The sequence below is a fragment of the Mercenaria mercenaria genome, chromosome 5 (genome assembly GCF_021730395.1).
Source record: "Mercenaria mercenaria strain notata chromosome 5, MADL_Memer_1, whole genome shotgun sequence".
Lineage (NCBI taxonomy): Eukaryota > Metazoa > Mollusca > Bivalvia > Venerida > Veneridae > Mercenaria > Mercenaria mercenaria.
The window spans coordinates 22039555-22154064 of NC_069365.1; the positions used below are offsets into that span (position 1 = coordinate 22039555).

Below are 114510 nucleotides of genomic sequence, written 5' to 3' on the forward strand. Positions count from 1 at the left end.
ATATATCTAAGCTAGTGTCTAAATGCCCCTTTGTTTCATATGACATATATTATCAAGAATGAATAAAGTAAAACAAATACATCGTGTAATTATCTAGATCAACCCTTGAGATTCAGACTATAATAACAAAATGCAATATTTATCGGATGGAAATGTTTAATGCATTTAACTCAGTTACGAACACCCTGTTAATAAAGAACGTGATGATATGGAAGTATTTTTTTTTTAAATTATTTAAATTGTAACAGTAAATATGGCGACAAATCACAAGAAGCATGTGTGTTTTATAAACAGCCCCTGTTATACTAAATTCAACACAAATGCGATTTCTACGGAAAACAAATAACTAAAAAATAATTAACTTTAAAAAGAAAGCAAGACCTATAAATGTCTGGACAGCGGCGTTGGGATAATATAGAAATATATATTTTCATACATTGTTTTAATTCTCAAGAAAATGTGTCTTTATGTATACATATGCAAAATACAAATCTTTGTCAGAGTGCACCGACAATATACGTATTGTTTACCATCAATTATGAATTTTTGTTGTCTTACTTTGAATCGTTATAATGTATACATATTCAAACGATGTTGGTGCGCATTAGCCTGGGAATCCAGTCTGACATGTTAACATAAAAAAAATCGATAACAGCGCAAATTTAGTGGGTTCTTTACTGAATAGATATTAGGTATGATTTCTTCTGACAAAGCACGGATATTATCAACGGTACTAGTACTTTACGGGACATCTAATCTTAGGTAACAAATGATATCGTTATCATCGATAACGTTCATACAAAATCATTGTCTTCAAATCCTTAAATATCTCAAAAGTTTTTTTATATATATAAGGTTTGGTACAGCTGTCTTCTTTATATTTAGTATAAGCTTTAGATTTCATTCTAGTAGAGTAAGTAAGAACACTCTTGTATTCATGCCATTATTACACCAAAGTCCGTATACTTCTGAATTTTAACGTTTAGTCTTAACGATCCTCGAAAGTGTCAACTCGTCTTCTGGTTTTGTCATTTACCACCTCACCTTGATAAGCCATGTTAATCAAGCGCTCTGACATAACTTTAAGTGAGGGATCTTGTGCCTGGGCTTGGTAATCGGGATCTTCGTCTGCCGTGTCATATTGCATGTTTGCTAATAAATCCTGTTCAGGTGTATCATCTGGCACACAATGTAGGTAGCCGAAAGCAGCACTCCCTATCTCAGCGTATGAATGGCTACAGCTGTAATACAAAACATTATAAAACATCAGCTAGAGAAGTAGGTTATCTATTTCTTTGTTATAACTGAGAAGAGAAACTTTAAGAGACAAGTAATATGATTTTTTTACATAAAATATTTATTTATTTCTACATCATTATTGAAGTTTTATCACTTTTTCACTCCATTAGATGTATGCAACAGAGATGAGATCAGGCACGGCAAAAGGGAAATTTAAGGTGCTGCTTAAAATATAATAGTGTGACAGAACTGTGCCGTAAATGTGACTGAGCTTAATACTTTAGGTAAAAGCCACCGTAATATATGTTAAAATTGTTAACAAAAAAAAAAGATAACCCCCCCCCCCCAAAAAAAAAAAAACGCTAAATCTAAACACAAATACACGCTTTGCGTTTTTGTTACATATCTAATTGATGTTCGTGACAATTGTGATAAGTATATATCGGTATTCCTCATTTTGTTAACGACTTTGGCATGAGCTATATCTGATGCATGGATTATTATGATAATAACCTTCCGATGCTGTTATTATTGAAAGTGGTATCAAGGTTTCTTGTGTCAACAGCAGCAACGTCTGTGTTTGTTCTGCCTGGTCCGGCACCTGAAATTAGTCTTGATAAGAATTACCAGCGTATATGTGAACTACCCAGGTAAATACATATGAACTGTGCTAATTGAATGATTGCGGCATTTTTCTTTAAAGTACTGAGTTTACTAAATTCTGGTGCTCTAAATTCCGTTGTCCACATGTATCGCCAACAGTTTTAAATGCGCAGGCAACCTTACTAAACATTATTATTAAAGAACTCCTAATACATATACCAAAAATTAAAATAGATATATCTAAGTATAGCCCATTAAATAAATAAGTATTAATTAAAGAGCATTTATTCATATTTTAAAAGAAAAAGAAAATACATCATAAGCTCATTATTACAAATAAACCAACAGTCACAAATCTTCCACTACAAAAATCAGCTGCACTATCTACAATCACCCGCACGGGCAGATTAATGGATTTGTACCGGAGGCGGAGGTTGGTTGTGCCCCCTCGAAAAAAGTGCCAAGTATACCTCAAGTGGTGCAATCTGACGTGTATATATATAATTATAGCACTGATATTTTAGACAATGTCATCTTTTAAATTTGAAAATTAAAAAATGCAATTTGACAAAGCTATTGATCTAATTATTGTAAGATCTGCCGAGCTCCCGTGTAAAAATGGGCGCGCAGTTTTATACAAGATTTTTTAAAATTTTCTAATATATACATAAATGGAAAGATGACCAATCCCTCCGACGGCCATGTTATTTGACGAATCAAAATAGTTTGAAATCTTGGTAGAAGGTCACACAAAACTATTTTATACGCCCGAAGGGACGGACGGTCGCCGGACTGTGAGCGATCACAAAAGCTAACCCCGAGCACTGTGTGCTCAGGTGAGCTAAAAACTCGGGACAAAACTATGTTTGCATTAGTCAGTCGGTACCACCCTGTAAACAATATTCAATGAAGTCAAGGAAATATAGAAAATCATTCCGCAGAAATTGGCATACCGATACGCTGATTTCTTCTTCCTACATGGTGATGATGTATTACAAATATGCAAAGTCCAATTCCAAGAAGACATATAATTGACACAGACGGTATAACTGCATACAGTGTAATGGAGGTTGTAGATGTAGTAGTTTTCATGGACCGTTGTGTTGTCTGGAAACCATCATGGATATGGATCTCAGCTGGAAAGAATGTTAAAAGAATGGGTTTAAAGACAGTGCCTATGACGCTATCTGAAAGAAAATGTGTCGAAATCTAGTACAACATGACATCGATTTCTACTGTTGTTAATAAGAAACAAAATTCTGGGCAGATTTAAACAATACTAAAGTTGTGATGATACATGTATATGCATAATATTATAAACATTGTTCGATACAATAGTTAATTTACCTGCCATGTAAATAAATTTCACAGGTACTTATCATTATATATCGTATGCCCTTCCGGCTTCCCACACACTGTCAAAAATTGGCTGGTAAACATACTTAAACCTGATCCCTATCAGTTATATGCGACCAATACCAAACCGGATATATCCCATTATAGAACGATAAAGGCGGTTGTGATTATATAGATATATGTTTTTTTGGTTAGATTTAACGTTGCACCGACACATGATAAGTCATATGGCAACTTTCCAGTTTTAATGGTTGAGGAAGACCCCAGGTGCCCCTCCGTGCATTATTTCATCAGGAGCGGGCACCTGGATAGAACCAACGACATTCCGTAAGCCAGCTGGATGGCTTCCTCACATGAAGAATTAAATGCCCGAATGAGGCCTGAACCCATATCGATGAGGGGCAAGTAATTTTAAATCTGCGACCTTTACCACTCGGCTACGGAGGCCCCTGTAATTATATAGTGAAATATACTAAACAGCTTACACTAAATTTGTGACATTCAACCATTTTCTAGTACAAAATAAACTTGTACACTTTTAGACATTTAATGTGTAATTTTATTACTTTTCAAAACTGGAATGCTGTAGTAAAATAAATAAAATGTTATTATGTTATAATATTTAGATTCAGAAAATTTAACCCTTTGCCTATAAATATGTATCAATGCAACATTTTATTTAAAATTCCATTAAGTAACTTTGCGTAGCTCATGTTCTGAGAAATGACATTAAAAATAGTTTGCACTGTCTTTCATGGTTGACTGACTTGCCTGTTCCGTAACAAAGATATTTTGATTTCCTTCAACTTAACTGTGCAAGGACTGACAATATCTAGGATGGACACGCCGGGCTCGACGTTTCGACAGACGATTTACTTGAAAAATTGGTAGTAACATTGTTACTGACATTGGGACTAATTTCCTCATTTAGCATCTTATCTTACCGATAGGTCCAAAACATTGCAGTGTTAGAGAGCTTTCTGCATCGTTTGCTGAAATTACAGAAAGTGCATATACAAGCAGTTTCCATCTGACGTTTAAAATTGAAAGACTGAGTTTTAATAAAAAGATATATCTCGTCTACTATATTACAACGCTTTGAGTGTTAAAACAAGTCAACCTGCTTCTATCGCCTAATGGAAGAACACCCGCTGTGAATGCGTAATGTCGTGGGTTCGATTCCAGGCCGCGTCATACAAAAGACATAAAAAGTAGTACTAGTAGCTAAAAGGATACTGCTGGGACTGGTCAGCCCGGTATAAGTGTAATGTGACGGAGTGGGGTATCATGTCACGTGTCTACGGCGTGATATTCTAGTGAGGCAGCACTATAAAGATGGGCATTCTGTTCACTGCTACAAGTAGACACCGTCGTATATGACTGAAAGCTCATTGAAAAAGAGGGTAAACCCGAACGAACACACACACACACAGACACACAAACAGACAGACACACACATATTTATTCAAAACTAGGTTTAACTTCAATAAACAACATAGCAAAAAGAGTAACACAAATTTTATCATTTTAATTCGCACATTGTTGGACATCCAATAAAATATTTACCTGCTAGTTGTACCAGAATAAGCGCTTTTTCATCTTTATTCTTTGTTTTGCTGTTTTCAACAATAAATGTTTCCTTCTCCGGATTATCAGAAATTGTCATGTTCCTATACACTCTATCTTTGAAATGTTTTGATTTTGTTCCTATTGTCCTCGATTTAACCTTTAGATATTCCCTAAGAAAAATCATAAAGGTAGTAATGGTTCATGATATTAAAATTTCTATGTATTTAATAAAATTTTTAGTACTACTTAAAATTAATTACCATATAACGTAAAATCATTCATTGCTTTTTTATTTTTTCTTTCAAATCATTCACTGTTTGTATCCGTGTATCATTGAATGTCCCACGTGTACTGCCGTATGAACACATCTGCGGGGGTGACTATAAATTATATTCCAGTACTTAAAACATGTGTAAATATTTAGTTCTGCTCAAACTAGGGCTAGTTGCGTGGATGGCGACTTGCATTTCCACTACCGTCCATGAACAGGATCACAGCAAGTGAAAACGAAAAACAAAAACTACCTTTCAGTGGGGAAAAGCGTTAATGTAACACGAAACTTTCCTCTGTACTTTACATCACAGCTACAGGTATCGTGGATAGTGTTTTCCAGTCCATGGTGAATGAGAAACAAAGGGAAGGTGAAATAACGTGTGGTAGACATCTCTTCGCAGAAAGGTATAAATGCTACAGCTGAAAGACTTGCAACGATATTAATGATGGCAATCTGTTATTCTAAATCTATAGTGAGGTTATATATCATTCGAAGTCGTTGTCGAGTTTATCAGACAGTGGCTTAAGTTATTTTGCTATACATTGCTATAAGTTTACGAATGACAAAATAGAAGGAAATGTAGTATTTATTTATCTATTCTCCAAAGAATGCGAAGAATTACAGTTGTTGAAGCTGCCAGCATGTATATAACATTAAATAGACCGATATGTATTTGTTTTAATGGTTTTATTATCACAGAATTCTAATAGCAGATTTACCTGGAACACACGTGTACTTTAAAGCAATACTGATGGTTTCTCTCTGAGATCTGTCATAGCCAGTGTATATAGGTACTCTGCAAGATCTTTGACCAGAACATTTAGTAAGAAGTCTATGCACCATTTGATTTCTTACCCCGTATTTTTGGCCTACTGTATATCTCTTTGGCATGTCACCACAATAAGTAGATATGTTTGTCAATTTCATTTTAAAGATATCGACAATATGTATTTTATTACTCTCATCACAATCTATTGTAATGTTTATGCGATATTTATCCAACGTACACACCAGCAGACTGCCGAACACGCTGCCAGTTATTGCAATGCCTAGAATAGTACACATAGAAATATATCAGTAAAACACATTTCTACGATCGTATCAGTGACATTTGGACATACAAAATTATAATTTTAGAATTTGAAATGATGCTACGATGGATTCAAATCTTAATATTTAATTCCTTTATTAAAACCATAATTTGAAGGAAATGTTTATCAGCTAAATTTTATTGCGCAGTTTTTATCTTTCTGTATCCAATAACATATCGGTAACATTAAAATTTTGTCTAGTACGCAAACGCTTTTATTCTGACAAGAACAAGAAATAAAACACAAGTAACAAGGAAAAAGGTTGATGTTGAGATAAAATAAAAAAGTAATTAACTTACATATAAGTGCTGCATTGAAGCTCCTCATTTCGAATATCGAACGGGAGTGGAATTTCTATATCCAGCAAATAGTCAAAGTAACCTTGCTTTGACAGACACAAAAATCATTCATACACAACTAAATAACAGTCAAACAGTTTTTGTCATTACCTTTCACTTATCAATAACTATTTGTTAATAACTGGAGATAATTAATACGGCCGTGTAAATATGCAAAGGAGCAAGATGATTAATACTACATAATTATGTCCAACTGTTTATTTCCGTGTCTCATTGAAGTATCTGTCTACGATGTTACACTGGAGTGTGTCATTACTTATCTTATAATTTCGATCATGAACAAAGTCTATTTTTCTTTAATTTTCCACGGTAAAAGTTAGCATAGCCATCTGAGTCAAACATTAAAATTGAAAATGTGGTATGAGACGTTTTTAATAAAAACAAATATGCATTTAATTACAGTTACATGTTAATAGGTTAACAAAACTGATCCGTACATAAAATCAAAATAAAATCAAAACTGTCGTGTCGAAATTTTAAGTATATTTAAAATTATATGACATTAATCTGTCTACAAAATATTTGCCTAAAATGCGTAGTCATATGTCCGCTTTGCTCTTTGAAACAGCTCATTTCAGCTCTGCATTGCATTTTTATTTTCCTACTGTCCCGGAGTGACCGTGTTACATATACACGAATTTATTTTTCACTTATGCAGATTAGATAGATAGATTAGCTCTCGCTTGCTCGGATAAAGTTTAACTTCTGCAACGTCCATAAAGACATGAATAACCATTGCGGATACATCATAATTTGATTGACTTTTTTCCGGAAGTTTTTCTTGATTTCGCATCAAGTATAACACAATACACAATACAAGTCATATTATACATCATTTTTATGAACTCCAGAGGTTGAAATAGGAACTTAGTAAAGTTAATATTTATTGTCAATAAACAATAATACAAACATTTAAACATTTAAGGAATAATAAAACTTTTTCTCAAATTTATCAGTTGATAAAATATGGGCAGAAATTTGAATGTGTAAGAATTAAGTCACCGGTGTGTAGCACGAGTGATTTAATTATTCGCATCCGAATGATTGCTCATATTTCATTAACTGATAAAATTGTTGAAACATATTTATTTCGATTCTAACAATGCAAATAATTCGCATTTTACAGTATAACATTTTTAGCGTAATACGTATTTGGGTCATATGATGTTACAGTTTACCAACCATGATTTAGAGACTTACCCTTAGACCTCTTTACGCAAATAAAACAATGTGTTTATAGAGTGAAACTGTTGAGTGAACGCCGTTTGTCGATCATAATTTTGTCCATGTTATACCAGTGCAACAAACAAAAGGTTTTCAATTGTTACATGCTATATATGATAACACAGTCATGCATTTAACAGTTCTGAAATTGATTTCTTTGATTGTCTCATATTTCTAGATATTTTCCCCATACTTTCACACATATATACTGACGAGATAAAGAAACGCCTCATTGAAATTTGGCGTTATTTGTTTCCTAACGCTTTTAATTGTTGTGAAATGTAGTAAATCTACATGTACTCTGACCGACAAACACAGTGAACAAAAACTCGCGCGATTTCATTCAGCCATTTGTTCACTTCATGTACCTGGTCATGATTTCCTCGTGCAGTCCGTGCATGTAAACCATGTGGTTTGATTGAACGATTTTTGCACATGTACATGTGTAGTGCGACACACAACCATATTTTCAGCTATTCTCTGAAAAAAACATTAGTTTTCGTAATGCCGAGGCTGAATTCTGAAGAGAGGGCTCAGGTTTTGGCTATGCTTGAATGTGGGCGAACGCAGGAACAAGTTGCTAGACGTTTTAACGTCTCTCGTTCGACAATTGTGCATCTAATTCGACGTGTTAGAGACACGGGAACGATTATCGATAGACCACGTTCAGGTAGACCGCGTGTAACGTCAATACGACAGGATAATTATATACGTCAACGTCATTTACGTGACAGATTTGTGACGGCGCAATCTACGTCACGTATAGTTGTAGGTAACCGTGGACGTCCAATTAGTCGACATACGTGAGAAATCGACTCAGAGAACGCGGAATTACCTGTCGTAGGCCCTACCGCGGTCTAATTCTAACGTTACGCCACCGTCAACAACGTCTTATTTGGGCCCGCAACCATCGCGGCCAACGTTGACAGAACGTAGTGTTCAGTGACGAGTCGCGTTTCAACTTGTGGAACGCCGACGGACGTATCCGTGTCTATAGACGACGCTATGAACGCTACGCAAACAATTGCGTTTTGGAGCACAATCGTTACGGTGGAGGTGGAGTAATGGTGTGGGCAGCAATCAACCATAGGTTTAAGTCCCAACTCGTCGTTTGCCAAGGTAATCTCACAGCCAGGCGTTACATCGACCAGATATTACGTCATGTAGTTGTCCCTTTATTCCGTCAACGTCAAGGATTAGTCTATCAGCACGACAACGCACGACCTCACGTTGCACGCGTCACCAGGGACTTTCTACAGGCTAGAAACATTAATGTTTTACCTTGGCCGGCGTGTTCACCGGACTGCAATCCGATTGAACACGCATGGGATTATCTCGGACGGCGGTTACGCCAACGTCAACCCCAGCCAGAAAACGTCCGGGAACTGGTAGCAGCGCTGCTCCAGGAGTGGGCCAGAATCCCACGGTATCTGTTACGCAACTGGTGCGGCTCTATGAGGTGTCGCCTTGCTGCTGTGGTTGCTAGCAGAGGTGGCCACACGCGCTACTGATTTTTCTAATGCAATTTCTCCGACCGGGCTATTAAAATTCAAGATTTAAGCATAATGCGACAATGAAATGATTTCTTATTGACCATAAATTCTTGTAAAGCATCTAATTTGCGAATGAAATTGTTCTTTTCTAATTTTGAATCACGGTTAACGAAGAATTGTATACCGAGTTTGAATGAGGCGTTTCTTTATCTCGTCAGTGTATATGGATAGCAAAAATATTCTCAATCTCATCATGATCTAAAAGTTCTCTAAGTTCATCCACGTAACATCGTTAAGTAATTCATTTTCTCCATGTATACATACTACCATCGTATATATTTTGTTTATGCCGTACATGACTAGATACTATACAGTTTATACACAGTATATTCTAATCAATGTGAATAACTGTTATCCTTTTCAAGTGAATCCCTAACATGCGTTGAAAATAGGATTTCACTAGAAATAAACATATAAATTTTATATTTATAGCAAAAATAAAAATATGAACACCACATTATAAACATAGGCAATATATGAGCCTATAAATATCTCATTTAAAATATATCATTAAACCGATTTATAAGATTTGAAGGCAGCATGAGACGTACATTCTACACAATTATGTACCTAACGTTTATATATATTATTAAAGCTTACCATATCAGGGACTCGCTGCAATAATCGCACGAAGTTAGTAAATAACATCTCCCAGCCTTAGGAATTCTATGAAAATGATTTATTATGATAGCATTTGAATTACTGATTAAAGTAAAGTAGAAAATCATTTTCAAGAGAACAGTAGTTTAAGTTTTTAATTCTATGGCCTATGGCCAAGACAGAGTACTGTCATTTAAAATAATATTTTCGTTTGTCAATTATATAAACATGGCAGCATTGTCATTCTGATCTTAATTTTGTTTTGCTGTGACTCTTAAAGTCCCATAAAGCTTTCAATGTTTTTATTAAAGTGTATCAAGCAGCTGTCTATTCAGATATTTTGTATTATTACATGAATGGAAAAGCACGACTTTCAATGTACGTGCCGGAAGTACACACTTTTAATTCTATAGTATTATGTCTCATTAGGTATATCGCATGTTATCGTTGAAGGATCGATCCCGATTTTCTATTCATATAGTATTGATACTTGGAATATATACTTACACCTTGTAAATTTCTTGTGTATACATATTAATTTACATTTTCATATATAGTCAAGGATATGAGTGGTCAACTGCGTCAGCAGATAAATTCTAAAGACATTTTATATATTACATTTGTAAAATGTATACATGTGTACACTCTTACTAATGAAGAAATAATATAGTAGCTGTCTTTTAGGAAACTGGGAATATATTACTGTGACATATTAATGTGACATTTCATGGAATACAGTGTTTTTTTTTGTAAAATGTTAAAGCATATAATGACTAGTTAGTGTAAACATACAATGTATAGTAGCGGGCTTATTCATTTTTTAGCTTACTGAGTAGTTCATCATTTTATCTGCTTTGAATGATGGTTTAGAAAAAAAGTCTATATAAGTTGTTTTTTTCTATTTAGTAAATACTAATGTGAAAGCACACAGCGAAATATTACATCATTTTGATTCCTACTTCGATCACCATTTTCGCTGTCATTCTGGGTGCCATTTTTGCAGCCAATTCGGATCATATTTTGGTTAATATATTGAAGTTGTGACTTAGCATGAAGTTAAATAATTTGTTTCTGTATACTGAGTAAATGTATCAATCAGATATTATTGCTTTTTCATTTATAGATATAACGTAATAACTGTAGAATCTAACTCTATACAATAGAGAAAAGTGAAAACTTCACAGGTCGCTCAACACGACAAAAAGAAAATGTTGCAGGCTCGATTTGATTGAGCCTGTTCATGGACGGTAGTGGAAATGCATGCTACCGTCCACGCCCCCTAGCCCCGGGTTGAGCAGAACTCAACATTTACACATGCTGAAAGTACAAAAAGCAATTTAGAGGCATCCGCAGATGTATTCAAACGGCGGTGAACATGGAACTTTCAATGATACACGTGTTGAGGCGTGTAATTCCATGAAGAGCGGCGTTAGGTCCCCAGATAAAATAATGGGTTTGCCCGAAACGAGAAAACAATGGGCAAAAATAAACAAACTGGAATTAAGGAAGGGGATCTGAGGTTATGGAGCCTGCGTATCACAGGAACTGTCAAAAGACAAAATTAAAAAGCAGACACCATGTCCAAGGGGTTATTATACAATATCCAAGACTATGAAAGCGGGAGTATTGGAACCACCCAGGCCGAAATGGTAATGTTGAGAAACTAAACAGTACCAATAACACGACATAATAGTCGTGCTAAACAATCTGAGAAGATCGAAATATAAGGTGCATCTGAAATGCACTAGAATTACCCCACCCACTCTTGAAACCATACAGCTTAATTATAACACACTGGTTGTTTTTTTATTTGATAAAAGATCTAAATATTAAATGTTCGTGCTTTGGAAGCCATCTTGGATTTCTTTGACTTTGCATCCAGATGGAACCAAATGAACAGCTGTCCTATAAAGTAAAGACCCTTACGAACATTTTGATATATAAATGTTATTGTTGCAACACATAGACCAGTTACCCCTCGAAATATGCAAGTAATTTCAGCTGATTTGCAGTACTATATTTCGAACACAATACAAGATTTCTATATGATATCAATAAAATTTACATTTACATTTATATCCAGACTATAAGTCAAATGGTATTTCACACTTTTTATAGCATGCAAATTACAATTTATGCATGCTATTACACGTAAATAATATTTATACTGATACATATCCACTCAAAAAAAAATTCTAGCCATCATGTTGTCCACATATAAAATAAACGATCATTAATGTTTAAAATTAAACACAAATGCAGACAGGTAAACGAAAGGCGAAATCAAGTGATTATAAGCCCTAAACTGTATGTCTTATTGCAATGGAATACATGTTAATATAGAAACCAGGGGGGTGTTTATCTATTGTATGTTTATTGTACACTGTTTTATGTATATATCATATTTGTTTGCGTTTACAATACAGCTGGTATTGTCTGTTATCCTTCTTCGGTTTTCTGGACTACAAATATACACAACATTAAAATAAGCTGGCCACCTTATACCCTCGGATAAACGAAGTGTCAATTTTGAAAGATTTTACCTTTATGATATATTCGGAGCCTTTATATTAATAAATCCATGCCGATTTTAATTGAAAATTTCAAAATAAAAGATAATTTGTGAACACATGTATTATATTCTGAATGAGTGCAGTCACTAATCATATGTCACATAAATGCTTACGAGATTGAATTCCATCGGTTGCTCAAAGATCGATAAGCTGATACCACGAGTTACTTTGTCGTTTCTAGAACGGCTCTAAAGGTTTCTTGTGCGTGGCTTGCGGATGACTTTATCCATCTATTTACCAACTTCGTTAAATTCGTTAATAATTTGACAATCCGCTCTTTATAATACTACAGTGCAACCCAACCAGCTGTTATAACTGAAAAATGTCATACATGAAGAGATAAAATACAGACATGCCCTTCCAGACATCATTTCAGGCATTGGCCGCAGCCTTGGTTGAATCATTGACCTTCCGGGCTACCTTAAATGAGATAATTCTACACACAAAACAAGGTTGTAAATGTAAGTGATTTGAAGTCAGCGATCTTCACAACTTGGACACTGTCTTCTGAAATGAACATTCCTATGTTACTTTTTACATTTGCATTTTCAGCTTTCCGACACGATATCATGTAGCAGTATATGTATCAATAACAACCCCTTTATATATCAATAGCATTTCAATTGATTTCGCTTTCAGTTAGCTCACACCGGTCTGTTTATTATGGTAATGTTCAACATAGCTGAGACTTAAAGATAAATGAAGTACAGATTCTAATATGCCATCAACAATCTATGGGAAAGGAAACCACTTTTGGGTTTTGTATTTCAATGGCTATTTGAAAGACCATTTCAAATTCTGTCTATGCCAAGTAAAGTGTTGTAAGGGAAAACGTTGGCTCAAACCGTTTCATAAACCTCCAATTCATGACGTTTTCCCTGATAAGTGGGGATTAAATTTAGAACAAGAACAAAATAGTTAATGAATCAGGAACACGCACGCAGAAGTACTATTAAAATGGGATCAACTGGGAAACACAGAACACAGTCTAAAATCTGGAAAGTAGATTTGCAGTACATTAATCAAACGGAAATTAGATCCAAAACGAGCCTGATTATAAACCACAATGAAAGTTGAACAGTATACACAAATGCATACCAACCTAAAAAAACAAAAACAGAAAAAACTCACCTCGGCAAGATTTGGTTTCAAAACTTCTTTAACAATTTTTTTTAAATTTTTTGCTATTCATGATGCGATTTAACGAACTATGTGGAATAATGAACAAATACAATGAATTTCATGAATATTTCGAAACTGATTAACTCTCGTTGTCTAATTTCACATTGATGAGCATAGAACATGAATATAGTATAAACAGAATATCAAGTGTATTACTATAATATATATTATAGTACTTTCTACTTCCACTTTCGATTTGCTACAAATCACATACATTTAGCAATCCATTAGTATTTTAGTTACTGTTTCTTTTTTTTACTAATAACCATTTGTGTTAATGTGACGTTAAACTTAAAACCCATGAATTAACAAATATTGGCTATTAATAGCGGCCAATAAGAATTGACGTACAGAACATAATCGTTTCAGAATCGTTTAAGCTTTTGATTAAAACACATCTACAAAATTGCAATATCAATTTATTGGAAAGATTTTTAATTCTCCTGTACGTTTATTCTCTGTGGTATTCTTATATATCGTGTTTACCCGCAAAAGAACATTAAAATGGCAAATCGCACCGACACAGAGCCCTATTTAGCTGCTAAAGTATTGAAACTGTGTACAATCTGGAAACTTTGCATGATATGTCAAACATCTGGGGATAAATAGTGTGAAAATCATAGCGCTTATGAAAATGTTATTGCTGCGATTCAGCAGTGTGCTAAGTATGCAGATGGCGATTTCCACGAAATAGAAAGTCGTTTGACCGGGTATAGTATAGAATACTTGGCTTCCAATAGCGCATCTTGGCATAGAGAATGTTACAGAGACACGACAACTAAAGACAAACTAAGCCGTGTTAAAAAGATACGAAAAAATATTTTTACTCAAATAGTCTGAAAAGAAAAAACAAACAGCCTTTTTTACCAGAAGTTCTGTTGACCTTTTAAGAGACGAAGATTGCTTTTTCTGCCAGGAGAGTATATACAGGAGAAAGGCACTCGTAAGTATCCGTTGTTCAAAGTGGCAACTGACTCCGCGGGTGAGAATTTGCAACAATCAGTCCAAATGTTTGACAACGCAATATTTCAAATACGTCTTAATTTCGCTGTAGATACCAAAGACGCCCATCCAAATGATATCGATATCACAAAACTGTTGGGTAAAACATTGACAAACGTTCTTTTAGAGAAAAGTTGCTAAACAAATGCTCAACAATCAGTGGTATGTGCGTACTCTTCAGAAGTAGAATTTTGTCATATGTCAAAACGACCTTAACCAAAATAAAGTATTGAATATGGATGATCTTGCAGCCATGTACAAACATGTACGTCAGACAAACCCTGACATATTGAAAATGTTACGGAGTTGCTCAGCGCCAATATCTTTGGGTTGTTGTATAGCAATCCCTTAATTGCGTGCAAATAAATCTGAACGTGTTCTATTGACAAAACGAAAGATGTAGCAATTCATTTGTTGGAAGAAAAGCAGGGTAAAACAAACGTCCAAGAGCTTTTCTTAGCAGCTTAATTTCTAAGAAAACAAATTTTTGATGCTGAGCCTTGGTCTTTCACAGGATCTTGTGGGAAAGTCCATACCTAACTCATTGTAGATCTTTCTACGTTGGTTGTTTTTGGGTCCTTCTGCAAAAAGCGTGAATTATGATTTGAACACTGTCCTGGACAATCACATTCTAAATTCGTCCCAACATCTTATGCACTCGACCCTTACACGGAAGCAAACATCTACGAGTAAATCTACTGCACGTGTTCGTCATAACATTGACTGGCCTTTGCAAGCTGCAGTAGGTGTAACTGCACATCCAACGTTTAGAAGTAAAGAACTCATTGACTTTTTACACGGGTTATGAATTTCAGTAGATTGCTCTAGGGTTTTAGCCATTGAAGCTGAGCTTGCTAATGATACTATTAAACAAATGTTTTCAAATCAGGGCATCTATATTCCCAGAAATTTTGTACAAAGTCGTCATACATCTTTTGCCATTGACAATTGTGACTTCAAGGAAGACACATGTGATGGCAAGAATACGATATTTTGAACGTTTATCAAAAATTCAATGCAAGCACGAAAGACGAACTATCACTTTTTTGCTGCCCAAATAATTATAAAGGCAAAGACTAATGACTTGTCATACATCGTTGCGTATAGAAACAAAATAATGTCTTCCAAGATTAAGGTAGCTTACTTGGAAAGTTCTCACTATTACTTCATGCTGTTGACGCAACAAAGCGAGGTGCAAATTCATAACATATATTTCCGTGCGATACAGACGTGTGTATTTTATCCTCGAGACGATACGAATACTTGCCAAAAAGCTTTATTACGGGCGTTGGGGATAAAAAGCGAAAATTAAAACTTAGTGCTATAAATGAAGCAGTTGGTCTTGAAATTATTCAGGCTCTCCCAGCTTTCCATGCCTTTTCTTGGGCAGATAATACAGGTTCTTTATCGGGAAAGCTTTCGAAACGGCATCTAAATACGTTCAAACCGCTTTTGTAAAGCTTTCAAAGAATGACACAATTGACAACAAAGTGTCAGAATGTCTAGAAGAATTTGTGTGTACTTTGTACCAGCCAGGTACCAATATCAAAGAGCTCGGTGCTTTACGTTGGTGGATGTTTCGAAGAAAAGAGGTTGAATCTGACAAGCTTCCGCCAACTAAGGCTTCCTTTTTACAGGCAGTTCTTCGGATACAATATCAATGTATCGTTTGGAACAATGATAGCACTAATCTCCCAGACTTGCCCGACCCAGAACAGTTTGACTGAAAGAAAAGCGACGGTATTTATGTTCCTATAATGACATAAAATTCTCCAGCTAATGACACATTATTGCAGTTAAACAAATGCAGCTGCTCAAAATCACTATGCGGTACTACGCGTTGCAAATGCAAAGCAAACAAACTGGTTTGTACCGAATTATGTTCATGTGCAGCAGAGGAATATCTTTGTTCAAATACAAATAGCATAGATATAGATATCGACATGTACATATTACTTTATTGAATTGTTAATAACAAATAAAAAGCTACGAAAGTCTTCGAATATCAAGATTTCGGTATATTAAAAGTAGTTAATGTTAAAAAAGCGGGTGGGGTAATCTTTATTTCGAGTATTTCGCTGCATTTTATTATCATTTTACTTCTGTATCTTGTTCGGTATTGTAATTACATGGTATACCAATATTCCAGAATAAGAAACAATGATATTGTTTCTTAATTTTGCTATATATCCAACATTAATGTCGAGATACACAAAATTTCATTAACACAATTGGCCGCCATTTTGATTACGTCATGAATCGGTCCAGTCTCGGAACTCGAACTGGCGACATGTCTTCTTGTGATCTTTAGGTATTACTGAACAAGTTGGTATATGTCGCCATTAATCTTTGTTCCGATCGCACGGGATTTCCGTTTTGAATACACTAATATGAAAAAAAGTCAAGTAAGCAAGAAGAAATTCGCCAAAACTACAACAATACAGGAACCCTGAAACCATAGGACTAGTCTGTATGTAAGGATGCGAAAAAAATAAAGCATCTCACCGAAAACTGATGATGATAACGAAATAAGTGAATAAATTGTATATTTTAGCACTTATTTCGCCGACCCGCTCAAATGATATCTTCTCAGTGATTGCTAAAATATAGCTGGAAATTGTTTCGGTAATAGTTTATGTTTTTAAAAGATGGATTACATATAAATATTTATATTGATTTTCAGTTGTAGCGGATTTTTTTTTTATTTTCGTGAAATAAGTACCACCAGTACAAATTAAATAAGGGAATTGTGCAAACTTATATATTTGATTTCACCCTAGTAGCGAATATGTTATAGGGAAAATATACTTCCTTTTGTAATGAAAGCACGATACATTGTTTATTACTATTTTGAAGTATGATGAATCTATTAAAAGTAGGAGACACGTGGTTCACTAACTTCAGCTAAAAACCACACCTCTCCCTCCGTAAACAGAAAATGACCTATGTTGTTGTTCTTTTTTTGTTTCATTTTATCCATATGTTATTGAAAGCAATTTCCAAAAGGCTAATTAATGACCTCAATAAGCATTTAATCTTGACACAATATTTTTTCAGTTACATGTTATACACATTTGATATATGAGACACAGGCAAATGAGGGTATTTTATAAAACAATTTTCACACGTACGTACAAACTGTTATACATATAATGCATTCCTGTTCCGCACAATTTTAATTCTCATAACGCTTTGACAGTAACAATACTGTACATGATGCATGAATAGTTAAGTTTCCCTTTCAATATAATAATCAGGAAAATATATTTACATTCAAAGAAGGAGCTAAATAAAGCATTATTTTGTGTTTTCTTGTATTGCAACATGTAATTTAATCCCTGTAAAACGTACTACATAAAATATAACTTTATTTGTTCTTTTTAAAGTAGAAAGGTGACTTCAAGCTTAAGCGTACGATGATCATAATGCTTTCTTTATAATAAAAGAAAATAAAATGTGTACTAAATGGTATTTATTATTGCTTAGTTTATACCATATTTAATAATACTAATTTATTGAAGTTTGATTCAGAATTTAAATTTTAGAATTAGTCTAAATTCTGCGTTCTTGAAAACAACACTTAGTCTAGCATCGTATGATAGGTTTACCTTTGTACGGATTGTTAAAACGAATTTCGTATTGATCTGGCAACACTTTTACAACTAGACTGCCTCTCCCATTTAACCCTACCACAGATCCCTCGGTTTACGATTATAATTTTTCAGGTTTCTAAGTGCAGAGATTTACTGCAGACATCTCACGAACAAACATAGTTACATATAAAAATTTGCTACAGATGAATATATAATACAGACAGAAAAATCATGCTAAATAGATTAAGATGTGAATTGTGAAAGTAAATATTAATCGATTAGTTTACAAACAATGTATCCTTAAAATAATTGAGCAACAGGTATCCTACACAAGCCGTTTGGACCAGTAACAGAGTATACTAGTATCATGTCTCTAAGAAATGCAGAGCACTGTACGTGTTCATCGGTGTTGATTATAATAATCTGCATCTCTGTGTAGCCGTTGGATCTCATTCAACACGGGTAAAGCCGTCCTGGATATAATTATAGCTGATATGTGCTCTTTGTCCAATATAGTGTGAGGAATAACACTCAGTAGCGCAATTGTAAGGCTTAGGATAATTGCCTGTTTAGGTAACGCCCAAAGAATTAGATGAAATGAAAGTAAGCCTCCTATTTTGTTTTATAGATCATCAGAAAAAAACATATGTTTCAATTATCCATTTGCTTTTATTCCTCTTAAGTCACCCATTTTGAAAACAAAAGACGAAAGGAAATCTTAGATAGCTTGTTTTGATAGTAAGGATAAGATACCCTTAACAAACATCATTTAATTCCCGTATAATACTTGACAAAAACTGTAATATGTTTGCCAGTATTCTAGCGCAAGGTTTTCACAATGTTATGTCTGAGAACACACCAGATTTGCTTGATATGTTTATATTTTGTCTGTATATATATTCTTGTAGTTACATTGATGAGTTTCTTCAAACTTATATCAGCTTAATGAAGTGTTTAACACAACTGAATGCAAGTGCCATTTTTCAGTTGACAGGATTAACAATGTCAATGTTTGTTATATATGTCTGTCTACAAAAACAGCCTGATTGATACAGACTGAGTGATCTGTGCTAAATAAGTGAAACTATCTTAAAGGATTGCTTACAATATGTTACATTGCTTAAGAAAATATATTCTCTGGTTTCATTGCGATAGTTCTTTGCATGATAAAACAATCAATCCTTCCAGCTGTCATATACATGGTCCATTCTTTCCATATGTTCCGGAAAAACAAGTGACATTAGTGCCTTATAAAGTGACTGCGAAAACAAAACCTGGTTTGTATGCTGCTGATAGGAAGATAACATGAAAACAGATATGAGTTAAGGAACCAACTACAACATAAACGTGCATGTGTACATTGTCTAGTCTTTCATTCTATTACACACAGTCATACTGAAAAAAAAATGTTACGGAGTTCTAAAACAGACATATGGTGGAGAATGTTCTATGGTATACAGGATATTCTCGACCGGATCAAGGAACAATATTACATTTCTGATATTACTAATTGGGTCTCGGGCCATGTGCATTCTTGCCATGTCTGTCAGTCTCGGAGGGTCACCGACTACAACAGAAGAATGCCATTGTAGCTTACCCTACACACAGTGCCCAATTTTCTGTTTGGCCAACATTTAGGTATTGATAGCAGCGTGTATGCTTTCTAAGTACAAATATTTGTAGTGCCACTTTGCGTCAAAGATGCTACCAACGTTGAAGAAACTATTTTCAATCTGTACTACTTATTATGTTTGCGATTGTCTTTTATCTCCAAGGCTCAGAGTTTACAGTTTTTGGTTACTTGGGAGTTAGGCAAAATCTTAAAAGTTCCGCAACAGCTTTCCCCAAGCTTTGTTCACTATGGACGCTGTTGAGCGTAGTCACGGTACACTAACTGCAAGACTAACTCCTACATAAGCGAGGAAACGTACCAACTGGAATTTGCATGTTGATAGTGTTGTCTTGGCTTCGAATAACTAACGCTGTTAATGCTGGTTCAGGCTGCTCACCTGATGAGATTTCTCAAAGGCCCAATTTTTCAATGGTTTTCCAATGGTTTTGTCACCTCAACGCACATTTCAGATCATGCCCATACATGTACAGAAATATCTCAGCTCAAAGATGGACCTACTTGCACAAAAAGGGAGCCTGTTCATGAAAGCCTTGTTCAGTACCATGCCAAACTTACGACTCGTAAAATTTCCCAATTATGTCGCTGGGGACAATGTGTGTGTTACTGATGAACCAGGTGGTATAACCAAAAAGCTCAGAAATCATTTCACAGTACATGAAGTTACCAGTCCACACATTGTTACACTTTGGGATGTGTCCGATAATAGATTATAGACATTTATGCAATGATAACTTCATTTCGTACTTAATTGCCATAAAATGTGTACGTCATTATGATACATATTAGACATTTTGTGATTTTAGAAATTTAGCAAGGGAAGAATTAGTACCGATAAATAATACACGTTAAGGTGTTAAGTCAGTTATTTCTGTAGGTTCATAGATATTCACCATTACCTAACAAGTAAATGTTACCTTAACCTATATTTATTTACCTCGTACTGCAGTTTGCTTCGGGATGTTCGATTTATTGTTAAGACACCAAATTTCGTTAAGTAGAAGGTGATTATCGCACTTACTAGTATAATTATACATATGTCCACACTGCTTTGGCGCCTAGTCCTTTCGCTTTCACTTATTAGACTGTCCATGTTACAGTGTATTCTTACTTCTAGTCTTTACAACACTAAACCAATTCACCCGGTCTTACTTTCGCTTTCGACTTAAGATTGTCGGTAAATGAGTGAGCTGTAGCGATAATTGCCTTTCTTTATTTAAGGTGTCGCTATCAACATGTTTGATTAAACAAGAGTATAATATAAAATGAATAAATTCTATCTATTTGTTAGTTTAAAATACCTGAATGATGCAGTAAGCAAGAAACTGATGGATACCATGCTTGAAATCATAAAAACAAACTCCTGATTATTCACTAATTAATAGTCCAACACTAGAACAATAGAAAGTACCATCTGCATTCCTACAACATATTTAAAGGTCAAATTTTCATTATTCCTGGTATAAATAAACTCCAAATAGCAATGAACATTTTCTAATAGCCATTTTACAAAATATATCTTAGTAATCGAGATATTGGTTAAAATTAAATGCGTTTCTATTAGTTCTTTTTTACACGAATATGTTCATTCATAAAAAAGTGTAAACAAACAATTCAACAGGCTATAAATTCCAATCGAAACAACGAAACAACCACAAACTAACCAAGGACAAGGACCAACGTTATTGCTACTGTGTGGCATATTGCTGCTTTTTATCTCTATATATAATTGAAATAATCGATGCAATATACTTATAACTTTATCAATGAACTTTCATTTTCATGCCTCTCGTGGAACTTGTGGGCCTAATAACCATAAATTAATACGCGACCATTCGGGTTTCTCGACAACTATCGTTAATATGACGTCATATCCTAATCGTAGAGTTTATAAAAAGTACTTTTTTTTAAATATATGTTCACAGATGATTGATTTATGAAAAAAGACATAACACTGATTGTTTTATAATCAATATCTTTCATAAATTGAAAAAAAATACCGAAATTAAGGACTACCTTGTCGGCGTCAGTTTGTCGGTGTAACTGTTTCAGGGTGTTAACAGGCTGTGAGTGGAAAAAGTACGGGAAAGTTGTTTGGCAGTTTTCTACATTTCTTAAGTAAAGGTAAATATAAATCAGGTAATTCTTACGTTTTTCATGTGCATAGCTATGTTATGCTTCAATTACAACTGTTTATTTTCATCGATCGCATGTTGAAAGTTAAGTATTACCCTTCCCACCCCTGTTCGAAATGTAAACAAACATGTGTAAAATAATACACACATTTCGTGCAAGGATGGACTTGTTTATATTTGTGAAAAAGTATGGTGGCAGCATAGAAACACAAGAACTTTGAGAAGTGAAATATTCATTTGAACCACCTTCTGCTTTGATATTGAGTATTTAATAGTGTGACCTATTGTGTTATGAACATTTATCTATTGTATATGACTGTTTGAAAACTTAAAATGGCAATACATCGCAAAGAAAAAGCAAAAATAGCCAGGGGTGAATTTGGGCAGCCTGCTGGCATACGCTCCAGGTCATATAAAAGAAATAAGAAAACTGAATATATAAAGAAAGAAGAAAAAAGCAAATTCTATTGTAATGACAAGAGAACTTTTCGACCCTATCAGTTAATTCGCAAACAAGTGTCAAAAAATGGCAAGTACTTCACCAACATTACAGTCCGTAGAATTCCTGTACAAAACCTGAAGAACACCAAGCTCTGTCGTTTAGGTTCTACCTGTCTGAAATTTCTTTTAAAGACGGAACCATTGACCGGAAATAGGATTGTTAACCTTGACATTTTGAAAGAACATGTTGTTGACATTTCAACACATGTGTGCTTATATCATAAAGCTCAGCAACTTGCCATCGAAGGTAAATCTCCTGTTGTTTTGAAGTCTGAAATGAAGCAAAGTGGGCTCTTCAGTGTCATTTTATGTCAATGTCTTGGCTGCCGGAAAGAATTTACTCTGGAAACAAGTAAAAAACAGGTAAATGGCTTGTATGACATTACCGTTCGTGCAGTGTGGGGAACTGTAAGTGCGGGAGGAGGGGCCTGCTCAATTGAATGAAATTTTAATCGTATGGATATACCCCCGATGTCAGGTAGAATGTATAATGACATAGAAAGTAAAATAGGTGAATGGTGGCATGACATTTTACAAGAAGAACTAGTCAAGGCAGGAGCAGAAGAAAAACGATTGGCTATTGAAAGAAATGACTTTCACCAGGGATTGCCTTTCATAACGGTAATTTGTGATGGTGGTTGGTCGAAACGGACTCATAAACATTCATATAATGCGTTAGGAGGTGTTGGTGTGATTATTGGGGCAGAAACCAAAAAAAAAAAATATATATTAGAGTCAGAAATAAACAATGTGTCATTTGTGAATCTGCGGAAAGTAAAATGATAGGACAAAAACAACATAACTGTTTTCGTAACTGGTCACAAAGTTCACAGTCCATGGAGTCAGATATAATTTTAAATGGCTTTTTGGAAGCAGAGTCAATGCATGGACGGCGTTATTTAAAAGTAATAGCTGATGGTGACAGCTCAGTATATTCAAAGTGTGTTGAAAATGTACCTGTGTGGGGAGGATATATAAAAAAAAACTAGAATGTGCGAACCACACCTGTAAATGCTTGCGTTCAAATCTAGAAAAACTTGTGCAAGAAAATAGACATTTCAAAGGTAAAGGAAAACTGACACCCAAAACAATTGTAAAAAAACAAGGAAGAATATCCAACAGGGAAAGCCACGCTCAAAACACGCAGCCTCCCCAAAGACACACACGAACAACCCTCGCACACAACACAGAAAATGAAACACCAAAGGACAAAACAAACAAATATAGGAACACAGTGGGGCACCGCCTTGGAACGGTCAGTGGCAAAACCACCACTGGGGAGTCCAAACAGGTTCATGGTGCACCTTACCTCACTCTTACCCTCACCATGTTCCAAAGTTACAAGACAGTGTAAATAAAAATAATCCCCGCCTGGTGAAATCCTAACATACGTAAAGGCAACAGAAGGTATGTTATGTAAAACACAAAGTTGCCCTTGTAAATATAATATAAAAATGCAGTCCTTAAGAACCTAATACGTATGTACTCAATGCCTTTGCAGAAGACAGAGCAACAAGGAAAACACCCTTAAGGGCCCGACGAAACAGGCCAGAAGACAAATATCAAAATAGCTCAGTCCTGGTGGGATTTAAGAACTACTAATCATAGAGTCCTCCACCTGATCCGTCAGACACAATCAAAGAGGAAAGCGTAGCGTCCAACTGTAAAAGGGTTGAACACCAAACATGCGGTGTGTCTCAAAAAAGTTGGGTCTTAACCTCTTTTCATAAAACGTTTAATTACTTTACTAAATACAAATGGAAAATTGCCATGACCCAAAATCTTACGAAGTTTGTAAACCACATCCCCATAAAAAGCGGGTTTTGATATACCTTCCCGCAGAAGTGATTTTAAATTGCTATTGTATTTTAAAACCAAATCTGAATTACGATAAATTTAGAAAAGTATTTACGTAATTTGTAATAACGGAAGCCCTGTTGAAGAAGCTTATTTGTAATAAATAAGTTACGTTCATTGAAATCTTCAACATGACTACACGCTCTTGCAAATCGAATTAACTGTATGAAATTTTCGTAAATAGAGAGATGTAATTCAAGAAATGAAGTAGTATTATCTGAGTTGTTAGTGTTATTTAACTGCAGCTCTCTGGGATATATATTTTCCACTAACTGATCAAAAAACGGATTATCCATATTAAGTATATCATCCAGATAGCGTGATGTATTATTAAATGCAGTAATAATGTCTGCCTGTGTATCTTGAGAAAGGCTCAACATAAAATCTCTTTCATAACAATATAAAAACAGATCTGCAACAAGGGGTGCACAATTTGTTCCCATGGCAATACCAATTACTTGTCTGAAAATTGCATTCCCAAACCGGACGTAAATATTGTTCAATAAAAAAGAAAGAGCTTTACAAACTTCGTCACAGGTCCACATAGTAAAATTCTTTACAATGCAACTAGTAAAAAATGCTTTATCGAAATTGCAAGCGAGGAAAGTAGCATTTTCCCTGGCAAAAGTTTTTTGAAGAAGGGCAGTAAGTTTTTCCTTAATTAAGTTATGAGGTAAAGTCGTATAAAGAGTGGAAAAATCGTAAGTACTGACTGAAGACACCCTGTAATTTTTATTTCTAAATTTATCCAGGATTTCGCCAGAATATTTTACCGGCCAAAATAAGTTTTTACCAGTGTTTTCGTATACTTTGTCACAATATCTTTTCACATGGGCTTTAACAGCAGTAAGGCATGATGTTAATAACTTGGAAATATTTGTGGTGGTACAGGAGCTTGAATTAGCGATAAATCGAGCTTTATATGGTTTTTATGTAATTTTGGAATCCAGTACATAGTAGGAAGGTTAATTTGCTGGTCATCTATACGAACCTTTAAATTAGAAACTTCAGTGATGTGAACATTTATAAATCGTTGTTCATCAGAATTACTCGATGCGTAAGTTTTAGTGCTGTTAAGTTCGTTTCGTAAAACATTTATATAATGTAAGCGTCAAATGATGATAATATTGTTAGCCGCCTTGTCTGCTGGAACTAAAACATATTTAGAATGAAATTCTTGGATTTCTTTTTTCAGATGTCTTAAAGTGAACTTGGGCTTAGGTGGAAGTAGGTGCTCATTTGTTTTTATAAAATTTAATACGGGAATCGACAATTTAAAAGATATTACGTTTCCAAGACGATAATGCATTTGGATCAGCATTTTCTCGTCGGCACCATTTTACACAAAAAGTTTTGATGGATTCTGTAATCTGACCACGACATGCATCAAAGCTGATATTTGAAGGAATTCTGTATTTAGGCCCTTTAAAAAATAAATTACGAATACGTTTGTCTTTGATAATATCAAAATTACCAGTGATGACATGGCCTGCATCTGAGTAGCAAGAGTTTGAGTGTTTACAATCACAAGAAGTTGGAGTATTAGTATATACATCTAGGTCTGATACGATTTATTGTAATTAAAAATAATATTTCTCACAGGTGTTTTATATTTATAACAGATTATCGGAACTTCAGAGTTTCTGAAATATTTAGGCACAGAATCGGTGACACGTTTATCCCGAAATATACTAGGTACATCGATGAAGTCAATACCTTTATTTATAAAGCATATCTTAAGGAAATGTCTGTCATGGTCAGATTGAGTGTCGACATGTGGCCGGAGAATGTGTTGCGTATAACTTTGAATAAGATATGATACAGTGTAAAAAGGATAACGTACTGGTCCGCTTCTTCGTCGAGTTTTTTAAGGGACTGAACAGATAAAGATGTGAGACGAGAAAGCATCGAGTGTCTACCAGAGTTAGAAAGAATTAAATCGAGGTCGGCAACAGACATATTGACTTTGTTTTTACGCTTAACATTACCATTGCGTCTTATTCCATGAGATCTAGATTTACGTTTTCTAATGTTCAGAATCGAAAAGATGTCAATATCAGGGTTTTTAGAGATATTGCCTTCTTGATAAATATTATCATTTAATCCCAACGGAAACGGTGACTGTAAATTTTTTATCCATTTGAATTCTGCTAAATGTCTAGCTTTGATCTTAAAACTAAAGGTGGCATTTGAATCATATACGAGTTTTTCTACTGGCTGAATTGTAACCTGATTAAATGTATGGCCAGATTTACGAAAGTGTTGGTATAAAAAGGTAGTAAACTTTTTCCGACTACGTATTTTGTATCAATGTTCGCGGAAACGAATTTTCAAAGATCGCCCAGTTTGGCCAACATACTGAATACCACAATTCGGTGCGTTTCCTGTCAGTACATAAATCATGTGGGAAGTATTTCAATCAATGTCAGAAGTCAGTTTTACATTAAAAGTTCTTCCATTAACATTTGAAGTGATAGCAGACCTGTGCGATAAATGATTGCAACAATTGCACTTGTTAATAGAACGGTAACCTCTACATCTCTGTGGAAAATTTGTATGTTTTATTTGATATTTGTTTAATACAGTAGAATTTAAAGGTGAGAGGCAAATACGAAGATTATTACGAAAGATAGCTGTCGAATTTAAATTAGTACGAGGAATATAAAATGACTTAGCAGAATGAAGCTTTAATGGAGAAAGGCTGATAGAAGGTGTATGTCTTAAAAAAGTGCTATAGTCATTAGGCAGATGTACAGAAGATGCAGAGTGCAACCGAAGAGGTGAAAGAATTAATTTCGGAATTCTATTGTATGTACTTATGTCATAATATAATGTAATACCATTCTGTGAAAAGTGGCGTTCGGGTAGAAAACAGTCATCAAGTTCAAATAAGTGAAATTATTAAGCAGCAATCGAAAGCGCTACTGGTCCCTACGTGTACCGTGGGACGGGATAATTAAATGGACCCGAATGTCAGTTAACACAGAACCTTTGAAAAAAGTGTGAAATGTAAGACTTACAACTGCAGTGCGTTGTGCCATCAGAATGAGAAGTAAGGAAAAAGATGTAAAGAAATTGAAACACGATATTAAGAATTCCATTTTTCATGTTTTAGGCTTTCATTCCAGTTGTACTGATTTTTGCAAAGAAAACAAAATGAAACAATCAGAAAGTGAAGATAATGACACTGATTGTCATACCTCAGAGTCGGAGACAGTCAATTCGTTTGATGAAATTTTTTCAGACCGAACAGATTACTGGAACTTACCATCAGAGTTACAGATGCAAGAATCAAGAGAAGCACTAAAGAGTAACATTCCATTTAGTGATATAAAAGAAATTATAACAGATGTTTCTGTACTACTGAACCGTGTGGCAGAAAAAAAGTGAACGACTTATTGGCAATTTTACCTCAAACTTAGCTGAAAGTTGGATGTCAATACGATGCAAATATGATGGGGGAAATTTGTTAATAGGTGCAGTCGTGACTCATGGAATACTAGATGCTATGGTGGAGCTTTAAGAAAGAACTTGGGTCCAGCCTGGTCTCCAATAGCATTTCAAAAAGTGACCGACACACAACCTGGTGCAAATTTTTTGAAATCAGCAAGAACAAAATGCCTAAAAATTAAAGCATGTGAAAAATACAGACGTACAGAAAAGTCAAAGAATGTACGTCGCAAAAGAAAGTTACAGTCTCTCAAAGAAAGTACAAGTAAAAAGGCAAAACATGATTATGGTAGCCCCCTTAATGACACTGAAGATGTATCTGCAGATAAACTGAAACAAATATGCGATTGTTATTTTGAAAAATAATTGAAAGTAAATGAAGATGAAATACTTACTATTGAAAAAAAAATCCAGACAACAAAGTCAGTCATAAACATGGAAAATAGAAAGGCGTAAAAGACTCACAAGTTCTAACTTTGGTAAAATAGTTTCTCGTAGCCCATCAAATGAGTCAAATTGTATCGTTAAAAACATGTTGTATTCAAATTTTTAAGGAAACATCAACACAGTAAGGAATAGCTCAGGAAGAAAACACAATTTTAGAGTACAAAAATCAAATGTTGAAGTTGGAAAAGTTGGACTTGTTATTTGTAAATCACATCCATACTTGGCAGCATCACCTGATGGTATTGTAAAAACAGAAAATTCTGAAGGATTGATTGAAATAAAGAACTTTTTACAGAACAATAAATACTCTATCAGAGAAGCAATAACAAAAGTTCCAAACGTTTGTTTAAAAATTTCTAAAGATTCAGTTAAAACGAAAGCACGAAATTTACATTCAGATACAAGGACAGTTAAATATAACAGAAAGGAACTGGTGTGATTTTGTTCTCCGCCGTACAAATCCTTACGACATCTACATTGAAAGAATCTATAGAGGTAAAAAGCTGCGGGCTGATATTATGCCAAAGCTTACTGCATTTTATCACAAATTCCTCTTACCAGAATTAGCTTGCCCCAGGCATGGAACATACTCAGGGATAAAGAAACCAGAGTCACCATGGGTCAGTACATATACATTGTATACTAGTGGTTAGGAATTGTCTATATACAAACTTCCTTCTATATTTTTCTTAGATTTCATTTGCATATTTTGTAACTTACCAGTAATAAAGTTTGTTTGAATCAGTTTAATAGACTGTCATTGAGCATATTAAAAATACTTTTAATCTGCTAGTTGACATTCTGTTGAATGACAACGCCTCAAATCATATTGGATTATAATTTGCTGTATAAAATTACTTTTAACCCTTAACATGCTGGACATGATTGATTATGCCTTTACGACCAGTGTAGATCATGATCAGTCTGCACATTCATGCAGCCTGATCATGATCCGCACTTTTCACTATTCAGTCAGTATCTTTATGGTAAGCACCGCTAAGTGTAACAGTCAGTGGTACTGTCCAATTTGAAAGTTGAAAATTCATTACAGGATTTTACCAGGGTAAGGATTAATGAGATCAGCTTTTTAATTTGTAATAATTATCAACTGTAACTTTTTTAATATTAAATATCAATGATGAAAATAAGCTGGAACTGATAGTTAGCACCATCATATGATGAAGATAGCAGTAAGCGGGGATTTTCACAAATAAACAGTACCTGTTATATATGAAATTGAGAAGTGTACATTGTACTACTAAGACATATATATGAAAATATTTCAATTTCAGTATGTAGCACCCTTGGCTAGTTCTGTGAGTAGCAAGGCATCACGATCTCATCCAACAGTTAGCACACGTGGAAAGAAAGCTTCTTGTTCTTCAGCCATAAGTTCCATGCAGGTAAATTTTATAAATAAAGGTCATAGCCTGTTTGTTGTTTTAATAGATTATTGGCCACTTTTATACAAAATTGTACTATCTGAAATGAAAGTTGCTTACAAAATTATTAGCACTTTGAATAATAGTAATTACGCCGAGTTCTTTCTGCACTTGTTTTCATCCAGCAAAAATGCTAATGTTGGATAAGATAATACTCATTTTGAAATAAATCCTGGAAAACGTACAGTCATTTTTTCAACATCATCACTACCAATTATACATTTTAGTCACACCTTTGTAACGTGGACATTATAAAAATATTATCTTTTTGTGGCCCCTATGAGTGGTGGGGGCATATAGATTTGCTCTTGTCCGTCCTTCCGTCTGTCCACCCTTCTGAGAATGTTGTGTTGCGCCTAGCTCCAAAAGTATTTGATGTAGAGTCACAAAATTTTACATTAATGTTGGTCAGCATGTCCTGTTGTGCACCTAGGGTTTCGCGTCCGCATTCATTCAGTTGTGTATGAGATAGGCCCCTGACATTTCTTGTTTTAATATTTTTCATTACACAAGACCAGACTTCTTGTGCAGACTTACTAAAAAAAAAGTTTGTGAAACATGTATGTTAAAATATACTTGACCAAGAATCATAAAACATTAGAGGATTGTTTTATAGCCTGTGAAATATTCTCTTTAAGATTTCAGCTAGGCCAGAGTTACGGCTGACTTAGTGAAAAAGGCACATAAGGTTCTTAAAAGTTTGTGTTGCAAACATCTTAAAATTTATTAACCTGAGTCGTAAAACCATGTTAAAGTGGCAGACAGGGGGGGGGGGGGGCGCACCTGTGTCCTATGGACACACATGTAGAATGTTAACGGATTAATACTATAGTCACTTACTTTGATTATATCTTTACCCTTATATAATAAAACTTTAATGTTTAATACCATCATTTTTTTATTTCAGACTGTACCACCTTTGGCTAGTGCTGCAGTTGCCCATTCATCAGGAAACGTGGACAAAGATATTACTATATTCAGTTCACCAGAATCAAATCACCTCCAAGTAAGCTATGTAGTGTTTATACTTAAGAACTAATGTAGAGCTTCGAGTGGTTTTTCGTCTGATGTACCACGGATCAGGGTTCAGATGGCATGCGTAAGCATTAGACTATGAACGATGAACCATTGTAAATTAGAAATAAATGACAAGAAGGCCTTAATTGTTTTCATTCTGATTTCATTTACCAGAAGAGTAATTTATCGGACGTCATGTGTCAATTTGACACCATGATTGACATCATAATGCACTCTTACCGGTGCGTCAACTGTTGTTTATCACAGAATATAGACCTTCATTTCCTTATTTGTTTAAATGGACATCAAACCAGTCATGTTAGAATGTACATTATAAGGTAACTATCTAGTTCTTCATTTGTGAATTTAATTGGCAATTTCTCTATAGAAAATTACCAGTTTTACTAATAAATTGTAAATTGCAGTAAAAGCTTGTAGCAGTAGCATAAACATGATGTTCCATAGTATATTTTAGTATTTTGTTCTGCTTCAAATTTATATCTTAACATAACCTTCTTGCATACAGTAAATACATTAAGCATTATGTGCCTGAAAATGAAAATGATAAAGATACATTCATGTTATGTGTTTTAATTTGGATTAAAGTACTACATGACAGTGATGATGACTTAGATATTAATATTTAAATATTTTTGAAAAACTGTGCCTACTATTTTTGGTATGAAATATGGAGTATTTTTGTGCTCTTTATAATGGTATGATTTTTTATTTAATTTTCACATGTTTTGTTTACTATTGTTGATATAGTCACACAAAGAAGAACATGGAATTCGTCGGTCTGAGCGATAATGTTTTTTCCCTTTGATTTCAATGTGCCCTTCATGTGTTGTATTTAGTGTGCTGTAATTAGTGTATTGTTCATGCATGTTTGATTTTCTTGTAAATTGTATGTATATATGTTATGCTCTTCATAATTGGAGGAATAAAAGTTATTTATTATTTATACATTTTCATTGGTATGCTTTGTTGCTATTTTACCGATATATTCCTTTTTTCTACTAAGGGAGGTAACTCTCTCTTCTCATAAATTCAAGATGGCAGTAAGCTCTCAGAAGTTGTTTCCCTTCTTTTTAAGAAAATGTTTCTCGAAATTGTACATTGATGGACTGAACATAGAATCTTGATGTCATTGCTAATGAAGTAAATATACATTTTTTCTTAAACTTGCTATTTATCATATATTTTTCTCCATCAATTTTGTAAAAGCAAAACGTTTACAAATTTGTCTTTGTCAGTTAGGTTTTCATGTTCAAATCCTGTTGAAGTTAGGTCCATGTTGGAATCCATGTGTGTGTTTGTAACTGCAATTTTAGCAAATGCTTTGCAACATATTCAGTAATTTAATTGATGGACTGATTAGTTCATTATGCTTTATATATTTATTCAGGTATTTATAAGTGTCCAAACTTTCAACAAATTGTCATACATTCTTACTGTTTCGTTCTGTTATGAGTGAAGAAAGGAGTTGAGATGTTGAGATGTTTCCCAGTATGTCCGTGTGTCCTTAGTTTGGCGCCAGCCACGGACGCCTATGTGCATGCTCCCTTGGCCAAAATGTTGATAGGCATTTTTTTCTCATTTCAATTAACTTGGTAACTTTACGTTTTCAATGTACTTAAATTGTATTGACAAAATTTACCCTCTGACTGGAAAACTGAAACTTCAATTTTGTTTGTCGCCGGAGGTGGGGGGGGGGGGGGAGGTGTATATCTGGGTAGAGATTGAATCGATTCTGTTGAATGTCTCAATCGTTAGTATTGTTTCGATTAGATGTAGAACTGTACTGTCAAATTTTGTTTGTGTAAATTTTTGCCATTCGAACGTGTCAGTCATGCGTACAAAATGTATGTTTCCGGTTTTTCGACCTATCCTACATTTTTTGACCGACACTAAAGGTTTTATGGCTTTGGAGATTGTTTTTCAGCTTTGCAAAACTGTCTTTCTATGCTTGAAACATGTCCAGTAATGTTAGAAATCAACTTATTAAAAATTCCCTTATTTGTATTCGTTTTTGACCTAAATATAATTTCCGAAAAGTCTCAGTAATAAACAAAATCCATCATCCACCTCTCCTTCCCCCCCCCCCCCCCCTTAAAAAAAATCTGACCTACCTACCCTATATTTACATTTGTAGCTTGTTACCGGGATCAAAGATTTTTAGGCCTAATTAAAAACAGTTAAATGTTTCCTGTATTTCTCCTCTCAATCCCAAACAACAGACAGAAGTACATCAGCAGAACATAATTATGTTTGATTAAAATAATCTTAATATTGTTGTAATTAAAAGCGGTCTGCAGTAATAATGCCCTACTTTCGGTTTCAAAAAAGACATTTGAAATTCGTAAAATGTAAATGTAGTCAAACGGTGTCTTACTTTATATCAGTTACATTCTACAAGTGAAATTTTACCATCATTGTCACCCTTTTATTAAAAACTAAAATAACTGAATAAGACTACATATACATGTATTTCACTTAACAGGAAGTAAATCTTTGACCGAATAGCTTATATCTCCCCTAACAACTTGCGGTCGAGTGAATATATAATCAATATAAGCTTTTGTGTGCGTGTGATATTTACCTGTAAACTTAACCTCTTAACGCAAACTTTAAATCTAGTTTGGAACAATGTGATATATTTACCATGGTTAAAAACAAAGATAGTTATAAATAGTAAGGACACCATTCATCATGGTAAGTAATTTGATGATTTTATTTATTGTTGTATTTGGACTTTCTGCTTATTACATTGTTTAAAGGCTACAGTTCATGGTTGCGTTGATTGAAAAATATGAACTACTATAAACTAGCTCAGTTATATATATTATTTAGAGCAGCAAGTCAAAATTTTCAGAAATTGTTATCAATTATATGTAGTTGCAAAAACCATCGAAACGAACAAAAAACAAATTATCACTATTTGGACGTATACATCTAGTGCATACGCACATACAATCGTGTTTTATCAGAAGAAGGAGCTAAATGGTCGTAAATTAAATATCAATAACGTTCCGGTGTACTTTCTTATAACACTATTTGAGCATGTAAATTTTAACACTTTTGATGTGCTAAAATAGCAGCATTGTAGACAATAATTACACATTTACAATAATTAAAAATAAAATGCATTGGTTGTTTGTATAATATCTTCCTAACTAATTAATGTAATATCGCCTTAACAAAATCTTTAATCAATACATTATTAACATTATATTACTGCATCGGTTGATAATAATACGTTAAATGTTAAACAGGTAGTATTTACGGTCAGTATGGAAACTTCTGGTTTGGGAAGTAAACTTTATAGTTTCCCTTTTTCTATCTCGATTTATTCAATAGGCGCATTGCATAAGAATATGATCGGTACCTTTAAATAATACAAATTGTTGTAAAACCTGACCTGAAACCCTTATCTAATTCTACCGTATAATGCTTTTAAAATGTCCTTATAACAACGTTTTCTTCTAATAGTTTGCAGGGCTTACTCAAGCATTATTGAAAATGCATTTACAATGAAATTACTATTGGAAAATTAACTTCTCATTTTTGGGATTTGTTTTTAATTTAATAGATTTCATACAAGGTACTTATGAATTGAATAGATTTCATACAAAGTACTAAAGTAACAATAAATAAATAAACAACACTGTTAAGATTGTCCTACTATGTGATTACATGTACAAAAAAAGCATTTCTAAATACTTCAAGAGGTATTTCTTACTACAATGTAGTTCCAGTGAACTCTCTATTATATTTGTACACAAACGCATGCAGGTATTGTTTTCGGACTATTATACATGTGATGTGTTATTGATATAAAGTTAGTTTTTTTACCAAAATACATCCGAATACGCGTTAAATTAAGAGAATCATGTGACCTTATGGAGTTTTATTGCAACAATTATATGCCATTTTTGTGGATTTTTTTTTACAAAAATTTGAACTTTAACATTGAATATCAAAGTTTGCCTTTCATTCCTATTTTATGAGTTTCTTATTGTTGTCATTGTTTGACATATATAGTATTATATTACATTTACTGACAATCAGATAGTTCCTGTAATGAAGGTATTAGATCACTAATAGCGAACCTCTTTTTCGAAGAGTATTCAATTCCTACCATAAACCTACTTTTATTGCAATTCTTAGGGGGGTGGGGGGGGGCGGGGGGAGGGGAGGCGTAGGTTCAAGCCCTACTGGGACCTACTTTCTCCCTATTTTCCTTTTTCTAGTAAGCGTTTACTTCTTTAAAGACTTATTATTTATTTCTTGTACAAAAATGGAAAAGATATTAGCAATTTCTTGGTGTTCAAAGTGAATTAGTACTTACACAGAAAGGGTAGAGTTACACATCTGTAAAAATATGGAGTTACATGAGGTGAAAGTTTTCTATTTTGCGTTCACTCTTACATTATATATTGTGGAAGAAAATTAGGTAGGTTTTACGTCTGCCCTAAGGTTATTTTTAAATGAAGTAAGCAACATTCAAAACAGAAACACAGCATTCGACCTTATTTTTTCAATGTTGGGGTATGAATTCTGTCTCATTAAATCCATTTACTTGAGGCACCATAGAAAAACTGATACCGACATATTTATTTTGTGTTTTATAATTGTTTACCAATAGTGTGATGTTTCTTTTATTAAAATTAATGGTAAAATGAGTTCCCTGCAAACGTTGTGGATAGTGGCCATCACTTTGAAATTTGTCTCTACTTGAGCTTGAGGAGATACCATAAGTTAAACAAAGTTTATAAAAAACGGTACGGTAAAAGGTGTTTGAAAATTGCAAAACAGTGCAAAACGCGATTACCTTTCAGAATATACTAAGCAAAGGCCATTTTGTAAACATTACAATTAGTGATCTAATACCTTAAAGAGTAGAAAAAAACTGGTAGACGTAAATTTTACCCTACCCCCCTAATATTTTCACAAGTGAGTTTTAAATCACCTATCATCAACATAAGTGAATACAATGTAGATGGGTACGGCTTTGACACTAAAGAAATAGGTTATCATAGAGGATACGAAATATTGTTTCCAAAAAAGGATAAAATCAATTCTTTTGGCCTCGATTGTTGCAATAAAAGGCAGTGAGCCTTCGGACTATTATACATGTGATGTGTTATTGTTATAAAGTTAGTTTTTTTTTTCAAATTGAAGCATAAGCTGTATGAATTTACAAGTTAGTATAAACGTACTATTATTTTAACTATTTCAATACTAGTTTACTATGCGTAATTTTTATATTCCAAACCGATGAATACTTTTCCTATATTATCTTGAATGCTTGAATGTAGAGAACACTACAGTAAAGATACCTGTTATTTGATAGTTTAATCAGTATTAGGGAATATTCATAAAGTGTTTCTGATAAAGGTAGGTTGTATTACTTTGTGTGCATTGGAAGGAATTGCCTATTGACGCTCATTAGTCCAGTCCCCAAGCACTTCTCTTGCTGGTAATTTCATATCAATACTAAGATAAATGTCTGAAGTGTTAGAAAACTGAAAATAGGATTGCCGCATCTTGGTACCTTGATTAAAACTGAAGATGGCGTCCGAGGTGGCAAACGACAAAACTTAGAGCTGGTTTGACCAAATATCTCATATGTAGAATTTTCCTCTCAGGAATCATACAAATCATCCAAAATTTGCTTTAATTACTGACTTTGTTATCTATTTTCCAGAATGTTTATTTTTCTTTCAAATGCATGACATTTATGTAATGTTTGCTTAGACCTTAACTGTTGTAGTGCCTACAAATATAAATTTTGTCGCGTAACTACTTTATAACATAGACATATACATGATTCATAAACATACCTAAGTCCTATATTATAGAAGATCCTACCGACGATATCGACGAAGCTTTCAATTGGCCAAGTTTTAGGCTGTAACAAAAAAAAAAACACAATAAAAACAGGTTTTAAAAATCAAACTAGAAGTGGGTTTGCGAAAATTTATATTTTTAAAAAGTGTATTAGTCCTGGGATATTTGACATTTTGGGAAACATTTAAATTACGTTGCATATTTTAGTGGCTGAGAGGTGAAATTATCAAACATGAAAGGTGCATTGATTAGTAAAATACGCACTGTATTTAAAAAAAAAACTGAGGCAATACTCGAAACGGCCACTAATGTTGATATCAAAATCTAGAGAAACAACATTTGCATACAAAGTTTGTATCGGCTGTGTATTCTTGCATATTTTGATTTTTGTCAAATAACATTAGATTAATACTATGCATTGCAATGTTTATTTTGAGAAATTTTGTCTGTGCTTTTGGTTTCCATAATTTGAACAGTACCATGATAATCTGTTACCCAGACTGAGATATTCTTAACAAATCTGAATTTGACTGTTAAAAGTTTATAACAACAAAATGCGTGTTTTTTTTTTTTTTTGTTTATTTTTTATTTTTTTTTTTTTTTGTTGTTTTTTTTTCATTCTGAATTTATAACACATTAATATTCAGCTTTGTCATATGACTTTTTTTCTTAATTTTTATTGTTTTTTGTAGTGTACAAGTAGAGTTCTATTGATACGTATAAATTTATTTGAACCAAGCAGATGCAAGCCTCTCGAAAAAATTAGATTCTATGAGATCTTTGTGAAGCAAAATTATTATGTATTGTGTAAAATGCAGTACATATTTGTACTTCGTTGCATTTTATAACTAGATACTTTAGATTACTTGTAATTCAACTATTTTCTACATGCTTATGAGTCTTTGATTCATAACTTGTAAATTAAAATATAAGCCATCATTGAGCTGAAATATAAACGTCTGAATTTTGCATTTAGCATAACCTATAGATTTGTGTTTCACCTTGTATCTGAACTGGTAAAAGTATAAGAAGCAACCACTTTCTTCAATGTTTCATAAATATTTGTTTCCTTACAAATGTTCTAGTTGTTTCTTGTTGTTTCAACATTTTCTTTTGATAGGTATATACTAGTATGTGATTTGTTGTCCCAGCTGTTAAAGCCAACTGGAATCGGGCAGCTCTGTTATGTTTTATTTGGCCCCTAAAAGTTTCTTTCTTTCTGATATTTTAAAATGATTTTTGTACGTGCGTATATTGTTTTCATTATTTTAACACTACCGTTATTGTGCTTTCATAGCGTGAGTTTGGTTTCTATAATATTAAGTGAAATTTATCCGAAGGAGATATTTGTTTTGATATTGTTTTGTATCTATGAAACTTGACAAGGATCAAAAGTGTGTGTTTGCTCCAATACAATAGAGTATATTGGTTTGACTTACTTTCTGATACGTATACCCCTTGTAAACATCTAGTGGTGGGATTATTGTCATTTATGCAAAATATGGTTATTGAATCTACCTAACAGAGAGCAAGTTCTTTTCATTGCATTTTGTCTAATGGAACACTGTTTGCTCTTTGTTGATAGCGACTAAGATCTATTAATTATTTATGAACCGGGAAAGTGGACTGTATCGAGCATTGCGGTAAGCACGGGTTAAATTTTAAAGATATAACATTCATTTTTCATGCATAGTATCTGTCATTTTGCTTTGTCAAGAAGTTAGCCGTCCTACATTTTATTTAAAATTTGCATATTTGGACTTGACCATCTCTTCAATCACTATTAATGGTATAGTCCATGTTATTGGAATGCCCCGTGTATGTTTAAATTCGTCAAATGTACTTTGGATCAGTTTGAACAGAAGATGGAAGTGTTTCTGGATTTTCTTGGATCCTACCTATTGTCAATTATTGTGTTATATCAAATACTAACAAAGCCTTGACTCGACTAATTTGTCGTTGTACATTCGATGAGTTTTATAGATCCTTATTGGTTGTTAGAAGCCCTGTTATCTTCAATAAGTTTCCTGTCGTTTCTAGAATGTATTATCTTTTCATACTTGCACACAGTATATATGGCCAGAGAAATGTAAAATTTGCGTTAAAGGTATATAAGATCCAAATTTCATAGAGTATGTAAAACAAACTTTTAGATTCTTTTGAGTACTGAAAAAAGTATTTTTTAACTCTTCAACTCTACCTTAAGACTTTGGTTTTCGTAAAAGAAAACACATCAGAATAACACCAATAACACTATCACGTATTATCCTAAATTTTCAAGAAATCGGGTACTGTTACTCATCTAAGAAATATAAATTTTCGCGGGCCTACGTCTCCTTGTTTGACCATTTAAGGGGCACTGTAACTAAAAATACAAACATGTGTAGCTAACTGCATCAAAGTATGTAGACTGAAAAAAAAATATTTTAAATATCATTTTCGGAAAAAGAGTTATTTGAGCTGAAAAAAAAAGATCACGTGTAAAATATATGGAAAAAATGGACATATCCGCTATGACATTTCTGTAAGCTTAGTCGGCTATTGACCGAGTATCCCATGCAAATTATGCACATTTAACCTCTATGCAGGAAAAAAAAACAACATGCATAGTTATTCATAATTGCCACAAGGATTAACAATTGGAATAGAAAATTGTGTAAAGATCAAATAAGTCAATACCCTGGGGAAAGTGTGACGTTTTCTGTGGTGTAATTTGTCAACAAACAGACGATTATTTTGAAAAAGTCAACACCCACAGAATTTCACAAGGTAAAATATGTTGTAAAGGTTACTGCAGGAAAGAAAAAAATCTCTACTATCCATATATATGCGTCAAAGTATGAGAAAAACATCTGGAAATATGAGAAAATAATGAAATCAATTTCAGGACTGTTCGATGCATTACTGTCTATCATCTCGCATGGAATTTAACATAGATAGATTACTTTTTCATTGCACTGGTTTGACATGGACAGGAATAGGATAAGCAAACGGTGTTAACTAAAAAATTTCTTTATATAAACAGATTGTTTACCTTGTATAAAGAGGGCTTACGATAAGTCTCTACATTTAGGTTCAAGTATTTGATAATAAAATACTGATTACTGGTTAAACTAAAATAAATAATAAAACTCAGGCAAAGTGGTATATTTAAACATTACAACTGTATCAGATCTAGGCAAACAGTATATAAATATCATTTATTTAGAAGCATCTTCATGGATGTTTTTTAGTCAGTAATTTATCCAAATTTGGGCTAATCTTCCATTTGCCCTACCCACTTTAAATCTTAACAGAGTAAGCTTGAGGTTTCGGAAATTCCATATACAATAAAAGCGAAAGGCATATACATGTACATTTAATTGTTATATTATAGAAATTCCAAAATTTGTAAATACATTAGTTTTTGAGTTTGTTCGTTTTTTGTTGTGTTTTTTCTGTGTTTTGAGATCCTTTTTCAATATTTTCAATAAATGTAAAACAAAACAATTGAAGACAAATGACTTTGATTTGCTGTTATTAACATCAGGATAAAAAAAAATGGCTAAAAAGAGATAATCAGTGCTTTTTCACTATTTTGGCGGCACACTTGGACGCAGAAAACGGACCATGATGCGACAACTCCAGCTGAAGTTTTTTGACACTTTAGACAGATACAAGACTTAGCCGGTAGACATTTTTTGCACACGGTTGCATTGTTCAGTTTACACTGAAACAATAACTTTGATAAACAATTTAATCATCATTTAAATCTTTTGATACGAACCAAAGAGTTAGTCAACGCACGCCGAAAGACAGGAGGGTGTGATTTTTGTGCGCGCTTGTGTGTGGGGGGGGAGGGGGGGGGGGCGCGGTCGGTGGGTGTGGGTCGGTGTGTGCGTGTGTGTGTGTGTGTGTGTTTGTAAACATAGCCAACTGGGTAATTTCGTATGAATACACACCAACAAACCGGGGATACGCCACGAACCGGGGAATTCCCCAGTTCAATCTAGCAATGCCATGTTAATCCCGACCTTAAAATTAGTCATCTCTCGAAATTTGAGCCTATTCTGAGCGATAGAAATTTATTCCCCGGTTTGCAGGTTCTAGTCATACACATATCTCACACACAATTAGAATTTTACCAGAGTGTGTATCCTTCGCAATTTTCTGCAGTTCCCCAGTTGACCTGTATACAACTCGTAGTACATACACTCCAAGGTTTAAATCATTATCACTGATCTTACACATGTTTTCGTCATTTTAAGCTCATGGGTGAAATTATAATGTTGATAATTAATGAGTTACCAATTATATATGTTTTCACCTTCACAAGACGATATTATATATCTGTGTTTCCGAATGTCTTGTCCGGCTTATCGTTTCACCATTTCGCTGTTATTGCCATGTTAATTAAATGTTTGATAATAGAAATATTGAATTGAAAATATTATAATATTCAGGCGCATCACTCAAAAAATATAGTTTATTTATGATCTATCAATATATATTCATTATAGAAACTTTCAACTTCAAGCGGTGCTTATATATACATTGCTTTTTCCGGAAATATCTGTCAGTATTAGATCTATAAAGAATTCACAACGGTTAATGCAATATGTTGACAGATGACACCACTACAGCTATATTTCAAAGTCTATAGTTGTTAAAAAGATCGTTTGAACCCGCTAAAAGAAAAGCAATATGAATATATTGAACAAATTTTGTTCGAATAAATATACTTTTTCCACTTTATTTGCATTTCGTTACCTCTTCTAAATTCTTGATATCATGTATATCTTTATTTATATTTCGTTAATTCTTCTAAATTATTGATGTCATTTATTTCTTCATTTTAAGTTTACTTGTAGTAATTTATTCGGTATACAAACGGCCTGTTACCTGTAAACTGAAATTTATGACTTGCAACTTAAATCCGGCATGAATACTTATTTTCAATGAACTTGCTATGTATTATTTATAGGGTCAGGTAGGGGCACCCGAACAGTCACTGGTATTTCAGCGAGATTCACACGGTTCCTGTGCCCTGTTTGGGGATTATGTGTGATTTCATAATTAAGCCAATTCTTTTTAAATTCTTCAACATTACAAACCTTCATCTATATATAAAACAATTGAGTGGTATTGACCATAGCAATAAAAGCTATCGAATAATCTTAATTATTTCCTGTATAGGTACAGCAGTACTTTAAGATTTTTCGATAGAAAATAAACTTTACACTAAATTTCTAGCGAAAAAAAAGGTTGTCGGCCAAATCAATTCTTTTAATTTGGCCATATAAGACTACTAATTGAACAATACTTGTTCATTCACAAAGCCAGTACCTTAGTTTTTTTGAAATGCAATAATTATATCTTTCAGCTATGTTTTATTCATGTAGTTTGTAAATATTCGCACTAACTTATATTTGTCTCCGCCAAATAGCGGTTTCTTAGAGTACAAAGTTGAGTTTTACATTGCATATGTTGCCTTTTTAATACCGTTTAATTTAGGGTCTCGGGTTTTTTCATCTTCAGCCGACATAGATGCTTATTATTGTTAAAAGGCCAAAGTTTGCATGTCTCTCAAGGCCTCCTTTTGGTTAAGGGAAAGAAATAAGTTTCGTACCTCTAACTTCACTCCAACAGTTTAGCAATAAAATACAGAGTTTTTGGTCTCCCAAAAGTAAAGTAGATATAATACTTACACCTCCCAAATTACTGTGCTGCATTTTCAAAACGGCTGCATTTTTAACACATCTGACCGAAAGAGTTTTGCTATTGATCATTTAAATTCTAAATTTGACTGGAAACTTATTCTGTCACGCTCTTTGGAATAAAAGTAGCTAAATACGTCTCTCTCTGGTATAAGACACTGTTTTGTCCTGCTATTTTTGAATTACCTTACATTTACAGTATTATGGTTTCTTTCTGTTTATATTATTCGAACGCAGTTATTATCAGCTTTTTTCTCTTATTTTGTTTTACAAATGCAATGACACTGCAATTTATTCCCATATTACCAAGTAATGAGATCCAAGCAACTAAAAGGGTAAAAAACTTACCTTGTGGGTATGCATTTTGCTATTTACATTTGAAAGCAATTTCACTTTTTTTTCATAGTATTTTAGATACTTTTCTTTGCATTTAGGGGCGTTTAGATTATGACGCAAATGTATCTGATAACATATACTGTTATTTTGACACAGACAAGAGACATTTTTTTTTGACCGGTAACTTGATTCAGTATTATATCTTATAAATCTTTTGAAGTTTACTAAAATTTCTTTACTGGCGTGTCTGAATCATGAAACGATCATGAAAGGATTTCAAATCATGTTAACCTGACATCCATTTCTTGTAATAGTGGTAAAACTTTTGTTGGTATTAACCAGTATGGTATTTATCTACATTTAAGCAAGATGAACATTTACAGTGAAATAAAGGTATACAGTAGAAATTATTAAATGAATTACAGTTGTGAAATATTTACTAAGCTGTAGGACTAGGAGTACCAAAATCTGCATTAAGCAAATATAAAATATTTATTTTGACCGTATGTTTCAGATATGCATATGCAACAGAAGTGTTTTATCACTCACTGCACTTGCTAATAAATTTCATTAAAAAGTGGAACGTCTTAACTGAACGACTGAAACGTTGAGGTCTGATAATTCTTCAAACATGTCCTCGTAAGTAGGAGACCGAAAAAGATGAAATCTAAATAATTTGCGCAAATGATTTGTAGTTTTTATGAAGGGGAGGAGGTGGAGGTATGTGGTGCTTAAGACCAAAAAATATCAACCTTGCTACGGTCCTGTATTTTCTTCTGAAATACAAATCTACAAAAATACAGTTTACTAATATATGCTCAAACATTAGTACTAGCCTCATACCCTGGCCTGATCTGTTTTATTGCTTCTTTCGATATTTGATAGAATTAAGCCCAGCTCTAGCTGAAAAAATCGAGATTGAGCTTTAATGTAATTTTAGGTCAAAAGTTATATCAGTTTTTAACTAACGATTGGCAACTTTTACAACATCTTGGTTTTAACACTGTAATTACATGTACATGTGAGAGGTAGACATTGTGTAGTATCGTACAATCTTGAACAATACATTGTATGTAATGTAGCAATGGTAAGTGTATAAGCGTGTAATTAGACTCCACACCGCTGACTCCACACCGCTGACCGAAAGAGGTTTAAATTTTCTACTCTAAGACTTCCATTAAATCATTTCATTTATGGTATGAGGCTGCTGTCTGTTCTATTATTCGAACGGAGTTATCAGGTGCTTTTTATTCCTATTTTATTTCACAAATTCAATGACACTTCAACTTATGCCCATATTACCAAGTAATGAGATCCAAACAACTAAAAAGGCATAAAAACTTACTTTGCGGCATTCACTACGCTTCATACATTTTAAGATCATTTTTTCCACAGTATTGTATATATATTGTTTCATTTAGCGTGTTTAGATTACGATGCAAGTGTAACTTAATGACTGCAAAACTTGATTTAGTATTATATTTGGTAAATCGTTTGAAGATAATTAAAATTTCTTTTCTATACTTTCGTGTCTGAACCATGAAATGATATCTTAATATGTCAAGCTGACATAGCCTTCAGTGCTATACTTAGAATTTTAAGTACAGTCAAACTTGCTTGAGAGACCACAACACTCAATGACTCAGATAATAATCCTATCTTGCATTCATCCATACATCTGTATGTCACAGCTTAGTGAAAAGTAATTTCAATGTAATGTTAATTTTCATGGTAAATATTGAATAGTTTTTCTTATTTTTATATATGATATGGTTCGAATAACATCATATATAAATTTCAGATTAAATAGTGGCTCTGAATTTATTTTATTAGACTTACACCATTTTCTGATATCATACAATATGCATGTATCTCACAATTTTCCGTCATTGAGAGAAGTTATTCCCGCAATAATTATCAATAGCTTGATAGGTAGGACTATCTGCAGGAGCGGCTACATGGAAATTAAAAAACATTAAAACAACATGCTCAAAATGATCAATTCAAGATTTTTTGGTCTTGCATGTTATATATAAGCAACAAACAAGAATTTTTCAATTGCTTTTCATAATTTAAAATTTGGATACTATCTCTATAATAAGAGACCACTTTCATTAAGGTATCTGAAATGCGCGCAGTTTAGTTTAGTTTAGTTTATTTACAAATAAGCATGAGTCCCACTTTATGTGGGCAGCATCAGCATATACATTTCTATAATACATACATTCAGTAATATATCACATGACCACCAACTGAAGTATGATACTGAAATATCTCACAAATACTACATAGTTATAACGTCGTATCGTGTTTTACGCTGTTGTCATATAACATACCTATTCGAAAATGAAAATTGAAGACATATTTGTCACACCCCATATAGCTCCCTTCGGGTATAGTCCCGGGGTGCTGTATTCGACACACGTTTTCGTATATAGCTCCTTGGGACAGAGGAGCTGTATACGACAAACCCGAATATGACTCCTTATACATGGAAAAATTAAAATACTATAACAGTACTGTTCGAGTAATAAAAACATGAATATTTGGCAGAGTGTCATTTCTATGACCGAGGCAAGTGCCTCGGTCGCCCCAGTAGTCGCTACGGCCATGCTATATAGCATAGTTTTCGCACAACCTATGCGCCCGTTAGTTTATATTCCAGCTTACACTGTCGCTGTCAGTTAGTTCATGTTCTTGCGAAAGAAGTTTTATGTAATGCATACCTAAATAAAACGTGGCGTTTATCTGACTGAATGTTGATATATTTTCTAAATTGATTCATTTTGACATTACAACAGAATGAAGTCTTGCAATCATGCGGTTTTGTTCTTAACACGCTTTTGAACATATCATTTCTAAACAGTTACGATTATAGATCTACGTACAGCATTTCAAAACATCGTTGTAAGATTTCTCTCAAAAATATATGGTCACTTAAAAGTTAAGAACTTATATCAGATACACTTATTGATTGTTCGTAAGTATGGAATCTTCCCGTTTATACTTTTTTTATATAAATGGATGACAATTTAGATTTCGATTAACTTATAAGTATAACTTTATGACAACATTTGATCTTTTAGATCTGACATGTGATACGCACTATTTATCCAAGTGCTGAATTTCAAAGATGTAATATTATTTTAAGAAGATTGACAAAATATATTATGTACTAAGTACATTAATTTCGTATTACATTTCTGTATTGTATTTGTATATGCAAAAACTGTGTTGCTTCTTTCAAATTTTCGTTTCACGTCAGCCATGCTAAAAAGTTTATACATGAACATATATACATTTACTCAACTGAAGATGTAAGAACCAAGCAAACATGACCATATGCCTTTAAATTAGCGTTTTAGAGTGACAATAGTCGCAAATACGTTGACTATTTCAAAACTCTTATTTTTCTGTAGATCTGTATTAACTATATTAATTAAAATGTACGCGAATCTTTTTAACGTCATTTATTTTTTTCCGAAATCGGTATCTTAAAAGTAACAAAAACATGTTTGAAATGCAGAAAAACGCACGAAATGGCACCCTCGAAAAGAAAATCAAGGGGAGCACGCCCCCGGCCCCCCTACCAAATGCCTCCCTATTTTTTTACCTCTGGCTACGGGCCTGGATATTCAACTCGCGAGTACAATTTATTTGGACTAATCCGGGATAGGATACAGTCATTCTGTTGACATTTCTAATCAACGCGTCCATCCGGACAATGGCGCTGTCTAAAGCATCTAGAGACTGTGACACTTCTAGTGACCTATTGATCGATCCCATACAACTCGAACTCGCACAAGGAAGTTTCCGATGTCCATTACTTTGATTTGTCATTATTTGATATTAGCTGGCTGTTTTTGTTTTTTTGTTGGTTTTTTTTTGTTCAGTCTTTCGCAAATCGCGCTCAAATGAATAACGAGCTTTCTCATTGGTTGATAGAAAAACAATACCCTACCGTACTATACTGCATCCGGTTAAAGCCGGGTAAACCGCATGATGCGGGTCATGCGGGTCAGTATTTTACGCACAAACGGTTCAAAACTGTTCCAGCTCATCTCGCGTTTTAGTCACCGCAAGATGCGCTTTATAAACCGCAAGATGCGGTTTTTGAGAGTTTTGGACCAGTTCGTATCCCATATTTACTAGCTAGTTCCTCGTTTCAACTATACACACGCACCGGTGTAGTTATACAATTGTACCTCATTTAGTCTCTACACTAATTCCCCGTTTTGTTGAAACACACAGTTCCACATTTCGTCGATACACAAACACTCGGTTTGTTACACATTTACCTCAGTTGGTTTAAACACAAAATTCCCCGTTTTGAATGTGAAAAAACTCATTGCTTAACAATTGAAGATAGCTTTAATCTAAAGCCTCGGATAATTTAAAAATAATAAGAATAAGAGTTGATAGAAATATGATGACTGTAGCTGCAGAAATAAAGAAGTTCCCAGTTGGTAGGTTTATAACTTAAATCCCCGATTGGTAGCGTTTACATGTATGTGTGTGTGTGTGTGTGTGTTCTTTCAAGAATGATTGTTTTGTCGTATTCGATTTAACATTTGCACTCCATATATATATAACACGCTGTGTATTTCTTTTGATTTTAATTGCCTATGCTAGAAGTTTAACAAATTTAGGCTTGTAACTTTAGAATAACTTCATATTCAAGATAATCATGAACTGCAGACGCATGCATGTATCGGTCCGTTTCCTTAAAAGCCTTTTAGTAGTACCATCAGAAAAGCGACAAGCTGAAGTTTGTATTGATATGCAAACCTGACATGTTTACAAAGTAGGAAAAGCATTATCAAAGGAGCTGTTATAAAGTGCCGAGGTTACCTCGTCTATCAGTGCATACGTTTGTGCACTGATAGAAGCAAAGGTTATAAAATTGCTCTTTTCACAGCCATTCCTGAAGCAATGTAGGTTTGCAAACTTTAACCTTTACTTTAGAGCTATGTCTTGGTTGGCCGTCAGGAAAAAAAAATGATTTTAAATATTTTTCCGATCAATACCTATCAAATTCCAATTGATTCGCATTAACCATAATAGACTGTGTAACATAAAGATGAAATATGACACTGTAGCAATGTTCAGGTGTTTCACTAACCAGTAATAGGACGGTAAGGCCATGAAAAATATACATACAGATCGTAACAGACAGAATAAATTAACTACTCATATCAATGAAAAATGGTTGTCATAATATAAAGAGTGATTTCGCCTTTAATACTCCTTAAGCATAGTTGTAATTGGAACGAAAATGACTTGAGCAAGAATGAAAAGATTAAACAAATAAAACTAAGATATTAGAGAAAGATATAGAATAAATGATAATTTGATAAATGAAAACTACACCGTTAAAAATTGTAAGCAAGATACAACTACGTTTCGCTTAATTACTACATCGGTCATGATAGAATCTTTAAAAGTCACAACTGTTTGTGTAAAACTTGTCTTGAGATACAAAAACAAAACAAACAGAAATATGACCCTATCAGTCTTGTTTAAATCATACGTAAATTACTAGACTAATTATACCGTGTTCACACTAGCAGATCGGTTTTAATTTTATCAGGTACTAATTGGCTATAATTGGTATTTGACATTTAAAATCCATCAAAATATAATCTAGTTTGCTTCCACACTAGACAAAGAAATGTCGTTTAAATATATGCATGCAATGTTGGAAGTAAATAAATATTTTGCAATAAGCAAAATAGGTTACAAAGATGGAGACTGACAGAAACAATAATAATAAAGAAAAAAATCAATGTTTAAACTTCTGTGCTCATGTAAGAAGTTCTGTCCATTTCATCTACAGTCCATTTTAAGCATCAGTATGACTTAATGTCGAATTTAATGTTTCTGTTTCATCAACACTCCAATTAATTTTGTCAGCCATAGCATCAATTGTTTGATACTAAAGAGAAACACATTGTATTCTTCCACTAAAGGTAAGATCTTGGGATTTGGAATTGTAAAACTAGTTAAAACTCACATTTGCGTTTACACTAAAATAATGTTGTATCACTTTTTAATATATAGAGACTTACCCTAAAGTTTCTGTTATACAGTGAAATTGTTGAGTGAACACCGTTTGTTGATACTAATCCTGTAGTTATTAAATCAGTGTAAAGAAAAAGTAACCTATATATATTAAATGCCATGCTTGAAAATACAGTTATGCATTTAACAGTCCTGAAATTGATTTCTTTGATATTCTCATATTTCTAGATATTTTCCCGTACTTTGACAAATATGTATGGGTAGTTGAGATTGTACTCTGCAGTAGCCTTTTCAACATTTTTCAATTTGTGAAATTCTGTGGGTTTTGACTTTCAAAGAAATCGTCTGTTTGTTGACAAATTGTACCACAGAAAATGTCCCACTTATCCTAGGGCAATCAATTATTTGATCTTTACCTAGTTTTCTGTCCAGGTTGCTAATCAATGTGGCATTTATGCACACTGTTTCATGCTTATAGGTAAAAAGTGCATAGTTTGCACGCAGTTCTAGGACAATAACCACCTAAGCATATCACTAAGTCTGAACAAAGTTGTCTCCATTTTGTCCACATATTTTATCCGGGATGATTTATTTCAGCTCAATAACTCCTTTTCAGGAAATGATATTTTAATAATTTTTCAGTCCTTGTATTCCGATGCAGTTACCTACACATATATCTAATATAGATAGCTCCTATTTGAAGTTTGTATTTTTAGTTGCAATGCCTATAATATAGTATTAAAACCACCTCCCGATGTAGTTTTAATGCTATATTACAGAACCCACTTGACCTTTACATAATTCACGTTTTACACCATATATAGTATGGACGCAAACGAGTTTAAAGAATAAACCCAGGTTAATATAGGATAAAAAACGTAGTGTGAACACGGTATAAGTATTCTGTATAGTCTACCAGTTCCTTCCAGGTCTAGTCCGAGTTAACAGAAATATTGTAAATATGTTATATGGTAATTTACAGCTGTAAAAGACCTGTATTTATATGCCCCCGAAGGGAGGCATATAGTTTTTGAACCGTCTGTCTGTCGGTCTGTCGGTCTGTCCGCAATTTTCGTGTCCGGTCCATATCTTTGTCATCCATGGATGGATTTTCAAATAACTTGGCATGAATGTGTACCACAGTAAGACGACGTGTCGCGCGCAAGACCCAGGTCCGTAGCTCAAAGGTCAAGGGCACACTTAGACGTTAAAGGTCATTTTTCATGATATTGCATTCGTGTCCGGTCCATATCTTTGTCATCCATGGATGGATTTTCAAATAACTTGGCATGAATGTGTACCACAGTAAGACGACGTGTCGCACGCAAGACCCAGGTCCGTACCTCAAAGGTCAAGGTCACACTTAGACGTTAAAGGTCATATTTCATGATAGTGCATTGATGGGCGTGTCCGGTCCATATCTTTGTCATTCATGCATGGATTTTAAAATTATTGGGCATGAATGTGTACCACAGTAAGACGACGTGTCGCGCGCAAGACCCAGGTCCGTAGGTCAAAGGTCCTAAACTCTAACATCGGCCATAACTATTCATTCAAAGTGCCATCGGGGGCATGTGTCATCCTATGGAGACAGCTCTTGTTGTTCAAAATTACAGTCATGATTATTTCAAATTTACACCTGTAGATTTCATTATCAACATTGATTTAACAGCTGTAGGTTTTAATTTACAGCTGTCAAACGACTGTAAAACAGTTCGAATTATGCAATGAGATACAGCTGTAAAAAATCTTACAGCTGTAAAACTGAAAAAATACAGCTGTAAAAATGAAATAGTTACAGCGGTAAAACGCCTCAAAGTTACAGCTGTTGAAAAAGAAGACATTATTTTAAGGGAAGAAAGCAGAGGTGCAAAACGTTTTAGGATGAATTGTAATTTTCTAGAAAAGGTAGCAATTACTACAAAAATGTCAAAATAAACGTTCTTGTAAGTAAGAAAAAACAGTAATGAAATATGTTTACAGTATAGCATTTGCAAAATTCAAGAGTAGGATTGTCGAAGTAGATGCATCAGATCTTGTTTTCTTTCTTTGTCATGAAAACATATGACAATTTTGTAACTATTCCACTTAAACTTATCAGCTTAAAATATAGTGTCAGTAATTAATGCATGCACATATGTATGTCCTTCTATAACTATATTAAGTAATAATACAGTTGCACATACTCTAAAATAGTTAAAATTCCAATAGTTTAGAAAACGTGGTTTCTTTGTGAACTTCAGTTATATCCCGCCAAATTTAATTAAAGATGGTTGACAGTACTCATGTTTCCCTCCAAAAAAGTTACAGCTGTGATTTTGAAACATGAACATTTTACAACTGTCGCCCTTTATCGAAATATCTATATACGCATGTATCCAAATTAGGTTTGCAGAGAAGATATATTTAGTATATATAATATAAGTTTCGAAAGATTATTTTTTAGATCTTAGAATGAAAGGCTGTCGTGTGCATGCATAAAACGAAACCATTTTTTGTTCAATTATCTTTCTAAAACACATTTACCTGTGCATAAAATGACCATCCTTATTTTCGATCAAATCCAAATTTAATAGAACCAGCACCTGCATCTATGGACATTTCAATAGATACAGAAAAAAAGTAAACTTAAATGTGTCCACTATTGAACTGCTTGCACGAAATATGATCTAAATTATATATTTATATATTTAATATTTTTCTTATTTTTTTCTTTATTCTTTTTCTTAAATTTTTTTCTCATTTGTTTTCTTGATTTTTTTTATTATTATTATTTTGCGGTTGACGTAAATGTAAACGTGAAATCATATGCTATTATACAGTGGTACATAGACTTGCATGTTTATGTTGTACTTGTGTGAAATATAAAAAAAATTCAACTCTGAAAACAGGTTCAGCCGACACTTTGTTTGGACTTTGTGCAATGCTGAATGTTTTCAACGATGACATTTACGATGTTTTCTTTTATCAATAATTATATATTCTGAAATAGTTTTGTAAATAGGGGAAGCACATTAAAATGGCACAGACAATTATAGGTTATTAGCTTTGTATCGGGAAATATGCACGAGTTCTTCTGCGGAAATATTGGGCGACTTTAGAAGCGCAATATTCTTACGCTGAAGAACGAGTGCATATTTCCCAATGCAAAGATAATAACCTTTTTATTACATACGCATCTACACGTATAAATATTATGTAAATATCATAAATAAGTTCAATAGCCTGAATAGGATTGACAATACTGAACTAAACAGAAAAAATAGTGCAACAACAAATAATGAATTACGTCACGCACCCGATATGAAATTTAGGCGTCAGTGTATGGAAAAATATTGACGTTTCCGGTACCAGTGTAACTTAACGGGGACTTGAAAAAAATATGTAAGAATACTGTTTATCGGTTGAGACCATCAGTTACCAACTTGTAGGTTAGAGGGCTATCATATCATACCGTAAAGGCTTGCTAAATTATAAGTAATTAAGTAAGTAAGCTTTATGTCGGCAAGAGTTCAAACAATATAATATCATCTCATATAAGATTTTTTAAACAATATTTACAACAAAGTGTATATTTACAACACAATAAAATAGATATAAAATAAAATTCATCAGTTAAACAGCAAGGACAAATATTAGCACTGAGACACCGGCTATCTTTGAACAAAGACACAAACAATTGGTATCCCATGTCGAATGGGTTTGCTGAGAAGAATGGCAAAGAAATATATCCGACAAAGATGCTACTAAGAAGCAAAATATTTTTGAAAACGAACGTTTTAAGTGTACACGATAAATGTATGTTAAGTTGATCCGGGGAAAGCGGAGGATGAGAGTAAAAACAGACTTTGATAATAAATATTGATGGGGATGGTTTGGGTAGCGAGGTGGAAGAAGAGTAGAAATTTGCATGTTGATAAAAATTCGTTAGAAAAAGATTTTTGTCGGATAGGGGCGGATAGTGTTTGGAAGGGGAGAGGATGGGACACGGGCGGTCTGGCTGTCCTTGTATAGATATATAACTTCAAACGATGATATCAAAACTTCCTTGACAAAGATGAAGGAAATTTAATGAAATTCTACCAAATGAACGAAATATAGCGCAAGACCTACTCCGAATATTATGGAATGCTATTCATTTTTCAGCACAAGAACATGAACTAGACAGGCTGGGCAAAAGTACCAAATTTAGTAGTAGCTTGGGACAATATAAGACTTTTGGCTGTAAGGGTAAAGGTCACAGCTCTTTGGAATTCTATGCTTAGAACATTTAAAATGAATGCCATTAAAACAAATATATGTACATTCTCGTTTTTGTCCCTAATTTTGTGAAATTTGTTTTGAAAGTGATTAAAAAACAATTTATACTAAAAGCAGTGACTGAAAATGTTTTTTTCTTTGAATGTCTACAGCTTTGGGCTGCAGTGCTGTTAAAAGATTTCGCTGCATTTTTTATTTTATTTTTTTATAATAGTTTATTATGCGAAAACAGCAGGTAATAGTTCTTAATTTTTTGTAAAAGGTGTTACATTTCAACATTTATATTTCCAAGTTTTGTTTAATTAAACGCACTTGTTGGTAAGGGTCTATGGGTAGGGTAATGTGTAGTATTTCATTCTGAAATAGCATATGAACCGCAGATGGGGGGATGAACCATTATATGCAGCTCGTCTGGGCGTACCATGTAATGCTTTAAGCACTAGTATTCGAAATATGGGTGGTATGACCTCAAGGGCAGTGGTGCGGTCATGACTGATGTTACCATAAGGCTGTTATTGTTGCCATTATTTATATTGTTATATTAATAATGATTATAATTATTATGTACAACGCCATTGAATATATCAATGTATAAAAATTGGCGTTTAATCAAATTGTTGAGTTTCAGTTCAGTTCAGGGTAAAAGTTAGATTAAATATATTAATGTGACCTGTTGGAATGTTGAACAACGCCCGGAGACAATGTGTATTTAATAGTTCAGTATATCTAAGTGAAATCACTATATATTAGCATACGTTGATTAATTTGATTACGTTTTCTGTAATCAGTGTAGATGTTTGTTATTACAAAGTTTTGACTAACTATTTTTATCGCATGTTTGACGTCGCGGGAGTATAATAAAGTCATTAAATAAAAATGATAATACAATAGTGTAATAAAGCTTTGACGTCGACGTCATTTTTCAGTATAAAAGACGTTTGTCAAAATGACTTGTTTATATAGTAAAAGAAAGGAGATTTGTTGATGTTCCGACAGGAAAGGATAACATGCGATAAAAAGAATATTACATATTAAACTCGTTGAATAAAATTGATAAAATGCTATTAAAGAATATTACATATTCAACTCGTTAAATAAATTCAATATGAAAAGACATTCATGTAATATCCTCTATATAACTATTAGGTGTCGGTTCGCCGTAAAATCTAACTCACTCATCCCTTATAACTATTAGGTGAGAATTGCATGGTACAAAAACGCAATCTTGGACACATATGTATATAAATATATACCGATCTTCTTTTAGAACTCACTAGCAGTAGCAGCGATACGCTTGGACGAATCTTCCACAGAATGGGCTTTCTCATTTGAAGATAATAGAAATGTAATCGGAAAGAAATATTGGGGAGCTGCTGAACGTACGAAAGTACCATTGCATTTGTTAGTTGAACCAGATGGTAAAACTCTTTACGCTTTTGGACAGGAGGCTGAAGGCATATATGCTGACTTGAAGAAAGATAATAAACATGAAAAGTATTATTATCTTACTAATATCGTCGGAATGCTGATGGAAAACTACGGAAAACTAAAAGTATGTGTAAGTTTTTTTTTCAGCGTTTGTTGAAGTCATATTTACCCTATTGGTTACATGTACCAGAATGGAACTATTGGTTTTATTAATAGTATTATAAATCAACATTTTATTGAATGTTCATGCAATTGAGGTAATCTTTTATTCGAAAACAACATAAAATAGATTTTACCCATTATCTCGGTGCCATATTAAAACATTATGCATTAAAATCTGAATACCACTAAATCCGACTGTTCTTAATTTCATATAAAGTCCACTTAATTTTTTACGTTTTCTAGCATATCAGAATTTCATAAACTTATGTTCCCCTGACAAAACTATGTTAGTTTAAACATATTTATTCCCAAAATGAAGTACGTATATTGATACAAATGTCATACTGTGATGAAAGCAAAACTGGAAAGGATAAAAATGAAAGACAAGTCTTATAGAATTTTTCTCCTTTGCGGACAAAATATAACTGTATGAGCATATCGAACTAAACTCTGTAACGGTACTAGGAATATAGTCATAAAACTGATAAAAAGAAAAAAGGGGGACAATGTATGGTGAAGAGATATATTTACATAAATGTGGAAGTGAATTTGAATGATAGAATAAGTCAAGCGTAGAGGAGAAACGAGAAAGAGACAAGCTATGAAAATGTCTCAGGGTTGCTAAGAGAATCTTTCACTTTGGGATATACGAGGGATGTTCGAAATGAATTGCTTATTTCTCAAGTTAGCCCAAAAGGGCTCATTTCATGCCCTCGAAGTACTCCCCGTGGCTAGAAATGCAAAGTTTCAGCCGATGTATCCACTTCTTGAAGGCGTCACGGTACGCTGATTTGGGCACAGTAATAAGGTACTGATGAATGGCAGATCCAAGTGCCTGTCGGGACTGGTATTTCCGCCCAGCAAGGAATGATTTCAATTTCGGAAACAAAAAGAAATCACATGGGGCAAGGTCTTGGGAATACGGGGGGTGAGGAAAAACAGTTACTTCTTCTTTCTTCAAAAACGCCGTAACTATTGCGGAGGTATGAGCGGGGGCATTGTCATGTAGAAGACGGACATGTTTAAAACCAGTGGCAGAGCGTCGTTTCTGATAATACTTTTTCTGTTTCTTCAGTACTACGTCTTTGTAGTACTTTCCGGTGATGCTTTTGCCCTTTTTCACCGGCACTTTTATTGCGACTCCTTCACCAGAGAAGAAGATTGCATTGTAACAAAACCTTCTTTGCACTCAAAGAACGTTTGGCAATTATTGGGCGTTTGCTGTGTTTAGTGGCCCAGATCTTATTGCTTACCTTTCTGACGGGCTCAAAATAATGGACCCAGGTTTCATCACCTGTGACGACATTGGCAAAATGCTTTTTGTCATATTTGGGAAACATTTGAAGCAGCTTTTTGGCCACTTTAACCCGTTGCCTCTTTTGCTCATCAGTCAACAGATGTGGCACCCATCTAGCAGAAATCTTTGTGACTTTCAAATGCTTCTTCAAAATAAGGTGAACCGTTGATAGTGATATGCCTACCTTTCGTGCAATAGCACGAACTGTAAATCTGGCATCTTCTTCAATGATTTCCTTTATTTTGGAAACGATTTCTTTACGAGATGCAGATTTTGGCCTACCTGATTTCGGTGCATTTTTGATGGACTCTACACCAGACTCAAATCTCTTTTTCCACCGCCGAACTGTGTCATAAGACACACAAGAAGGTCCATAAGCAGTAGAAAGTTCAGTCATCAGCTGCTTCAAAGAACAAACAAGTTTTGAGCGAGCTTTGATGTAAGCCCGTATTTCGTCTTTCTTGTCGACGCTTCTACCAACCATTTTTACTACAGTGGTCAATGATTGCGTGTATTCAAATGGCAAATTTTATGTCTTACACTTAGTCTAACATGTACATTTATACACCGTTGTGTAGGTATTGAATAACCCTATACAGGTAGGTATTGGTTTTTATCGTGCCCAACGTGGATATCGAGCTAGAGGACAATAAGCAATTCATATCGAACACTCCTCGTATATGTCTGTAAATGAGTGAATATAGTCATGTTATTCTTATCAGGAAGGTCATGGTTTCCAAATAAAACAGTATCCAAGTCAATTACGAATTTTCTCAGATTATCAAGAAGATCGTATTGACAACGATTAAAAATTCTGCACTAAAAAGATTGGAAATTAGTATCAATTTGTCCACACTGGAACAATGGTACGGGAGAAATATCTTTTAGGTAAAGATGTTGATTCAGTGCACTGCATTTTGTTCGTAGTCGTGTATGGAGTACCTGGAGTTTCTTGTTTCCGGTGTAAAATTAGACCGGAGTGTGCTGCTTGTTTTTATTTAAGTTACTTTTAAATGATGAAAATGTTTCAGAATTACGGATATCTGGTCTCAGTAGGTTCCAATCACGTACAACAGAAGGAAAAATAATTGAAATATAATGTGTGTGTGTGCGTGTGCGGATGTGTGTGCGTGTGCGTGTGTGTGTGTGTGTGTGTGTGTGTGTTCGGGTTTAGCTTCTTTTTAGCTCACCTGAGTTTTTCTGATCGCTCGATGTCCGGCGTCTGTCGTCTGTCTGTCTGTCGTCTGTCAACATTTGGCTTGTGTATGCGATAGAGGCTGCATTTTTCAACTGATCTTCATGATATTTGTTCAGAATGATAACCTTGTTAAAATCTAAGCTGAGTTCGAAAATGGGTCATCTGGGTTCAAACACTATGTCACTAGGTCAAATCAAAGAAAAACAATTTTGTATGTGATAGAGGCTGTATTTTTTCAATTAATCTTCATGAATTTTGGTCAGAATAATAACCTTGATAAAATCTAGGCCGAGTTTGAAAATGGGTAATCTGCGGTCAAAAACTACGTCACTAGGTCAAATCAAAAAATAAATTGTGTATGCGATAGAGGCTGTATTTTTCAATTAATCTTAATGAATTTTGGTCAGAATGATTATCTTGATGAAATCTAGGTCAAGTATGAAAATGGGTCATCTGGAATTAAAAACTAGTTCACTAGGTCAAATCAAAGAAAAACCTTGTGTATGCAATAGAGGCTGTATTTTTCAATTGATCAGAATGATTGCCTTGATGAAATCTAGTTCAAGTTTGAATATGGTTATCTGTGGTCAAAAAGAAGGTCAGTAGGTCAAATCAAAGGAAAAGCTTGTATATGCGATAAAGGCTGTATTTTTCGATTGATCTTCCTGAAATTAATAACCTTAAAGAAATCTAGGTCAAGTTTGAATATGGGTCATCTGGGGTCAAAAATTAAGTCACTAGGTCAAATCAAAGAAAAACTTTGTGTATGCAATAGAGGCTGTATTTTTCAATTAATGTTCATGAAATTAAGTCAGAATAATAGCCTTGATGAAATCTAGGTAAAGTTTAAATATGGTTCATCTGGGGTCAAAACCTAGGTCACTAGGTCAAATCAAAGAAAATATTTATTTATTCAAGATTGTTTGCTCCAATTTTAATGATAATTGGTCAGAATATTTTTTCCGTGAAATCACTATGTTAAACATGTTTACACTGTTATGGTGTGCCCTCTTGTTTAACAATTTTTCAGTCATATAAACGACGGGAAATATAATGTTGTTCTGGCGGGTGCACCATGTATATTTTCAGAGTTCCTTAGGTTATATCGGTTATCATCAGAATCAGGAACTAGAAAAGATAGCTATGCCGGGGTCAGATTAGATTTCATTAAGGTAGTCGGCCCCTAATAGTGATGTTTAAAAAATGGTATTTGCTTGGTATATTCTTACAGTTAAATGTGCTTCGCACTATGTTGCAAATTTTTAAAAACTTTTACCGTGCCGTTTGTTTTTTTTTATCAATTTTGTGTAATTTATGGTTTTTCCTCGAGCTCAAGTAGAGACAAATTTCAAAGTGGCAGCCTTCATCCAAAACGTTTGCAGAGAATTCATTATATCATTATTTTTTATGAAAGAAACACCAAACTATTGGTAAACAATTTATAAACTTAAAATAAAACAGTCAGCATCATTTTATTTGTGGTGTACCTCAAATAAAGGGATTTAATGAGGCAGAATTCTAATTTCAACATTGAAAAATTAAGGTCAAATCCTGCGGGTCTGTTTTGAATTTTGCTCACTTCATTAAAAAGTACCCTTGGGGCAGAAGTAAAACCTATTTACATTTCTTCCACAATATGTTATCGAAAGAAGGAAGGCAAAATAGAGAACTTTTACCGCATGTAACTCAATATTTTTAAAGATGTCTAACTCTACCCCTTCTGTTTCAGAGGTAACTTCACTTTGAACAGCAAGAAATCACTTGTCAAAAGAATTTTTTAAACTTTAGTAGAATTAGTCAATAACAAGCATTGAAAGAAGTAAAAAGTTACTAGAAAAAAAATTTAAAAAAAACTTGATCCCAGTGGGGCTTGAACCTACGCCCCCCTGAAAATTGCAGTCAAAGTAGGTTTATGGTAGGAATTGAATACTCTTCAAAAAGGAGGTACTCTGTTATGGGCCTAATACTTTAAGTCAATATTTGTAACGTCTGACGTAAAGTGACTCCCAGAGTACTTCTCTCTTTAGGTTTTCCAAGGAAACAAGTTTGGCAGCTCCAGAGACAATGCAAGCACATCCATTTTGAATTTTGTCAAGTTGATCCCTTTCATACTTGGTACAATTGCCCCACACTACGTCTGCATATTCGAGTATTGGCATTATAAACGAAATATATATGGTTTCAAGGGAGTGAATGTCAAGTGAGAATTTCAATTTCCGCATTATGTATACTCTTTTCCATGCCTTTTCTACAATGTAATAATATGAGAATGCTGAGAATGCTAGCAGCAATCTTTTGACAGGAAAATACCAAGATGTTTATGTTTAAGTACCTCGGGAATAATCTGGTTAATCATTCGACGAGGGGGATGTTGATGAAAATTTCATTTTCTTGAAATAAGAAAGGGCTTCTGATTTAGATGGATTGAATGTAACAAAAAAAAAAATCTGGAAAGTAGATCCCTCGGAAGCACACCGAGAACAATGCAAACAGTGAAAATTGCAGACTCGGTTTGATTGAGTCTGTTCATGAGCAGTAATGGGAAATGCAACACTGCCCACGCCCCCTAGCACCGGCTTAAGCAGTAACAAGCCGTTTTTCTGCCCAAGATGATATTATTTGGATATCAGATTCGAGCAGATTTGCCGCAAAATCCGGTTGCTGAACTATAATATATAGACTTGTATCATCAGCTAACAAGTTGATGTATGATCTGATTTCATCCACGATATCATTGATAAAGACAGGAAAAAGAAGAGGCCCGAGAATCAGACCATGTCTGATGTGGTACTCCAGCTTTGAGAAATGCCCAGTTAGATTTGACTCCTGGCAGTACAACACGTTGACGTCTCTGTAAGAGATAATCTTGAAACCACATGTATATAACAACGGCAGTACATTATCTGGCACAGAGAACATACGACCGGTTTACTTGAAGGCTTTAGTTAATCAATTATCCAACTATGTCATACAGTTAGTTCAAATTTAATTTCCCGTAGTACACCATTCAGTGTGCACCATTCTTTTCTGTTGGTAATGAATTTTCTACATATGCACTCTTTTCAGTTATATCCCCCTTCTTTTTTCCTATAAAACTGCATCATATCTTTATTGACGACTGAATGTGGATACATGTAAATATCTATTTCCAAATAAGCACAACTAAGACTGTACATAATTATATCGTTTAATACTCTTCTGTTTCTTTCAAGTTTCAATCTTGACAACATTTGCTTTTTCGTGCATTACTCTCATGGGATTTTTACTAGATTGTTTTAGTACGTTGTCAGATTACATTCTTTGTTTGACTGGTTCTTTTTGGTATTCAGACATTACTGTCGTTTACGTGTATTTGTGTGATGTATTCTTATTCCCTACTTTTTCTGTATGATTAGTCAGACCACCGAAGACCTTTTCCTTCTTTTTTTCTTTTTGAAGTTGGAAATGGTATATTTCCAGTTATTTTGCTTGCACATGCCTTTAATAGTTCAGCTGTTCTTGGCACAGTATTGTCATTCATTTGTACTCTGCTATGGCTTACTCAACGTACTAAATGGTACCACATTTATCATTATTGTTTTGGTCTGCAATATGTTCGTCCTATTACAATTGTTTCCAGTTTTCTTTCTTTTTCCTACACATTTTACTTGGCTCTTCCTATTCCGTTATTTCTTCTCAAAACCCTATCAAGTTCGCTTTTCTCACCTAAAGACACAAAATGCACCTTCACTGCGGAAGCAGCTATATTTAATCACCTGTCACCTATTTTCTTCTTTTTACCATCTGTAGTAAATCGGTATTTTCACTGAAAAATAAAGGTATATATGAACAAATTTTAGATTACTATTACTTTAACACGAATAAAGGAAACTTGTTAAATGTTGGCCTGAATTTTCTCCTTCGACACGCACGCAAAACCTGGGTCTTATCTCAAAGATCAATGTCACAACTAGGGGCCAAAAGTCATTTTAGAGATCGTTCCGGCCCCGAGCCTTAAAAAAAAAAAATAGCGCGATTTATTTGATTTGACTTGTAGTCCACGGCCATTTGTAATCCCGCTCGAAAGTAGTTGAGAAATATAGCGACATAAACCAAATTACTCCTTGGTCTAAGACAAAAAACAATATATATGTATCTCTTCTGGGGACTGCGACTGGATCCGGAAATGACGTCATCAATCGCCCGAATACAAAAATAATACTGCTGAATAGTTTCTGTAAAAATCAGTAAAACTGCTTAATATCGAATATCATGTCATTAAACAAGGCAATGACACATTTTAAATATCTATATTTACACTTTCTCTGGAAACAAAATATTCAATTTATTTTTAACTGTTTAATTTGTACCCCATCCACTTAATTTACAATTAATGCATTTTACACGCTGCTTCTATCTCTTGATATTCTCTATTTTCGGCTATTCTGATGGTGTTGAATTTGAAATAAGTTAATTTCCGAAAGTTACAAAAAATATAACATACAATATTGGACTATATGTTACCAATATCGACTTTATAAGTACCTAGAAGGAACGGAATTTAAAATGCAGTACAAATCAACGTCGGCTCAAATAGTTGCCTATGCACTTATTATAAGATTATGTGCAAATTGCATGCATTGTTTGTAAGTTCATTTTGATAAGATTTAAGCATGAGCAATACACGTATACCTGTTACTTTTTTAATTAATGCAAGTGTTGAATTAATGATAGTCTTCTTAATTATTCTTAATGACTGGTTAATTATATTCATTAAGACTTTACATCAAAACTGAGTGTTCTACGTAACTAGTTTTCAGTCCCGCGATAACAAAGCTATCTACAAACAGCATTATTTATTATCCCAGCATTTAAAACTTTCTGAGTTTAATATGGGCTTTCCACAATTACGTTCAGCTTATTGCAGAAGGAAAGACGTATAAGATATGTGATACACTCTGCAACGCCTCTTTATACCGTAACAATGAAGCAATGCATGTATAGTTTAGAATATGATAAATACATGAACAAAGAAAAGCATTTAGACAGGAAAGCTCAAAACGTAAAATAAAGGAATAAAATGCAGTGCGCCAACGCCTTGGAACGGTCAGTTGTAAAACAACGCTGGTAGCAACAAAGCCCACACGCTATATCCCAAACATATTCCAATGTGATAGAACAGTATACATAAGATTAAGCTCTCGACTGCTGAACGTCTTATTTAAGAAAGAATAACTTAAGGCACGTTATGTGAAAAACAAAAATGATTGGGTAAATATCTATATGAAAAACCTCTGGTCCTTGAGTTTTATTGAGATAATTTAATATTATCACGGTAGATTTCTACTTAAGCTGGTACTAAAGGGCGTGAGGGTATTTCACTGTTCTAAACCTCTCATAAACAAACTTAGTCAAACTGAGTCTTCTAATATTTTGATTAGTTGTGTTCTATACTTTCAAGGGATCTTCTTGGAGCTTTTAACAAACAGTTTGCGCATGTTTCCCATGCCGTTGCAGAAAGCAGAACAACAGCAGAATATCATTAAGGATCCGATGAATCAGAAAAGCAAAAACAAATCAAAACCAGCTGAGTATTAGTGGGCTTTAAGAACTATCATGACGTTGTCCGCCTCTTAAGCACGATCAAATAGGAAACTTTAGCATCTAGCTGACAAAGGACTGTACAAAAATATGCAATATATGTCGAAATAAGTGGGTCAAAACCGCATATGTAGAATATTTCATCATTTTACCAAATACATTTGGGAAATTTTCCATTGAATTTGATAAAAAAAAACTATTGTTTTGATACACCTAGTAACAGAAGAGTTTTTTAAACGTAAAAGATACAAACTGAATTACGATACTGACATTTAGTAGAATGTTCTAGCATTGCTGCTGACAATAGCGGTATTTTTGCAAAAGGACATATTGATAACGTTCATTGAGTTCTTGAAAGTCGCTCTTGCAAAGATATGACGATTACATAAAGGTTAAGGATAAGGTATTCATTAAACGTCGCATATAACCGACAGACAACATGACCTACAGCTATTGTGAGACAAACCACGCATCTAGTTACAGATACCTACCTGGTCCGATATATTTCAAAAGACACCCCCACTCAGTATTAGTAGAACAAAAGCTTGGATAAATCAGTGTACTTAAATCAATTTTAAATATGGAGATACATCCCAGGCGCGCCCCTTGCCGGCGGGGGGATAGAAAATGCTGGCTGTATCTCCATGCAGAGGGGTACGACTCCCCCGAAAATGGAGCCACCTGTTTGCCGTGGGTGGCGGCCCGTAAGCCGGAGAGGAGGGTCCTGGATGTTGAGGTGCCCCATGGCATCCCGGGGAGATGATGCGTACTTGTTTGCATGTGCGCATCTTCTTCCCGGGATGTGGGTGCCAATACACATCTTTGGCCTCTAATTCGGTGTAGACGTTCTGGCGGTCGTATTGGCCCGATACGATCAATCGGCTAGTCATGCCAAGCCCTAGGAAATCTCACCTTTACGTTTACATTTTCTATTGCTTATTTCAAACTGCATCTTTATGTGATAATTTTTATATTTTCACAAACACAACTTTGGAACAAAATACGTTACACAAAACCTGTCTTTACTCTGCTGTATTGTCACATTTTACTGCGCTCAATAAACTTCATATTACGTTCACAAAAAAGATTAACAATTTTTTTTATAGTACTTCAATCTAGTTTCCTAGAAAGCGGTGGCTTGGGGCCAATGGGTTGGTAGAGAAAACAACCCCTTGAACCCCTGTTTTGCTTTTCTGATTCAACTGGTGTTTGAAAAAGTTTTGAAAAATACTGGGGGGTAATTACAGATCCCTAACAGATAGCGGAAAACCGCTTTTTTTTCAGCCCCTTTTTGATCCGCGGGGGTGGGGGTGGAGTGACGAATTTGAAACTTTTTAATAGGGAAAAAACCAAAATAAAAACGACCGCATCCCAAAACGATTCGGGGCAGGAGGTGAAAAACCTCCCCGACCTACACTTCCAACAGGCTTTCCCGAATTTTTTACCAGTCAACGCGAAAACAAAATGTAACCCCTTTCGCCATTAAAATTGAAAAACCACGAAGGCATGTGGGTCCCGAAACAGCAAAAAATGCGAACGGTGTTTGCTTTTTAAAGTTGAAAAAAAGCCTCACATTACGAAATTACTTTCCCGTAACTTCATTTACAACCGGCCGTAAGTGCATTGCACACCGTTTTTAAACACCTAAAGGGGGGTATTCGTGTCCTGCCCTTGCAGGGGTTTCGGAGACGGAGAATGTGCAAGGCCTTTCAGACAACATGTCATGCGCAGCTATAAAAATAAAAGCGATTGGAAAAAAATTCAACAAATACTATTTTTTTTATTTTTGGCACCCCTTTTTTCCTTTTTCGTAAAAGTTGGTACCTTCAAAAAAATTTAAAATATATCCAATCCTCTTCAATGCTATTTTGTTTTAATTTTTGGGCACAATGAGAAAAAACTGCAAAGGCGTTTACATTTCCCAAAAGCGGACGGAGGACATTCTCATGACCACGACATTGTAGTGTCCATTGCTTTTTGAACTGCAACGGCCACATTCAGCCAAGTCTCTTGTTTGCAAGACAGGAAAAACAAAAAGGGGGTTTTCTGAAAATTCAACAGGGCATTGGTTTTCCAGAAGCAAGAAAAATTGCCAATCCCAAATTTTTACATCCCCAAACACTCGTACAAACTTATTCATCAAAACTAAATCGTTTAGCAAATCAACACAGTGCATTGATCCCGACTCAAACGATTAGGACGCTCAAACAAACCCCAATCAAACTCTGTCCCCAAATTTGAAAACCCAAAAGTCCAGAAAAACTTCAGAGGCATTCAACTTAAAAGGGCAGCTGCTAAACCACACTGCCCCCAGCTATAAAAAAATTTTTCCTAAGTTTGGTACGCCGTCGTCACGACAAACTTTTCATCAAAACTAATCAACGGGGGTGAGTCAAACCCCAAACAAAAAATTGACTGAGAACTGATGGGTTTGGAAGGGATAAAATGATCCCATACAAACCCATAAGGGTTTTCCCTCATGATTAAACCCGGGTTAACGGGAAGAGATGACATCCCCCATTTCTGCCCCGCCCTTTTAACCAGACAAAGGAGGGGAAAACAAAAGGTTCCCTCCGAGTCAATTGCAACACAAAGAATTTTTTTTCCCAGTCGTTTAATTTTATTCCCTTTTGTAAAGGAAAAGTAAAATTATCCAGTGGAATTCCGGGATTTAAAAGCAAATTATAATGAAATTCTCCTTCTCTTACAAAATATAACCCTTCATTTATGTGCCTTATGAAACATTTTTTAAAGGAAAGGGAAAAATAGTTTTCAAAATTATTCAGTGTTAACTTATAAACACAACACTAAAGGGGGTCTGGTGGTACATTAGTATTTTTAAATAATGCAGCCCGCACAGACAAATTTTTCAAATAAAAGTACCCAAATCAGTTCAATAAATAACTTTTACATCGACGATTCATCGTTCGATTTTAAAAAACCCCCCCAAATAAAAACTAAATTTGAAGAATTTGAGATCTTTAAAAAATTTACCACAACCCTTTTTTGCTTTGGGAGTTTTTAAGGTCACATGAATTTGGGGTGTTCTGACAGCAAACAAAGGGGTCAAATATTGAAACTTTTTTTGAAAGAAAGCCCTCTGTTTTTAAAAATGATCAACCCAAAACTTCTTATCCTGCAACAGGTAACTTTTTTTCGCTTGATTGAAATTTGAAAAACCGAACACTTTCTTGATTTTAAAGGGAAAAAGTACTGGATGTTTTGCATGGTATGCCCATTTCCAATTTTATTTCAAATTTTCTAATCTGCATAAACCCCCCTTCATTTTTAAAATTTAAAAAGCTGTTGAACAATTTGAAACGAGAAAAAAATTTTTGACTTTGGAGAATTTTTACTAATTTTTTGTCCTTTTGATGGGTTTTAAGTTTTTGTCCCGAATTGCTGAAAGTCCACCCTAAAACTTAAAGAAATGGTAAAAAAAATAACCTTGGATAATGATGATTGTAAAAAGCGTTCGAAAATAGAGGGCCTTTAAAAATTTCAATTACGGCCGACAAAAAAAAACTTAAATCATTAGGATTTGAGAGCAAAAGCCGCAGAACTATAAACAAGAAAGAAAAAATCTGGCTTTTCATAGTTTCAAAATTTAATTTCAGATCACGGTTAAAAAAGCGGGGAAATGATTCGAAAAATAAGGGGAAAAAGGGAAAATCTTCAAATTTTCCCCATTTCAAAGACAGCCCAGTTTTTGCATTGAAAGGGGACATTGCCAATCACTGGAAAAACTTTTTCAAAAAACTCTTCACAAACAATTATGAAAAAAGGTTTCAAAAACTTAAAATCGACTAAAGAAAGCAAACCTTTAAATTTTTTCAATAAAGAGAAATTTAATAAATCTTTTTTCACTACAGAATTGCTTTTAGCTTTAGATAAATGTCCGATACCCCGTGGTCCGGACCAAATCTTTAACTTTTTAAAACATTTACCACAAAACATTAGACCCCACTTTAAATTTTAAAATTACATGGAAAACTGGATTTTTTTCCCGATTCTGGAGAGAGCTATGTTATTCCAAAACCAAAACCGGGAAAAGATGCACTAAACCCCCCGTAAAAATAGACCGATTGCACTTTCAATTGTTTAGAAAACGCAAAAACGTATGATCAACTCTAACTAGTTGGTATCTTTAATTAAAAGGCCTAATTACAAAATTTTCAAAGCGTTTTCGCAAGCACGCAGCACAACTGATCATTTGCGATGGAAAATTTTTTTTCGTATGATTTGTTAAAAAAGAGCATTTAGGTTGTATTTTCGATTTAGAAAAAGCCATGACACTAAGGAAAAATTGGGATTATGATGTCTTAACGATTAGGTTTAAAAGGGTCTTCAAAATTTATATCGCAATTTTTTATCGATCGAAAATTTTAAAATACGTGTTGGTTCACCTTTCTGACCTTTGAGCAAGAACAGGGGGTCCACAAGGTTCTATTTTTATCTGCACACTTTTTAGCATCAAAATTATAAATTGTGAAATGTTTGCACCCGGGGTAGATTGATCATTAATTTTTTGTGTTTCTAAATGTTATCGTTCAAAAAAAAAGCGTACGTTGAACGCCAATTACGCAGTGTTTTGAAAAAAGTTAAACTTGGGGGAGGAAAAAAGGTTTTTAAATTTTCCAACAAAAATCAGTGTGTCCAATTTTGTCAATTACGGGAAAACAAATTTTGGGCCCCGGCTGTTTCTAAATGGTACAAAAAAACCCTTTTTGACGAAGCAAAATTTTTTGGGGTTATTTTTATAAAAGCTTTTTTTTATACCAAAACCCTAAAATACCTGAAAACCAAATGTTTTTTAAACCCTTGAACTTTTTAAAGGGAATTTTAAAAAAGATTGGGGGGGGCAAACGCAGGTTTTGTTTAAAACTGTTAGAGTTTTATTTGACCAAAACTAGATTAGGTTTTTGTTTTTTATGGTTCAGCCCGAAAATCGATTTACAGATCTGGAACTATTTAATCAAGGTTTGTTTGCTCTTTGGCGCATTTGAAAACGCCGTTGAAAGCTTGTTGTTGAAGCAAACGAACCCCCCCCTTTTACGAGACGTGAAAAATGTCTGCAATATGCTTGAGGGAGCTGCCAAAAAATCCAACCCTGCTCATAAAAAATATTAAACCCAAACCACGATTCGATGAAGAAAACCAAAACAAATCAAACCTTTGGATTTCCATTATAATTTTATGAAGGAAAAGATTTTTAATTTCATGATGTAAAAGAAAAAATTTTGTTTGAAACACCCCCATGGATTCTTAAAATTTTCCCAAAAGTTCTTTTTTTATATGAAAAACCGCATTGAAAAAGGGGTGAAAAAAACCCTGAAATTTCAAGTCAAATATAACAAATCAAATCGGCTTACAAAGATCATTTTTTCCCATTTTACAGAGGGTTTAAAAGATGATTCAAAGGTTGGGGAGGCCCCCGTTAGCCCCTGCATCAATCAAAAATTGTTTTCCAAAAAAACGCTACAATTTTTTCAGCAGAAGCAAAAGAATTTAATTTGGCCCTTAAAATTTTTTTTCAGAATATAAGAAGAAAAGTTTATCATCTTTTCCGACACTTCTGTAATAAAATCAATACACAAAACCCAAAACAGAAAAACCTCTCATTTAAAACTTTTTTCGGGGTTTTGAAAATTTTAAAAAGTCCCTCATATTCTGTTGGTTCCCAGTCGTGGTTTTTAGGAATGAAGATGCTTTTATACTGCCCGAAAAAAAAACCTTTTTTAAACAACTAAATTTAAATTTCCAATACTGATTTTAGGTAAATTTTAACAAATACATTTTAATAAAGCAGTCCCCGTGGAACAATGCTTTGTTTTAAAAACTTCGTGAAATTAAACCTACTTTTTGGGGAATGGCACCAAGGAAATAGATCTGTTCGAGGGGGGAAGTTGTTCTTTTTCTTGTCGGTAGGTCATACTCGGTGATCATTTGTATTTTTGAAAAATGAAGATAACTGAATGTATACCCTGTCAAAAAACCCTTATATTTAAACATATTTTAATGATGTAAGACTTCGTCCACAGCGCAATCATAACAAGTTGAATCTCTAAAAGACGTACGAGCAAATTTCAGCGACAAAAATTTTGCAGTTTTTTAAAGAAAAAGGTATTTAAACATAAAATCTGAACCTTATTTGATTATTAATCACCGCTTTATACTTTTTAATGTTTGCATTTGATTTTTTACACTATTTATGTATTACGCTTTTACTTCAATGGTTTTATTTATGCTTTGCAATTAACGTAATCCATTTAACATTTTCTCGGCGATATATGACCTTTTTGTGTCGATTCGCCGTAAAACCCAACTCATTCATTCATTTATACATCCCAGGCGATGCAGTATTGTAGTATACGTTTGGATTTTAATTTTTCTAGGAATGTTATTTTTTTCAGAGTTTGCATATATATTTTGTCGCAATACTGTTTCACGTTTCTATGAAACGAGCTTAATGTGATTGTATATGCAATAAGGAAACCCAACATAATCTTCCTGATCATCTATGTGAACTTTGAAAATACAAACTTCAGGGATTCGATTAGTGGCCAAGTCCTGTTCATTAGAAGGACTCAAGTTGTAGATTTAAGTACAGTAAATTTCCTTATGTAAAACGTAGATATACTGTAGGCGTTAAACGACGATGACATCATAGGCCATCTAGTATGCTGGACTAAAACGTGCTTAGAGAAATCTTCTAATAATTCCTTTCGTAGATGTCTTTAACTCAGGTTTACGGGGAAGTATGCATTTTGGATTTATCAATCTTAATAGGTAAATCTGCACTATAAAATAGTTTAGGTTTTAATGCTGTTATATCATTAGAAACAACATTCTTAAGATTGCACCATGTAACAGATATTTCTATTGATTTTGCGTTCTGACCACATTGCCGGAATGTTAAGCCGGTCTGACATACTCATACAGATAACAAGGGTATATACATATATATAATTATGTTATTCGACTATGGAAGTGATAGAGTATTAGACTATTTCTATTTTAATCGAGCATACTGCGCCATTTAACAGAAATTTACTCACTTAATATCGTTATTTAGTCATTTTCGCCATTTTCTGATATTTATAGATATTTCATTTCATTTTAAGCATATTTAGTTCCATCTAATTTATTTATTCTGCTAGAACAAACATTATCTTCACTAAATATAACGTATTTACAATCATAACATAGTTTTTAAAGACGTTGTCACCATTAGTTATTCAGCTGTCATACATTTTCTGCCTTTCTTATTTTCTCTTTTGCCGCTATATTTATAACTTTTTCCACTCGCGTGTTTGGACAGAGATACATGGGAAATTACGATAACTCACTACAGTCTACAATGTGGTATAGGTCTCTGTATTTCTCAAAATTTTTCTCACGGCGGCCATATTCCCACAAATCAACGTGTACTATTAAATGTTCACCTCTATAAGACAGCGTGTTACGTGCAAACTCCAGTTCCCAACCTCAAAGGACGTGGTCAAATGTAAGGATCAAATGTTATTTCAGACCTTGTTCTAGTTGAAACTTTGCCATGATGCATGAAGCAATCTTTTGTTTTTATTCGGCATAAATGTTGCCTCAATCAGTCGGAGTTTCGCGCGCAACATCAAAACAACATGTCTGATATAGATATTTATGGCGACGAAAGCAGCTTACAAATTTAAGACTATTATCCGGAAAGGGAAAAGGCACACTGACGTCATCTTCTTACTTTGAACAGTTTCGTTTATTCTTGACAACAAACGAAGGCCTATGAGGTTAACACTGCAGACAAAATTCACCTCAAGGGATGTTTCAGAAGACTTTACAAGAGCCTTTATTTAAAAAAAAGCTAGAATATTCTCTGTACGACCTATTTCATGTTGGTTTGACTCAAAACCGAACAAATTAAAAAACACAAGTGAATGAATTATTATCTGGAAGGCGACTAATTATCATAACTGCAGTATAACGTTATGATCTGGTATTCATCAATGATGTAAATGCCAAATTGTACTATATATACATAGAGAGAGAGGATATTTGCTGTTGTTTATTTTTTTTATTTAAAAAGGAATATATCTAACTGAGATATTCTATATTCGTGAAAAAACATTTTTTATTTTATGCTTAATTACGTTGAGGTATGCATTTTGCAACAATTTGTAATCTCAGCTCTTGAAAGAGAAGCGCGTAAACAAACATGACATCAGACATGTTGTGACGTTCGAAAGACGCAGACGAGATATAAAGTCCCATTTTATTTTGTTTCTTGCTGCATAACGTTATGAAAATCTCATTAAGTAAAATAATTTGAATCGATAAATATACTATAAAAAACAAAGTGCGACTACAATTTTCATTCTGTTTTAAGAGGATAATTTAAAATATACACACAATGTACATATAGATCGGGAAAGCTATATCATTTACAGTGAGTGATATGTAGTGAGTGATATGGATTACATCTCACTGATAAAACACAATATTTCAGCAGTTGGCATAAATTGAATATTTTATAACGCACATTTGTTGTAGTTTCCATTTATAATCTACAATTTTGATTGCTTTTCATATAAATATGAAACAGCATTCATTTTAATTCAGTAAGTCTAAATGAAAAACAAAGTATCATTTTCGAAAAATTCATTAAGATTCTACTGTTATTCAAGTCTCCAGAGACAAATCATCATTATAGTGGACGCAACTTGACCCTGATGGTTGACTTTTGCATTATAATAAATAATGAGGCACAACCTATTATTGAAAAGGAGTGTACGTAAAACACGAGCTGCACGAGGAAGAAGGAAATATAAATTTGTGTAAATATAGATTAGTGAAAGTTTTAACTGATCAAATGTAAGTATATATTTTTGAAACTGCGCTGTATACAAACTAATTCCATATACATATACACGGCTACCCTAAGAACCCTTGATTTCAATAATGATATAATCGGTATGAATAATCAGCCTAAGGTCAATCATCGCGGACAAGTTGCGACTACTATACTATCATATATTTTTTGTTACAAATAATATCGTCTGCGATAAAATCTAAAACATTCGAAAAATTAACATTCTTCAGCTTTCCTTCTACACACTTTAACATAAACATCACATAACATCTGAATTTAAGCCAATTAAGGTATATGAATTAGTCGTCATTCTACTTTCTAGATTTTATTCAAAACGTTTATGTTTGACTCGGAACAAAAACACCTCCGCTAACCCTTCGGGAATGTTTGTGTGACTCAATTCTATCAAACTTGTAATAAGTAAAAAAACTAACATGACAACCAAATTGTTGGATAAACTAAGTCTCAATCAGTAAAATGATGATTTTACTTTGAAATTCAAACAAATGTTGCAGTTCAACTGAATTTAATTTATTAAATCAATTTCCTCGCAGTCCCTGAATATTTAAACCACATAAACAATTTTGTACTGGATTTATTCTGTGTTTTTTATTTATTTAAATTTTTTTGGTCTTAAGTAATAGTCGATGATTTTTAAGGTACTTCGACTTAGATTAGTAACATTGAATATGTCTTTGCGAAAAATTTCGTCTTTTCCATGCAATCTGTTTATTTTAATCACGTGGGGGTAATTTATTTGTAACTTTATTTGACCGTGACACGTTGGTATCATGTTCTTTTAAGTTTGTGTCACTGTGTTTGAGTTCGTTTGCTTATTTCTATTGATTAGGGTTTTTAAATGTAATATGACGTCATGAACTAAGGTACTAAAGGAAATATGTTTTTTATTTTGTCACATTTGGGGTTGCCGGTATGTCTGTCTAGTTTTGAAGTATACAGTTAAACTCGTTGAATATGTCAAACCATTATGTACAAAATGCAATATGTAAGTAGTTTAATCCGAGTACCATCTTTATTGATATGTCCGTATTAAACTAAGAACTTTGCATTTTTCTAGATTCTGTTATATATGAGCAGAACATCAAAATCTTATCAATGCATTTCTTTTTTAATTCTTTTAACGTAGGTAAAATAACTCTGTAAGTTTTAAGTTTAAGTTTTCTAGAAATGTTTAAGTCAGCTAAGCATTGTGGCTCATATTGAGCTTTAATTCATGGTATATCATGATCTATTTGTGAATTGCTTACTGAATTAATATCCCATAGATATTCGCATAGTAATCTCTTAACATTTAATGACAAAGAATTAACAATTTCCACTATTACGATCTATTTATTATACAACTTTATACAAAGGAGTACCAGGAGTATTCACGACCCTGTCCCAAAATTTTATAATTGTTATTTTACGAATGAGAGATATAGGCATTTTCCAAATTCTCCATAAACAGCAATATGTGTTGTCTGATGTCGTACACCCACTTTTTTATTAGATAGACACGCTCTATATCTGGACCACTATGGAAACCCCAAATTCAACATCCGTATGTTAATATTGGCAATATTATTGCATCAAATAGCTCTTTTTCTGTGGCATTAATACTAACTATGATCAAACAGTGAATTAAGTGAATACAATCCCTAAGTTGCTTGGTGAGGTAATGCTAATACCTTCTGAGCTTGATGATGACAACGTATCTCCTATTTAAGTAAACCAATTTGAGAACATATAGTCATTTTACTGTAAAGCCGAATATTTAACCACATTCATTTGGCTTTTTGTGCGGGCCTCTAATGCTTATTTCGAATTGCAAACACTTTTATCGCAAGTTCATAGGATGCTAAAAGAGGTCTCTTTGTGTATGTAAGCTTTATCAAGTACTACATTTGTATCAATATAGTCCCAAAATTTTACAATAAGCGATCGCTTCGGATCATCTATGATTCTGTATTTCTAAGTGATGGGCTCGTTCTGCTGCATTGTAATTATGACTTGGAGGAACTGGACTCGGTTCTTTTAAAATTTAAGATAAATTGAATAGTCAGAAAGGCACTGTTTTCTATAAATCCACAGATTGTTCCATGCCGACTTCTTGCCACTATATCTATTCTCTAGGACAACATTTTCAATATTTTGTTCTACATATATATGCACTTTCTACCTTGATCATAAATATTCTGGCAATAGCTCTGTCCCTTCTTACACTTAATTTCTAATTTGTTCTTTTCGATGAAATAACTGGCAACCATTGAACGGTGAAAATATATGTAAGTACGAAGATAATATAATACAAAACAATTTTTACTCCGATAAGAAAAGAAAGACATATTCAAAGCCACATTCTGATATTTAATTTATTTCCATATTTACCGTATCTGACATTCCTTCTCACGGGAATCAGTTTCGTATATAACAACATTTATCTTCTGTAACATGTTAATATCTTTTTCAAGGAGATATAGATTTCTGAACGTTTTCCTCCATTTCAATAAAACGTGCAAGTGATGTTAAAAACAGAATGTGTTGGAGTCAAATAGTCGTTAATCTGCATTCTTATAACTTGTTAGTGTACATGTAATTGTTGCATCGCGTTTTCTTCATATATACCAAAATATCAGCTGCAGAGAACGCTCATACCTATCATACCTATACATTTTAAGTAAGGTTTGTTCTTTATTTCATTCAGAATACAGAAAAGGAAGTTATGCTACAAGATGAAATGGGCAAATCTCTCCCTGCATTGACAGTGTTTTCATTGGTTATTAGGTATTTGAGAAATGATATGCAGTCAAACATCAAACAACTCGAAGAAAAATCGTTTGATTTTGAGAAAGATGTGTATTTTGTTATAATTGTCCCGGCGCTCTTGCAAGAAAGCCGAGAAATCAATCTGGTAACAGAAGCAGCATTGGCGGTAAGTCCTTTCTCTTTCTACATCGAGAATTTGCAATGTAAACATTTTAGCATTCCTTTCAAAATATCAGAAATAACCAAACTAAAAAAAGATGAGTATTTATAAAATAAGAATTGTTCTAAAGCTTCTGTTACAACAGTTTATAGTTAATGTCGCAAAAATGTTGGTTATTTCAGGCTGGAATTGATGCTAAAATGATTTCAGTTAGTACGGACATAGATGCTGTTTCGATCTTTTACCAATATTCTGCATCTGAGCACAACAGATCTTCTGGATGTTCAAGTGGATTGAAATACCTTATTGTTAAAGCAGGGGGTAATTAACTTTTAATTTACATTTGTGTTTTATTGCAACTTAATATTAACTTAACATTTTTGGAAGAACATTAACATTCACTTCCAAACAAGAAAAGTTTTGATCGTATCAGTCTGATATCATATTGCTTGATTGCGTCCGGTTGTGTCTGCTTCCAACGGATCTTCTAATTTGATACAAAACAAGTAGTACATAATGTCTTCTTTATTTTTATTATTGACCGTTTGTCTTTTTTTCTGACGAATACTAGCAGTCCTTTCTACTACATTCGTAAACTATATTTGTATAATAACACATATTATTTATTTTAATAAAAACGTTTAACTACCCTACGAACCAAACTCAACAAACAAGTTCTAAGACCACATTTGGTATAAAGACCTAAATTTGCAAGGGAACATCAGGACGATCAGTGGCAAAATACTTCAGTTTAAATTAAGCACAAAGCTATATAAAATTATTGACGTTTTTCATCGTCTGCTAAATATTTTGTCTCCAGTTCCCGGTAGTTATTTTACCGCGTTTTCTGCTTGCATTTCACGATTTTCTCATTATTTCAGTGCACTATATAAGTGATTTCTAATTGATATTCTTCACTCGAGGTTGAATATTGAATATGATAGCATAACAAGTATTTTGATTATTTGTTTATTCTCGTATAGTGGACGCAACTTGACCCCGATGGTTGACCTTTGCATTATAATACATAATGAGGCACAACCTATTAATGAAAAGGAGTGTACGTAAAACACGAGCTGCACGAGAAAAAGGAAATATAATTTTGTGAAAATATAAATTAGTGTATTGGAAAGTTTTAATTGATCAAATGTAAGTATATATACTTTGATACTGCACTGTATACAAACTAATTCCATATAAATATACACGGCTCCCCTAAGCACCCTTGATTTCTATAATGAAATAACCGATATGAATAATCAGCCTAAGGTCAACCATCGCGGTCAAGTTGCGTCTACTATAAGAAAACTTGACAAACCCTTCTAAGACGAATATTCAGTTTTTGGACATCATTTGCATCTGGAAATGAACACTCAACGTAATACTCAGCGAAAAAGGTAGCAATTTCGGAAAGGTACTTTTTTATGTTCCGTAGTGTTTTGTCAAAATGAATATTTTTAGTTTGAAAATTTGACACGTGTAACGGGAATGTCCTAGAATTTATCAACATACTGTTTCAACAAAATTAGACATTTCATATTGCTTAAAGTTTTTATTTTGGCTAGAATATCTTTTACAAAGATTATTGACATGGTAAGGTTCATCAACGCTAATGGATATATGCTAATACGGATTTACAAAATATCTTGTTTTAATTTCGGCCTGCTGTGTACTTGAATTAGTGGTAATGTTGGCTGTAGAAATTTGAAACAGTTTATCTGTAAATATTTTGAATATTTTAAGCGGCGGATATGTTACCTATATAGCAAATATGTAAGTGACGAACTTCATAATCCTTTGTTGTTCGGTTTTAATAACCGCAGAGAAGGTTTTCGGGTCACGAAGTTTTCGTGCAAATTGTGCAACAAATTACTCCGTCTGGTCAGAATGTTCAAATAAAGAAAACGTGCATATTAAAATTTGTTATCTGTTTTGTATATTTTCAGTTAGTTTTATGGTACATGTGCAAAAGGTTTGTATAACACATATAGATGCGTTATTTGTTTTTCTCTGTGACTTTGCAGATGTTTTCTTGCTTAATGTGTCATTTTATTGTTAATGTTATTTAATATAAATTCACGATGAAAAAACCTGCTATTGAAGGAAAGTAAATATTACATGTATATACTTCTGGGGCGAGATTTATGAACTAGTACATAAAAGGTGTACATATTGTATCAGTAAGTAGAAGCGAAGCGAAGCATACGTATTCGTAATTTAATTTATTCAGTACAGCTCGTCGTATTTAAAGCGTTTTCAATTCGAGTTAATATTAGATATGTTAATTATTCTTTCTTCAGATGATGTTGTTGGCTTTTAGCATAATCAGAGAAAACAACAATAGAAAGTTGCTGATTGATTTTGAATCGTGTGATGTTGTGATGCTTTGACTTGCTTAAATGTAGACCACGTGGTGGATATGTTTTCTTAAATTAAATTGCAGTGAAAAGATAAGTATATGTTTAGATAAATTTGGTTTTTAAAAGCTACTTACCCATAGTTTAGGTGAAAATATTTCAATGTTAATTTCCGCCATGTTTGGCATAGAATGTATATATGACACTGAAAAAATGATGAAGTGGGTGAAAATAAAGTTAGATATTAAAAAATATGGAATGATATTTAGGTAAATATTACACAATGCCTGCTGACTGTTACAATTTACTCACTGACACTCCCATTGTGCTTACTGGTATAGTAATCATGCATGCTGGCACCTTTAACACGCTTGTTGACAATGATACCACGCTTGTTGACAATGATACCATGCTTGCTGACAATGATACCATGCGTGCTGGAAGTTACAACTTCTTTGCTGCTTAGATCCTGATGTCTATATCATAATTTCATTTGGCAAAATGACAGTGCCGTGTACCGTATTGGAATATTTCAACATGCTATGGTTATACTGGTTAATCTGGTGCATCCAAGAACAAAATTCACGAAGTGATCAACCAGTAAGGAAAATGTAATCAGGCACTAGGCAAAATAGGAGTAAGCATGTCATTTCAAAAGTATATGTCACATTTTGATAACAGGGGGCGCTATGTTCAAGTGGTCGTGTTTTTTAATCCCCCGCCACAAGTGGTTGGGGGTTACAGGAATGGTCTCCGTCCGTCCGTCCTTCCATCCTTCAGTCAGTCCTTCTGTCCTTCCGTCCGTCTGTCCGTAACACTTTCGTGTCCGCTCCATATCTCCTAATCCCCTTGAAGGATTTACATGAAACTTGGGTCAAATGATCATCTCATCAAGACGATGTGCAGAACCCATGAGTCAGCCTTGTCCGCCCAAGGTCAAGGTCACAACTCAAGGTCAAAGGTTTGAGCCTTCCATTTTGTGTCCGCTCTATATCTCCTAAACCCCTTGAAGGAATTTTATAAAACTTGGGTCAAATGATCACCTCATCAAGATGATGTGCAGAACCTATAAGTCAGCCATGCCGGCTCAAGGTCAAGGCCACAACTTAGGGTCAAAGGTTAGAGCCTTCCATTTTGTGTCCGCTCTATATCTCCTAAACCCCTTGAAGGATTTTCATCAACTTGGGTCAAATGATCACCTTATCAAGGCAATGTGCAGAACTAATGAGTCAGCCATGCCGACTCAAGGTCAAGGTCACAACTGAAGGTCAAAGGTTTGAGCCTTCCATTTTGTTTCTGCTCTGTATCTCCTAATTCCCTTGAAGGATTCATTTTAAACTTTGGTCAAATGATCACCTCATCAAGGCGATGTGCAGAACTCATGAGTCAGCCATGCTGGCTCAAGGTCAAGGTCACAACTCAAAGTCAAAGGTTTGAGCCTTCCATTTTGTGTCCCCTCTATATCTCTTAAACCTCTTGAAGGAATTTTATAAAACTTGGGTCAAATGATCACCTAATCAAAACGATGTGCAGAACTTATGAGTCAGCCATGCCGGCTCAAGGTCATACCTTAGGGTCAAAGGTTTGAGCCTTCCATTTTGTGTCCACTCTGTATCTCCTTAACCCCTTGAAGCATTTTCATCAAACTTGGGTCAAATGATCACCTCATCAAGAACTCAATAGTCAGCCATATCAACTCAAGGTCAAGGTCACAACTCAAGGTCAAAGGTTTGAGCTCTGTATCTCCTAACCCCTTGGAGTATTTTCATGAAACTTGGGTCAAATAATCACCTCATCAAGACGTTGTGCAGAATTCATGAGTCAGCCATGTCAGTTCAAGGTCAAAGTCCCAGCTAAAGGTCAAAGGTTTACCCTTTCACTATCCATAGCAGTGGTGGGGGATTTAGCTGTCTTTCAGACTGCCTTGTCCGTACTTTGAATAATTATTTGCCGGAAAGATTATCGAGGATATCCGAATATGTATAGAGATCTTACAATAGTTACTTTCTCTTTTTGCAAATCGCCATTTGTCTTAACTTTATTTATTTTTAATGTTGCGTTTATTTACAAGTGACGTGCTATATAAATGGAAGACTTACAGTTTGAAATTCCTGAGATTTCACAAATTAAAGTGGCTGTTAAGGACAAAATTTTGCAGATTGCTAATAATGTGTCAAACTGTCATTTTGAACATGTAGAAAATGAACTTGAGTCAGTGATGATTGTTTTGACACTTAGCCAAGAGCTAATTAAAATCCGTTATAGGCCGGATATTCCCGTTACCTTTCGTGAAAACCACGAACTTGCGCCCCCTGGTATCAAAATGTGACGTGCAATGTTGCACTTTGCATTATGCTTACTTCCAACTTGCTTAGTGGCTGATTGCATCTTTCATATTGTGTGGTCACATCGTGTATTTTCTTCTGTGAGCATTGTAACTGTGCAACGTTGCTTATATACAGTCCCGGCATGTTGAAATATTCCGATACAGTACACGGCACTGTCATTTTGCCAAATGAAATTATGATATAGACATCAGGGTCTAAGCAGCAAAAAAGTTGTAACTTCCAGCACGCATATTATCATTGTCAGCAAGCATGGTATCATTGTCAACAAGCGTGGTATCATTGTCAACAAGCGTGTTAAAGGTGCCAGCATGCATGATTACTATACCAGTAAGCACAATGGGAGTGTCAGTGAGTAAATTGTAACAGTCAGCAGGCATTGTGTAATATTTACCTAAATATCATTCCATAAAAAAATGCAAGAACATTGTAAATTGGCTGCATTACTTCGAAAGCGTTGAAACTGTTTGTTCATTCTGCACACTATATTTTGTTATTTTTAAAGAAGCACCACAAAATAACTGTATTCTTTTGTATTTCCGTGATGGTAATTATACATGTTTTGCATGAAGAAAATGAGAAATAACAAGTATCTAGTTACAAATTGACAGAGACATATATATACGGCCAAGACAATGTGCGTAATGTTTTAAGATTTTATTGAATTAAAATAGCAATATGTACATAAATCAGTGTATTTAGTTAAATTTCGATCACATTTTGTTTCAACAGTTTAAGGTAGTTATTCATATATATTTTTGAAACTGTGCTGAAAAAAATTTCCTAAATAAGTTTGCAGATGAAGTTGCCAAAACATATTTATTCAGGAAAGGCCCAAATTGTCCACCTAAAATCTTGTAGTATAGCTGTATTTTAAGAATGATTTTCATGAAGATTTTGTTGGTGAAAAAGTAGGTCACTAGGTCGTGGTGGGTCTTTAAGAGTATCTTTCGAAAAATCTTATGCCGTGCAATTCAGTATTCAGAATTCGTTAGAACTATGATGAAAACTAAGTATTTGTTATATTTTAGTTGTAACATGAAGTCACCAAAACGTCAGTTAAAATGTCAGTTATGTTGTTTTGAATCGTGTGATGTTGCGTTTAGCACAGAAGCTTTGATTTGGTCAACTGTAGACCACGTGGTGAACATGTTTTCAAGAATAAAATTGCAGTGAAAAGATAAGTGTATGTTTTAGATAAATTTGGTTTTTAAGACTACTCGGCCATAGTGTAGGTGAACATTTTCAATATGTTCATTTCTGCCATGTTTTGCATATGACACCGACAAATGAAGTGAATGAAAATAAAAGTTAGATACTAGTATTGGGAAAAAAATGCAAGGATAATGTAAAATGTGTGCATTATTTTAAAAGCATTCCAACTATTTTATACTTTCTGCAAAATATATTTTGTTATTTATAAAAGTATCTTGAAAAACTCTTATACCTATAAGTTTGTACCACTAGTCATTTCAGAGTACTTTTATGGATTTTTGAGACAATTTATTACTGAGTTAGCTATGTTGCTTTTAGCCTTTCGTGCATTAGTACGTTTTCTGTCATTAAGTCATGCATTATTGTGTTGACTGTCTTATTGCAGTTGTATGATGAATTTTCCTACAAAAAGAAGTACAACTGTGAAAGATATTGTGTTGGTATATTGAGCTGTTTTAAAGAACGACCGTGCTATGATGCATTTGTTTTTACATTTTTGCCGTACTTTGAGACCACCGACCGTTTTATTTTTGTTATACTATGAGAGTTTTACATGCAGATCAATCTTCAATCTGTTGATTGTTGTTTTCAGATGTCGTGATTAGGAAAACGTTGATTGGTAGATGATATTTATTTTAGAAGTTGTAAGGCTAACAAAAAACTACAATGTACGAAAAACTGCTATGAAAATATGAAATATCTAATATATAATGTTCTTTTCAATGACGGATTATTACGTTTTGATATATTCAGTTGTTTTACGACCGTGCTGTGATGGTGTTTGTTCTTGTAATTTTTCGAATATGAGGCTACTGTCCGTTTTACCTTGGCTTTTACACCAAAATATAATCATTAATCCATTAATTATTAGCTCATCTGATTTTTTGAAAAAAAATGATGAATTATTGTCATCACTTGAGCGGTTGTCGGCGTCGGCGTCGGCGTCGGCGTCGGTGTCGGCGTCGGCGTCGGCGTCGGCGTCTGCGTCGGCGTTGCCTGGTTAAGTTTTATGTTTAGGTCAGCTTTTCTCCTAAACTATCAAAGCTATTGCTTTGAAACTTGGAAGACTTGTTCACCATCATAAGCTGACCCTGTATGGCAAGAAACATAACTCCATCTTGCTTTTTGCAAGATTTATGGCCCCTTTTGTACTTAGAAAATGTCAGATTTCTTGGTTAAGTTTTATGTTTAGGTCAACTTTTCTCCTAAACTGTCAAAGCTATTGCTTTGAAACTTGGAATACTTGTTCACCATCATAAGCAGACCCTGTACATCAAGAAACATAACTCCATCTTGCTTTTTGCAAGAATTATTGCCCCTTTTGGACTTAGAAAATCAGATTTCTTGGTTAAGTTTTATGTTTAGGTCAGTTTTATCCTAAACTATCAAAGCTATTGCTTTAAAACTTGCAACACTTGTTCACCATCATAAGCTGACCCTGTACAGCAAGAAACATAACTCCATCCTGCTTTTTGCAAGATTTATGGCCCCTTTTGGACTTAGAAAATATCAGATTTCTTGGTTAAGTTTTATGTTTAGGTCAACTTTTTCTCCTAAACTGTCAAAGCTATTGCTTTGAAACTTGCAACACTTGTTCACCATCATAAGCTGACCCTGTACAGCAAGCAACATAACTCCATCCTGCTTTTTGCAATAATTATTGCCCCTTTTGGACTTAGAAAATCATTTTCTTGGTTGAGTATTATGTTTAAGGCAACTTTTCTCATAAACTATCAAAGCTATTGCTTTAAAACTTGCAACAGTTTTTCACAATCATAAGTGGACACTGTACATCAAGAAACATAACTCTATCCTGCTTTTTGCAAGAATGATGGCCCTTTTTAGACTTAGAAAATCATGGGTAGGACAACATTTCTATTATACAAAAAAAATCAGATGAGCGTCAGCACCCGCAAGGCGGTGCTCTTGTTTTAGATGTGATAACCGTAACATTGTTTTGCTGACATAAATTTCAGACGTTTTCAAACTGTAGTTATTAGCTTAACGAAAAGATTGCTTGATTGATATACTGTTTAGATATTTTAATCAAAAATATGTGAAAACTGCGACGGAAGATAAGTATTTGGCTATAATGCGGAAATAGTGACCGTTTTACTTTGGTCGTGCTGGGAAAGCATTTGCGTTTCTTGATGAAAAAGGAACCTTTTACTGTGGCCGTGCTGAGAAAGCGTTGGCTGTTTATTTTAACCGTACATTATTGCATTGTCAGTGTTGTGAAAACATTAGCTATGACACTTTTACTTTTGCCGTATTTTGAAATGTGGGATGCTTTGTTCTAGTTGTGCATAATTGCGTCGACTTTCTTATCATTAGTGTTGTGAAAACGTTAAGTATTGTAATTTACGTCGGCTGTGCTATGGAAGGGTCGGCTGTTTTATTTTTGTCGTGTATCATTTGTTGACCGTTTAATTTCTGTGTTGTGAAGTCATTAGCTAAAGCATTGGGTACTACATTAATGAATGATTATTATATTTTGATAAATGAAGTTGTTTTAAAAACGACAGTGATTTTGTCTTTTCATTTTTGACATATTTAATTACGTTAATTGTGCTGTGATATATAAATATATTTATTTTATCTAGATCAATCGTTAATCTTATTATGTTCTTTTCAGATGTAGTGATCAGTGTTACCTTGTTTGGTGGATATTTATTTCTATTAAGATATTTATTTCTGTTGAGCTAAGAACAACAATGAATAGATAAGTATACATTTGTAATATAGGGAGTCGCTTCACACATACTTTAAAAGGATACTCGAAAGCACTGATTTTTACATTGTGCTTGTACGGCAAAGTGTTACCTGTTCAAGCTAAATTTGCTAAGGAAGTTATGACCGTTTTGCTTTAACTGTACTGTCAAAGGTTTTACTGTTTTGACTGGTTATAACGCAAAAGAGCTGACTAGCCAAACAAGTGTTTATATTAAACTCTGCAGTGAGTGTTACTTTTAGATGTTGTGAATAGTTTAAGGTATATCGTTTTAGCGAAACTTTGATAACAAGACATGTTGTTTTTTTATATTTCGAGTCCGTGATGCGAAAACATTAGCCGTTTCATTTCTGCTAAACTTTGCAATGTTGCCTGTAATTTATTTTTGCCGAGTTCTTTCCAAATGAAATATTTAATATGTGAATTAATATTTTCTTGTGCAAGTTGTAGCTTAATGTAGATAGTAAGATGGATATGTAACTCATATAAAACTTGGTGAGAACTGCAATGAAAGATAAGTATATTTTTTGAGTATCAAGCTATGTGTCTATTTTAATTCAGCTGTTCTGTGAAAGCGGTGGGTGTTTGGAAAAGATGACCGTGTTACTTTGGTAGTGCTTTTGAAGCGTACACTGTATCGAAAAAGTGACCGTTTGGTCGTGTTGTGAAAGCGTTTGCTGTAAAAAGTGATATTTTGCTTTGGCTGTGCTGAGAAAGCATGGACTGTAAATTTTAGTCGCGCATTATTGCGTTGACTGTCTGTAAGGGTGGGTGGGAGGGAATAAACAAATAATCAAAATACTTGTTATGCTGTCAAATATTCAACCTCGAGTGAAGAATATCAATTAACAATCACTTATATAGTGCACTGAAAACATGAGAAAATCGTGAAATGCAAGCAGAAAACGCGGTAAAATAACTACCGGGAACTGGAGACAAAATATTTAGCAGACGATGAAAAACGTGAATAATTTTATTTACTCACTCTATGTCGTGAGTAAATCAATTATTCACTAATTGCATGTTCCACATTTCCAATTACTGAGCAGAAAGCGCACCACAAGGGATCATAGCAATAAAGTCTTTAATGCACTTATCTAATTTGACATTGAATATATGCCGTGACACAATACCTTATGAAATGAAACAACTGCTCTTAATATGGAAGCATTCATACTGCAATACAAAGGATTTGGCCCCGACAAAAAACTAGATTAATGAGATCCGTAGAATACACCTAGAAGATATTACGTAAAAGCATTAATCAATGAATATTGTGTCATTATGTGTTACAATTATTGGTTATTAGCTTTGTATCTGGAAATATGCACGAGTTCTTCAGTGGAAATATTGCGCGACTTTAGGAGCGCAGTATTCTTCCGCTGAAGAACGAGTGCATATTTCCTGATGCAAAGGTAATAACCTTTTTATTACATACGCATCTGCACGTATAAATGATATGTAAATATCATAGATTTGTTCAGTAGCCTGAATAGAATTGACAAAACTGAACTAAATAGAAGAAATAGTGCAACAACACACACTGAATTACGTCACGCACCCGATATGAAATTCAGGCGTCAGTGTATTGAAAAATATTGACGTTTCCGGTACTAGTGTAACTTTACGGGGAATAGAAACGAGTATGTAATAATACTTGTTATCGGTTGAAACATCTTATCTTTAAATTAAAACACTACCCCGTTGACGTGCACTATAATTTTATGTAACTATTTGAAAATTTATTGACCTTTGCTGCAGCGAAAAGGTGTACACTAAACAAAACTTCTAATTGGTCAGTTTAAAATGAAAATGTTTATTTCATATGATGCTTTCTTTAAACGTGACTGTCATTATTTTTTCTCCCTTGGTAAATACTTTTATTAACTTATAACTATTACAGCTGGTTGCATCAACACTGTCAGTCTGCAAAATTACTATTGATTCGGTGCTTAAAGGTACTTTATTATTTATTTTTAAATGTTTAAATTAACACCGGCTAAGTAATGCTTACATTTCTAGACAGGATTTGGAGATGAAGCACAAACAAGAATCTCTAAACAGACTTTATGTATAAAAATCAAAGGGCAATAACTGAGTAAAATTCACCAACAGTACTAGTAATTGACAGGCAACATAGCTTGGTGCTGACCATACCTATGGATATTTAAACAAACAATGTTATCAAATAGAAGTATTCCAGACAATTTTTATTAAAGATTGACCTACATTATAAGGGTCAAACCTCGGTAAAAGAAATCCAACCTGGCATATCGGCAATGTACAGTAGGCTTCATACCGTTCAATCCTGTGAAGTTTCACTGAAATCTGGCATGGTTTTGAAAACAAACGCAGAAAAACACAGAAGTAGCAAGATAAAAAAATATTAATCGTTTAAATGATTTAATTAGAACATGATGATTATATACACAATTACACTTTATACTAATCACTAGTGAGGATTGATGAATCCAGCCAAACTGTATTGAGTCTGAAATCATTAGTGCTCCACCTCTGATTCATCAGGGGAAGTTGACAGTTACTTCCGAAGAGCTGATACAGAATCCAGGAACACTGGTTAGGTTAACTGCCCGCCGTTACATGACTGAAGTACTGCTGAAACAAACATCAGCCAAACTGTATAAATGAAGTTGTGTAAAGGCTGTAAAATATGATAAATTAAGGGCCAAGACCATGCTGGAAATTCCTGAACCAGAACATGCTAATGACATGTATATCACGGCTTGGCACAGATAACTCCTGTAAGAGAACTTGCAAAATGTTGCCAAGAATTAAAAAAGGACAGCCAATGAGTTGTAACATAGCATGTATATCAAGACATGGCACTGATCACACTTGAAGGTTGGAAGAACTCTGCCTTATTATATAGGAAAATAGGATAAACATCACGCAATATGACGAATCAAAGGTCATAGCTCTGTTGAACACATCAAACCTGAACATACACACGTCACAAACATCTTGGCTTGGTAATGATTACTTTTCTAAAGTACGGTGTAATTCATCAGTTGCACGGACAAAGTAAAATACGATAAATCAACGTCTAAAACTCTGCTAATAATCCGATGGTATTTGTAATTGGACCTGATCACTCCCATTGTCTCAATCGAAGCTCGATACTTTTTAATTACAAGATATGTGTTGTTTGGGATGGATCGAAGAAAATCGGAGGATCGATTACCTAATACTTTTTTCTGAATTTATTTTATTTAAAAAAATTATTGATGAAATATATGAATTTCAAGTCAGTGTTTTCAAATTTTTAAAAAGTAATCTCCAATGAAACAAACTACTAGCATACTCAGTCTGGCGTATTCTTTTTATGATATTTTATGCCCATTTCGTTGAAATGATTTAATTAGAACATGATGATTATATACACAACTACACTTCATACTAATCACTAGTGAGGATTTATGAATTCGGCCAAACTGTATAAATCAAGTTGTGCAAAGGTTGTAAAATATGACAAGTTAAGGGCAAAAACCATGTTGAAAATTCCTGAACCAGCATCACTGTTATGCTGCAACATTAAATCGACTACTTGAACCCGAAAGATAAGGAGCTGTTGGTTTAGTCTTATATTCGTTAGAAATGTACCCGTGTAACATTTTCTATAATTGTACTCGTATTTGTTGTGTTTCTGTTTATATAGCAGTTACCACCGACATTATGAAACATGAAGTGGCGCAGAAAGATGAGTTGAAGGAAGTATCAACGGTCACTAGTTGTAAGGTCGGTACAACATTGGTTGATGAAGCTATCGAAGAATTTCTGATCAAGATCTTTAGAAAAGATGTTTTTGAAGAGTTCAAAGCCACAAAGCGGTTTGACTTTATTGGCTTAAAAGATGAAATCGAGGTGAAAAAGCATAATTTTGCAACGGATACATCAAACGTAACGTTAAAACTTCCCGTTTCTCTGATGGAGCTACACAGAGAGTTCACTGGGAAAAGTATTGAATATCAACAAAGAAAAAGTCCTTCAAACGATTTTTCATTGATAAGTGACAAATTAAGACTGAATGCCAACATATTTATGTCATTCTTTGACAAGGCAACGAAGCAGGTTATTTCATATATCCAATCGGAGCTGAGTAACGAAAAGTTTGACATTCTTCTTATGTTTGGTCAGTTTACAGAATTACCAGTTCTTCGGACAGCAGTTGAATCAGTGTTTCCAAATATCAGAGTTGTTTGTGAATCTGATATTTTTAAAGGCGCTTTTATTATCGGAAATAGACGAAGACCTGAACGTATCACTAAACTGGTAAATATATTTGCTTATTTAAACTAGGAATACGCGATCATAAATGACTTAGACCTAATTACATGTATATCATAGATTAGTGATAAATATCAAGAAATATTTCAATGTTCATTTGTCTTTGTTACGGGAAAAAATAACACGCATGTTTCCTGCTACGTTTTAATTTTGTTTTCTGTTAGTGTTGACGAAATCTTGATTCTAAAATTAAACAGAGGTTGGAATCACAACAGAGTTAAAAAAGGGAGAATGATTATATTTTCATTTAACAAATCTGTTACAGTATCATACTCCTGATGCACATATTGCGAGTATTTAAAGCAAACATAACATTTAAGCAAGTCTATAATGGAATCATTTTAGTTAATGATAGTAAAGAAAAACGTCCAAGAATATAATTAATGTTTTAGTCTGGACAACAGACACGTTAAAGGAGATATGTATTGTGATTGCGAGGTCCCAAAGAGCTCATCATTGAAAATAAAGCATAATTGTAAGTTACTAATTTCAACACAGCAGACAATGTGTCACTAGTTAGATGATGTAATTTGTTGAACAGTAAATTTCATTGTTTTAGCATGATATAAAGTGATTCTGTTCTGTGAATGGCTCTTGACGTGTATGCACTTAAGATATATATATATCTTATATATATATAAGTGAGATATTAAAAAGAAAAGCATCAACGAAATGCCTTTCAAACACACTGGATCCCGGAAGGATACAAGAACATAAAGATAAAATTATAGTTTTGTGTTGTTTTGATTTATTCTACCCTTGAAAAAGGCTTTTTTAAAAAGCCGAAAGCGCTCGGGTTTATAATTAAACTTTTGACACTGTTTGAACATATATTTTTTCTCATACTCTATATATATATATATAATAAAACTGGTATAACTAATATTATTTCCATGGCAGGCTCCAGCGAATATAATGGTGGCAGCAATTGACTTTGGAACAACATATTCAGGTTGGGCCTTCTCATTCCTGAGTGACTTTAAGTCTGATCGGACAAAGGCATCCGCTCGAAAATGGCATTCTGGTTCTACGCAAACAGACAAAACGCCAACATGTATACTTTTACGCCCTGATGGAAAGACAATAGAGGCTTTTGGATACGATGCTGAAAACAGATACAGAGATCTGATAGACAGTGGTGAACATGAGAAATATTACTATTTTCGACGTTTTAAAATGTTGCTAAACAAAAAGCTTGGAGAGGTATAAACAATTACTTGCGTTGTAACTTCATGTATAATAATTATATACAGTATTCACCGCTATCATCATTTAATTTGTAACTGATTGACAATTGTAACACTCTGTTTATTTTGTTTTGAAAGGTATACTTCCGCCCCAAAGTAGCTTGTAGTTTGTTTATGCTTTAGTAAACATTTATTGTGTATATGGGGATGCTGTAAATCGTTAATGAAATATAAGGTTTCATAACATTTTAGAAAATCAACAGAGAAATTACACTTGAAGATGAAATGGGTCGATCATTGCCCGCGCTTGATATTTTTGCCTTGAGTATCAGATTTCTGAAAGAAGATGTATTAAAAGCTGGTGACAATCGATTAATAGGACAAATACAGGTACAAGACGTCCATTGGGTGCTGACAGTACCCGCCATTTGGACTGACGGCGCAAAACAATTTATGAGAGAAGCAGCTATTAAGGTAAGTATTTCATTCGTTGTGTTTAAGGTACAATCAAAACAGCTTTACTGGTGTTCAATTCGAAGACAATGTGAAATTTAACAAGCAGCTGCATTTCCACAAGGAATGTACATATTATTTTCGTGTTCCGCTCGAATGAATTCACAGAGTTAGTGTCGTTTTGATCACTCAATGTAAGTATATCATTTCTTGTCGGGAGTATCCTCCAGCAACCACCCTAAACTTTGCGCATATTCTCGTCATGTTCCAGTCGGATGGATGAGTTTTTCCCGTTGATTATTCAATATTAGTAAACTGTAGAGTAATCTTTGTCCGGAGTATTTTTCAGCAAATATTGGATGGAAGGAGATGCGCATTTCTTCTCTGTATGTTTTCTTAACGACATTCTAACAAACTTCTTCGGAAGCTTCACTACAAAAACGTCGTATATGCTCAGTCCATGAATTCTGCTTCTGTGCTTTTAAAATGCAATAATAACGACCCGGAGAGCATCCATTGGTTTTAACATTTTTTTGTTTCGATTCATACCGCCTTAACGAATCTCAGACCCGTTTAACAATTAACTAATTTCAAGAGTTTACTATTTCTCTTTTTTCTTTAAAACGTTACAACTACAGATGCCAGTTGCTTTTTTAAGAACAGTTTTATATGCATTTATATATAAATAATACGTCCAGAATTAAATAGAAATACAACACAGATAACTGTTATTAATAATGTACGCTAGATGAAGCTATCTATAAGATAATTTGTACAAGCATTAAAGTTTGTGTATTTACAAACTATTCCATTTACCTCATGAATACAAATTAAGTATCTGTCAGATAACTATAATAAAAATGAATCTTTGTAAGGTGGACGTTAAGTTATATATATATATATATATATATATATATATATATATATACATCCAAAATGTACTGTAATATCAAAAATATCAAAAAAGGCATTTTCTTCAATCTTTTTTCCCGCTATATTGTATATATATATTTAAGGCCGGAATCGAAAGCAGAAAACTGACGATAGCTTTAGAGCCAGAGGCAGCGTCAATATACTGTCGCCATCTTTCTATAGAAGCTACATTCAATTACACAGGCGCCAGTGTGTCCTCTTTTAAACCCGGGACAAGATATATGATACTGGATGCAGGAGGTAAGTACTATTGAACACACTGACCATACGTTAAAACTTTTTACTAATTCACATCAGTTTTGTTCCAAGTTTAGCCGTTAGTATAAGTGGATGGTCCTGTGTCTACATCTTTACATAAAAAGCTTCTCATCGGAAACTTCTTGTCTGAATTTCACTGAACATTGTCAGTATCATCCTTGTATGGACTCAACTCAAATATTTTCAAAAATGGTTTTGCTTAGCCACTTTAAGAGGCCAAAATACATAAAATTAGGAAAATGTAAAATAACTTCTTTCTCATGACCCACTTGATGAATCTTTACAAAATTGTCCCGTAGCATCCTTGTATTGAATTTAAACTAGTTTACTGGTGCAAAATTACATCAAATAACAGTGTAAAATGAAGTATAGCCATGCACTACAAAGTCCCCTACTGAAATGCACCTGATTTTCTCTACTGCAGTATAGCATAATGAACTGACATCTGTAAATGATTATAAATAATATCATACTATATATACAGTATGTTATAAACAAAAGACTTGGATTAAAATTTGTATATATAAAACCCTATAGTTGTTTTCACGTTGCAGTTTTGGCCGAGTATCGAAAAGGTAATGTTATTTATAGTAAAGAAAACCCTGTAAGTCCACACAGATCTCTTTATCAGGTAGAGACAGGTCAAAATACACCTAAAAATTGGATGTAACATGCATGTTTTACCACAGGAAACTGACCTCAATTTTTCCCTACGGCCTGTAATAAGTAGGTTACAATATAAGTTATTTATTGTAACAACAAAGGGACATGATTCTAAACAAGGAGCTGCGTTCAATAAACGCTTGATGCCCCCGGTGGCATCCTTATCAATACAAAGAAACCTAAGTCCAAAACGAGTTCAAGATCAAACTGAGGTCAGGGGATGTTTGAAGATGAGGTCACAGGTTACATCTATATTAGAATCAATTCATTCTTGTAAGCGGTATTGATGCTAGACAAAACAGTCCCATTTGGTTAACCAAGAGATGGCCAATCTAAAAAGGTCTAAATGACGTCAAGGTAAGACTGAGGTCAGGTGATGTTTGAAGATAAGGAATGGTCACATGTTACATCTGCATTAGTATCAAGTCATTTAGTAAGGGGTATTGCTGCTTGACGAAACGGTCCCATTTAGTTAACCATGTACGGACGGACGAACAGAACAATTACTTTATGCCTCCTGCATCAGCAGATGCCGGGGGCATAAAAATAAGAGTGCCTTATGGTGGTGAACATTTGTGCCAAGTTACATCAAAATCTCTCTATGCATAAGAAGAAATGCTCCGAATAAAGGTCATTCTTGAAGTTTGAATTTGACCTCTAAGCGTGACCTTGACTTTAGACCTAGACCTTAGACTTAGGGACCTGGTTCTTGCGCACAACAATCCGTCTCATGATAGTAAACATTTATTCTAAGTTACATCAGAATCCTTCCATGCATGAAGAAGAATTGTTACAGACAAAGTCATTATTGTATCTGACCTTTGGCATCTGTGTGTGACCTTCAACCTAGAGACAAGGTTCTTTTGTATTACACTCCCTCTCATAGTGGTGAACATTTATGCCAAGTAATATTCAAATCCTGTTTCGCATGACAAAATTATACATCGGACAGAAAAAAAATGTCCCATCAACCTTCGATCTCCAAGTGTGACCTTGGCCTTTAAGCTAGGGTTCTGGGTGTTGCGCATGACACATCGTTCCATCATGAGAAACATTTGTGCCATGTAATATTAAAATCCTTTGATGGATGTTAGAGTTCTGGACCGGACATGAAAAATACCTATTGATCTTTGACCTCCAATTGTGCCCTTGACCTTTGAGCTACGGGTCGGGGTTTTGCACATGGCATATTATCTCATCGTGTGGAATAAGTATGCCAAGTAATATTAAAATACCTTCATGGATGGCAGAGTTATGGACCGAATACGAAACAGACCATGTTCTTGCCTTGCTAACATTTGACTGTCAAGTGTGACCTTGACCTTTGAGTTAGGGGTTTGAAAGTTATGCATGACACATCGTCTTATTATGAGGTACATTTGTGCCAAGTTATATCAAAATCCTTTCATGGATGAAAGAGTTATTGACCAGACAGGAAAAAAGATCTTGAACTTTGACCGCAAATTGTGACCTTGACCTTTAAGCTAGGGATCTGGGTTTTGCGCACGACACGCCATCTCATCATGGGGAACATTTTTGCCAAGTAATATTAAAATCCCCTCATGGATGACAGAGGTATGGACCGGACACGAAAGACCCTCTTCATACCATGTTAACATTTGACTGCCAAGTGTGACCTTGACCGTTAAGGTAGGGGTCTGAAAGCTGTGCATGACACATTGTCTTATTATGAGGTACATTTGTGCCAAGTAATATAAAATCCATTCCTAGATGACAGAGTTATAGACCGGACACGAAATTGCGGACGGACGGAAAGATGGAATGACAGACGGACGGAAAAGCGCAGTCCTATAGTCCCCGAAACTTGTTTCCAACCAGTAGGGGACTAATAAACCTTTTAGTTCCCTCAAAATGAAATCTAGTTGCCACAAGAACAAATCGTAAAACACGACCGGTTATTTTAAATGAACAGGTGTACACTCTTTGACCTCGCAGAAGAATATCATAGTGCACCAAGAAAATCATCATTAAGGGTACTACGAAGCAAGACAGTAATAATTATCTGCGCCATTAGTCCCTTGGAAGAGTTACGGAGTCCGTCAGGTGTACCTACAACAGCCAAGAATAAATAGTGTCAAACAATAAAATGGCTAAACCATGCACTATGTCTCGAAAAAATTATCATAGCCTCTGTCATATGAGTATTTGATGAATTTTAACAAGTATCGTTCGTCGGAAGTGACTATATACCTGTTCTATAACCAACCAATGAGGTATAACACTGTCCGACTAATTCGAGGTCTCGAGGTTTTAAAACATCAGTAACGTCTTTTAACGAAAACTTTCTTTGCAATGACTGTTAGATATTTTTGAAATTGTTAATTTTGCGCAATATATTTCTTTATTTTATCTATACAAATTTGGTCTTATTGAAGTATTATTTTGTCTAGTTTATCTTTATATTAATCTGTAAAACACGACGACATATTTTAATGATTACCCAGCAAAGGAAATAGATTTAAAATAAATAATAAAAGAAATTGTACAAGCTCATAGTTTTTACTGTTAAATAGTACTTTAATCATATGTTAACGGGTTTAGTAAACATAACATACAATGTTATATTTTGTTCTCAACTTTATTAACAGTCTATAAAAATTGAGTCAGAATATAAAAATAAATAAGAAATAATAAATGAATAAACATAATAAAATGCAGAAAACGAAATGAACCGAACACCACATGGCGACCATTTTGGTGACTGACAAAGACGCGAACGGAAGGGAGTGATTCCCTTGTGTGTATGTCCAAGGATCGTTTTGATAAAGATTCGATTGTGCTCGTCATTTTAGCTGTAACATTTTGTTTATTTACAGGCGGAACTATTGACATAACCGTCCACGAAGTTAATGAAGATGATGGGGTTAAAGAAGTACATGCTGCCTGCGGAGGAAGTTGGGGCGGAACAATGGTTGACAAAGAATTTGAAGCTGTGCTTCTTGATCTAGTAGGTGAAGACATCTTTCAGCGATTCAAAACGGAAAACATGGAAGATTATCTTGAATTATGGAGAGACTTCGAGATCAAGAAAAGAGCGATATCTCCATCTGATGAATCACCTGTCAGAATGAGGCTTCCTATAACTCTGATCGACTTGTTCAAAAACGAAAAAACCTGTACTTTGAACACTGTTATAAACACATCAAAATATGCAAATGATATCCAGCTTAATGGCGACAAAATGAAAATGTCCGCCGAATTGTCAAAGTCTTTTTTCCGTCATTCAATCGACAATACTATCTGCTACGCCAGAAGCACATTAAAAGATATTCATGTTACAGCAATACTAATGGTTGGTGGTTATTCAGAGTCTCCAATGCTCCAACAAGCTATTAGATCTACCTTTGCTGACATTGAAGTAGTCGTTCCGCTGGAGGCCTCATTTTCCATTATGAAAGGAGCGCTTATTTTCGGCCATTTTCCGCGGTTCATTACCAAACGCGTATTAAAATACACATATGGTATCGAAACGACGACCGCTTTTGTAAGAGGAAAGCACCCAGAGAGCAAACGTGTCCATGCTGATACAGGCGACATGTGCGACAAGATATTCGACAAACATGTTGAAAAAAGTCAAAGTGTTAAGGTCGGGGAGCCACAAGTCCGCAAGTCCTACATTCCAGTCTACAAACAACAAAAGCAATTAGGGTTCTCAGTGTACGCTTCTGAAATACCAAACCCAGAGTACACGGATCAGAATTGTTACTTTGTTGGAAAGATGTTTGTTGACATAGGCGATGAAAGTGACCTGGACAGGGAGGTAATGGTGGCGCTTACATTTAGCGATACAGAAATCGTGGTGGAAGCTAAAGAAAAGAAATCCGGGAAAGAAACATATGCTGCTATCGATTTTCTTGGCTAGACCATTTCTAAGATAAAGAATTCGTGAGAAACATGTTGTAATGCACATCAATACTGGAATTGGAATAATTGGAAATGTTCACGAGGGATATATTTTTGCTATATTTACGGTCTCTACGTTTTATTATTGTAATATATAACCATATAAAATTTATTCAAATAAATCGCAAGACATTTACCGTATTAAGACAAGGTGGTATGTGCAAGGCTCAAAACTCTTGTTATAGGATCAAGGTCAATGTAGAGGTCAGATTTGTCTTGTAAGGCAATTTTCCTTGTAATTCCATGGATTCATTTACCATTTTAAGACAAGGTCGCTTATACAAACGTCCGACGGAAGACTCCTGCGCAGGTCACTGGCACCAGAACAGAAAGAAAATGTCTCTGTACATGTTATACCTTACCCCCTAGGTATTCTATAAGAACCATTATCATGAACGGGAAAATATACCAACCCGTTTCAATTGTACATTTCTCAACTTAAACGCGCAGTTCGGTGAATGGGTACCTAGTATATTTAACAAGCGATATTTTATCTTCCAACGTGCATCAGTCACATTATCTCAATATTATATATTGCTGAGATTATCCACATATTTTATGCTTTCGTCAACGTTACAGAAAAAACGTGCGTGACCTTCCCTAATGAACATCCGGTCTAGAGGTCACGGCAGTGTGCACATGTTAGGCGAAACGTAAACAAACAAAAACAGAATTTAAAAAAAAATCAGAGTTTTACACTCCAGATGATAAATGAAATTCATCTTGTATATGATTTTTAATTTGAAATCATACATTGGTCTGTTATTTTATTCATTTTGCACATTTATGCTGCATTTCCACATATTAGCGAACACGTGTAGTAAAATGACGATTGACATACATTTTCACAAGAGCCAATCAGAATGGTTCTAAAATTTTGTATTTTTATTAAAGTTTTTTGTGTAACGTTGAAAAAACTATAAACTACGCGTTGTTTTTATAAGATAAGAAGTATTGAAGAAGTGTGACCGGTACACAATGGAGCATAAATTACCACTTGTTTAGTAAACATTTACCAAACTGCGTGCTTTATATATTATTTATATATAAATATTATATTTTTCCCTTAAGGTTTAGGGGTATATCACCAAAACACAGAAATATTTTATAAACGAATAACACCGTTACCAATATTTTACTTAACCATTCCATGTTCTGCCGTACTGTCCCGTACTGAAAATATTCTGAAAAAGTTGTCCCCCTTTGAAAATGAATGCCATTTGTAAAGAAATAAAAATAAACAATTGCTGAAAACTGTGTTCCACTTAATTATGTGAAATTTCAACACTCGCATGCGATTGCAAATGAATCAAAACTAACATGTGTAATAGTTCTTTGAAAATGGTGAGTTTTTGAAGGCGTTTGACTGCCCGGAAGTGGGTCCCATTTAGAAAGTCATTTTTTCGGAATTCAATGTTTATATTAGTATACTGACACTTGTTTTGTTGTTTTTGTAATGATAGCGTGTATATTACTTATATTACTCTACAAAACAAGTGTATACTGATATAAGCATTGAATTCCGAAAAAAGAACTGTTTTAACAGGCCCCACATCCAGACAGTCAAGCGGTTTTAAAAACTCACCATTTTCAAGGAAGTGTTACACATGTTTGTTTTGATGCATTTGTAATAGCGTGCGAGTGCTGAAATTTCACATAACTAGGTGGAACACAGTTTTCAGTGATTGTTTATTTTTATTTCTTTACAAATGGCATTCATTTTCAAAGGGGGGCACCTTTTTCAGAATATTTTCAGTACGGGACAGTACGGCAGAACATGTAATGGTCAGGTAAAATATTGGTAACGATGTTATAAAATATTTCTGTGTTTTGGTGATATACTCCTAACCCTTCATGACCACGGTTCTTATAGAATACCTAGTGGTAGAGTATAACAAGTACAGAGGCATTTACTTTCTGGTCTGGCGCCAGTGGCGCAGGTACACACAATCCTCCTTTTAGAAAGCATGTATCATTCAGCTATTTAATAAACCTGTTGCCAGTGTAGCAGAGTTTCTTGCGAGATGACAAATCAAATACAACGTATTCCTTTTCAACTTATCAAACAACGACTTGTAGACAAATAATTACTAAACGTGGTATTCAAATGTTAATAATTCAAATTAAAAACAATTACTTTGGAAAATTGCATATGTTTTAACTTCCGGCTTGTCAAGATCTAAACCCTCATCACATATTACGAAATATTTACATCTGATAAAAAATATATAATTTATAAGTTTTAGTTCGCAGTAAGTAAAGGATTCCCGGTACAAAGAATTTGCTCTTATCATCTAGCTTATGACATTCATTTGTGATGAATCAGTTAAATAATTCTAGTAATTAACCATATCAAAAAGCAAAATATTACTTACAGTTACGGGTGAAGGTAGAAATCAAATTTATAACCATAATATTTTTTTCAATAACGGGCCTAAACCAAAATTCACTCATTTTCCTTTGTGAAAGTCCTTGTTTTAATAGGAAATCACGAAGCGACGAAAATCGCGATCGAATCCCACTACGGTAACATACGAGGTAATCCAAACAACACATACTATCCAAATAAAAAATATGGATTTCCGGTTTAGACCATGGGCATTCGACGACCCCGATGAAATTCGGGATATCACGGTCTTCGTTAATGTTAATAAGCGTCCGTCAGATCATTAGGCCAAACGCATTATCCGCACAATAAGATGTCTGCGACACAAAAGAAATTCAAAGTAAGCTGTTAATTTTGTTGCGTCACAAGCTAATCAGCCGGTAACATGACTACACTGATATAATTTGTGATTCAAACATGCTTTATTCATTACTGAGTAGCTTTTTTAAACGCCGACATTTTGAACATTTTTATCTTTACATTGATTTACAATGAGAGTAGATACTTTTACATAGGCGCCGACATTTTTGAGAAAACAAAAACTTTCTCCAGCGAGTTCTTCAACTCAGGGAATGAGAGAATAGATTCACATTTGTGTCGCTTTTCAATTCGTATTTTAATTCCTTTCCGGTACTTTAATTTCTTGGAACTTTTCTGTTACTCACTAAGCCTATATTGAATTTTTACGATTAAGAAATCCGTGATTTTCCTTGCAGGCATGACTGATTAATGGAATTATTTTACTTTTATATAGAATATGGACGGCACTCCAGTACAGCATGTGCTCGGTTGGACCTGTTGACGTTTTTAGAAACGTGAGTAACTATAACTTTCCACCGTATAATAATAGTAAACAAACGCCCCACCCATAAACAACTGATAAAAAAGTAAGCATAGAAATTCCTTATTTTTTACATTATTATTTATTCATAAATTTGAAATGTGCCTTTTAGATTACTATTTCGTAAGGCTCACTGCATACAGAGTAATTAAAGTAACTAAGTTGAGCAAATTTATGATTCTGTCTATAAGCTGTGCTCAGCCTAAATCAAAGAGCTATAAAAATAAATAGGTCGGCAACTTGAAAGGGCAAATCTCGCCAACATCCCGTGACAACTGAATGCAATCTCGTTTACCGGAAGTGAATGCTTACTCCACGTGCCATGTTGTATGCACAGTCAATTATTCCTCGGTAAATTAATTATCACCGTATGACTACGCCTTTTTTTGGTAAAAATGTGTATTTTGTGTCTTAAGATTATTTCACATTAAACTAAGGTTGTTTTATTTTGTTATATTTTAAATATAGTTTTAACGGTGCAAAGTGTAACTCCTTGCTCACCGATGTTTGTTGTGACTAAGATAACGCCGATTCACGCTCTGACACGAGATCACGTGAGATTACAGTCAGTTGCCATTTTGTGTATTTTATACTTCTTTGCCTAAATATAGAGAATCGGATTGACTTATAGCAAAAAATATATATTTTAAAAGGTGTTTTTCATGTTCTCAGTATTTTGCATATACTGTGTTATTTTTCATGACTGGACACAAATTTGACCTTGTTAATCAGCTTTTCTATGAAATCATTTAAACCAGTGATTTCGCACATCTGATTTAAAAATAGGTCAGTGAGTATCAGATATATACATGCTTCACCCGTAACCGTGAATGCACAGTGTTCGAAATTAGAGGTAGTTCAATAGCCAATGACTACAGAATTTCGTGTTACTGATTTGCCACCGATACAACCTCGACCAGGCTACCATTTATTTCCTAATGTGATTGAAAAAGCATGCTAGTTAAATGCATAAATCATGGTGATTTAATATGATTTCCGTTTATAAAACTTTTTTTTCAAGAATGCATCGCACAATGAATTCAAACTGTTCCATAAATGCAAGAGTTTAAGAGTTAGTCAGAACCATAATCATGCAGAAGATGTAATTACTTTTACAAATCACAGAGCTCAAATTTTGCAGTCGTGGAATGCGAGTTAAGATAAACATTTCACACAATTTAATTTGCAAATACAAATAATAGTCAAAATTGTTGCGGTTTTTGTTAATGTTTGTAGATTCGCTTTAATTTGAGAACAATTAGGCAGTGACAGTGTTTTTCCCACGTGCAGATAAATAACAGAAAACACAACATCTTTTGTTGGTTAGCCATTTTTTAATGGATTACTGATTATAAAGAAATGTAGAGGTATATCTGATAATTACAGTGCCATAGCCAGACACAAATTTTAACCGAGGCATACCGCCCCCTGCACCACTAGATTTTTTCCAAAGAAGTCTCTGGTTCCTTCTGGAGCCCTCTCAGACTGTGTTATATCAAAATAAAAATTGTCATTTTAGCCATATTTATAATAGATACTTTCATTTTAAGAAAACTAGAATGTGTCTGATATTTTAACCGAGGCAGCTGCCTTGGTTTGCCTCAGTGTGGCTACGGCGTTGAATTAAATCTAGAACGCAGGCTACCTTACTACTTCGTACATATTGTTGAATCGGTACTTATAATATTAGGTACAAAGATTTGCCTTGCCATAGTTTGAGCCAGTAGTTAAGTTACGCCATCAATGATGTGTTCCGAATTACTTTAATGGAGGGTCATTTAGCTATAATGCACAAAATCGACACCAAGGAAAACCGTGCAAACAATATTAATGTTCTAGCATGACATTTTATGATATTCTAGCATTTTTAATTGAAAGTCTAAATGCAAGTACATTTCAGATTTAGCAACAAGAAAAAAAGCTACATGCTAAAATTTGCAATTGGTCAAAAAAGTTAAATTAAGCTCTGCAAATTCAAACCGAAGCTGCGCTCACATTACAATTGTTGTTACGGTGCATTCAATTCCTATTCCTAGGAATCCCCAGTCGAGCATGTCCTAACCAATATGAAGAAGTATTTTGAGGGTATGAGCTAGACCAGTTGTTTTATTGTGCAAAATTAAGATATTTTTTGGTGCTTTAAGTTCAGGCATGTGAAATTGGTGTCAGGCTTGAAAATATTCTAGATCTGAGTCCGGTTGTTCGGAACCGGCTGTTAAACTAATCTCCAGTTAAATTTTGATTCAAAATACAAGACTTGGTGGGACACACTAGTATGATGTTTTGATTTTATTGTTAAGGTTTTCCAGTGTTTCAAATGCTTACCCTATACATTTGTTTTTCAGAGTCTTCTAAAATGCAGAAAAAATAACCCTAAAAGTAAATCAAACGTTAGCTTAATCACCAGTTGAAGTTTCGAACAACTGGTTCCTGGTTGTCAGAATGGGTTAGTTGAAATCTGAATTTTGTACACTGCACGCATACTCAAATACATTTAAAGTTATATTTATGAATCATGGCCGTCTGAGATACCAATTAACGATTGTAGCATTTTGTCGGCTCCTATGTTCATACTAAACTGAAGAAGGCAGAACAAATTCTTATAGCTGCTTTTCCAGTCTGTTTTTGCCTTTTAATGGTATCGAGCAAAGTGAATGTCATAGACCACCAAGTCAAAAAGGTACATGGAATTCACTGGGTTAAAATAATGTTTGGCCGTTCTGGCTGGTCAGTCGTGTATACATACCCACTCGTACAGTGACTCTTTTTTCAAAACTGAAAGTTTTAACCACATCTACTTTGTTTCATTATACATTTAGATAAAATCTGCTACTGTTTTATTTTCATTGAAAAAAGTTTATTTAACAAATTTCTCCCGCCATGACAATGGTATAATTGGGGTCATCTTATTGGCATGAAAAGTGAAAAATTGCAAAAAATGATGTTAGTCCTTAGACCTTAGAAATTTGAAAACAGCTGGTTGTCCATGTTTTCTTAATTTGCTCACTTTTCCCTATTTTCAGGCATCTTGGTCTATCATACAGAATATTTTTGTACTGCTCCAATGTGCTTGTTGACAGACTAAAACCACTTGCTTGCAGCTCATAATTAAGCTATTTCTATCGTTCTATTTCTTTATAATTAGGAAGCAGTTTCAATCATTCAAAAAGCATTGTATACTGTAAAATCATTTGTATTTGTGTGGATAGATTTTTGTGGTTGAGTCAATGCACAGAATCAAATATCAAGGAACATTAGGCATTATGTTTAAAAAAAAATGTTTGTTTCCGGTATCCCGACCGACCCTTAATTTTTCGCCCGACCCTAAATGTTTTTATGGCCTTGGAGAACATTTTTTTCAACTTTTTGACAAAAGTTGCAAAACTGCACTTTTTATGCTTTAAACATGGTCAGTGGTGTTAAAAATCAACTTACTGATGCTCCCCGTATTTGTATTCATTTTTTTACACAAAAATAATTTCAGAAAAGTCTCCCAAAAAATATTTTTAAAAAAAATCCTGCCTACGTACCCTATTTTTTGCATGTTACCGGACACAAAGAATATTTTTAGGCCTTAGTAAAGACTCCATTTCATTTTCTTGATGAAAAAGCATTTCTAAACAAAACCATAAAATTTTATACATGTATGCAAATTTAAACAATTATTAGCTCACCTGTCACAGGGTGACAACATGAGTTGATGTCCATCATGTGTCAACAATTTGTAAAAAATATTGTTCTTTCGAACCACTGGGCAGATTTACACCAAACTTCACAGGAATGATCATTGGGTGGTCCTCTTTCAAAATTACTCAAAGAATTTAATTCCATGTAGAACTCTGGTTGCCATGGCAACCGAAATGCAACCGAAAAGAAAAACTTTGAAATTTATTTCTTGTCAGAAATTGTTAGCCGGTAGGGCTTTCATCCGTATTGACAGAGGCCACTTCCCAATCCAAAAATATTGCATTTTCCCAACTGTGGCAGAGAAACATCCCAAAATGGAAGGTAACATTTCCCAAAAATTACATCAACAAATGGTTTAATTTTGTTTACATTTTAGTATTACCGGACGAAGCGGTTCTTAGACATTATCAATTTTTGTCTTACTATAGGGCACAGTACTGCGTGTTACCAGTCTAATCCGTTATGTTCCATGTCCCGCAATTTATATTTTAGTCGTGCTTCAGGTGAGATTTACTTCTGGTTGATTATTTTCCTGACAAAATGTCAACGGGAAGTATTACTGCAAGTCTATTAGACACATGGCAGCATCAAAAGAAACTGAAGGTAATCTTTCGACCGTGGGGTAAAAAGGCGTAACTTTGAGGGTACGGGTAATAATACTGAAGAAATGGTCTGTGATTAGATTTGTAAAACTTGAAGTCTGAAAAATGCTGTTGTCTAGTCTGTTACAGTAAAAATTAAATTTGATTTGAAAATATTTATTACTGTTCAAATTAATACACTAACACCATCTTTCCATGAATAGCATTTTTTCCCAAACTGGACATGTAGTTATCGCACATATATTTCCAAATTTTAAAGGCCTTGGACTCTATCCAATTTGCTGGTGAAAATTCCTAGTTGGATTTAAAAAAAAAATATTTTATGGAAATGATCTCTAGGTGACCCTCTATCAAAATTGACTTAGCCATTCTGTTTCGGTTAAAAGCAAGTTCCTCTACCAAGTTAGTTCAGATTATCCCCCTTAGGTCAAATATTGCCCTGCCAATTGGTCATATGGTTTACATAGACTTGTTTAGGAAAAACCTTGGCCAACTCTGTACTGAAACAGCTGAAAATATTTTCAAATTGTCCAGAATAATATCCAATTTGTAATAGAAATTTTATCTTTATTTGTTTAGTTTGCCTGCTTTCTGAAAGCTTTGAGTATGAAAACATGTCTTCTTTGTTGGGGTCTCTTTTTATCAATTTACAGTGTCTGATTTGTGTTTTACAGATTTACTTCTTGAGAGCAGGCAGCTACAAAATGGAAGGTCAACAAAACCAGTATAATTTACTTGAAAAGCAAGAAAGAAAAACCAGAAAATATGAAAAGACAGAAGACCAATTAACTTGAATTAAAAAAAAAAAACTTTTGAAAATAAGAATTCATGATTTACTTAGGAACTAAATTTATTTTGAGAACAGCAGTGATTGACTAAGCTCTGTTACTTTTAGAGATAAAGCACCATTATCACACTGGTTTTGTTATATGCTTATAAAACATACTAAAGTTTCATAAATCTTATTTTAGATAACTGATTTCTGGTTTATTTTGTAAAGGTTGTCTACTAATTAACATAGTTATATTTAAGTAATATTTTCCATGAAATTTTGAAGAGAATGTTTTGTTATACCCCCATGTAGTAAGCTTGTCTGTCTTTCAGTCAGTTTGTTTTCATGGTTTTCGGATGATAACTCATGAAAAGCTTGACCGATTTTAAATATTTTGGTACACAGGTGTAACATCAGAAAATACAGGTCAAGTTCGTATTTGGGGTCAGTAGGTCAAAGGTCAAGGTCACAGTGACCTTGAACAGGTAAATGTTTTCTGGATGATAACTTGCGAATGCTTTGGCTTAGGATCATAGCTTTTGTAACACAGGTGTAACATGATAAAATACAGTTGTTTGAATTTGAGGTCAGTAGATCAAATGACAAGGTCACAGTGACCCTGAACAGTTGAACCGTTTCCGAATGATAACTTGAGAACTCGAGCCTAGGATAAAATACAGGTCAAGTTTTACTTTGAGGTCAGTAGGTCAAGGTCACAATAAGGCAAAACAGTGAAATGTTTTTCAGATTATAACTTGAGAAGGCTTGAGCCTAGGATTATGGGATCAGGGAGGTTAATTATGACAAGCAGGTGACCCGTAATGATGTTGAGGTCAGTAGGTCACAGCTCAAGGTCACACTGACCCTGTTCTTTAAAATATGCACGGAGGGGCACCTGGGGTCTTCCTCCACCATTAAAGCTGGAAAGTCGCCAAATGACCTATCCTGTGTCCATGTGACTTTAAATCCAACAAAATAAGTAACGGTTCTTTAAAACGTTTTTTAGACAATTACTTCGGAATGCTTTGGATGAGGATCACAAAATTTAGTACAAAAAAAACAAAGACAAATATCAAACAGGGAATGCCACGCACCAAAAACGCAGCCTCCTCAAAACGAAACCCACAGCACGCAGACGCATGCACCACACACACACACACACACACACAGCCAACACATTAGGACAAAACGAACAAACAAAGGAACACACACATACACACACACACAGCCAACACATAGGACAAAACGAACAAACAAAGGAACACAGTGGGGCACCGCCTTCGAACGGTCAGTGGCAAAAACACCACTGGGGAGCTTAAACCGGTTTATGGTGCGCACCCAACCTCACTCTTACACCCACCATGTTCCAAAGACAGGGGACAGTGTAAATAAAAGTAATCCCCTCCAGGTGAATCTCTTACACACGTAAAGGAAACAAAAAGGCATGGCATGTAAAACACAAAAATGCTCGTGTATAAATATATTAAAAGCAAACCTTAAGAACCAAAAACGTATGTACGCAATGCCTTTTCAGAAGACAGAGCAACAAGAGAAACACCCTTAAGGGCCCGACGAAACAGGTCAGAAGACAAATATCAAAACAGGTCAGTCAGGTTGGATTTATAAACTGCTTATCATAGAGTCCTCCCCCTCTTCCGTCAGACACAATCAAAGAGGGAAGCGTAGGTTAGTCTTATTTAAGGTTAGTCTTGACCACCAGATGACCTGTATTGATTTTGAGTTCCAATGGTGAAGATGACCCGGAACATTTAAACTTTTTCCAAACAACAATTTGAGAACACTGGGGCGGAGGATCATGAAACTTCATATGGAGATTGATCTGGACCAGCAGATGATCTGTATTGAATTTGAGGACATTAGGCCAACGCTCAAGAAGTGCTGCTTTGACATTGGCTTAATTCTGTGATAAGGCCGTATTGTGTCTGTCCGTCGTCAAAAATTGGACTGTTAACACCCTAGAGGTCACAATTGTGACATAATCTTAATGAAACTTAGTCAGAATGTTACTCTTAATAAAATCTTGGACGCGTTTGATACTGGGTCATCTGGGGTCAAAAACTAGGTCACCAGGTCAAATGAAAGGAAAAGCTTGTTAACACTCTAGACGTCACAATTTTGGTTCAATCCAAATGAAACTTTGTCAGAATGTTACCCTAAAAAAATTTTGACGAGCTTTATATTAGTTTATCTGGAATCAAAAGCTAGGTCACTACTTCAGGACAAAGGAAAAGCTTGATAACACTCTGGAGGTTACAGTTTTGGCTCAATCTCAATGGAACTTGGTCAGAATGTTACTCTTAATAAAATCTTGGACGAGATCAATATAAGGTTATCTTGGTTTAAAAACTAGGTTACCAGGTCAGATCAAAGAATTAAAGACTATATCTTCATGAAACTTGGTCAAAATGTTAATCTTGATGATCCATAGGTCAAGTTTAAATCTTGGTCAGGGGGGTCAAAAACTATGTCACCAGGTCAAATCAAGGGAAATGATTGTTAACACTCTAGAGGTCACAAGTTTAGCCCAATGTTCATGAAACTGGGTCATAATGTTACCCTTAATAACATCTTAGACCAGTTTGATATTGGGTCATCTAGGGTCAAAAACTAGGCCACCAGGTGAAATCAAAGGAAAAAGTTGTTAACACTGTAGTGGCCACATTTATGACAATATCTTAATGAAACTTGGTCATAATGTTAATCTTAATAATCAATAGGTCAAGTTTAAATTTGGGTCAGGTGAAATTAGAAACTAGGTCACTAGGTCAAATCAAAGGAAAAGCTTGTTAACACTCCAGAGGCCACATTTATGACTGTATCTGCATGAAACTTGGTCAGAGTGTTAATCTTGATGATCTTTAACTCCCTGGGGCCGAAATGCGACTAAAGGCGCTATATTTTCTACCCCTGTAGCGTCGATATCCGACTATAAGGACGGCAATTGACGAGTATAGTCGCGGCACCGAGATCATGCTGATTGCGTCACGTACTTGTTAATTTTTAGTCCTGATAAAAGCAAAATTATTTTGCATACCGGTTTTTATTTCTTAGATGTTATAAATTATCAATTATGCTAATAATTAGTTTCCTTGTTAAAATAAATGTTTTCAAATTTGCGGTAAAGGAAATAAAAAAGACGAACTCCGCTGTGTTTCGTTCATACTGTATTTCAAAAGATTAAAATAATGTCGGCTGCCAGAGATTTTTCTGACATTGAAGAAAATATTCATTATCATGCTAATTTTGACGTATAAGTTCCTTTGGATGATGAAATTTCATTATCAGAGAAATGAATGGTCGGAAAATGTTAAGTTTTAGAAAGCTGAAATATTCGTACACTTACATCGCATTAAATTCAAATGGATAAAAATGACACAGCAAAACAAGTTTCATACATAAAAATGTGTGTAAATAAACGCTTTTTGTAAATTTAATAATTCTTCAAAGATGGGTGTCAATATTACAATTTAACTGTCTCAGTGCGTGTAACACAACGTTTGTGTACATGTTTAGAAATTAATGAGACATCAAAATAAACCATCGTTATTCGTTACAAAAATGGGTGTTATTTTTGAGTAATGCTAATGTAAATACTCTGTGTTAATAATTTATATTTTTTATTGGAATTTAATGTGTTTACATGTGAAAAAAATAATAAAATCGGAAATGTTCAAATATTTATTAAACGCAGTAGGTGTGTAAAAATGGTGAATGTTTCGAAATGAAATATTATTCTATTTGGATATAAGTTACGGACGAAAGTGGATATAAATATAAATATTTGTTCAAACTTGGAAGATTTTAAAAGTATAGTTTGATTTACACCAATGTTAATAATATTTTATGCATGATCAATTGACTGTATGCTAGTGTGATTATAATAAGATCAGATAATGTTCTTCGACGTCAGGTGAAAATTCTTATCTCGCCGCAGCATGTATATTATGATATCGGCCTCAGGGAGTTAAATCAAGTTTAAATCTAGGTCATGTGGGGTAAAAAACTAGGTCCCCGGGTCAAATCAAAGGAAAAGCTAGTTAACACTTTAGAGGCTAATTTTAATGGAACTTGGTCAGAATGTTGATCTTGATGATCTGTAGGTCAGTATGTCAGGAAAACAATACAGGGCCTTCATGGCCCTCTAGTTTATTTGTTCTTGTTGCAAGAGAAATGGTAAATTTTAGAATACAGATTACAGCAAGTCACATTTTCTTTATTTTGACAATACTTATTTCAAGGCCTGACAAAAACCTCCAGTACTGTTATTAAAGGTTGTTATTCACAGTTCAGCTTGTGAACAGTTTTTTCAATAACTAAAGTGTGATGCAAGTCTTTGTAATGTGTATATAAAAGCAAAATTAGGATTTGTTTTACCAATGGTGGTACTAAGAGCGAGTAATTGCAGAATTACAATTAACACAAATAGAAAAAATCAAGCCTGCAGAAGAAGGCTAATATGTCTTCCTAGTCTGAGCTCTTAACCTGTCGTGGTGCAAATAGATTGTTACATGTGTGTCTGTCTGTTACAGTCTTGTTAACAGTGAGTTGCAATCTAGTAACTTTTCATTTTTGTATGATTTTTAGCTCACCTGAGCACAGTGTGAGCTGATGTGATCACCCTAAGTCCCTAAGTCTGTCATGATTGTGCTTCTCAACAATTTGCCTGGAAACACCCTAGTAGACAGTTGTTTTTAAATGTTAAAGGAACAATTTGAAGTCTGATCGATTCCAGATTGAGGCAGTGCCTTATTATAATACATAAGAAAATGCCAAGCCGATTTTTATGTTTGGTTTAAATGACAAAAATAGAACACGTGTCAAATATGCGTAGGTACAAATTTGATTAAAATATACTCTAGGCAAATGTGTGCGAGATGAATTTTGGTTTATATTACGACAGACTTACTTTTAAATTACCGCTTGCGCAAAATGTGCACCTGGGTGCAGATCTTGCATATGGGAACTGTGCTACAGATTACTTATTGAAAAAAGAATATATGACATTAACCTTCGACAGCATATATAGCATATAATAGAATATAGAGGTCTAGTAATATGAATAAAGTTGAAAATTAATTTTTAGCTCAAGGTGAGTTTTTCTGATCGCTCGATGTCCGGCGTCCGTCGTCTGTCTGTCAACATTTAGCTTGTGTATGCGATAGAGGCTGGATTTTTCAACTGATCTTCATGAAACTTGATTAGAATTATTACCTTTATGAAATCTAGGCCAAGTTCGAAACTGGGTTATCTGGGGTAAAAAACTAGGTCACTAGGTCAAATCAAAGAAAAACTTTGTGTATGCGATAGAGGCTGTATTTTTCAATTGATCTTCATAAATTTTGGTCAGAATGATTACCTTTATGAAATCTAGGCCAAGTTCGAAAACGGGTCATCTGGGATAAAAAAACTAGGTCACTGGATCAAATCAAAGAAAAACCTTGTGTATGCGATAGAGGCTGTATTTTTCAATTGATCTTCATGAATATTGGTCGGAATGATAACTTTGATGAAATCTAGGCCGAGTTCGAAAAGGGTTTAGCTGGAGTTAAAAACTAGGTCACTAGGTCAAATCAAGGAAAAACCTTGTGTATGCGATAGAGGCTATATTTTTCAATTGATCTCCATGAATATTGGTCAGAATGATTGCTTTGATGAAATCTAGGCCGAGTTCGAAAATGAGTCATCTGGGGTCAAAACTAGGTCACTAGGTCATACCGGTATCTAAGAAAATACTTGTTTAAACTCAAGAGACCACATTTTTAGTCCAATCTTAATGAAAATTGACCAAAATATTTGTTTTCATGAAATCACTATGTTAAACATGTTTACACTGTTATAGTGTGTTTCTCTTGAACTAAGAAATACATTTATAGGCCATATTTTTGTCACTGACCAACACTTAAGTTTAAAATTCTTTGGCATATAAACCTAAGAAAATTGTTTTTAAATTGTCCACATTTATGTACATTCAAGTTATACTGTAAATTCTGTATGTAAAATACGAGGGTGCTTCAAACAGTTCTGTTACCGATACGCTCAAACATATGATTTTCATGTTTTTTAATTTTACATGTATATAAAAAGGTATTTAATACCTTCATAAACTAAAAAAAATCGTTGAAATGGGGAATAAATGAAAAAAGTTATACCACTTGAAATAATGACAGTCATATGCGCTTGCTATTTTTAATGTGTTATCATAGCCAGGCAGTGAAATGTGAAATACGTGTCTAAAATGCAACGCAAGAATACCAATAATTCACTAACAGAATGAAACTTGTGTGTATGGTTAATGCCCTCAGACGATCTGACAAATAGCAATGGAGAAGATAAAGTGAAAAACGCCCGGTAAAAACAAAGTCTCAGAAAAGGGACTAAATACAATTTCCTTTCCAATCAATTGTTGTGCCACAGTTGTGCAGATCCCTTGTCAAACAGGAAACTCTATTACTAGCAGTTTCTACAAGAGAACAGTTCTTAGTTCCATAAAGACATTCTATGGGAAAGAGCGCCCGAATATAAGTTTGAAAGTCATTTTCCTCTATCAGTCGTCACCACCTTTCTGCACGACGAAAAGGTAAAACTACTTCAACACTCAAAATATTCTCCATATTTAAATCCATGCCCTTTTTATTCTCTATTTCCTCGCCTCAAGAAATAGTTGTCTGTGTGACGAGATGATTGAAAGAGATATCTTGGACTGACTAGGCAGTGGATATCAAGTCTACACAAATGCATTTATTTAAAGGGTGATACTTTGAGAGGTTGACATAGGTGTTAGGTAGGTAGGGTTTCTCGTTAATATTTTAGATCCAGTAGCAGAACGTTTTGAAACTCCCTAGTAATTACTTTATTATTATGCTTATATTATATATTGCTCTTGTATTTATTGAATGTCATTATGAAATAAATAAACATTGCCTTTGTGTTTTATGCTAAATGCATTTAAATATTCATATTTGTGTTTTGCACGAAAAGTTATTGGCACTGTTCACAGAAAGAAAGACTAAAATAAATCATAATATAATTGTGTGAGACATTTATAACGTCCAGAAAGATATCTAGGAATATTACGTTATAATTTAAAGATACATAATTTTGTGCATTCATTTACCTATATTGCCTTTTAAGATATACTTAAGACAAAAATGTTATGTTTGTTCTGTCTGCATTTATAACTGATTTACAAGATCAAGAGGTTGATGCTTTGTGAACTCAACTAAATTTGTCGAAGCCTTTAGAGAAGATTCAAACTTTTGCCGTTGTTCTTCCCCCTTTATGCTAACCCGTTGTTTTTAAATAGAAGCGCTATTTGTTATAATTAAACTACTGAAACTGTGAAAATGATAAGTAGTTACACAAAAGAATAAAATAACATGTAACATAAAACAAAAATCACTGTACCTGCAGTCACTCTTCAACATTAAGCTGTGGTAAAATACCTCCCATAACATTGAAAAAGGAACAATTTAGGATAACGGATAACACTAAAAAGAATGCCACTTGCATATCTAAGAAAACAACTAGCTTCAAATGTACCCTATGGGAGTGTGACTTGCTAAAAATTTTGTTTTCACTGCAGTTTTTAAATTAATCTTTTCTATTATCTGTTTTGAAGATGTTTTTAATCTGAGCGTACTAGACGTGTGCGTGTGCATGTGTGTGTGTGTGTGTGTTTCTATAGACCAAGTAATGTTCGCATAGGCTTTTATTTAGTGATTTCATGGTTAAGGTTAGCACTCTCGTCCGCAGTGTAATGAATTCGCGGAACGTGTGTGTTTGTGTATTAGGACATGACGTATATTATATATGTAGACTATAGTGTGTTTAGCATTGTTCGTCTCAAAAATGTTATCGGGAGGTTTTTGTAACATCATATCACATTTTACATCATTGTAATTATGTTTCTTGCTATAAATAAAATGTTTTGTACTCGGATTCATTCTCGTTTTATTCATTCGACTATTTTACAAGTCTCAATAATGTCACAGGTTAAAGAAAAACCATAAACTTCCTCACAGTAGAAAAGTTTCCTGTCAATTAATTTCAGTTAACAGAGGTAGGTAGTTACAATGCCCCTTGTGGCGCCTCTAACTATGTTACATACGTAATACCAGGATAGCCAAACAACGTGATATTTCAGTATCGTACACTCGAAGAATTGCTTGCTTCTAGTAATATTTTTACTTATAATTATCTTATTACCTGACTGGTTTTAATATTCTTTTCGATGACAGAAAAACGAGTGCTTTCGTCGACACAGAGCGCCTACCAGACATTCTAAACATTTTCCTCAAACACTTCACCCAAATGTTTTTGTTTTTCTTCACGAACCAAATTTGAAGGTAACGTGTACACGTGGAAGTTTTGCGAATAGTTTGAAGAAATTATTGTAACTTTATTTTTCGAGAAAAGCACTCGTTTTTCTGTCTTTGACACCTTCTGTCTTTACTTAATTCGTCCAGGAATAAAAATATAAGCAAAATTGTAACCTGAAACGAGTTATTTTCCCCCGTTTGTACGGCACGAAAAGTCACGAAGGTTGGCCATCCTGAAAACGACGTGTTTAAAGGTTTAACGTGTTAATATGACAGAAACAGCAACTAGAAAAAAAACTGAAACTGTTTCATTTGATTCTTTTTTACGTAATAAATATTCAATGGCGTTTTACAAATACATAAAAATACGGAAGTGATTGCGTATCGTCATTTATTCGGAAAACGTAGAATAAAGCCTGGATTCGGCGTACGGAAATGAAAATAATTTTATGATTTAATCGAAACCTGTGAGTACATTTATTAAAAATGGCACTTTTGCTATATTTCTTAAGTCAAATGACATTAAAACATAGAACACGTTAAAACATTCAAAACATGTCTTAAAATTAGCGTGAAATGTCCGGTTAACTTTAATCTTGGTCATATATCTCAAAAATTAGCAAACGGACCTAAACATTTTTTTCACCAAATTATAGGCCATATGTTTATTTAGAACTGTGAGAAGTTTCATCAAAATCTATATTGTAGAAACATTTCTATTCGCGAAAATGTTATGAAAGTTATGATTTTCCCATAGACTCCCATGATGAAATATTGCGTGAGATCCATTTTTTTCAAATCAGTCTAGCCAAAAATAAAGCACACGACCCTATCTTTTTTATTTGCTGAATTTTCAAGGTATATTCTGAAGTTTTGAAAATCAGAGTTTAATCAAATTCTACATTGTAGGAAAAAATTCGATCCAAACGTGCAGAACTACTTTAATGACATATAACATAAATGAGCATAAATACCATTGTAAATAAAATATTTAGTAATCATTGAAAAAAGATCAGACATCAGATAAAATTAATAAGATATTAGAATATTAAGATACAGTGAGACAGCAGCTGTTTGTTATTAAGTAAGAATAAGTGGGTTATTGCGACATGTCCAGAAGTTTGTACAAACAACTGTATTTTGTATTTGTTATAATATAGTTCATATTCGAATGTATTTACACAATAAAATCATCCAGTTCACGTTACTTCAATTTCTTAAAAATTACAGTCACAGTCTCTAAAAGAGTGCAAAATAATTTCCAAAATAATGAGTTTTCAACTTCCTTTTGAAAAGATCTATTGTGTCCGAGTTCCTTATTTCGAGAGGCAATTCATTCCAGAGTTTAGGTCCAACAGTACCAAAACTTCTGTCGCTGACCGTTTTGCGCTTGTTGAAAGGAACAACGAAACACCCAGTAACGGAGTTTGAAGAACGCAAGTTTCTTGTCTGTGTTTGTTTTATGAGATGTTCAGAAAGATATTCTGGAGAGTTTCCAACTGAACAATTATACATGTAGGTGACTATTTTGAATGTGATTCTGGCTTTGATTGGTAGCCAGTGAAGGTCATACAGCGCTTGCTTGGAACTGTCATATTTTCTTCGATTTAGGACAAGTTTTGCACACATGTTCTAAATTCGTTGCATTTTGTTTACTTTGCTCTGAGCAAAACCATACAGAATAACATTACAAATATATAAATGGGATATCTCCAATGACAGGACAAGGGTTTCGGTAGCCTCTTTGGTAAGATATTTCCGGATACATTTTATTCTGAAGTAGTTGAGCATTGCCGTTCTACACTTTCGTTTTACATGCTCTTTTAGATTCAGGTTTTCATCTAGGAATGCACCTAGATATCGAATAAAGCTCACTGATTTCACTTCATCACCTACAATGCATACTTGGTCAATTGAACACTCAGAGAGCTGTTGCCTACTACTAAACATGATGAACTCGGTTTTGGAAGTGTTCATTTTAAGCTTCTTTTCATTCATCCAGTTGTTGATTGTTTTAGCACATTGTTCAAGTATTCGTATTGCCTGGGATTCTACTGTTGGAAATGATGGTCTAAAGCGTTTATTAGCAGTGTGGTCATCCGAAAAGCCTTAAATTGAAATCGACGGCGGAATAACATCAAACAGTGTCCCCCGCATATGTCAAATATAGCCACGGTCCTAAGCAGATCCCTTGTGGAACGCTACAATTTAATTGGCGTGGAAATGACATAGCTGAATTGACACTTACACGACAACTTCTGGGGCGCAGATAGGAATCAACCCAGCTCAGTGCTGTTCCACGAACGCCATACTGCTTGTTTAACACATAAACAAGAATGTCATGATCTACAGTATCAAAAGCGGCACTGAGATCAATGGCAATTATCGTTATAACTTCTTTCTTCTCCATAGCATCCAGTAAATTCTTTACAAGACGTAACAGTGCTGATTCACAAGAATGTTTTTTCATGTAAGCAGGTTGGTTTTTTGGTAGAAGATTGTGTTGTTTACATGATCATTGAGTCTGAACAGAGCTGCTTTTTCAATTAATTTTGACAGAAACGATAGATTACTAACAGGCCTGTAGTTTGCGAATTCAAGTTCCGTTCCCATTTTCTTCAACAAAGGTCTTAAAATTGCCTGTTTGTATTTTGTTGGAAAGATGCCGTCGCGCAACGACAAATTAACCAATTTGGTTATAACAGGCAACAGCTCATTCAAGTATGATTTTAGCACTTTTGTTAGTAGAATATCAAGTTCACATGATTTTGTCTGTAGTTGGTTTATAAGTTTCCTAACTTCTTCCTCGCTCAGATTTTTAAAACTGTCAAAACAAGGAATATCTTTTTCGCATGGTTGAAACTTATCGAAATGTTTCAACGAGTCTCGAATTGTTTCGATTTTATTCATGAAATGATCTGCAAAGTTCTCAGCCAGTGTACTGTCATGTCCAGTTGGCAAAAGGTAGAATGAAACTAAATGTGCAGTTTCAATTTTTCTGAGCAGTCCTAATTGAACTGCATAATTAAATCATTGTATTAAAGAATTAATTTATAGACAAATAAAATGTTTATGGTCTAACGGCTGCATTTTGTCTCCAAAGGACTTTTTTGACATGTATGTGATGCAAATATGAATATCACCGTTTTTAATCAATACACCAAGCGACTAATTAGCACTATTTGAACAAACTTA

The 114510-nt window shown here is 34.2% G+C and overlaps 2 protein-coding genes and 1 long non-coding RNA gene across 4 annotated transcripts; 2 read left to right on the forward strand and 1 right to left on the reverse strand.

The window, feature by feature from the left end:
- Positions 1–211: 211 nt before the first annotated feature.
- Positions 212–6722, reverse strand: LOC123556613 (uncharacterized). Its single transcript, XM_045347483.2, has 8 exons — positions 6432–6722; positions 5761–6090; positions 5292–5460; positions 4765–4937; positions 4143–4190; positions 2796–2978; positions 1753–1840; positions 212–1241 (listed from the first exon to the last, which is right to left on the reverse strand). Exons 1-8 carry the CDS (start codon positions 6457–6459, stop codon positions 989–991), a joined length of 1272 nt encoding a protein of 423 aa, XP_045203418.2. The 5' UTR covers positions 6460–6722; the 3' UTR covers positions 212–988.
- Positions 6723–33256: 26534 nt separating this feature from the next.
- LOC123556622 (heat shock 70 kDa protein 12A-like) lies at positions 33257–94822 on the forward strand. Of its 2 annotated transcripts, XM_053542879.1 has the most exons (9): positions 33257–33412; positions 54131–54415; positions 74096–74323; positions 74500–74638; positions 86642–87255; positions 88171–88473; positions 88710–88931; positions 89927–90083; positions 93602–94822. In XM_053542879.1, the coding sequence occupies exons 1-9, from the start codon at positions 33410–33412 to the stop codon at positions 94645–94647; spliced, it is 2997 nt and encodes a 998-aa protein (XP_053398854.1). In that variant the 5' UTR covers positions 33257–33409; the 3' UTR covers positions 94648–94822. The 2 variants fall into 2 exon arrangements, with proteins under 2 accessions (XP_053398854.1, XP_053398855.1); XM_053542880.1 differs by lacking the exon at positions 54131–54415 and having other exon boundaries at positions 33259–33412.
- Positions 94823–96575: 1753 nt separating this feature from the next.
- Positions 96576–110935, forward strand: LOC128556917 (uncharacterized). Its single transcript, XR_008370904.1, has 2 exons — positions 96576–97889; positions 102879–110935. It is a non-coding gene; the product is annotated as an uncharacterized LOC128556917 (long non-coding RNA).
- The last annotated feature ends 3575 nt before the right edge of the window (positions 110936–114510 follow it).

What these genes read in the sequence shown, in the direction of transcription:
- LOC123556613 (XM_045347483.2), bottom strand. Translation starts at nt 6,459, where the DNA reads ATGAGGAGCTTCAATGCAGCACTTATAT. An exon ending in CTTCAATGCAGCACTTATAT is followed by an intron (nt 6,091 to 6,431) that starts GTAAGTTAATTA and finishes GTACTATTCTAG; the next exon opens with GCATTGCAATAACTGGCAGC. An exon ending in AATAATAACAGCATCGGAAG is followed by an intron (nt 1,242 to 1,752) that starts GTTATTATCATA and finishes TTTGTATTACAG; the next exon opens with CTGTAGCCATTCATACGCTG.
- LOC123556622 (XM_053542879.1), top strand. An exon ending in TAACAGAAGCAGCATTGGCG is followed by an intron (nt 74,324 to 74,499) that starts GTAAGTCCTTTC and finishes TGGTTATTTCAG; the next exon opens with GCTGGAATTGATGCTAAAAT. An exon ending in TGAGAGAAGCAGCTATTAAG is followed by an intron (nt 88,932 to 89,926) that starts GTAAGTATTTCA and finishes TATATATTTAAG; the next exon opens with GCCGGAATCGAAAGCAGAAA.